General features: G+C 46.0%; 2 protein-coding genes, 1 long non-coding RNA gene and 2 pseudogenes across 4 annotated transcripts; 3 read left to right on the forward strand and 2 right to left on the reverse strand.

Moving 5' to 3' along the window:
* The first annotated feature begins 16,352 nt into the window (after positions 1–16,352).
* Positions 16,353–45,207, forward strand: LOC135511947 (fascin-2-like; annotated as a pseudogene).
* A 2,171-nt stretch (positions 45,208–47,378) lies between these two features.
* Positions 47,379–51,878, reverse strand: LOC135511956 (uncharacterized). Its single transcript, XR_010451336.1, has 3 exons — positions 51,535–51,878; positions 51,052–51,161; positions 47,379–50,959 (listed from the first exon to the last, which is right to left on the reverse strand). It is a non-coding gene; the product is annotated as an uncharacterized LOC135511956 (long non-coding RNA).
* Positions 51,879–52,008: 130 nt separating this feature from the next.
* Positions 52,009–54,949, forward strand: birc5a (baculoviral IAP repeat containing 5a). The gene is made up of 4 exons (XM_064933491.1): positions 52,009–52,213; positions 52,439–52,548; positions 53,732–53,849; positions 54,724–54,949. Exons 1-4 carry the CDS (start codon positions 52,106–52,108, stop codon positions 54,814–54,816), a joined length of 429 nt encoding a protein of 142 aa, XP_064789563.1. The 5' UTR covers positions 52,009–52,105; the 3' UTR covers positions 54,817–54,949.
* Positions 54,950–56,089: 1,140 nt separating this feature from the next.
* LOC135511359 (transmembrane protein 235-like) lies at positions 56,090–72,578 on the forward strand (annotated as a pseudogene).
* Positions 72,579–81,302: 8,724 nt separating this feature from the next.
* On the reverse strand, positions 81,303–91,513 carry LOC135511953 (uncharacterized protein C16orf52 homolog B-like). 2 transcript variants are annotated; one of them, XM_064933490.1, is made up of 3 exons: positions 90,698–91,513; positions 83,892–84,104; positions 81,303–82,930 (listed from the first exon to the last, which is right to left on the reverse strand). In XM_064933490.1, exons 1-3 carry the CDS (start codon positions 90,801–90,803, stop codon positions 82,746–82,748), a joined length of 504 nt encoding a protein of 167 aa, XP_064789562.1. In that variant the 5' UTR covers positions 90,804–91,513; the 3' UTR covers positions 81,303–82,745. The 2 variants fall into 2 exon arrangements, with proteins under 2 accessions (XP_064789562.1, XP_064789560.1); XM_064933488.1 differs by having other exon boundaries at positions 90,689–91,513.
* Positions 91,514–107,450: the final 15,937 nt, after the last annotated feature.

Here is a 107,450-nt window from a genome sequence, read left to right on the forward strand (position 1 = left end):
TTTAGGCTATTTCACTTTATCACTCACAGTAATCTTTTCACTGTGAAGAGAAGGGACACATATTGATAGGATGTCATTCAGCTTTCTCTATCTCTCTCTCTATGCATTGCCATTTAATTGCAGTGATGATTTAAGGCAGATAACGACCACCTGTTGACATCTTTGAGTTCACTTATGTTTCTGACAGGCCCCCATTAAGGAAGCAGAGGGCAATAAAACAGCAATTAAAAATAGTTGAGAGATTCCTGCCTTCCCTTCCTGAGCCGCTCAGTCACACAGGCACCAAGTCTGACAAACCAAGCATCAATCTTTTTATTTTCTCTAAAAACATATTCTGGTTCCTCAGTCTGGCTTTTTGGTAGAATAGCTTAATACTGCCTCTTAGTGGATACATGTGGAACTACAGCTGTTGGACGCAGTTGAGAGAGAGAGAGAGAGAGAGAGAGAGAGAGAGAGAGAGAGAGAGACTATTGATATGGTAAGACTGACAGAGGAGAACACATATCTGCTTTCTTCTATCGTGTCCGTCCCAAAAGTGTATCCCCATGGACAGGAGAGAGGGTTGGAGAGAAAGAGGAGGCAGAGGGATCAGGGCAAAGACAGAAAGAGATGGGCTGCTCTCCATTGGAAAACAGAGAAAGAGATGGGCTGCTCTCCATTGGAAAACAGAGAAAGAGATGGGCTGCTCTCCATTGGAAAACAGAGAAAGAGATGGGCTGCTCTCCATTGGAAAACAGAGAAAGAGATGGGCTGCTCTCCATTGGAAAACAGAGAAAGAGATGGGCTGCTCTCCATTGGATAACAGAGAAAGAGATGGTCTGCTCTCCATTGGAAAACAGAGAAAGAGATGGGCTGAACTCTATTGGAAAACAGAGAAAGAGATGGGCTGAACTCTATTGGAAAACAGAGAAAGAGATGGGCTGCTCTCCATTGGAAAACAGAGAAAGAGATGGGCTGCTCTCCATTGGAAAACAGAGAAAGAGATGGGCTGCTCTCCATTGGATAACAGAGAAAGAGATGGGCTGCTCTCCATTGGATAACAGAGAAAGAGATGGGCTGCTCTCCATTGGATAACAGAGAAAGAGATGGGCTGCTCTCTATTGGAAAACAGAGAAAGAGATGGGCTGCTCTCCATTGGAAAACAGAGAAAGAGATGGGCTGCTCTCCATTGGATAACAGAGAAAGAGATGGGCTGCTCTCTATTGGAAAACAGAGAAAGAGATGGGCTGCTCTCCATTGGAAAACAGAGAAAGAGATGGGCTGCTCTCCATTGGAAAACAGAGAAAGAGATGGGCTGCTCTCCATTGGAAAACAGAGAAAGAGATGGGCTGCTCTCCATTGGATAACAGAGAAAGAGATGGGCTGCTCTCCATTGGAAAACAGAGAAAGAGATGGGCTGCTCTCCATTGGATAACAGAGAAAGAGATGGGCTGCTCTCTATTGGAAAACAGAGAAAGAGATGGGCTGCTCTCCATTGGAAAACAGAGAAAGAGATGGGCTGCTCTCCATTGGAAAACAGAGAAAGAGATGGGCTGCTCTCTATTGGAAAACAGAGAAAGAGATGGGCTGCTCTCCATTGGATAACAGAGAAAGATATTGAATGGGGAAGAGAAAGAAGGGGATGGAGTCTAGAAGGGAGGAAGGAGGGAGAAATCAGAGTGTGAAAAGAAAGGAGAAGATTGGCGTAACGATGGAGAGATGGTAATAGGCAGAGAGAAGGAGAGTAAAAGATAGAACAACAGAGGGGTTGTGAGAGAATTAGTGTGACTGATAGAGGGATGGGGTAAGGTAGAGAGGGTGAGGCTGTTGGAGAGAAATCAGGGAGGAGAGGGTGAGGCTGAGAGATAGAGTTAAGGGAGGGTGTAGCTGAGAAAGGGGAAAGGGATTGACATAGTATGATAATGATAGGGGTAGGGGACGGGATCATTCTGCAGAACATGGAAATGGTAGAAGGCTTTATAGGCTAGAAAAGACTGGCGGCGGTTAACTCTAAAATTGTACTTTTAAACTCACCCCGTCCCCATCTCTCTCCCTGTCTCTCTCCATGTCCCAGTCTCTATCTCCGTCTCTCTCACAGTCCCCATCTCTCTCCACATCCCAGTCTCTATCCCCGTCTCTCTCCCCGTCCCCATCTCTCTCCCTATCTCTCACCCCATCCCTGTCTCTCTCCCCATCCCTGTCTCTCTCCCCATCTCTCTCCCTGTCTCTCTGCACGTCCCTGTCTCTATCCACGTCTCTCCACGTCTCTCCCCGTCCCCATTTCTCTCCCTGTCTCTCTCCAAGTCCCAGTCTCTCTCCCCGTCTCTCCCCCGTCCCCATCTCTCTCCCTGTTTCTCTCCACGTCCCAATCTCTCTCCCCGTCTCTCTCCCCGTCCCAGTCTCTCTCCCCATTCACTCCCCATCTCTCTGCCCGTCTCTCTCCCCGTCTCTATCCCCGTCTCTCTCCCCATCTCAATCCCCGTCTCTCTCCCCATCTCTCTCCCCGTCTCTCTCCCCGTCTCTCTCCCCATCTCAATCCCCGTCTCTCTCCCCATCTCTCTCCCCGTCTCTCTCCCCATCTCTCTCCCCGTACCCGTCTCTCTCCCCATCTCTCTCCCGTCCCCGTCTCTCTCCCCGTCCACGTCTCTCTCCCCATCTCTCTCCCCGTCCCCGTCTCTCTCCCCATCTCTCTCCCCGTCCCCATCTCTCTCCCCGTCCCCATCTCTCTGCACGTCTTTCTCCCCATCTCTCTCCCCGTCTCTCTCCCCGTCCCCGTCTCTCCCCCGTCCCCATCTCTCTCCCCGTCTCTCTCCCCGTCTCTCACCCCATCTCTCTCCCCGTCTCTCTCCCCGTCTCTCTCCCCGTCCCCCTCCCCATCTCTCTCCCCGTCCCCATCTTTCTCCCCGTCCCCGTCTCTCTCCCCATCCCCATCTCTCTCCATGTCCCCGTCTCTCTCCCCATCTCTCTCCCCATCCCCATCTCTCTCCATGTCCCAGTCTCTCTCCCCGTCCCCGTCTCTTTCCTCATCCCCATCTCTCTCCCAGTCCCCATCACTCTCCCCGTCTCTCTCCCCATCTCTCTCCCTGTCTCTCTCCCCATCTCTCTCCCCGTCTCTCTCCTCATCCCCGTCTCTCTCCCCGTCTCTCTCCTCATCCCCATCACTCTCCCCGTCTCTCTCCTCATCCCCGTCTCTCTCCCCGTCTCTCTCCTCATCCCCATCACTCTCCCCGTCTCTCTCCCCATCTCTCTCCCTGTCTCTCTCCCCATCTCTCTCCCCGTCTCTCTCCTCATCCCCGTCTCTCTCCCCGTCTCTCTCCCCGTCCCCATCTCTCTCCCCGTCCCCGTCTCTCTCCCCGTCCCCGTCTCTCTCCAAATCTCTCTCCCGTCACCGTCTCTCTCCCCGTCCCCGTCTCTCTCCCCATCTCTCTCCCCTTACCCGTCTCTCTCCCCATCTCTCTCCGTCCCCGTCTCTATCCCCGTCTCTCTCCCCATCTCTCTCCCCGTCACCGTCTCTCTCCCCGTCCCCATCTCTCTGCACGTCTTTCTCCCCATCTCTCTCCCCGTCCCCGTCTCTCCCCCGTCCCCATCTCTCTCCCCGTCTCTCTCCCCATCTCTCTCCCCATCTCTCTCCCCGTCTCTCTCCCCGTCTCTCTCCCCGTCCCCGTCTCTCTCCCCATCTCTCTCCCCGTCCCCATCTCTCTCCCCGTCCCATTCTCTCTCCCCATCTCTCTCCCCATCCCCATCTCTCTTCATGTCCCAGTCTCTCTCCCCGTCCCCGTCTCTCTCCCCCTCTCTCTCCCCATGCCCATCTCTCTCCCCATCCCCATCTCTCTCCATGTCCCAGTCTCTCTCCCCATCCCCATCTCTCGCCCCGTCCCCATCACTCTCCCCGTCTCTCTCCCCCATCTCTCTCCCTGTCTCTCTCCCCATCTCTCTCCCCGTCTCTCTCCCCATCTCTCTCCCCGTCTCTCTCCTCATCCCCGTCTCTCTCCCCGTCTCTCTCCCCGTCCCCATCTCTCTCCCCGTCCCCGTCTCTCTCCCCGTCCCCGTCTATCTCCCCGTCTATCTCCCCGTCCCCGTCTCTCTCCCCGTCCCCGTCTATCTCCCCGTCTATCTCCCCGTCCCCGTCTCTCTCCCCATCTCTCTCCCCGTCACCGTCTCTCTCCCCGTCCCCATCTCTCTGCACGTCTTTCTCCCCATCTCTCTCCCCGTCTCTCTCCCCGTCCCCGTCTCTCCCCCGACCCCATCTCTCTCCCCGTCTCTCTCCCCATCTCTCTCCCCATCTCTCTCCCCGTCTCTCTCCCCGTCTCTCTCCCCGTCCCCGTCTCTCTCCCCATCTCTCTCCCCGTCCCCATCTCTCTCCCCGTCCCATTCTCTCTCCCCATCTCTCTCCCCATCCCCATCTCTCTTCATGTCCCAGTCTCTCTCCCCGTCCCCGTCTCTCTCCCCATCTCTCTCCCCATGCCCATCTCTCTCCCCATCCCCATCTCTCTCCATGTCCCAGTCTCTCTCCCCATCCCCATCTCTCGCCCCGTCCCCATCACTCTCCCCGTCTCTCTCCCCATCTCTCTCCCTGTCTCTCTCCCCATCTCTCTCCCCGTCTCTCTCCCCATCTCTCTCCCCGTCTCTCTCCTCATCCCCGTCTCTCTCCCCGTCTCTCTCCCCGTCCCCATCTCTCTCCCCGTCCCCGTCTCTCTCCCCGTCCCCGTCTATCTCCCCGTCCCCGTCTATCTCCCTGTCCCCATCTCTCTCCCCGTCCCCATCTCTCTCCCCATCTCTCTCCCGTCCCCGTCGCTCTCCCCGTCCCTGTCTCTCCCCCGTCCCCATCTCTCTCCACGTCTCTCTCCCCGTCTCTCTCTTCCCATCTCTCTCCCCGTCTCTCTCCCCGTCTCTCTCCCCGTCCCCGTCTCTCTCCCCGTCTCTCTCCCCTTCTCTCTCCCCGTCCCCATCTCTCTCCCAGGCCCCGTCTCTCTCCCCATCTCTCTCCCCGTCCCCATCTCTCTCCCAGGCCCCGTCTCTCTCCCCATCTCTCTCCCTATCTCTCTCCCCGTCCCCGTCTCTCTCCCCGTCTCTCTCCCCATCTCTCTCCCTGTCTCTCTCCCCGTCCCCGTCTCTCTCCCCATCTCTCTCCCCGTCCCCATCTCTCTCCCCGTCCCCGTCTCTCTCCCCGTCTCTCTCCCCATCCCCATCTCTCTCCATGTCCCAGTCTCTCTCCACGTCCCCGTCTCTCTCCCTGTCCCCATCTCTCTCCCCATCTCTATCTGAGCTGTTCTTTCCTTTCTCATGTTCTCTCATTTTTCTCTCCTTTTTCCCTGTAATTTCTCATATCCTCTCTCACCCTCCCTCTTCCTTCTCCCCCCTTTCTCTCCTCCTCTTCCTCCCTCCATCATCCTCCCTCCCTCTCTCCCTCTAGCCCTCCCTCCTCTCTCTTTGGAGGAGGTGTAATGATAGCTATTTGAGTGTCATCAGAGGAGCACAGTTATGGCTTCTAATGGCTTCTAAAGCACCATTCCAGTTGCCACAGTGAACCTGGCACAGCCGCCATCCCACAATAACATCTGGTTAGCCATCGACAGCCGTTGCCGTGCCAACGGCAGCGAGAGCTACGGAACATCAGAAAACGATGACACCCCCCCGGCCACAGAGAATAGCTGATGACGCGTGGGATGTGGTCCACATGAGGAGGAAATATAATGGGGAGAATTATAATAATATAGTAAATGGAAGCATTATTTTTATTAAATAATATTTATTATTATTCAAGTGTGTGTGTGTGTGTGTGTGTGTGTGTGTGTGTGTGTGTGTGTGTGTGTGTGTGTGTGTGTGTGTGTGTGTGTGTGTGTGTGTGTGTGTGTGTGTGTGTGTGTGTGTGTGTGTGTGTGTGTGTGTGTTTGCTTCTTCTCCTTGATGAGGGCTCAGGTATGCTAATGTAAGGTTCTGATTTCCAATTAATCTCTGTTATTTCCTAGATAAGGAGTATTCAGTTCACCCTGTGTAGACTAGTCACACACACACACAGACACACATACAAACGCTCCAGATCTCCTTACCAAGAGGACCAATTGACTTATCCAGGAAGGAGTACCCAACGGCTCTAGAAATAGAACAAAGAAATTGGACATTCCAGTCTGCAACAGCAGATGACTGCTAGTTAGAATCTAGTCTGGTGTATTTCTCTCTGGGCTATCAGATGGATGTCGTTTTTTATTAACGTTTTCCTATTCTATATTATCTGCCATAAGTTGGGCCATTTGTGAATAATGCCATAAATTGGTCCATTTGTGAATAATGCCATAAGTTGGGCCATTTGTGAATAATGCCATAAGTAGGGCTATTTGTGAATAATGCCATAAGTGGGGCTATTTGTGAATAATGCCATAAGTTGGGCCATTTGTGAATAATGCCATAAGTAGGGCCATTTGTGAATAATGCCATAAGTTGGGCCATTTGTGAATAATGCCATAGGTTGGGCCATTTGTGAATAATGCCATAAGTAGGGCCATTTGTGAATAATGCCATAAGTTGGGCCATTTGTGAATAATGCCATAAGTAGGGCCATTTGTGAATAATGCCATAAGTTGGGCCATTTGTGAATAATGCCATAAGTAGGGCCATTTGTGAATAATGCCATAAGTTGGGCCATTTGTGAATAATGCCATAAGTAGGGCCATTTGTGAATAATACCATAAGTTGGGCCATTTGTGAATAATGCCATAAGTAGGGCCATTTGTGGATAATGCCATAAGTTGGGCCATTTGTGAATAATGCCATAAGTAGGGCCATTTGTGAATAATGCCATAAGTTGGGCCATTTGTGAATAATGCCATAAGTAGGGCCATTTGTGAATAATGCCATAAGTAGGGCCATTTGTGAATAATGCCATAAGTAGGGCTATTTGTGAATAATGCCATAAGTTGGGCCATTTGTGAATAATGCCATAAGTAGGGCCATTTGTGAATAATGCCATAAGTGTCATGTCTTGTTATGTCTGTTCCTGTCCTTTCTCTTCACTCTGTCTCTCTCTGCTGGTCTTTTTAGGTTACCTTCTCTGTCTCTCATTCTTCAGCTGTTCTACATCTCCCCTAACTAGCTCATTCACTCTTTCCCACCTGTTCTCTATTCCCCCTCTGATTAGGTCTCTATTTCTCTCTCTGTTCCTGCTACTTTCAGTGTCTGATTCTTGTTTGTGTTTTTGATGCCAGAAGCAAGCTGTCGTCTCGTTTGCTTCCACCTTGTCCTATCCTGTCGGAGTCTGCCTGGCAGGTGCATCCTGCATTATACTAACGTTCTTTTTGTTCCATTGACTACGTTGGAAGAGGATTTATGCCATTCCTGTTTTTCATTAAAGAACTCTGTTTTCTGTTAAAACCGCTTTTGGGTCTTCACTCAAGTACATAACAGAAGAATCAGACCAAGAATGGACCCAGCGGCTCCGGACCCTTTTCACTCCGTCGTCGAGATCCAGGGAGCGATGCTAGGCAGACACGAGGAGGAATTGTCTGCTGCTCGACATGCCATTGAGACCCTGGCCGTCCAAGTCTCCGACCTCACAAGACAGGTTCACCAACTCCACCTCGATCCACCGCCCACTTCCAGGGTTTCCGAGTCTCCGGAGCCCAGGATCAACAACCCGCCGTGTTACTCTGGGGAGCCCACTGAGTGCCGCTCATTCCTCACTCAGTGTGATGTGGTGTTCTCTCTCCAGCCCAACACTTACTCCAGGAGCGCAGCCCGCATCGCCTACGTCATTTCTCTCCTTACCGGACGGGCGCGTGAGTGGGGCACGGCAGTCTGGGAGGCGAGGGCTGAGTGTATTAACCAGTATCAGGACTTTAAGGAGGAGATGATACGGGTTTTTGACCGTTCTGTTTTTGGGGAGGAGGCTTCCAGGGCCCTGTCTTCCCTATGTCAGGGGAATCGATCCATAACGGATTATTCTATTGAGTTTCGCACTCTCGCTGCCTCTAGTGACTGGAACGAGCCGGCTTTGCTCGCTCGTTTTCTGGAGGGTCTCCTCGTCGAGGTTAAGGATGAGATCCTCTCCCGGGAGGTTCCTTCCAGTCTGGACTCCTTAATAGCTCTCGCTATTCGCATAGAGCGACGGTTTGATCTTCGTCGCCGAGCTCGTGGAAAGGAGCTCGCGTTCTCCGTTGCTCCCCTCTCCACATCACTGCCACCTGCCGCATCACTGCCACCCTCCTCCGCCGGCTCGGATGCTGAGCCTATGCAGCTGGGGGTATCCGCATCTCGGCCAAGGAGAAGGAACGGAGAATCACCAATCGCCTCTGTCTCTACTGCGGCTCCGCTGGTCATTTTGTCACCTCATGTCCAGTAAAAGCCAGAGCTCATCAGTAAGAGGAGGGCTACTGGTGAGCGCAACTACTCAGGCCTCTCCTTCTGGATCACGCACTACCTTTCCGGTGCATCTCCGCTGGCCCGGTTCATCTGCTTCCTGCAGTGCCTTGATAGACTCTGGGGCGGAGGGCTGTTTTATGGACGAGACCTGGGCTCGGGAACATGACATTCCTCTCAGACAGTTAGGGAGCCCACGGCCTTGTTCGCTTTAGATGGTAGTTCTCTCCCCAAGATTCAGCGTGAGACGCTGCCTTTAACCCTCACTGTCTCTGGTAATCATAGCGAAACCATTTCTTTTTTAATTTTTCGTTCACCTTTTACACCTGTTGTTTTGGGTCATCCCTGGCTAGTGCGCCATAACCCTTCTATTAATTGGTCTAGTAATACTATCCTATCCTGGAATGTTTCTTGTCATGTGACCTGTTTAATGTCTGCTATCCCTCCTGTTTCCTCTGTCTCTTCTTCACAGGAGGAGCCTGGCGATTTGACAGGGGTGCCGGAGGAGTATCACGATCTGCGCACGGTGTTCAGTCGTTCCAAGGCCACTTCTCTCCCTCCACACCGGTCGTATGACTGTAGTATTGATCTCCTTCCGGGAACTACTCCCCCCCGGGGTAGATTATACTCTCTGTCGGCTCCCGAACGTAAGGCTCTCGAGGATTATTTGTCGGTTTCGCTCGACGCCGGTACCATAGTCTCCTCCTCCTCTCCCGCCGGAGCGGGGTTTTTTTTTGTTCAGAAGAAGGACGGGTCCCTGCGCCCATGCGTGGATTATCGAGGGCTGAATGACATAACAGTTAAGAATCGTTACCCGCTTCCTCTTATGTCTTCAGCCTTCGAGATCCTGCAGGGAGCCAGGTTTTTCACCAAACTGGACCTTCGTAACGCCTACCATCTCGTGCGCATCAGGGAGGGGGACGAGTGGAAGACGGCGTTTAACACTCCGTTAGGGCACTTTGAATACCGGGTTCTTCCTTTCGGCCTCGTTAACGCTCCAGCTGTCTTTCAGGCACTAGTTAACGACGTCCTGAGAGACATGCTGAACATTTTTGTTTTCGTTTACATGGACGATATCCTGATTTTTTCACCGTCTCTCTCGATTCATGTTCAGCACGTGCGACGCGTCCTCCAGCGCCTTTTGGAGAACTGTCTTTATGTGAAGGCTGAGAAGTGCACTTTTCATGCCGCCTCTGTCCCTTTTCTCGGTTCCGTTATTTCCGCTGAGGGCATTAAGATGGATCCCGCTAAGGTCCAGGCTGTCATTGATTGGCCCGTTCCTAAGTCACGCGTCGAGCTGCAGCGCTTTCTGGGCTTCGCTAATTTCTATCGTCGTTTCATCCGTAATTTCGGTCAGGTGGCAGCTCCCCTCACAGCCCTTACTTCTGTTAAGACGTGCTTTAAGTGGTCCGTTTCCGCCCAGGGAGCTTTTGATCTTCTTAAGAATCGTTTTACATCCGCACCTATTCTTGTTACACCTGACATCTCTAGTCAGTTTGTTGTTGAGGTTGACGCGTCAGAGGTGGGCGTGGGAGCCATTCTTTCTCAGCGCTCTCTCTGACGGCAAGGTCCATCCTTGCGCGTTTTTCTCTCATCGCTTATCGCCGTCAGAACGTAACTATGATGTTGGTAATCGCGAACTGCTCGCCATCCGCTTAGCCCTAGGCGAATGGCGACAGTGGTTGGAGGGGGCGACCGTTCCTTTTGTCGTTTGGACTGACCATAGGAACCTTGAGTACATCCGTTCAGCCAAACGACTTAATGCGCGTCAGGCTCGTTGGGCTCTGTTTTTCGCTCGTTTCGAGTTTGTTATTTCTTATCGTCCGGGCTCAAAAACACCAAGCCTGATGCTTTATCTCGTCTCTTCAGTTCTTCTGAGGTCTCCACCGACCCCGAGGGGATTCTCCCTGACGGGCGTGTTGTCGGGTTGACTGTCTGGGGAATTGAGAGGCAGGTAAAGCAAGCACTCGCTCACACTCCGTCGCCGCGAGCTTGTCCTAGGAACCTTCTGTTCGTTCCCGTTCCTACTCGTCCGGCCGTTCTTCAGTGGGCCCACTCTGCCAAGTTAGCCGGCCACCCCGGCGTTCGGGTACGCTCGCTTCCATTCGCCAGCGTTTCCGGTGGCCCACTCGGGAACGTGACGCGCGTCGATTTGTCGCCGCTTGTTCGGTCTGCGCGCAGACTAAATCTGGGAACTCTCCTCCTGCCGGCCGTCTCAGACCGCTTCCCATTCCCTCTCGACCGTGGTCTCACATCGCTTTAGATTTTATCACCGGACTGCCTTCATCAGCGGGGAAGACAGTTATTCTTACGGTTGTCGATAGATTCTCTAAGGCGGCTCATTTCATTCCTCTCGATAAGCTCCCTTCTGCTAAGGAGACGGCTCAGATCATTATCGAGAATGTTTTCCGAATTCATGGCCTTCCGTCTGACGTCGTTTCCGACAGAGGCCCGCAGTTCACGTCTCAATTTTGGAGGGAGTTTTGCCGTTTGATTGGGGCTTCCGTCAGTCTCTCGTCCGGCTTTCATCCCCAGTCTAACGGTCAAGCCGAACGGGCCAATCAGACTGTTGGTCGCATTTTACGCAGTCTTTCTTTTCGTAACCCTGCGTCTTGGTCAGAACAGCTCCCCTGGGCAGAGTACGCCCACAACTCGCTTCCCTCGTCTGCTACCGGTCTATCCCCTTTTCAGAGTAGCCTCGGGTACCAGCCTCCGCTGTTCTCATCTCAGCTCGCCGAGTCCTGCGTCCCCTCCGCTCAGGCTTTTGTCCAGCGTTGCGAGCGCACCTGGAAGGGGGTCAGGTCGGCACTTTGCCGTAATAGGGCGCAGACTGTGAGGGCCGCTAATAAGCGTAGGACCAAGAGTCCTAGATATTGTTGCGGTCAGAGAGTATGGCTCTCCACTCAGAACCTTCCCCTTAAGACAGCTTCTCGCAAGTTGGCCCCGCGGTTCATTGGTCCGTTCCGTATTTCTCAGGTCATTAATCCTGTCGCAGTGCGACTTCTTCTCCGCGCTATCTTCGTCGCGTTCACCCGGTCTTCCATGTCTCCTGTGTTAAGCCCGTTCTTCGCGCCCCCGCTCGTCCCTCCCCCCATCCTTGTCGAGGGCGCACCCATCTACAGGGTTCGTAAGATTTTGGACATGCGCCCTCGGGGCCGTGGTCATCAGTACCTAGTGGATTGGGAGGGGTACGGTCCTGAGGAGAGGAGTTGGGTTCCCTCTCGGGACGTGCTGGACCGTTCGCTGATCGATGATTTCCTCCGTTGCCGCCAGGTTTCCTCCTCGAGTGCGCCAGGAGGCGCTCGGTGAGTGGGGGGGTACTGTCATGTCTTGTTATGTCTGTTCCTGTCCTTTCTCTTCACTCTGTCTCTCTCTGCTGGTCTTTTTAGGTTACCTTCTCTGTCTCTCATTCTTCAGCTGTTCTACATCTCCCCTAACTAGCTCATTCACTCTTTCCCACCTGTTCTCTATTCCCCCTCTGATTAGGTCTCTATTTCTCTCTCTGTTCCTGCTACTTTCAGTGTCTGATTCTTGTTTGTGTTTTTGATGCCAGAAGCAAGCTGTCGTCTCGTTTGCTTCCACCTTGTCCTATCCTGTCGGAGTCTGCCTGGCAGGTGCATCCTGCATTATACTAACGTTCTTTTTGTTCCATTGACTACGTTGGAAGAGGATTTATGCCATTCCTGTTTTTCATTAAAGAACTCTGTTTTCTGTTAAAACCGCTTTTGGGTCTTCACTCAAGTACATAACAATAAGTTGGGCCATTTGTGAATAATGCCATAAGTAGGGCCATTTGTGAATAATGCCATAAGTTGGGCCATTTGTGAATAATGCCATAAGTTGGGCCATTTGTGAATAATGCCATAAGTTGGGCCATTTGTGAACAATGCCATAAGTAGGGCTATTTGTGAATAATGCCATAAGTTGGGCTATTTGTGAATAATGCCATAAGTTGGGCCATTTGTGAATAATGCCATAAGTTGGGCCATTTGTGAATAATGCCATAAGTTGGGCCATTTGTGAATAATGCCATAAGTTGGGCCATTTGTGAATAATGCCATAAGTTGGGCCATTTGTGAATAATGCCATAAGTTGGGCCATTTGTGAATAATGCCATAAGTAGGGCCATTTGTGAATAATGCCATAAGTAGGGCTATTTGTGAATAATGCCATAAGTTGGGCTATTTGTGAATAATGCCATAAGTTTGGCCATTTGTGAATAATGCCATAAGTTGGGCCATTTGTGAATAATGCCATAAGTTGGGCCATTTGTGAATAATGCCATAAGTTGGGCCATTTGTGAATAATGCCATAAGTTGGGCCATTTGTGAATAATGCCATAAGTAGGGCCATTTGTGAATAATGCCATAAGTAGGGCTATTTGTGAATAATGCCATAAGTAGGGCCATTTGTGAATAATGCCATAAGTTGGGCCATTTGTGAATAATGCCATAAGTAGGGCCATTTGTGAATAATGCCATAAGTAGGGTCATTTGTGAATAATGCCATAAGTTGGGCCATTTGTGAATAATGCCATAAGTTGGGCCATTTGTGAATAATGCCATAAGTAGGGCCATTTGTGAATAATGCCATAAGTAGGGCTATTTGTGAATAATGCCATAAGTAGGGCCATTTGTGAATAATGCCATAAGTTGGGCCATTTGTGAATAATGCCATAAGTAGGGCCATTTGTGAATAATGCCATAAGTAGGGTCATTTGTGAATAATGCCATAAGTTGGGCCATTTGTGAATAATGCCATAAGTTGGGCCATTTGTGAATAATGCCATAAGTAGGGCTATTTGTGAATAATGCCATAAGTAGGGCCATTTGTGAATAATGCCATAAGTTGGGCCAAGTGAATAATGCACTAGTAGAGGAAATAGATGCTGTCACAAGATATTGATAACAACAGTTTGATCTAAATAGACAGATGTTACTAAAAAAGATATTGTGAAAACTTCCAGAAACTTCATCTGTTTGTCCATACCTGTAATGGATTGAGGCAATTTGTGTCAAGCCGTCAAGTGTGTGTAGCAAGAGCTCCCTCTGCTGGCCTTGTTTGGCGCTAACCAGTGTTTTATCTGCTGTCTCAGTGACTGATCACTAGTCCACAGACAGAAGTGGGTAACGCAGACATGTCACAGGGGCTATAAAGCTGAAGCATCCTCAGAACGTTTTCTCATCAACAAATATGATAGTGGGTGCGTAGCCGCTGGAAGTAGGGGTGCTTAGGGTGCTGCAGCCCTCCCTGAAATATCATTCAAAAATTAATCTCCCAAAAATAGTGCACTGGTAGGTAGATCATGCACCTTATCTGCCCATGACATGTTTCATATGCTTTGTGCTTCTAGCTCCCTCATAGTGTTATGTGTGGGGGGATGTATTTGTCCTATTTCACACATAGACAAGTGTGCACAGGGATTTGAACCAGCAACCTTTTTGTTACTGCCTAGCGCTTTCACCGCTAGGCTACGTAAGTACGTGTGTGTGTGTGCGACTGGTCAGGGGGAGGGGTACCTGGTAGTAGATTAGCCAGGTTGGGATCACTGGGAGAAGAAGGGTTAAGGAATAGACACGCCTCTTTACTTTCCAAATCCACTTTATACACACAAGGGCCCTACTCTAAAACAGGGGAGAAAAGATGAAGTGATGATTAGTACTCTCACTAATAGTGTCAGCTGTCAAAGAAGCATACCGATCGCTGCAGTACACAGCCCATCTGTAAATAGCCCATCCAACCAACTACCTACCTCATCCTCATATTTGTCTTTGTTTTCCTGCTCTTTTGCACACCAGTATTTCTACTTGCACATCCTCATATGCATATATATCACTCCAGTGTAAATTGCTAAAATGTAATTACTTCGCCACTATTGGCCTATTTATTGCCTTACCTCCTTACTTCATTTGCACACACTGTACACAGATGTTTCTATTGTGTTATTGACTGTAAGTTTGTTGTAACTCTCTTGTTGTTTTTGTCGCACTGCTTTGCTTTATCTTGTCCAGGTCGCAGTTGTAAATGAGAACTTGTTCTCAACTAGCCTACCTGGTTAAATAAAGGTGAATTTAAAAAAATGTTGAAAAAAAATAGTAGCACCAAGACACACTGTTGCCCTCTCTTTCCTCGTCTTTCTTTCTCTCTGTCAACTTTTTCACCTCCCTCCCTCCCTCCTTGTTCCATGGCTTGGCTGTAGCATAAAGATGAAAGGTTCATGTTTGTTCCATGGCTTTGCTGTAATGTTTGGGTATTTAGGAATTGGAGAAGAAAAATGATGTCGCACAGCCCTAGGACCTCACTGTGACCTCAGGGTTGAACCTTTTTAAACCAAAGATGTGCCTGTTTAAGGGACGTGCTGATCAAACATGCTCCTGGCCAAGAAGGTATCTGGAATGTGAATAAAGGGAGGTGAGAAAGGAGAGGAAGAAAAGGAGAAAAAGAACGGAAGAGAGTGAGACCATAGGAGGCAGAAAGTGACAGACCGTGGGAGGCAGAAAGTGACAGACCGTGGGAGGCAGAAAGTGACAGAGCGGTAAGAAGAGAGGGAGAGAGATGAAGAGGTGAATGAGAAGGTAAGGACCGTAAAGCTGGGTGTATCTGGCTGACTGACTGACTTGCTGACTGGTTGGGTGACTAACTGGCGGACTGACTGTCTGGCTGACGGCATGACTGGCTGACTGACTGAATGACTGGCTAACTGGCTGACTGGTTGGGTGACTGATCACTAAGGCCAGGGTTGGAGACTGGTCATGAGACCAGTGGCTCAGTAATCTCATAGAGAGGAACTGGGAGAGAAGGAAAGAACAGGGATTTAGAGAAACAGAGAGACTGGCTGAGAGAAAGAGAGAGAGAGAGAGAGAGAGAGAGACTGGTGACAGGCAGACAGGCAGACAGAGTGAGTGAAGAATAGAGGAAGAGAGTCATTGAGTGAGACAAGGACTAAGGGAATGATTGAGTGGGAGGCAGACATTGAGGGAGAGGGTCATTGAGTGAGACAGAGACTAAGGGAATGATTGAGTAGGAGGCAGACATTGAGGGAGAGAGTCATTGAGTGAGACAGAGATTAAGGGAATGATTGAGTGGGAGGCAGACATTGAGGGAGAGGGTCATTGAGTGAGACAGAGACTAAGGGAATGATTGAGTGGGAGGCAGACATTGAGGGAGAGAGTCATTGAGTGAGACAGAGATTAAGGGAATGATTGAGTGGGAGGCAGACATTGAGGGAGAGGGTCATTGAGTGAGACAGAGACTAAGGGAATGATTGAGTGGGAGGCAGACATTGAGGGAGAGAGTCATTGAGTGAGACAGAGACTAAGGGAATGATTGAGTGGGAGGCAGACATTGAGGGAGAGGGTCATTGAGTGAGACAGAGACTAAGGGAATGATTGAGTAGGAGGCAGACATTGAGGGAGAGAGAAAGAAGAGGGGAAGGATACATTAAGGGAGAAGGGGAGAGGTAGTCTGAGAGGGAAGTTGTGAAACGAGAGGGGGAGAGGTAGTCTGAAAGAGGGAAGTTGAGAGAAGAGAGGGACAGAGGGTGACGTCACTAGTTGGATTGCAGTGTTGAGTCCTACTAACTACTATAATACTGATTAGGGAAAGCCTAAGGGAAAACCCCAGGAGCCCTGAACGACAGAACGAGAAAGAAGGAGTAGAGAGAGAACGACAAGAGGCTCTTAACCACCCAGAGAGAGACAAGAGGAGAGGAGACAGAGACAGAATAAGGATTCTTTTTAATCTGGGAATTAGGAGCGTAGGAATCACAGAAACTACAGAAAAGGAACCACATAACCACAGTAAGTAGATTATTAATCTGTGTAAAATATGTTTCTTTTCAACGGCAGAGAAGCAGGAATTTGTAGTCCCTGCATTACATACCTACCTTCTTCATTGATTTCTTCTCATATTTCATTGCCTCATTCTGCCGACCCCTCGTACCTCACCTCTCGCCATACTTGTCATTCCCCTATAACCTCCGCCCTCTTCCCTTCCTCCCCTCTCCCGCTCTCCAGGTCATAATGCCCACTAACAGGACAAACTGTCCACTGACGCTGCAGTTTGGTCTGAGCAATCATGAGAGTTGCTACCTCACTGCAGAGGCCTTTGGCTTCAAGGTGAGATACGTCATCTGACACAGTTTGGTCTGATCAATCATGAGAGTTGCAACCTCACTGCAGAGGCCTTTGGCTTCAAGGTGAGATACGTCATCTGACACAGTTTAGTCTTACTGTGTCCTGTCTAGACTGGTGCCAGTCTGGTCAGCTTTAGCCAACTCCTTTGTCCTTTTTATGCCAGAGTAGAGTAGATGCCAACCAAGTTTGTCTAAATCAGGAAAGAGTTTGAAAGGAGGAAGACAGGAGAAGAGGATAGGACCGAGGGAGACAAGTGGAGCTATTCCCAGTGCTCTGTTTGACAGTGATCTCTCCTCCATCAGGTGAATGCATCGGCCCCCAGTCTGAAGAGGAAGCAGGTGTGGATGTTAGAGCAGGACTCCCAGGACCCCCAGGTGGTCTACTTCCACATCCATCTGGGCCGATACCTGGCCTCCGACAAGGATGGCAAGGTCACCTGCGAGGCCGAGGTCCAGAAGAGGGGTGGGGGTGTATGCCTTATGGCTAACGAGGCATGGTGCGATGAAAGAAACATACAGGAACTCAAATCCTTCTGTTCACCTGATTTAGAATTCCTCACAATCAAATGTAGACCGCATTATCTACCAAGAGAATTCTCTTCGATTATAATCACAGCCGTATATATCCCCCCCCAAGCAGACACATCGATGGCTCTGAACGAACTTTATTTAACTCTTTGCAATCTGGAAACCATTTATCCGGAGGCTGCATTCATTGTTACTGGGGATTTTAACAGAGCTAATCTGAAAACAAGACTCCCTAAATTTTATCAGCATATCGATTGCGCAACCAGGGGTGGAAAAACTTGGATCACTGTTACTCTAACTTCCGCGACGCATATAAGGCCCTGCCCCGCCCCCCTTTCGGAAAAGCTGACCACGACTCCATTTTGCTGATACCTGCCTACAGACAAAAATTTAAAAAAGAAGCTCCCACGCTGAGGTCTGTCCAACGCTGGTCCGACCAAGCTGAGACCACACTCCAAGACTGCTTCCATCACGTGGACTGGGACATGTTTCGTATTGCTTCAGATAACAACATTGACGAATACGTTGATTCGGTGTGCGAGTTCATTAGAACGTGCGTTGAAGATGTCGTTCCCATAGCAACGATTAAAACATTCCCTAACCAGAAACCGTGGATTGATGGCAGCATTCTCGTGAAACTGAAAGCGCGAACCACTGCTTTCAATCAGGGCAAGGTGTCTGGTAACATGACTGAATACAAACAGTGCAGCTATTCCCTCCGTAAGGCTATCAAACAAGCTAAGCGTCAGTACAGAGACAAAGTAGAATCTCAATTCAACGGCTCAGACACAAGAGGCATGTGGCAGGGTCTACAGTCAATCACGGACTACAGGAAGAAATCCAGCCCAGTCACGGACCAGGATGTCTTGCTCCCAGGCAGACTAAATAATTTTTTTGCCCGCTTTGAGGACAATACAGTGCCACTGACACGGCCTGCAACGGAAACATGCGGTCTCTCCTTCACTGCAGCCGAGGTGAGTAAAACATTTAAATGTGTTAACCCTCACAAGGCTGCAGGCCCAGACGGCATCCCCAGCCGCGCCCTCAGAGCATGCGCAGACCAGCTGGCAGGTGTGTTTACGTACATATTCAATCAATCCCTACACCAGTCTGCTGTTCCCACATGCTTCAAGAGGGCCACCATTGTTCCTGTTCCCAAGAAAGCTAAGGTAACTGAGTTAAACGACTAACCCCCCGTAGCACTCACTTCCATCATCATGAAGTGCTTTGAGAGACTAGTCAAGGACCATATCACCTCCACCCTACCTGACACCCTAGACCCACTCCAATTTGCTTACCGCCCAAATAGGTCCACAGACGATGCAATCTCAACCACAGTGCACACTGCCCTAACCCATCTGGACAAGAGGAATACCTATGTGAGAATGCTGTTCATCGACTACAGCTCGGCATTCAACACCATAGTACCCTCCAAGCTCGTCATCAAGCTCGAGACCCTGGGTCTCGACCCCGCCCTGTGCAACTGGGTACTGGACTTCCTGATGGGCCGCCCCCAGGTGGTGAGGGTAGGTAACAACATCTCCTCCCCGCTGATCCTCAACACTGGGGCCCCACAAGGGTGCGTTCTGAGCCCTCTCCTGTACTTCCTGTTCACCCACGACTGCGTGGCCACGCACGCCTCCAACTCAATCATCAAGTTTGCGGACGACACAACAGTGGTAGGCTTGATTACCAACAACGACGAGACGGCCTACAGGGAGGAGGTGAGGGCCCTCGGAGTGTGGTGTCAGGAAAATAACCTCACACTCAACGTCAACAAAACTAAGGAGATGATTGTGGACTTCAGGAAACAGCAGAGGGAACACCCTCCTATCCACATCGATGGAACAGTAGTGGAGAGAGTAGCAAGTTTTAAGTTCCTCAGCATACACATCACAGACAAACTGAATTGGTCCACTCACACAGACAGCATCGTGAAGAAGGCGCAGCAGCGCCTCTTCAACCTCAGGAGGCTGAAGAAATTCGGCTTGTCACCAAAAGCACTCACAAACTTCTACAGATGCACAATCGAGAGCATCCTGGCGGGCTGTATCACCGCCTGGTACGGCAACTGCTCCGCCCTCAACCGTAAGGCTCTCCAGAGGGTAGTGAGGTCTGCACAACGCATCACCGGGGGCAAACTACCTGTCCTCCAGGACACCTACACCACCCGATGTTACAGGAAGGCCATAAAGATCATCAAGGACATCAACCACCCGAGCCACTGCCTGTTCACCCCGCTATCATCCAGAAGGCGAGGTCAGTACAGGTGCATCAAAGCTGGGACCGAGAGACTGAAAAACAGCTTCTATCTCAAGGCCATCAGACTGTTAAACAGCCACCACTAACATTAAGTGGCCGCTGCCAACACACTGACACTGACTCAACTCCAGCCACTTTAATAATGGGTATTGATGGGAAATTATGTAAATATATCACTAGCCACTTTAAACAATGCTACCTTATATAATGCTACTTACCCTACATTATTCTTCTCATATGCATACGTATATACTGTACTCTATATCATCGACTGCATCCTTATGTAATACATGTATCACTAGCCACTTTAACTATGCCACTTTGTTTACATACTCATCTCATATGTATATACTGTACTCGATACCATCTACTGTATCTTGCCTATGCTGCTCTGTACCATCACTCATTCATATATCCTTATGTAGATATTCTTTATCCCCTTACACTGTGTATAAGACAGTAGTTTAGGAATTGTTAGTTAGATTACTTGTTGGTTATTACTGCATTGTCGGAACTAGAAGCACAAGCATTTCGCTACACTCGCATTAACATCTGCTAACCATGTGTATGTGACAAATAAATTTGATTTGATTTGATTTGAACAGAGACTGCCGCTTCCTGATTGCTGCCCAATCAGACGGCCGCTGGGCACTGCAGTCTGAACCCTATCTGAGGGTCTTTGGAGGTTCCTGTGACTACCTGTTCTGCTTCACCCAGGTGATGACAGAGGCAGAGCTGTGGACAGTACACCTGGCACTCCACCCGCAGGCCAACCTGCTCAGTATAGCCCGCAAGCGCTAAGCCCACCTGTCTCCCTGCAATGGTGAGATCGCCATGGACCGGAACATTCCGTGGGGGGTAGCAGCGCTCCTGACGCTCGTCTACCTGGATGGGAAGTACCGGCTCAAGACCTGTGACAGCCGTTACCTAGTCAACGATGAGAAGCTGTCAGCGGAGAGTGGGAGGAGCACGGTGTACACACTGGAGCTGAAGTGTGGGAAGCTGGCGTTTAAGGACTGTGATGGGAAGTACCTGAGTCCCATGGGCCCCACGGGGACACTGAGGTCTGGCAGGTGCAGCAAGCCGGGAAAGGAAGAGCTGTTTGACCTGGAGGAGAGCCACCCTCAGGTGGTGCTGATGGCAGCCAACAGTAAATATGTGTCTATACGGCAAGGTAAGACATACACCACATACACAGTAGAGGAAACATAGTATGAACATGTGCATCACACACACATAAATAAACAGTACACAACTCTTACATTGTCTTTCTGTTTTTAGTTTCTCTCTCTCTCCTCTCTAAAACTACTCTTACAACTGCTACTACTACAACTACTGCTACTACTACTCCCACATAATTCTCGTACCACTTGAGACCTACTGTGGTAACTGAGCTTTCAGATGTACAGGAAAAACTTTAGTGGCCGTAATGAATATGCATGGTCTCATACCACTGCCACTCGATAGGGATGTTTGACAGCCGATAGGGACTGTTCCATAAGTATGGGTAATGTAGTTTTCAGGTTCCTTACCTTGTCATATTGCCTGAGGTTGGGTGTTTCCTCTAAGACCAGATGAACACGGTTGATATGGTGTCGTGTGTGTGTGTGTGCGTGCGAGTGTGCAGGCGTTGATTGATTGTTCTGTTTCTAACATTCTATTATTGTGCTGTTATAGGGCTTTTAGTAGTAAAATTCCACTGATTCCTTACAGTAGCTTAAAGGAATATTTTAGGATGTTGGCAATGAAGCCCTTTATATACTTGCCCAGAGTCAGATGAACTCATAGATAGCATTTTTATTTCTCTGCATCCAGTATGAAGGAAGTTAGAGGTAGTTTCGTGAGCCAATGCTAACTAGCAGTTACATAAACTTCCAGTCATTGAGCTAACACTAGTTAGCAACTTCCTTCAAACTGCACGCAGAGACTTTAAAAATGGTATCCACAAGTTCATCTGACACTGGGGAAGTAGAAATGCTGAAGTATCCCTTTAACTTTAACTTTATTTTACCAGGTAAGTCAGTTAAGAACAAAGTCTTATTTTCAATGACAGCCTAGGAAAGCTCGCTGCCATTGGACTCTGGAGCAGTGGGAAAGCATTCTCTGGAGTGATTAATAACTTTTCCCCATCTGGCAGTCCAACAGACAAATCTGGGTTTGGCGGAAGCCAGGAGAACGCTACCTGCCTCAATGCATAGTGCCAACTATGTTTCGGGCTAGTTAGTTCCAGTGAAGGGAAATCTTAATGCTACATCATACAATGACAGTCTAGACGATTCTGTGCTGCCAACTTTGTGGTAGCAGTTTGAGGAAGGCCCTTTCCTATATTAGCATGACAATGACCCCATGCACAAAACGAGGTCCATACAAAAATGGTTTGTCGAGATTGGTGTGGAAGAACTTGACTGGCCTGCACAGAGCCCTGACCTCAAACCCATCGAACACCTTTGGGATGAATTGGAACACCGACTGCGAGCCAGGCTCTTTTTCTTTTGCAAAGGTAGCAACAGCCAAAATAGTCAGTATGCTGGCAGAGCTTAAATGCTCCAATGCCACAGGCCTGGATAATATCCCTGCAGGTTTCTTATAGATTCTGCTGAGCAAATTGGCCCTTGTATTACGCATACTGTTAATCTCTTGAACAAGGCACCTTTCCCAGGGACATGAAACAAGCTAAAGTTATACCTCTGTATAAGAAGGGGATAAAGTCTGACCCTGGAAATTATAGGCCTGTATGAATATGTTAACAAACAGAGTCTAATACATGATTTTCAGTCGGGTTTTAGAAAAACATACTCCACTGATTCATGTCTACTTTACTTGACTGACTTCATCAGGAAAGAGATTGATGAGGGAAATCTGTGTGGAATGGTACTGCTTGACCTACAGAAGGCCTTTGATACAGTTAACCACTGTCTCCTAATCTCCAAACTGGAGGCCTGAGGTTAAACAGTATCCATCCAGGCTGTATAAAGTCCTATTTATCAGGAAGAGAGCTGTAACGGCTTTCATCGGAAGAAGAGGAATCATCGGACCAAAATGCAGCAGGGTACGTGCTCATCTTTAATAATTGCACTGAACATTGAATAAACAAAACAACAAAAAGGAAAACCGCAACAGTCCTGCAAGGTGAATAACACTAAACAGAAAACGACCCACAACCTAAGTATGATTCCCAATCAGACACAAAGAAAGACAGCTGTCCCTGATTGAGAACCATACCTGGCCGAAACATAGAAATACAAAAACCTAGACATACAAACATAGAATACCCACCCAAATCACACCCTGACCAAACAAAAATAGAAACATACAAAGCAATCTACGGTCAGGTCATGACAAGAGCAAGTAGTAGAGGCTAATGGTTCACTGTCCTTAGATCAGAGAAAGCCTGCAGGTCCTGATCTTTTTGATCCCTGCTTTTTAAATCTGGCAGCTGATTTCATAGCTGAACCACTTACATATCTGTTCAATCTAACCCTGGAATGTAATGAAATTCTGATAATCTGGAAATCAGCATTTGTCTTAAGACTTTTAAAAGGGGGAGATCCAACTATTTTAAATAATTATAGGCCAATCTCAAAGCTGTCAGCCCTGGTGAAAATACTTGAAACCCTTGTGAGTGAACAGCTAAAAGAGTTTTTATTTACAAACTCTATTTTATCAATGTACCAATCGGGACTCAGGAAGAAGCTGGCCTTCTCTAGTCACTCGTAGGCTCAGGCAGTGGCATACTTTTATTTACAAAGCCATTTTGGGTTTACTACCTTTTTATTTGGCCATTTTTATTGTCCAGAAATGTGGTGGGTACTCTCTTCGTTCGCTGGACTTTATCCTGCTAACTGTTCCAAATGTCCGAACTGAATTTGGTAAAAGGACTTTTATGTACTCTGTGCAATCGTCTTGGAACGCTTTACAAAATATTTTTAAACTGGAAGAACTTGTCCCGATTGATATTTTTAAATCACTGATGAATGATCTTGAGACTGATTCCCTGACCTGTCAATGTTTTTAATTTGCTGTTTTTGATTTTGTTACACTCTTATGAATTCTATGGTTTTTACTAGAATTACTTGTAGTTTTTCATGTTGTTTGTCTGTAATTTTTGTAATGACTTGGTGCTGCCTATCTTGGCCAGGACACTCTTGAAAAAGAGATTTTAAATCTCAATGCGCCCTTCCTGGTTAAATAAAGGTTACATTTAAAAATTAAAAATAAACTGTCTCAGGCAAAACCAATAAGTTGTGGCATTCCACAGGGGAGCGTGCTTGGGTCTCTGCTGTTTTTATTGTATATTAATGATATGAAAGATGCTTGTTCTTGCCATCTTTTTCTTTATATGGATGACTCTACACTTCTGGTGTCTCACAAAAGTAAAACTATGTTGGAGAGCATAGTTAGCACAGAGCTTACTAACATTAGCAAATGGCTTGGAGATAATAAGCCATCTCTGCACTTAGGGAAAACTGAAGCAATTATTTTTGGATTCAGACCTAAATTGTGTAGGTCGTCTGAAATCAGGGTGGAGTTAGGGGGTGAGGTGCTGACTACTAAAACCTCTGTTAGCTACTTGGGATATATCCTGGAAGCTTGGGAGGTGTGAGTATGGCCAATAAGGTGCTAGGGAAGGTTAATGCCAGGACTAAGTTTTTGGCTAGGAAGTCCAAGCTGCTTGATAAGGACGCCATGAAAGTGCTAGCTACTGCCCTCATTCAATGCCATTTTGACTACGCTAGTACTTCCTGGTTTGGGGCTCCGGGCAGCCGAGCGGAAATGGAGGAAAACTCGCCTCCCTGCGGACCTGGCATCCTTTCACTCCCTCCTCGCTACATTTTCCTCCTCTGTCTCTGCTGCTAAAGCCACTTTCTACCACTCTAAATTCCAAGCATCTGCCTCTAACCCTAGGAAGCTCTTTGCCACCTTCTCCTCCCTCCTGAATCCTCCTCCCCCTCCCCCCCCTCCTCCCTCTCTGCAGATGACTTCGTCAACCATTTTGAAAAGAAGGTCGACGACATCCGATCCTCGTTTGCTAAGTCAAACGACACCGCTGGTTCTGCTCACACTGCCCTACCCTGTGCTCTGACCTCTTTCTCCCCTCTCTCTCCAGATGAAATCTCGCTTCTTGTGACGGCCGGCCGCCCAACAACCTGCCCGCTTGACCCTATCCCCTCCTCTCTTCTCCAGACCATTTCCGGAGACCTTCTCCCTTACCTCACCTCGCTCATCAACTCATCCCTGACCGCTGGCTACGTCCCTTCCGTCTTCAAGAGAGCGAGAGTTGCACCCCTTCTGAAAAAACCTACACTCGATCCCTCCGATGTCAACAACTACAGACCAGTATCCCTTCTTTCTTTTCTCTCCAAAACTCTTGAACGTGCCGTCCTTGGCCAGCTCTCCCGCTATCTCTCTCAGAATGACCTTCTTGATCCAAATCAGTCAGGTTTCAAGACTAGTCATTCAACTGAGACTGCTCTTCTCTGTATCACGGAGGCGCTCCGCACTGCTAAAGCTAACTCTCTCTCCTATGCTCTCATCCTTCTAGACCTATCGGCTGCCTTCGATACTGTGAACCATCAGATCCTCCTCTCCACCCTCTCCGAGTTGGGCATCTCCGGCGCGGCCCACGCTTGGATTGCGTCCTACCTGACAGGTCGCTCCTACCAGGTGGCGTGGCGAGAATCTGTCTCCTCACCACGCGCTCTCACCACTGGTGTCCCCCAGGGCTCTGTTCTAGGCCCTCTCCTATTCTCGCTATACACCAAGTCACTTGGCTCTGTCATAACCTCACATGGTCTCTCCTATCATTGCTATGCAGACGACACACAATTAATCTTCTCCTTTCCCCTTCTGATGACCAGGTGGCGAATCGCATCTCTGCATGTCTGGCAGACATATCAGTGTGGATGACGGATCACCACCTCAAGCTGAACCTCGGCAAGACGGAGCTGCTCTTCCTCCCGGGGAAGGACTGCCCGTTCCATGATCTCGCCATCACGGTTGACAACTCCATTGTGTCCTCCTCCCAGAGCGCTAAGAACCTTGGCGTGATCCTGGACAACACCCTGTCGTTCTCAACTAACATCAAGGCGGTGGCCCGTTCCTGTAGGTTCATGCTCTACAACATCCGCAGAGTACGACCCTGCCTCACACAGGAAGCGGCGCAGGTCCTAATCCAGGCACTTGTCATCTCCCGTCTGGATTACTGCAACTCGCTGTTGGCTGGGCTCCCTGCCTGTGCCATTAAACCCCTACAACTCATCCAGAACGCCGCAGCCCGTCTGGTGTTCAACCTTCCCAAGTTCTCTCACGTCACCCCGCTCCTCCGCTCTCTCCACTGGCTTCCAGTTGAAGCTCGCATCCGCTACAAGATCATGGTGCTTGCCTACGGAGCTGTGAGGGGAACGGCACCGCAGTACCTCCAGGCTCTGATCAGGCCCTACACCCAAACAAGGACACTGCGTTCATCCACCTCTGGCCTGCTCGCCTCCCTACCACTGAGGAAGTACAGTTCCCGCTCAGCCCAGTCAAAACTGTTCGCTGCTCTGGCCCCCCAATGGTGGAACAAACTCCCTCACGACGCCAGGACAGCGGAGTCAATCACCACCTTCCGGAGACACCTGAAACCCCACCTCTTTAAGGAATACCTAGGATAGGATAAAGTAATCCTTCTCACCCCCCCCTTAAATGATTTAGATGCACTATTGTAAAGTGGCTGTTCCACTGGATGTCATAAGGTGAATTCACCAATTTGTAAGTCGCTCTGGATAAGAGCGTCTGCCAAATGACTTAAATGTAATGTAATGTAATGTTTGGGGGCTTATCTAAATTTATGAAGGGGAAGCTCCAGATAGCCCAGTATAAGTTGCGCAGGGTAGTATTGAAGGTGAGTCCACGTACTCCCATAGGCAGGAGCTGCTTTCAGGAACAAAACTGGCTGCCTGTTGAGGCTAGGGTGTTGGAGGAGATGAGCTGGAGCTTGCCGTTGAGTCTTGTTCTGTGCACAAACTGTGCAAGAGGCGACAAATGCGGACACGTCCGGGACCATGGTAGGCCACCAAAAGTGCTGTCGCACAAAGGCCAGAGACTGATGGGCGCCCGTGTGGCAGGCCAGCCTGGAGGACTGGTCCAACTCCAGGACCCCGGAGTGGACGGTGTTGGGAAAGAACACCCGGTAATCAGCGCCCCCCCCCACTCAGTCAAACTACTCTATCAAATCATAGACTTAATTATAATATAATAACACACAGAAATACGAGCCTTAGGTCATTAATATGGTTAAATCCGGAAACCATAATTTCGAAAACAAAATGTTTATTCTTTCAGTCAAGTACGGAACCGTTCCGTATTTTATCTAACGGGTGGCATCCAGAAGTCTAAATATTGCTGTTACATTGCATAACCTTCAATGTTATGTTATAATTACGTACAATTCTGGCAACTTAGTTCGCAAACGGCCAGGCGGCCCAAACTGTTGCATATACCCTGACTCTGCGTGCAAAGAACGCAAGAGAAGTGACACAATTTCCCTAGTTTCATATTGCCTGCTAACATTGATTTCCTTTAACTAAATATGCAAGTTTTAAAAAATGTACTTCTGTGTATTGATTTTAAGAAAGGCATTGATGTTTATGGTTAGGTACATTCATGCAGCAATTGTGCTTTTTTCACAAATGCGCTTTGTTAAATCATCCCCCATTTGCGAAGTTGGCTGTCTTTGTTAGGAAGAAATGGTCTTCACACAGTTCGCAACGAGCCAGGCGGCCCAAACTGCTGCATATACCCTGACTCTGTTTCACAGAACGCAAGAGAAGTGACACAATTTCCCTAGTTAAAAGAAATTCATGTTAGCAGGCAATATTAACTAAATATGCAGGTTTAAAAATATATACTTGTGTATTGATTTTAAGAAAGGCATTGATGTTTATGGTTAGGTACACATTATGGTTAGGTACATTGCTTTCTTTGCGAATGCGCTTGTTAAATCACCCGTTTGGCGAAGTAGGCTGTGATTCAATGATAAATTAACAGGCACCACATCGATTATATGCAACGCAGGACAAGCTAGAGAAACTAGTAATATCATCAACCATGTGTAGTTAACTTATGATTATGTTAAGATTGATTGTTTTTTTATAAGATACGTTTAATGCTAGCGAGCAACTTATCTTGGCTCCTTGCTGTACTCGCATAACAGGTAGTCAGCTTGCCACGCAGTCTCCTCATGGAGTACAATGTAATCGGCCATAAACTGTGTCCAAAAATCCCGATTACCGATTGTTATGAAAACTTAAAATCGGCCCAAATTAATCAGTCATTCCGATTAATCGGTCGACCTCGAGTTGAGTCCCCGGTAGTCAATTCATGGGCGCAGGGTCTTGTCATTTTTCTCCACAAAGAAGAAGCCTGCACAGGCGGGAGAAAACGAGGGACGAATAAATCCAGCTGCTAGGGAGTCCACAATGTAGGTTTAGTCTCCAGTCCCGACAGAGGGTACAGACGTCCCCGGACGACGTGGTGCTAGGGAGAATGTCAATCCCACAGTCATAGGGTCAGTGCAGCAGAAGCGACGTGGCCCGGGCCTTGCTGACCTCCTCCCGAGGTCCTGGAACTCCGTAGGAATGGCGGAGAGGTCCGGGGGACCTTCTGAGCCCCGAGGAAGATGTCACTGGGAAGTTGGTGCTGACTTCAGGCAATGGGCGTGGCAGAACGGGCTCCAGCCCATGATGGCACCAGTAGACCAGTTAATGAGGGTATTGTGTCATTGGAGCCAGGAGAATCCCAATACCACGGGAACCAGAGGGTACTTGATGAGCTGGAACTGGATAGCATCGCTCTGGTTCCCTGGTTCCCTGACACCCATAGGTGAATGGGAGTGGTGTTCTGGGTTACTCGGGCCTCTAGAGCGTCCAGTGCTCTAACGTCCAATGGAATGGAGAGGGGCTGAGTGGGGATGTTCAGCTTGGACGCCAGTGTAGCGTCCAAAAAATCTATTGTCGGCCCCAGAATCAATGGGAACCCAGAGAGATTTGGACTGGTCTCCCCACAGCAGAATGGCCTTAAAATGAGTGGAAGCAGTGGAAGCAGGAACGTTCTCCATATGGCCCACCAGAGTCCTTGCTCCTGCCGGTGAGCCTGGCATCTTTAGAGGACAAGAGGGCACAAAATGACCAAGAGTCCCACAAAACAGACAACTGTTCATGTCGATCCTGTATTTCCGTTCCGCTGGCGACAGCCCAGCTCTACCTAGTGGCATAGGCTCAGGAAGCGGTGATTCGGACGTTTTCGGCAGCCCTCGGGGCAGGTCAGGAACCCTCAGATCCTCTCGGCATCGAGACCATCAGGAGCTTCCAGGTTGACTCGGAGGCAAGGTGGGATCCCTGGGCATGAGAGCAAAATCGAATTCCATCTCCCTCCGTCGTTCCTGTAGTCGCCCATCGATTTGGATGGTCAAAGTGCAGCAAGCTCGTCCTTGACCACCTCCGAGACGCCTTGCAGGAACATATCGAACGGTGCTTCCTGGTTCCAAGCACTCTCCACTGCCAACGTGCGGAAATCCATTGCATAGTCAGCCATACTGCAGACACCCTGCTGAAGTTAGATTAGCCTTTGGGCAGCGTCTCTCCCTGGAGAATGGGGTGTAAAAAAACGTCTTCACCTCTGCCATGAATCCCTCCAGACTTAGGCATATGGCCGGCTGCTGTTCCCATACAGCAGTAGCCCAGGTGAGAACCCTCCCGGACATCAGCGTGATGAGATAGGCTATCTTGGAGCCATCCGAGGGGAAGGAGGATAGCTGAAGCTCGAAAATGAGGGCACACTGATCTAGAAACGCCTGATAGGTGCTCGACTCTCCATTTAAGTGTTCCGAGGGGGGGGGGGGTAAACGGGGCTCCCGAGTTGGTGGAGTGGCCGATTGAGGCGGCAATGCCAGCAGCTGGATTACTGAGGTTTTACTGAGGGGCTGTGGGGTTACCACTGTGGTAACCCCACAGACAACCCGCTGAATTGCTCCAGAAAACCGTCCAATGCCCGGTGATGCTGTTCAGCCAACGTTTGGACCCCCTCCATAAGGCCACGATGCAGTTCCTCGTGCCTCCCTATGGTGGCTTCTTGGGAGGAGATGGCGTTGCGCAGCTGGCCCGGGTCTGCTGGGTCAGTCATGGCCAGTTAGTACAATCAGGTATCAAGGTAAGACCCAGACGCAGACTGTGTGAAGTAACAATGTTTATTACAGCAACAGGGGCAAAGGTACAGGACGGCTGGCAGGCAGGCTCAGGGTCAGGTCAGGCAGAGTGGTCAGGCGGGTGGGTACAGGGTCAGGACAGGCAAGGGTCAAAAACCAGGAGGATGAGAAAAGACTGGGAAAAAGCAGGAGCTGACACAAAAACGCTGGTTGGCTTGACAAAAAGACGAACTGGCAACAGACAAACAGAGAATACCGGTATAAATACACTGGGGATAATGGGGAAGATGGGAGACACCTGGAGGGGGTGGAGACAAGCACAAAGACAGGTGAAACAGATCAGGGTGTGACAGTGTCATTAGATTTGGGGTGGGGTTGCGGGGGTCCCCCGCTGAAGTTTGAATACCACTGATCTGATGTTCAGTGTATAGTCTGTGTGTTTGATGCTGGGGTCTTTGGCCCATTCCTCTTGCTCTGAGGTAAAGATGTGTTACTCCAACCTGAGGGTTGGAACAGTAGCTGTGGTTCATTGTTCCTGGTTAGTGCTACTATCTGCAACAACCAAATGGCTGAGTGAGACGAGCAGAAAGTAATGACCTCGAGGCCTGAGGAGTACAGGAAACATCAGGGAAGATATGCCGATGACCAGTGGTGTAGTGGAGGGTAAACGCAAATGAACACAGTTTACCCACCTGTTGCAGAATAATGCATAAAAAATATAAGGAGTGTTACTTTTTTTTCAACAATCAGAGTTTACCCACCTGTTTACCCACCTGTTCACCCACATATTTACCCACCTGTTTCCACTACATGTCTCTACATCTCTCTACCGCCAAGCCACAAGACTCCCGAACAGCTAATCAAAGGGCTACCCAGACCCCTCTTTTACACCCCTGCTATTCTCTGTTTATTATCTATGCATAGTCACTTTAACTCTACATGCATGTACATATTACCTCAATACCCCGCACATTGACTCTGTACCGGTACCCCCTGTATATAGCCTCGCTGATTATTTTACTGCTGCTGTTTAATTATTTGTTACTTTTATTTTATATTTTCTACTTACTGTTTTTTTTACTTAACACTTGTTTTTTGAAGTGTTAAAGTCTTAAAGTCTTTAAAGTCTTAAAGCATTGTTGTTAAGGGCTTGTAAGTAAGCATTTCACGGTAAGGTCTACAACTATTGTATTCGGCTCATGTGACAAATAAAATTTGATTTGATTTACTAGTGCTGACAGACACTTATACGGGGTACACACACGATTTCTGGCTCGCAGACACACACATAAAAACTCCATCTTGTACCTACAAACATGTACTACACATACACTCTTTCACAAACACAAGCTTTCTCTCTCTCTTTCTCTCCAACACACCATGTATTGGTGAGTGGTGAGGTGTAGAGTGTGTTAAATCATTTATAGCGCCAGGGCGGTTGATCATTGAAGGCGGGGAGTCTGTTTTCAGAAATCCAAGCCCTGCTCTAATTCAAGCTCTGGGTCTCTGGCCCACACCACACAGCCGGTAGCAACTCAGCCCACAAATCAGAAAGTCAGCTGGGTCAGTCTGTCAGCCACAGACACCAGCCCAGGGATGGAGATAAAGGAGGTTGAGAGGGGAACCCGGGGAGAGAACTGGGAAGAGAATAAAGGAGGTGAGGGAAGGGTAAGGGAGGAATAAAGGGGGCATGGTGAGGTGGGAGAGAAAGGGGAAAGGTGAGGGTTAGAAAAGGAGAGACTGTAGGGGAAAGCAAGGGAGAGGGTGGTGAGAGAGGGATAGACTGTATGCATAGGAGAGAGAACAGAGAGGAAGAGAGAGAGAGAGAGAGAGAACCGAGAGGAGAGATAGCAGAGATGGCAGAGAGGATGAGAGAGAGAAGAGAAGAGGAGAGAGAGTAGAGAGGAGGAGGAGAGCTGAGAGGAGGAGAGTTAGCAGAGAGGTGGAGAGAGAGATAGGGGAGAGAGAGAACAGAGAGGAGGAGGAGAGAGAAAGAGAGCAGAGAGGAGAAGAGAGAGAACAGACGGGAGATAAGAGAAAGCAAATAGGAGGAGAGAGAAAGCAGAGAGGAAGAGAGAGAGAACAGAGAGGAGAGAGAGAACAGAGATGATGAGCGAGAGAACAGAGAGGAGGAGAGAGAAGAGAGGAGGAGAGAGAGCACAGAGGAGGAGGAGATAACAGGGGAAGAAAGAGAGGGGAGAGGAGAAGGAGGAGAGAGAGCAGAGAAGAGGAGAGAGAGAGCAGAGAGGAGGAGAGTGAGAACAGAGGAAGAGAGGGAGGAGAGAGAGCAGAGAGGAGGAGATATCAGAGAGGAGGAGAGAGAGAGCAGAGACGAACGCTCAAATACACACACACACACACACACACAATCCTGACACTGTCTGATAGACAGATGAAGGATGCAGTGAAATAAATCAAGTGAAAAAAATGAGAATAGCAGACATGGAGGAGAGCAAGTGAGAAAGATACAAAGGGGAGAGAGGGATGGAGAGAGGGATTGAGAGAGGGATTGAGAGAGGAAGAGGGGACCCCCAGCTGTTCCATTCCATGGCTAGCACACCTGATTCAACTTGTTAACTAATCATCAAGCCCTCGAGGAGGTGAATCGGGTCGGCTAGTTCAAGATTACAACAAAATTACTAAACGTCTGGGCATCCCCTAGTAAAGGTGTGAAACCACTGCCCTGGGCTGTGTGGCAGTCAGTGTGCCACACAGGGCAGTGGTTTGCCAAGATAATCCATCCACTTTGCCAAGATAATCCATCCACCTGACAGTTATGGAATATCAAGAAGTTGATTAAACAAGATGATAATTGCACAGGTGAACCTTATGCGGGGACAACAAAAGGCCACTCTAAAATCAGCTATTTTGTCACCCACACAATGCCACAGATGTCTCAAGTTTTGAGGGAGCGTGCAATAGAAATTATGAGAAAAAGGATCTGTACACAATTCCTGGAAGCTGAACATGTCCCAGTTCTTTCATGGCCTGCATACTCACCAGACATGTCACCCATTGAGCATGTTTGGGATGCTCTGAATTAACATGTTTAACAGCATGTTCCAGCAACTTTGCACAGCCATTGAAGAGGAGTGGGACAACATTCCACAATCAGCAACTCTATGCAAAGGAGATGTGTCACGCTGTATGAGGGAAATAGTGGTCACACCAGATACTGACTGGTTTTCTGAACCACACCACTATATATATATTTTTAAGGTATCTTTGACCAATACACATCTATATTCCCAGTCATGTGAAATCCATAGATTAGGGCCTAATTAATGTATTTTAATTGACGGATTTCCCTATATGAACTGTAACTCAGTAAAATCTTTTAAATTGTTGCATGTTGCATTTCTATTTTGTTTCAGTATGTAATTAATGTTAATGCAATTAGCATTCGGCATAATGGACAGAGGTTTTTAACAGTGTAGTGGGTCATCCACAGGTGTGTGTTTAAGGGTGTGTGCCCATAGATTTCAGACAGCCTGTAATGATGGCCTTTTAGGCCTAGGCTTCCCGCTAGCTGGACAGCTTCCGGTGAATCTGGAGGGCGCACAATTCAAATAAATAATCATACAAATTATGGATATAAAACATTTAGGTACAAATAAGTGTCTTATATCGGTTGAAAGCTTCAATTCTTGTTAATCTAACTTCACTGTCCGATTTACAGTAGCTATTACAGAGAAAAGATGCCATGCGATTGTTTGAGGATGGCGCCCCACATCAAAAGAAAATTCAACTGGACACGTTTCATAAATTTACAAATAGCAATTAAATATTCACTTACTTTTTGAAAATATTCCTTTGATTTGTCATCCAAAGGGTCCCGGCTATAACATGTAGTGTTGTTTTGTTAGATAAAATCCTTCTTTATATCCCAAAAGGTCTGTTTAGTTGGCGCCATCGATTTGCGTAATCCACTCGTTCAACATGCAGAGAAAGGAATTCGAAAATCTACCCCTAATTTTTTTTAACAAGTCAAAATAAGTTTCTATTTACTCCTCAGATATCCTAAAATGTAATCAAACTATAATATTTCTTACGGAAAGAGGAATGTTCAATAGGATTTTAGCAGGTGCGTCCTGTCTTAATGGTGCAAGCAAACAAGAATTTTCAAGACTGTGTCTCTGTACTAAAACTGATATTTCTTACTTGTTTTTGAAATTACAAGCCTGGAAACTTGAACATAGACTGCTGACACCCTGTGGAAGCCATAGGAATTGCATCCAGGGAGCTCATTTTCAAAATGATCTCATATTTGCCATTCTAAGAGGATGGTCTTTCAACAAAAAATATCAGGTTGTTTTTCTTTGGATTTTCTCCTGTCATATCTATTGTGTTATATTCTCCTACATCATTGTAACATTTCCACAAACTTCAGTGTTTTCTTTCCAATGGTACCAATTATATGCATATCCTGGCTTCAGGGCATGAACAACAGGCTTTGGGCACGTAATTCAGGTGGAAATTGAGAAAATAGGGGCCTAACCCTGAGAATTAGGGGATCAATGAAACATTCAGATGGATTGATTTCGGACTGAACATATAATAAAAATAACTTAACTGATGTCACACCTCTGGCCCCTCCCAGGAGTGAGCATCTCAGCCAATCAGGAGGACGAGACGGACCTGGAGACGTTCCAGATGGAGATAGACAAGGAGAGCAGGAAGTATCTGTTCCGGACAAATGAGGGGAAATACTGGGCCCTGGTGGCCAATGGAGGTATCCAGACTACAGCCACGGAGAGGTAACCCTAACCCTAACCCTAGCTCCAGCTGCAACCCTAACCCTAGCATCAGCTGCAATCAGCTGATTTGATTTGATTTGAACCCCAACTATATCTCCAGCCTCAACCCTAACCCTAGCTCCAGACTCAAACCTAACCCTAGCTTCAGCTGCAACCCTAACACTAGCTTCAGCCTCAGCTGCAACCAGAATCCTAGCTTCAGCTGCAACCCTAACCCTAGTTCCAGCTGCAACCCTAACCCTAGCTTCAGCTGCAACGCTAACCCTAGCTCCAGACTCAACCTTAACCCTAGCTCCAGCTGCAACCCTAACCCTAACCCTAGCTTCAGCTGCAACACTAACCCGAGCTCCAGACTCAACCCTAACCCTAACCCTAGCTTCAGCTGCAACGCTAACCCTAACCCGAGCTCCAGACTCAACCCTAACCCTAACCCTAGCTTCAGCTGCAACGCTAATCCTAGCTCCAGCTGCAACCCTAACCCTAACCCTAGCTTCAGACTCAACCCTAACCCTAGCTTCAGCTGTAACCCTCACCCTAGCTTCAGCTGCAACCCTAACCCTAGCTCCAGCTGCAACCCTAACCCTAGCTTCAGCTGTAACCCTAACCCTAGCTTCAGCAGTAACCCTAACCCTAGCTTCAGCTGCAACCCTAACTCTAGTTCCAGCTGCAACCCTAACCCTAGCTTCAGCTGCAACGCTAACCCTAGCTCCAGACTCAACCTTAACCCTAGCTCCAGCTGCAACCCTAACCCTAACCCTAGCTTCAGCTGCAACGCTAACCCGAGCTCCAGACTCAACCCTAGCTTTACCCTAGCTTCAGCTGCAACGCTAACCCTAATCCGAGCTCCAGACTCAACCCTAACCCTAACCCTAGCTTCAGCTGTAACGCAAACCCTAACCCGAGCTCCAGACTCAACCCTAAACCTAACCCTAGCTTCAGCTGCAACGCTAACCCTAACCCGAGCTCCAGACTCAACCCTAACCCTAGCTTCAGCTGCAACGCTAATCCTAGCTCCAGCTGCAACCCTAACCCTAACCCTAGCTCCAGCTGCAACCCTAACCCTAGCTTCAGCTGCAACCCTAACCCTAGCTCCAACTGCAACCTTAACCCTAGCTTCAGCTGCAACCCTAACCCTAGCTCCAGCTGCAACCCTAACCCTAGCTTCAGCTGTAACCCTAACCCTAGCTTCAGCTGTAACCCTAACCCTATCTTCAGCTGCAACCCTAACCCTAGCTTCAGCTGCAACCCTAACCCTAGCTCCAGCTGTAACCCTAGCCCTAGCTCCAACTGCAATCCTAACCCTATCTCCAGCTGCAACCCTAACCCGAGCTCCAGCTGAAATCCTAACCCTAGCTCCAGTTGCAACCCAAACCCGAGCTCCAGCTGCAATCCTAACCCTAGCTCCATACTCAACTCTATCCCTAGCTCCATACTCAACTCTAACCCTAGCTCCATACTCAACTCTAACCCTAGCTCCATACTCAACTCTAACCCTAGCTCCATACTCAACTCTAACCCTAGCTCCATACTCAACCCTAACCCTAGCTCCAGTCTCAACCCTAACCCTAGCTTCAGCTTCCGCTGCAACCCTAACCCTAGCTCCAGTCTCAACCCTAACCCTCGCTCCAACTGCAACCCTAACCCTAGCTCCAGTCTCAACCCTAACCCTAGCTTCAGCTTCCGCTGCAACCCTAACCCTAGCTCCAGACTCAACCCTAACCCTAGCTCCAGTCTCAACCCTAACCCGAGCTCCAGCTGCAACCCTAACGCTAGCTCCAGTCTCAACCCTAACCCTCGCTCCAACTGCAACGCTAACTCTAGCTCCAGTCTCAACCCTAACCCTAGCTTCAGCTTCCGCTGCAACCCTAACCCTAGCTCCAAACTCAACCCTAACCCTAGCTCCAACTGCAACCCTAACCCTAGCTCCAGACTCAACCCTAACCCTCGCTCCAGCTGCAACCCTAACCCTAGCTCCAACTGCAACCCTAACCCTAGCTCCAGACTCAACCCTAACCCTAGTTCCAGCTGCAACCCTAACCCTAGCTTCAGACTCAACTCTAACCCTAGCTCCAACTGCAACCCTAACCCTAGCTCCAGACTCAACCCTAACCCTAGCTCCAGCTGCAACCCTAACCCTAGCTCCAGACTCAACCCTAACCCTCGCTCCAGCTGCAACCCTAACCCTAGCTCCAACTGCAACCCTAACCCTAGCTCCAGACTCAACCCTAACCCTAGCTCCAGACTCAACCCTAACCCTAGCTCCAACTGCAACCCTAACCCTAGCTCCAGACTCAACCCTAACCCTCGCTCCAAATGCAACCCTAAACCTAGCTTCAACTGCAACCCTAACCCTAGCTCCAGACTCAACCCTAACCCTAGCTCCAGTCTCAACCCTAACCCTCGCTCCAACTGCAACCCTAACCCTAGCTCCAGTCTCAACCCTAACCCTAGCTTCAGCTTCCGCTGCAACCCTAACCCTAGCTCCAGTCTCAACCCTAACCCTCGCTCCAACTGCAACCCTAACCCTAGCTCCAGTCTCAACCCTAACCCTCGCTCCAACTGCAACCGTAACCTTAGCTCCAGTCTCAACCCTAACCCTAGCCTTAGCTTCCGCTGCAACCCTAACCCTCGCTCCAACTGCAACCCTAACCCTAGCTCCAGTCTCAACCCTAACCCTAGCTCCAGTCTCAACTCTAACCCTAGCTCCACACTCAACTCTAACCCTAGCTCCAGTCTCAACTCTAACCCTAGCTCCAGTCTCAACCCTAACCCAAGCTTCAGCTTCCGCTGCAACCCTAACCCTCGCTCCAACTGCAACCCTAACCCTAGCTCCAGTCTCAACCCTAACCCTAGCTCCAGTCTCAACTCTAACCCTAGCTCCAGTCTCAACTCTAACCCTAGCTCCACACTCAACTCTAACCCTAGCTCCAGTCTCAACCCTAACCCTCGCTCCAACTGCAACCCTAACCCTAGCTCCAGTCTCAACCCTAACCCTCGCTCCAACTGCAACCGTAACCCTAGCTCCAGTCTCAACCCTAACCCTAGCCTTAGCTTCCGCTGCAACCCTAACCCTCGCTCCAACTGCAACCCTAACCCTAGCTCCAGTCTCAACCCTAACCCTAGCTCCAGTCTCAACTCTAACCCTAGCTCCACACTCAACTCTAACCCTAGCTCCAGTCTCAACTCTAACCCTAGCTCCATACTCAACTCTAACCCTAGCTCCATACTCAACTCTAACCCTAGCTCCATACTCAACTCTAACCCTAGCTCCATACTCAACTCTAACCCTAGCTCCATACTCAACCCTAACCCTAGCTCCAGTCTCAACCCTAACCCTAGCTTCAGCTTCCGCTGCAACCCTAACCCTAGCTCCAGTCTCAACCCTAACCCTCGCTCCAACTGCAACCCTAACCCTAGCTCCAGTCTCAACACTAACCCTAGCTTCAGCTTCCGCTGCAACCCTAACCCTAGCTCCAGCTGCAACCCTAACCCTAGCTCCAGTCTCAACCCTAACCCTCGCTCCAACTGCAACCCTAACTCTAGCTCCAGTCTCAACCCTAACCCTAGCTTCAGCTTCCGCTGCAACCCTAACCCTAGCTCCAACTGCAACCCTAACCCTAGCTCCAGACTCAACCCTAACCCTCGCTCCAGCTGCAACCCTAACCCTAGCTCCAACTGCAACCCTAACCCTAGCTCCAGACTCAACCCTAACCCTAGTTCCAGCTGCAACCCTAACCCTAGCTTCAGACTCAACTCTAACCCTAGCTCCAACTGCAACCCTAACCCTAGCTCCAGACTCAACCCTAACCCTAGCTCCAGCTGCAACCCTAACCCTAGCTCCAGACTCAACCCTAACCCTCGCTCCAGCTGCAACCCTAACCCTAGCTCCAACTGCAACCCTAACCCTAGCTCCAGACTCAACCCTAACCCTAGCTCCAGACTCAACCCTAACCCTAGCTCCAACTGCAACCCTAACCCTCGCTCCAGCTGCAACCCTAAACCTAGCTTCAACTGCAACCCTAACCCTAGCTCCAGACTCAACCCTAACCCTAGCTCCAGTCTCAACTCTAACCCTAGCTCCATACTCAACTCTAACCCTAGCTCCAGTCTCAACCCTAACCCTCGCTCCAACTGCAACCCTAACCCTAGCTCCAGTCTCAACCCTAACCCTAGCTTCAGCTTCCGCTGCAACCCTAACCCTAGCTCCAGTCTCAACCCTAACCCTCGCTCCAACTGCAACCCTAACCCTAGCTCCAGTCTCAACCCTAACCCTCGCTCCAACTGCAACCGTAACCCTAGCTCCAGTCTCAACCCTAACCCTAGCCTTAGCTTCCGCTGCAACCCTAACCCTCGCTCCAACTGCAACCCTAACCCTAGCTCCAGTCTCAACCCTAACCCTAGCTCCAGTCTCAACTCTAACCCTAGCTCCACACTCAACTCTAACCCTAGCTCCAGTCTCAACTCTAACCCTAGCTCCACACTCAACTCTAACCCTAGCTCCAGTCTCAACCCTAACCCTAGCTTCAGCTTCCGCTGCAACCCTAACCCTAGCTTCAGCTGCAACCCTAACCCTCGCTCCAACTGCAACCCTAACCCTAGCTCCAGTCTCAACCCTAACCCTAGCTCCAGTCTCAACTCTAACCCTAGCTCCATACTCAACTCTAACCCTAGCTCCATACTCAACCCTAACCCTAGCTCCAGTCTCAACCCTAACCCTAGCTTCAGCTTCCGCTGCAACCCTAACCCTAGCTCCAGTCTCAACCCTAACCCTCGCTCCAACTGCAACCCTAACCCTAGCTCCAGTCTCAACCCTAACCCTAGCTTCAGCTTCCGCTGCAACCCTAACCCTAGCTCCAGACTCAACCCTAACCCTAGCTCCAGTCTCAACCCTAACCCGAGCTCCAGCTGCAACCCTAACGCTAGCTCCAGTCTCAACCCTAACCCTCGCTCCAACTGCAACGCTAACTCTAGCTCCAGTCTCAACCCTAACCCTAGCTTCAGCTTCCGCTGCAACCCTAACCCTAGCTCCAAACTCAACCCTAACCCTAGCTCCAACTGCAACCCTAACCCTAGCTCCAGACTCAACCCTAACCCTCGCTCCAGCTGCAACCCTAACCCTAGCTCCAACTGCAACCCTAACCCTAGCTCCAGACTCAACCCTAACCCTAGTTCCAGCTGCAACCCTAACCCTAGCTTCAGACTCAACTCTAACCCTAGCTCCAACTGCAACCCTAACCCTAGCTCCAGACTCAACCCTAACCCTAGCTCCAGCTGCAACCCTAACCCTAGCTCCAGACTCAACCCTAACCCTCGCTCCAGCTGCAACCCTAACCCTAGCTCCAACTGCAACCCTAACCCTAGCTCCAGACTCAACCCTAACCCTAGCTCCAGACTCAACCCTAACCCTAGCTCCAACTGCAACCCTAACCCTAGCTCCAGACTCAACCCTAACCCTCGCTCCAAATGCAACCCTAAACCTAGCTTCAACTGCAACCCTAACCCTAGCTCCAGACTCAACCCTAACCCTAGCTCCAGTCTCAACTCTAACCCTAGCTCCATACTCAACTCTAACCCTAGCTCCAGTCTCAACCCTAACCCTAGCTTCAGCTTCCGCTGCAACCCTAACCCTAGCTCCAGTCTCAACCCTAACCCTCGCTCCAACTGCAACCCTAACCCTAGCTCCAGTCTCAACCCTAACCCTAGCTTCAGCTTCCGCTGCAACCCTAACCCTAGCGCCAGTCTCAACCCTAACCCTCGCTCCAACTGCAACCCTAACCCTAGCTCCAGTCTCAACCCTAACCCTCGCTCCAACTGCAACCGTAACCTTAGCTCCAGTCTCAACCCTAACCCTAGCCTTAGCTTCCGCTGCAACCCTAACCCTCGCTCCAACTGCAACCCTAACCCTAGCTCCAGTCTCAACCCTAACCCTAGCTCCAGTCTCAACTCTAACCCTAGCTCCACACTCAACTCTAACCCTAGCTCCAGTCTCAACTCTAACCCTAGCTCCAGTCTCAACCCTAACCCAAGCTTCAGCTTCCGCTGCAACCCTAACCCTCGCTCCAACTGCAACCCTAACCCTAGCTCCAGTCTCAACCCTAACCCTAGCTCCAGTCTCAACTCTAACCCTAGCTCCAGTCTCAACTCTAACCCTAGCTCCACACTCAACTCTAACCCTAGCTCCAGTCTCAACCCTAACCCTCGCTCCAACTGCAACCCTAACCCTAGCTCCAGTCTCAACCCTAACCCTCGCTCCAACTGCAACCGTAACCCTAGCTCCAGTCTCAACCCTAACCCTAGCCTTAGCTTCCGCTGCAACCCTAACCCTCGCTCCAACTGCAACCCTAACCCTAGCTCCAGTCTCAACCCTAACCCTAGCTCCAGTCTCAACTCTAACCCTAGCTCCACACTCAACTCTAACCCTAGCTCCAATCTCAACTCTAACCCTAGCTCCATACTCAACTCTAACCCTAGCTCCATACTCAACTCTAACCCTAGCTCCATACTCAACTCTAACCCTAGCTCCATACTCAACTCTAACCCTAGCTCCATACTCAACCCTAACCCTAGCTCCAGTCTCAACCCTAACCCTAGCTTCAGCTTCCGCTGCAACCCTAACCCTAGCTCCAGTCTCAACCCTAACCCTCGCTCCAACTGCAACCCTAACCCTAGCTCCAGTCTCAACCCTAACCCTAGCTTCAGCTTCCGCTGCAACCCTAACCCTAGCTCCAGCTGCAACCCTAACCCTAGCTCCAGTCTCAACCCTAACCCTCGCTCCAACTGCAACCCTAACTCTAGCTCCAGTCTCAACCCTAACCCTAGCTTCAGCTTCCGCTGCAACCCTAACCCTAGCTCCAACTGCAACCCTAACCCTAGCTCCAGACTCAACCCTAACCCTCGCTCCAGCTGCAACCCTAACCCTAGCTCCAACTGCAACCCTAACCCTAGCTCCAGACTCAACCCTAACCCTAGTTCCAGCTGCAACCCTAACCCTAGCTTCAGACTCAACTCTAACCCTAGCTCCAACTGCAACCCTAACCCTAGCTCCAGACTCAACCCTAACCCTAGCTCCAGCTGCAACCCTAACCCTAGCTCCAGACTCAACCCTAACCCTCGCTCCAGCTGCAACCCTAACCCTAGCTCCAACTGCAACCCTAACCCTAGCTCCAGACTCAACCCTAACCCTAGCTCCAGACTCAACCCTAACCCTAGCTCCAACTGCAACCCTAACCCTCGCTCCAGCTGCAACCCTAAACCTAGCTTCAACTGCAACCCTAACCCTAGCTCCAGACTCAACCCTAACCCTAGCTCCAGTCTCAACTCTAACCCTAGCTCCATACTCAACTCTAACCCTAGCTCCAGTCTCAACCCTAACCCTCGCTCCAACTGCAACCCTAACCCTAGCTCCAGTCTCAACCCTAACCCTAGCTTCAGCTTCCGCTGCAACCCTAACCCTAGCTCCAGTCTCAACCCTAACCCTCGCTCCAACTGCAACCCTAACCCTAGCTCCAGTCTCAACCCTAACCCTCGCTCCAACTGCAACCGTAACCCTAGCTCCAGTCTCAACCCTAACCCTAGCCTTAGCTTCCGCTGCAACCCTAACCCTCGCTCCAACTGCAACCCTAACCCTAGCTCCAGTCTCAACCCTAACCCTAGCTCCAGTCTCAACTCTAACCCTAGCTCCACACTCAACTCTAACCCTAGCTCCAGTCTCAACTCTAACCCTAGCTCCACACTCAACTCTAACCCTAGCTCCAGTCTCAACCCTAACCCTAGCTTCAGCTTCCGCTGCAACCCTAACCCTAGCTTCAGCTGCAACCCTAACCCTTGCTCCAACTGCAACCCTAACCCTAGCTTCAGCTTCCGCTGCAACCCTAACCCTAGCTTCAGCTGCAACCCTAACCCTAGCTTCAGCTGCAACCCTAACCCTAGCTTCAGCTGCAACCCTAACCCTAGCTTCAGCTGCAACCCTAACCCTAGCTTCAGCTGCAACCCTAACCCTAGCTTCAGCTGCATCCCTAACCCTAGCTTCAGCTGCAACCCTAACCCTAGCTTCAGCTGCAACCCTAACCCTAGCCTGAACCTCTGAAACCCAGAACTAAAATAATTGCGTCAGATGCTGGATAAGGATCTGGGGAAGATGCATGAGATAAGATACTAACCAGACTAGTGAAGTCTCCACCCCTCTAAAGAGGAACTCTCAGCCAAAGCACGGGCCACATGTCCCATCCCCTTCCGACATGAGAAAGATGCAAACACCAGTGAAATAGTGATTTGTCCAAATGATCAGTGACAGAAAAATCAGCAGACCGAAAACAAAGTTCCTTGTCAGTGGTCACGTCTGTTGACAGACGCTACGATACCATCCTTTGCTACGTGAGTCTGTCAACAGTCTGTCCTCGAGATTACCCAAGCTTTAACCCTAACCCCCTCTCCAGTCACAACCCTAAACCCCTCTCCAGTCACAACCCTACCCCCCTCTCCAGTCTCAACCCTAACCCTCGCTCCAACTGCAACCCTAACCCTAGCTCCAGTCTCAACCCTAACCCTCGCTCCAACTGCAACCGTAACCCTAGCTCCAGTCTCAACCCTAACCCTAGCCTTAGCTTCCGCTGCAACCCTAACCCTCGCTCCAACTGCAACCCTAACCCTAGCTCCAGTCTCAACCCTAACCCTAGCTCCAGTCTCAACTCTAACCCTAGCTCCACACTCAACTCTAACCCTAGCTCCAGTCTCAACCCTAACCCTAGCTTCAGCTTCCGCTGCAACCCTAACCCTAGCTTCAGCTGCAACCCTAACCCTCGCTCCAACTGCAACCCTAACCCTAGCTTCAGCTTCCGCCATAACCCTAACCCTAGCTTCAGCTGCAACCCTAACCCTAGCTTCAGCTGCAACCCTAACCCTAGCTTCAGCTGCAACCCTAACCCTAGCTTCAGCTGCATCCCTAACCCTAGCTTCAGCTGCAACCCTAACCCTAGCTTCAGCTGCAACCCTAACCCTAGCTTCAGCTGCAACCCTAACCCTAGCCTGAACCTCTGAAACCCAGAACTAAAATAATTGCGTCAGATGCTGGATAAGGATCTGGGGAAGATGCATGAGATAAGATACTAACCAGACTAGTGAAGTCTCCACCCCTCTAAAGAGGAACTCTCAGCCAAAGCACGGGCCACATGTCCCATCCCCTTCCGACATGAGAAAGATGCAAACACCAGTGAAATAGTGATTTGTCCAAATGATCAGTGACAGAAAAATCAGCAGACCGAAAACAGAGTTCCTTGTCAGTGGTCACGTCTGTTGACAGACGCTACGATACCATCCTTTGCTACGTGAGTCTGTCAACAGTCTGTCCTCGAGATTACCCAAGCTTTAACCCTAACCCCCTCTCCAGTCACAACCCTAAACCCCTCTCCAGTCACAACCCTACCCCCCTCTCCAGTCTCAACCCTAACCCCCTCTCCAGTCACAACCAGAACCCCCTCTCCAGTCACAACCCTAACCCCCTTTCCAGTCACAACCCTAAACCCCTCTCCAGTCACAACCCTACCCCCTCTCCAGTCACAACCCTAACCCCCTCTCCAGTCACAACCCTACCCCCCTCTCCAGTCACAACCCTAACCCCCTTTCCAGTCACAACCAGAACCCCCTCTCCAGTCACAACCCTAAACCCCTCTCCAGTCACAACCCTACCCCCCTCTCCAGTCACAACCCTAACCCCCTTTCCAGTCACAACCCTAACCCCCTCTCCAGTCACAACCCTACCCCCCTCTCCAGTCACAACCCTAGCCCCCTTTCCAGTCACAACCAGAACCCCCTCTCCAGTCACAACACTAACCCCCTCTCCAATCACAACCCTAACCCCCTCTCCAGTCACAACCCTACCCCCTCTCCAGTCACAACCCTACCCCCTCTCCAGTCACAACCCTAACCCCCTTTCCAGTCACAACCAGAACCCCCTCTCCAGTCACAACCCTAACCCCCTCTCCAGTCACAACCCTACCCCCCTCTCCAGTCACAATCCTAACCCCCTTTCCAGTCACAACCAGAACCCCCTCTCCAGTCACAACACTAACCCCCTCTCCAATCACACACCTAACCCACTCTCCAACCACAACCCTAACCCTCTCGCCAGTCACAACCCTAACCACCTCTCCAGCCACAACCTTAACCCTTTATTCTCCAGGTCTGCCAACACAATGTTTGCAGTGGAGTGGATGGGCCGCAGGGTGGCACTACAAGCCAGTAACGGGAAATACATCTGCACCAAGATGAACGGCCAACTAGCAGCCGTCAGCGACTCCGTAGGTCAGTGTGTGTGTTTGTGTGTGAAAGTGTGAAAGTGGTTGAGTGGGTTCCATGCTTCTTATACTCTTTCAACCTAAGATCCCTATCCATTATTTCTACATATTTTCCCTCCTCCTTCCCTCTCGTTCCCCTCTTTCTCCTCCCTGATCAGGTGAGGATGAGAAGTTCGTTCTGAAGCTGATAAACCGTCCCATGCTGATCCTGCGAGGGGAGAATGGCTTCATCTGCCACCATAAGTACTCCAACACACTGGATGCCAACAGATCAGTCTATGACATCTTCACACTGCACTTCAGTGACGGGGCCTACCACATCAAAGGTGAGGTTATGATATACACATTATAGCTTACTGCATAGAATTCAATGTGTTTTCTTTCTATAAATAATGAAGATTTTTCATGCAACTTCTAATTTTTTATTTATTGTTTTCTGCTTTAATTTGTCTTAATGTGAAAAGGCCTTTCATATAGTGCTACCAGTCCAATGTTGTCTCTCTCTCTCGCCCCCTGTAGGTGAGGGAGGGAGGTTCTGGTATGTGAACAGCAGTGGTCTGGTGTGTTCAGACGGAGACACCAGATGACTTCTCTTTTGAGTTCCTGGAGCATGGACGCATCTCCATCCGAGGCAAGAACGGCAGATACCTGCGAGGCCAGGGGGGAACGCTGAAGGGAGATGGGGCTACCCCAGACAGCTCTGCCCTCTGGGAGTACTGATCCAGGACTATATGGGGACCACTCTCCTACCCTGCTGGATGTAGAGGTTACCCCCAAGTACAGATCAAGGATCAGATTGGGGCACATTACCCTAACCCCAACGACCTAAGTGGCAGTGTAGCCTAGTGGTCAGAGTGTTGTACTAGTAACTGAAAGGTTGCAAGTTCAAATCCCTGAGCTGACAAGGTACAAAATCTGGCATTCTGCCCCTGAACAAGGCAGTTAACCCACTGTTTCTAGGCCATCATTGAAAATAAGTATTTGTTCTTAACTGACTTGCGTAGGTAAAGAAATAAAATAAACAAGCTTAATGAATAGATTGGTACTAGTAGTTAGTGGCAACCTCTGCCCTCTCCCATAGGGCCCTTTCTGGCCCTGTCTCACACCAGTCAACCTACTCCTGGCATGCCAGCCACAGGAGAAGGCACAAAGAGATAAGGTGGGGAAGACAGAAGAGGGAGTAAGGGGACCCATGTTTTCAGTTAAGAAAGAAGTGATGTTTGGTGGAGTCAACACTGTTCAGTGAGTCAACGCCACAGGCCAAACAACGTTATAGGCCTATGAGCATTTTTTACTGTGTTTTTTAATCAACATGTTACTAGTAAAAGTCAAGGTTCAGGGTAACTATCATACTCACACACAGAGGTGTAGTCATGGCTTGAGTTTTCATTTTGCAACATTGTTTTAGCTACCACACTATTCATGATACGGCAGAAATTAAACTACTAATATTTCCACTGTTCACACAGAGGAGTAGAAATGGCTTAGGTTTCCCATTTTGAAGTTTCTTCTGGTTTCTACTGGTCCTCTGAAGCTCAGTTGGTAGAGCATGACTTTCTACGTCAGGATAGTGAATTCGATTGCAGGGACCACCCATGTGTAAAATGTATGCACACATGACTAAATCGCTTTGGACAAAAGCATCTGCTAAATGGCATTTATATTATTGTTATTTTACTACAGCAGCTACAAATACTACATAACTACTATCTGCCCACTGCTACAAATAGCTATAGAGCCGCTCTGGTGTAAAACCAAGGGGCCTTAAACCTATTATCTATTGCACCCTCTCCCAATCCTTCCTCTCTTCCACCCCTCACTCTCTACTCTGTTGTTTTCCCAATCCTTTCTCTCTTCCACCCTTCACTCTCTACTCTGTTGTTTTCCCAATCCTTTCTCTCTTCCACCCTTCTCTCTCTACTCTGTGGTTTTCCCAATCCTTCCTCTCTTCCACCCCTCACTCTCTACTCTGTTGTTTTCCCAATCCTTTCTCTCTTCCACCCTTCTCTCTCTACTCTGTGGTTTTCCCAATCCTTTCTCTCTTCCACCCTTCTCTCTCTACTCTGTGGTTTTCCCAATCCTTTCTCTCTTCCACCCTTCTCTCTCTACTCTGTGGTTTTCCCAATCCTTTCTCTCTTCCACCCTTCTCTCTCTACTCTGTGGTTTTCCCAATCCTTTCTCTCTTCCACCCTTCTCTCTCTACTCTGGTTTTCCCAATCCTTTCTCTCTTCCACCCTTCTCTCTCTACTCTGGTTTTCCCAATCCTTTCTCTCTTCCACCCTTCTCTCTCTACTCTGTGGTTTTCCCAATCCTTTCTCTCTTCCACCCTTCTCTCTCTACTCTGTGATTTTCCCAATTCTTCCTTTCCTCTCTTCCATCCACTTTCTTCCCTGTTGTTTTGCCAATTCTAACTTTTGTGACTGACAGTTTAGAGATGTGTAATAATGAACTCAGAAAGTCGTCAACTCATCGTAGCCAGATCATTGTTAGCGGATAGCTTCCTTATCATCATAGTGCTGTCAAAGGATACGCACATTAGCAAGCATGATTGGCGGCTGCATCTCAAATGTCACCTATTCCCAACGTAGGGCAGCAGGACTACTTCAGACCACAGACACATAGGTTAATGGCTGGGTCATAAGTTATAGGCCTCTATATGTGAAATAGGAGTGTGACGGGTTTCATTTGAGATTAATACAAGGTTTCCCCTGCAAACCAACCTTGCAGTAACTCGTCAGCTGTAACAGGACTGCGCAGTCTTGTTACAAGACTACACGGTCTTGTTACAAGACTACACGGTCTTGTTACAGGACTACATCTAGAAAGAGTATAGTGCTAGTAATCTACAACATTTGCTTCATTCTTTTGTAATATTTATTTATTTACTCTTTCTGAAACGTTTTGAAAAAATGATAAAAATTCTCTCTCTGTGTCAAATATATGTTTCGTGTGTGGATAATGTGTTGTCAGTGAAGTGACGGTATTCAAATTAATTGTTTCAATTTTACAGGTAGGCTACATTATAAAGGCACACAAAACACATGTAAAATATACAGCAGCACTTGGTATGTACACATTTGCAAACATGACTTGACCATTCAACTTTAACAGAAATAAATGCTTTTGGGGTACAAAAACAGCAGAGGAAACAAATAGTCATTAATTTCTCCTTTACAGGAGATGTGTTGGAGAGTGTATTGGGGATGAAGATGAGGAGAGTCTGTGAGATGATACCAGTGTCAGAGAATGAGGATGTTATGGATGAGAAGCATATGTGGGATGGTACCAGTGTCAGAGAATGAGGATGTTATGGATGAGAAGCGTATGTGAGATGATACCAGTGTCAGAGAATGAGGATGTTATGGATGAGAAGCGTATGTGAGATGATACCAGTGTCAGAGAATGAGGATGTTATGGATGAGAAGCGTATGTGAGATGATACCAGTGTCAGAGAATGAGGATGTTATGGATGAGAAGCGTATGTGAGATGATACCAGTGTCAGAGAATGAGGATGTTATGGATGAGAAGCGTATGTGAGATGATACCAGTGTCAGAGAATGAGGATGTTATGGATGAGAAGCGTATGTGGGATGGAACCAGTGTCAGAGAATGAGGATGATATGGATGAGGAGCGTATGTGAGATGGTACCAGTGTCAGAGAATGAGGATGTTATGGATGAGGAGCGTATGTGAGATGGTACCAGTGTCAGAGAATGAGGATGATATGGATGAGAAGCGTATGTGGGATGGAACCAGTGTCAGAGAATGAGGATGATATGGATGAGGAGCGTATGTGAGATGGTACCAGTGTCAGAGAATGAGGATGATATGGATGAGGAGCGTATGTGGGATGGTACCAGTGTCAGAGAATGAGGATGATATGGATGAGAAGCGTATGTGAGATGATACCAGTGTCAGAGAATGAGGATGTTATGGATGAGAAGCGTATGTGAGATGGTACCAGTGTCAGAGAATGAGGATGTTATGGATGAGAAGCGTATGTGGGATGGTACCAGTGTCAGAGAATGAGGATGTTATGGATGAGGAGCGTATGTGGGATGGAACCAGTGTCAGAGAATGAGGATGTTATGGATGAGAAGCGTATGTGGGATGGAACCAGTGTCAGAGAATGAGGATGTTATGGATGAGAAGCGTATGTGAGATGATACCAGTGTCAGAGAATGAGGATGTTATGGATGAGAAGCGTATGTGAGATGGTACCAGTGTCAGAGAATGAGGATGATATGGATGAGGAGCGTATGTGAGATGGTACCAGTGTCAGAGAATGAGGATGATATGGATGAGGAGCGTATGTGAGATGGTACCAGTGTCAGAGAATGAGGATGATATGGATGAGGAGCGTATGTGGGATGGTACCAGTGTCAGAGAATGAGGATGATATGGATGAGAAGCGTATGTGAGATGGTACCAGTGTCAGAGAATGAGGATGATATGGATGAGAAGCGTATGTGAGATGGTACCAGTGTCAGAGAATGAGGATGATATGGATGAGGAGCGTATGTGGGATGGTACCAGTGTCAGAGAATGAGGATGATATGGATGAGGAGCGTATGTGGGATGGTACCGGTGTCAGAGAATGAGGATGATATGGATGAGGAGCGTATGTGGGATGGTACCAGTGTCAGAGAATGAAGAAGTTATGGATGAGGAGTGTATGTGGGATGGTCTAAGGCACTGCATCTCGGTACAAGAGGCTTTACTACAGTCCCTGGTTCGAATTCAGGCTGTATCACATCCGACCGGGATTGGGAGTGCCATAGGGCTGTGCACAGTTGGCCCAGCGCCATCCGGGTTTTGCCGGGGTAGGCCTTCATTGTAAATAAGAATTAGTTCTTACCTGACTTGCCAAGTCAAATAAAGGTTCACTTTAAAAGACAACTGGCGGCAACCACAGCTAAATAGCCCAGTACTGTACTACCAACCGTCACGTTGTACATCACCTTATTTTCCATTCCCTCCTAATGGAAACCCAGAGGGTTTTTCTTGGAATAGAACAAACATAATATTGATTAAATGAATTAAGCAAGTACCAGTCAAATTTTGGACACACCTACTTATTCCAGGATTTTTCTTTATTTTTACTATTTTCTACATTGTAGAATAATAGTGAAGACCGCAAAACTATGAAATAACACATGGAATCATGTAGTAACCAAAAAAGCATTAATCAAATCAAAATAAATTTGAGATTATTCAAAGTAGCCACCCTTTGCCTTGATGACAGCTTTGCACTCTTGGCATTCTCTCAACCAGCTTCACCTGGAATGCTTTTCCAACAGTCTTGAAGGAGTTCTCACATATGCTGAGCACTTGTTGGCTGCGTTTCCTTCACTCTGCAGTCCAACTCATCCCAAATGGGTTGAGGTCTTGAGATTGTGGAGGGCAGGTCCGCTGATGTGTAGTCCACACACTGCACCTCCACGGCCTCCTTAACCTCCTTCAAACTGGTGTCCCCTACAGTTACCTCAACAGCTGAAGCCTCCCTCTGAGAGACAATGCCACCAGCTGAACTGTGCCTGTAACACACACAACCTGAGGCGTTGTGTGAGAGGCCCAGCCAGGGTGATGACCATGCAGACATTCAGGCTGACAGGACAGCATACTCTCTGGGTCTATCCATGGCCTGACCCTGGTCTTGCCACTCACAGTGGCCTACCATCAGTCTCTCTCATGGGCTTGGAGGTGTCTCTCTCCCCTGGGAGATCCAGGGCTAGAGTATCTGAGCCGGTGCTATAGTACAGGCCTTTCCTGCCTGCGCACAAACACACACACCACAGGCCGCGATACACACCCCTGCGTGAAGCTTGCTACCTTACTCCTCCCATACGGCATCTCCTCATAAGTCCTGACCAGCACCACCCTGCCCTGTCGCCCAATGATACCAAACACTGTGGACCACCATTTGTCCTGGCTAAGGTTACAATAAAAGTGATTGGCTGCTCCGGGCTGTGTAGTACTCTGACATGGAGGCCTGGTCATCCCGGAGGGAGCAAAGACGCCCATTAAGCAGGCTGCAAAGGATCATAGGGGAGTTGATGAGGGCAGCTTCGAAGCCGAAGAGGAGCTTGAAGAGGAGAGGCTCCAGGAGAAAATGGCCAACGCTAGGTGAGGATGATGATAATGATGAAAATGGTGGTTGTTGTTGCTGAAGATGTTGGTGTATCACTGCTGTAAACACAAGCCAACACAGGTTGCATGACCACTCCTGCGCTGTCATTTTCCTCTGAGTCATCATGGTGACCAACAGTAATGACAGGCAGACTAAACTCCAGTCAGTTTCCATTGGTCAGCAGCGTTATAGAAAATGAACCCCCAGACTGCATTTCGCAGGGAGACGGACCCTCCACCTTGATCAGAGAAGACACACCCTTGTCTCTGACTGCCAGTGAATTAGACAATATTTTGAATAGAGCAGGGCCAGGGGACTGGTCAGCTGGGGGAGTGGGAGACCTAAGGAGAGATAACAAGGGGGAGAGGTTTATCAAATATACATTTCATTTTTGCATGGTCAGTCTGAGTAGTTCAAATGAAGAGGTTCATACCTGGGGTGCAGAGTTGGTAGATTGACACAGTACACCCCATCACTCTCACAGACAGCACAGACACACTGCTTGTCCTCACTCCGCACCAAATGATCCACTGGACTAAGGAACTGAAGGACAGCACAGAATAACACAGACAAGAACCAACCAAAGAGGAGTGTTTCTTGTCCATTAAGAATATCACATACAGCTGACAGCCAGGTTCAAACCCTTACTACAACTTCAGTTTTCATTAATACTCAGTTCACCTGCTGTTCACCTCAGTGTTCATCAATACACAGTTCACCTGCTGTTCACCTCAGTGTGTTCATCAATACTCAGTTCCTTGTCATGTTTACCTGCTGCTACTCGTGTCAGTGTTAATAAATAATCCGTCAATTGTATTACCTCCTATTCATCTGTGTTTATCATAATCAGTTCACCTGCTATTCACCCGTGTGTAAACAGCTTTCATTAATAATCAGTTCCTTGTCGTTTAATCACCTTTAGTAAATTGAAGTGGGCGAAGTGTAAGGTTTGAGATTCAGTCTACCGTCAGTTCCAGCTCGTGTGTTGAAGACATACAGCTCGTCGCGCACAGTACAAATCAACACATCTGCTCCAGCCCAGATCACTTCAGCAGCTGTATCCGTCGAAAGACATCGAACTCAGCCAAAGTCTCAACAGCGTATCACTGTTGTCTGTAATAATAACTGGCCAGAACCAAGGAATAATCGGTAAACAGTACGACGCTTTCAAGTAATTTATTTGCTACAAAGTTATGTCCATAATAACTATCTGAAGGTAGTTTCGGCGCTGTAGCTTGCTTGAAATGCATCAGCCAGTTATTGACGGATGCAAAAAAAGCGAAAGTTGTTTCTGACAAATCAGCGTCCAAAACTACATTACCCAAGCACCAAGACCGACACATAATGTCATGACGCTACTAGCCACCCACCAATCAAAACAACGCAGGCAAACGTCCGCCGAAATTTCAAAAACATTTTCGTTTGCTTCGGGTGTTGCAATTGTGAGTTTTTTTGCTAGCTATTTTAAACTATTAGTTGAACGCGTTATGGATCCCTTTAGTGAAGACCGTACGAAAATGTACTTTTATGAAACCAGATTGAATACCTACGTGGGGTGGCCGTTCGAAGAGGGCTGCGCGTGCACTCCAGAGAACGTAAGTTAGTTAACGAAACAAACTGGCTAACGTTTGCTAGCTCGGCCATGACTTTCAGAAATGCACGTAGTAGCTAGCTAACTACACAAAGTTGTCCATTATTTGGTGATTCACTTTTCCCAGTTAGGTTACACTAAATTATGCGTATGCAATTGTTTCACTCTGGTCTAATCTACTAGCGAAAACGTTACCACGATTAAGTTAGTTTGTTGCTGTGCATTCCAGATGGCCAAAGCTGGATTCATCCACACACCAACAGAGAACAGCCCGGACATAGCCAAGTGCTTCTTCTGTCTCAAAGAACTGGAGGGCTGGGAGCCAGATGATGACCCAGAGTGAGTTGTAAGACAATGATCATGGCTAAAGAAGCCTATATTGGTTAATTGTAGGCTCGCATGGTAAGTGTTTAAGCTAGTTACTACAACATGCATAGACGCTACTTACTTTTCGGTCTGAAAAAACATAAGGAACGTAGTTATCGTTCACATCAGCGAGAGGTTATTTTCCGAAAATAAACTGTTAAATTACTATGCACCTTTTAGGGTTAGCGTTTCCACAGGACCATATGTCCATCGCAACGCTTTCAGACCCCAGGCGGAAGAAAGAGATGACCGCTTTTACTAATTAGCCATCTAGCGTGCACCGAATACTTGTGTGGAACCGAAGGACTACATTAAAATGGTGCAAGACCCCAATGACGCTGCCCATGTTAAAACGACCTTTTGGTTACTAGAGGCCTCTATCATTATCTATGGCTACAACTGTGATAAGGACAGTTAAAACAAAGTGTATATTTTACATTTTAAATTGTTTAAATTATAAGGGTTGTATGTTTCTAGAACCGTATTGCAGTTTAGTTTATTGGTCTTTCAGCAATACCGGTTCTTAAAAACAGTTGTCATTAAACACTGCATTATTTTTCTGTTACCATAATAAGCATCAATGTTAAATAAATTCAACACATTGCATTGCACATGAACTGCTAAAAATGTCTGCCAGAGCCAGTTTACCTCTGAAAATAACACAAGGTCCTTGAACCCTGACTTGAAGGAGTAATGGCAGGCCAGACTATGCTCATGAAGCATACATTCTTGGGATAGTTAGCTACATACTCTGAAGAGGTCTGTGTGTAACTACAATGTTACTTGTTAAAAGCCTGATTCACCAGCCGGTGATCACTCGGTAACACTAACATACCATCTGATATATAGCAATACAATCATTTGAAAATGGTCCTTTTTAGGACCTCTGCGAGACAATGCATGTATTTACATGTTTCAGGTGCTAGAAAGCTAGGCGGTAGTGTGTCCAGATATCACCAGATAATGAATCCGGCTATGGGTAGTGAATGTCTAGCCTCTGCCCAGTGAGTGAAGACTGGGAGCCGAGGCTAGTTCAAGCTCAGATCTGGCTGTTCCTCCTCAATTTCTACACTAGAAATGGGATACAATTTAGTATTGTTGTTTCTATTGATCCCTTGCTAGTGTTCTCCTCATCATTGCATGACTCTTGTTCCAGGAAGGAGCATAAGTCTCATTCACCCAGCTGCAACTTCATCTCCTTGAAGAAGAGTGTGAATGACCTGACTGTGGAAGAGTTCCTCAAACTCCAGAAAGAGAAGCAGAAATTCCACATTGTAAGTTGAAATTCCACATTCTAGGTTGAGCTAAGTCTTTGGAAATCCCTGTAACAATTATACCTATTGCCAATATTGATAACTAAGTAGGTTTAATGCTCCTCCTATTGTGTGATTTACTGTATATGGGTAGAACAAGAATATCAACAATTACATATTTTATAAACTTTTATTTAATCAGGGGTTCCCAATTGAGACCAGGGTCTCCTTTTTAATGGTGCCCAGATGACCTAAAATAAAAGATAAAACTACAAGATACAATAAGAAATGCATTACATTAGAACATCAGACATCATAAATATTTATTAAAGTCAATCAAAACAATTGCACACCTGTGAACTAATTTCTCATCTTGGTTTTAAACTGCCCTAGTGGTACCAGGGAATCCAAATGTAGTGATTTTGTAATTGATTCCAAAAAGGTGGAGCATTAAACTAAAAGTGGATTTACCTAGTTTGGTGGAGACCTGAGGAATTTCAAGAGTTAACCAAACCTGTGAAGGGGTGTTTGGTATCACTTTTTTTTTTAAATACTTTAACAACAAAGTTAGGTAAGTCAGAAGCTTGTATAGTAGAGCTTTGTAAACAAAGGGGGAGTAATGAAGTGATCTCCAGGACTTTAATGAAGACTGACCAACCTTTTGATGCAGTGTTGTGTATTAAAACTAATAGGATTAAGCCTGGTTTTGCTGCAGATCAAACACTCCATCACTGGTCTCTACTAGTGCTGACAATCCATCAGGTGATCAAATGTGTCCTATAAATATAGGCCTCTCTCTAAGTGGAAAATATAGGCATACTGTAGCTCTAAGATATGTGCGTGTGGAAAATTATGAATATACCAGATTGAAATGTCTTCTATTTTCCTATCACAGAAAAAGCATTGCAATGAGGCCATCACTAAGTTTGAGGAGGCGGCAAAAAGCAGAAGAGGTGAGCTCATCAAGACTGCCATGGATGAAGAGTGATGTGGAGGGACCTGTTTGAGTACTTTAAATGTTCTGCTCTGGAGTAATCACTGGTAGTGCAGTAGCCTAATGTACATATTCTGTCTGTCCGCATTAGCTAGGTGTTTTTACCAATAAATATTTTATTTCCCAATTTGACTCTTGTGATCTATTTGTCATGTATTGTGTTAATTTGATTGAACATATAAACTGGGTATGTGAGAATCTACTGGTAAGCCTGCTAGCATATTATAGTGAATGGTGGGGTAGGGAAGCTAGCCCGGGTTTCTGGCATGAAAGGCAAACACCCTACACATGGCTGTAATATTTGTTTGACACCAGTTGTCCATAATGGCCATGCGTAAAGTGTTAGAGTTACGTAAATTCGAATCTGGTATCAGGATAAATATAACAATGAGTCACCGATTGTATACTATGTTTTTATTAGCTAAGTAATAAATGGTAAATGCAACTTTCGCTCACTGCAATACCACGCAGGGCAGAACAGAGAACTGACAGGATGTATGTAAACAGTGTTCTTATACTGTGATGGACATAGGCCAACAGACGGGTTGGAACAATCACAGCAGAGGCTGGGTGTGGTTTAAACTTGCTCAGCCTATTGCAGGCGCTCAGGTGGGTCCCCGCCAAGCGCTTCATGGAGTCCTCCGTCGATGTATAGATCCTTACTGTTCTGGTATCGCAGCCTAGTTATACCAGTTGCTCAGTTCCTGCTATTGTGTTGTTCAGTATTTATCCATCTCAGTTAAACCTCGTGATGACCACCCCTCCCTATCACAACTTTGTAAGATACAGCAAGTCACACCATGTGCTCAATATTGTTACATACAAGGACAAAGCATCTGCTGGGCTGTTATCTACAGTTTTGCAACATGCAGGTCACACCATGTTACTCAGTTCTTGTCACACACAAACAGGCAAGTAGCAAGCAGTTGTTTAATCTCATGATGTTCCAGTGCACAAATGCAGATACCTCACACAACCAACATCAAATAATATTTAATCATATATATGGTAATGGCTATAATGTAAAACACAGAATCCCACAAAAGGGAGAGACACTTGTGCGCCTGGAACCAATAAAATAAGAGGACCCACCTGCTATGGACTCTGCCGCTGCTTGGAAATGTTATTCCTCAGCGGAAGTGGTCAATTCTGCTTCACGCCTCATCCTCGTAACGTTGTCAAAGCTCTTGAGCGGTGAACAAGATACACCATGAAAGAGCGTCATTCTGGAGATATGGGAATAAAGATTCCCAGCGGAGATTTTGATTAGTTGTGATATTTTACTACTAACTTCACTATAATCTGAATTACTTTAGCCTTTTACGGGCATTCACCCCTCTAGTCAACAACATAAATAGTGTAGAAATAGGGCGTTACCTGTCCCTATATCCGTGGGGAGTTGAATAGCGGCGCACGTGTTTTTATCTCGGAGCAAATACCTTACATCAATCAGGCGAGATGAAGCTGTCCTTTGGTTCTCTGGTGATCACTGCGGGCATCTTCGGTATGCTCAGTTTTGCGTTCCAGGCGGCAGCGATTGGGAGCGACTACTGGTACATTTAGGTGAACAGAACCAACCAGACCAATACAGAGGTTAATTTACGAAGGTATGTGTATACCGATGCGTGTCATTTGAAACCAATGCCTTGCTTAGATGGATGACTTTATAGTATAAGGTAGGCTAGGCCTATTTGTTATCCGATTTGATGTTGGTTGTGTGAGGTATCTGCATTTGTGCACTGGAACATCATTATGAGATTAAACAACTGCTTGCTACTTGCCTGTTTGTGTGTGACAAGAACTGAGTAACATGGTGTGACCTTGTCCGGCTTTGTCCTTGTCCGGCTTTGTCCTCGACATCTTTCCTGTAGCAAGACAGTTTTATGGTCACAATGAAAACGGAATAATGAATTATCCATCTTTCCAGGTCAAAAGGTGTTTCACATTTAACTCCTCCAGCTACTCTGAACCTGCGATGCACATGTTAAGTGAGTTACCTGTCCATTATCACCTTAACCATTGTAAAATAAAACACTAACAGCTATTGTTATTTTGGGACATTTTGAATTGATTATGTTATTGATGAAACCTCTATTTGTGTGTCAAGTATGCTCCTATAGTTGGAATGTTGTGTGTCTGTTTCACCAGACATGCACAGTGTGAGTGTGGTCTTGCTCCCTCTTAGCCTGGTCCTTCTACTGTTTGGAGGAATCTGTGGCTTGATCAGTTCCATGTCCTGGGGCCCCGCCTTCCTCACCAGCACCGTCTCCTATCTCTTCTTCTGCAGTAAGTGTGGCCTCCATCATCATCATTATCTCTCGGTCTTAGGGCCCAAACACCAAGTCTTAGTTCTGCCATGCCAACTCCTTGTTACTCATTGTCATGTTTGGCATGACAAGAAGTTGACATTATGGCACACAAGTAGATCTGGGATAAGGGGAAGGCTACCGAACACCTACAGGCCCAAGTCCAAAATGCACTCCTATGCAGCATACTACCATCCATATAGCCTTTTAAAGCAGCGTTAACCAACTCCAGTCCCCCACTACCCCCGGTAGCCCCACTCCAGTCCCCCACTACCCCCGGTAGCCCCCCTCCAGTACCCCACTCCGGTCCCCCACTACCCCCGGTAGCCCCCCTCCAGTACCCCACTCCAGTGCCTCACTAACCTGTGGTAGCCCCCCTCCAGTACCCCACGCCAGTCCCTCACTACCCCCGGTAGCCCCACTCCAGTAGCCCAACTCCAGTACCTGCGGTAGCCCAACTCCTCCAGTACCCCAATAGCCCAACTCCTGTCCCCCACTTTCTCCAATAGCCCAACTCCAGTCTCCCCTTGTAGGCCAACTTCAGTAACCCTGGTGAGAGAGGGAGCAAGAGAGAGAATTGAGAGATGAGGGTATATAGACAGAGAGAGAGTTGGAGAGATTTTATTTTATTTTGCCTTTATTTAACCAGGTAGGCCAGTTGAGAACAAGTTCTCATTTACAACTGTGACCTGGCCAAGTGTGACAGTGAGACATAAACAACAACAACAGAGCTACACATGGGATAAACACATGTACAGTCAATAACACAATATAAAAGCCGTGTACAGTGTGTGCAAATGAGGTAAGGCAATAAATAGGCCTTAGTGGTGAAGTAATTACAGTTTAGCAATTAACACTGGAGTGATAGATGTGCAGATGAGGAAGTGCAAGTAGAAATACTGATGTGCAAAAGTGGTGTGCAGAGAAAAAAAATGCTGGCGTGCAGAAAAACAAACATAAATATGGGGATGAGGTAGTTGGTTGGTTGGATGGGCTATTTACAGATGGGCTGTGTACAGCTGCAGCGATCGGTAAGCTGCTCTGACAGTTGATGCTTAAAGTTAGTGAGAGAGAGATAAGTCTCCAACTTTAGTGATTTTTGCAGTTCGTTCCAGTCATTGGCAGCAAAGAACTGGAAGGAAAGGCGGCAAAAGGAGGTATTGGCTTTGGGACTGACCAGTGAAATATTCCTGCTGGAGTGCATGCTACGGGTGGGTGTTGCTATGGTGAGCTGAGATAAGGCAGAGTTTTAGATGACCTGGAGCCAGTGGGTTGGCGACGAATATGCAGAGAGGTCCAGTCAACGAGAGCATACAGGTCGCAGTGGTGTGAGGTATATGGGGCTTTGGTGACAAAATGGATGGCACTGTGTGTTAGGAATTTTATGAATAAATGACTAAACAATATCCCCATTTCAAATAGAACTGTAACTAAGTAAATTTATGCTCTGTTTTATTATATCTGATTAACAATATGAATTCATAAGTGAGGGATTGTGGAGCCTGAAACGGGGTAATTAAATAAATACCATTCCAGCCAGATTGGAGAAGATTGGAAGTGTTTTTTTTTTTAAGTACCCAGAAAGGGTAATTAACCTATGGTTGAACTGACTCAACTTAGCACTTAAATGTTTAGATAAGACATTGTGTGTTTTCTTAGGTTTTCCATTAGCTGGAACTGTCTGCTGAAGGGTGATGGATGAAAAACCTTCTGAAGTTATCTCGAATGAACTTTTGAACTGTTGGGAGAAAGAATATTTTATGACCTGTGACGTCATATTTTGTACATAAACTGTTGTTCGAGGTTACATGGCAGCGAGCTCTGAGAATAAATACTATTATCTATTTTTGATAAGACTGGTCTCTGTCTATTTTATGCAAATAAGAATCTTACAAATTCTCATAAAATAGACTAAGTGAATTAAATTAATGAAAACATATTGGAATAATTAAATTATACGAACACTGTGATAGACTGCATCCAAGTTGCTGAGTAAAGTGTTGGAGGCTATTTTGTAAATGACATCGCCGAAGTCAAGGATCGGTAGGATAGTCAGTTTTATGAGGGTATGTTTGGCAGCATGAGTGAAGGAGGCTTTGATGCGAAATAGGAAGCCAATTCTAGATTTAATTTAGGATTGGAGATGCTTAATGTGAGTCTGGAAGGAGAGTTTATAGTCTCGCCAGACACCTAGGTATTTATAGTCCACATATTCTAAGTCAGAACCATCCAGAGTAGTGATGCTAGTCGGGCAGGCGGTGCGGGCAGGGATCGGTTGAAGAGCATGCATTTAGTTTTACTAGCATTTAAGAGAAGTTAGAGGCCACAGAAGGGGTGTTGTATGGCATTGAAGCTTGTTTGGAGGTTTGTTAACACAGTGTCCAAAGAAGGGCCAGATGTATACAGAATGGTGTCGTCTGCGTAAAGGTGGATCAGAGAATCACCAGCAGCAAGAGCGACATCATTGATATATACAGAGAAAAGAGTTGGCCTGAGAATTGAACCCTGTGGCACCACCATAGAGACTGCCAGAGGTCCGGACAACAGCCCCCCCCCCCCCACTGAACTCTATCTGAGAAGTAGTTGGTGAACCAGGCAAGGCAGTCATTAGAGAAACCAAGGCTGTTGAGTCTACCAATAAGAATGCGGTGATTGACCGAGTGGAAAGCCTTGGCCAGGTCGATGAATTCGGCTGCACAGTACTGTCTTTTATCGATGGCGGTTATGATATTGTTTAGGACCTTTAATGTGGCTGAGGTGCACCCGTGGCCAGCTCGGAAACCGGATTGCATAGCGGAGAAGGTACGGTGCGATTCGAAATGGTCGGTGATCTGTTTGTTAACATGGCGTTTGAAAACCTTTAGAAAGGCAGGACAGGATGGATATAGGTCTGTAACAGTTTGGGTCTAGTTTGTCTCCCCCTTTGAAGAGGGTGATGATCGCGGCCACTTTTCCAATCTTTAGGAATCTCAGATGATACGAAATAGAAGTTGAACAGACTTGTAATAGGGGTTGCAACAGTGGCGGCAAATAATTTTAGAAAGAGAGGGTCCAGATTGTCTAGCCCAGCTGATTTGTAGGGGTCCAGATTTTGCAACTCTTTCAGAACATCAGCTGTCTCAACTTGGGTGAAGGAGAAGTGTGGGGGGCGGAGGGCTTGGGCGAGTTGCTGCGGGTGTGCAGAGCTGTTGGGGTAGCCAGATGGAAAGCATTGTCCAGCCGTAGAGAAATGCTTAATGAAATTCTCGATTATCATGGATTTATTTATCGGTGGTGACAGTGTTTCCTAGCCTCAGTGCAGTGAGCAGCTGGGAGGAGGTGTTCTTATTCTCCATGGACTTTACAATATCCCAAAACATGGAGAGTTGAGGGGATGGCGAGAGAGATGCAGAGATGAGTTGATGAAGAGAGAGATGGCGAGATCATGGTATGGAGGGAGTGAGAGAAATGGAGTTTGGAGAGAGAGAGATGGAGAGAGAGACAGATGGATGGAGAGATGAGGGTATTGAGATAGAGATGAGGGTATTGAGATAGAGATGAGGGTATGAAGAGGGAGAAATGGAGAGATGAAGGTATGGAGAGAGATGGAGAGGAGGATATGGAGAGATGAGGGTATGGACAGACATGGAGAGAGATGAGGGTATAGAGAGAGAGAGAGATGGTGAGGGTATGGAGAAAGAGATGGAGAGGTGAGGGTATATAAGAGAGAGATGGATTAGATGAGGGTGTGGAGAGAGAGAGAGAGAGAGAAGAAGTGCGGGTATGAGAGAGCGATAGATGGATGATGACACAGTACATTGTTTATTATCTTTATGGAGAGGTACTGGGAGCTGGAGTTGTAAAGACCTTCACTTTTACCACTAATTGTTTTTTTGGCCAATCAGATCTGATCTTTGACCAGTCATCGGGGCAACATATCAGATTGAGCTGCCTGTGTAAATACAACCTGAGTTGAACATAAATTAATTGGACATCACTCTGGAAAATGTCCTATTCGTTGTTGATGGACTGTATTACAAGGATTCTTTATCTTTAAAAGAATAGTGACTTGAGGTAGAGCGTTGTGTACTTTTTTGTTTTCAATTAAGAGTGACCAATGCAGCGGCTCCAGCCCGTCTAATGCTCAGCTCCTGACCAATGCAGCGGCTCCAGCCCGTCTAATGCTCGGCTCCTGACCAATGCAGCGGCTCCAGCCCATCTAATGCTCAGCTCCTGACCAATGTGCGTTGCCTTAGAATTAGTGGACCGGACATTCTAGATTCTACTAATTCTAACTCTATGACATGTCCCTCCCTACTGCTGCCCTTCTCTGCCCTTCTCTGCCCTGTGACCCTCCCAGTCAGGCCTGGAATAACCCTGATAAAGAAAGCCTTTAAAAGATGCAAGAGAACAGAGTTAACGAAATCTTCATGCCTTTAGCCCTAATCAACAGCACATGGCGAAATGGGATCAAGGCTGGAATTTGATTTGACTTTCTATCTCTGTGAATTTGGTTTGTCTTTGTGCCGTGTGTCTTTCTTTCTCAGCTGTGGTCACTCTCCGTGTTACACTATTGTGTGGTGCCTTCTCTCATCCTTCTCTTGCTTCATTTCACTCTTCTGTCTTCTCGCACGCTTTATATTGCTCTTCTGTCTTCTCGCACGCTTTATATCGCATTTCTGTCTTCTCTCTCTCACTTCATATCGCTTTTCTGTCCTCTCTCTCTCGCTTCATATCGCTCTTCTGTTTTCTCTCTCGCTTCATATCGCTCTTCTGTCTTCTCACTCGCTTCATATCACTCTTATGTCTTCTCGCACGCTTTATATCGCATTCCTGTCTTCTCTCTCTCACTTCATATCGCTTTTCTGTCCTCTCTCTCTCGCTTCATATCGCTCTTGTCTTCTCACTCGCTTCATATCGCTCTTATGTCTTCTCACTCGCTTTATATCGCTCTTATGTCTTCTCGCACGCTTTATATCGCATTTCTGTCTTCTCTCTCTCGCTTCATATCGCTCTTCTGTCTTCTCTCTCTCGCTTTATATCGCTTTTGTCTTCTCGCTCGCTCGCTTCATTTCGCTTTTCTGTCTTCTCTCTCGCTTGCTTCATATCGCTTTTCTGTCTTCTCTCTCGCTTGCTTCATATTGTTCTTCTGTCTTCTCGCACGCTGTTGAAGGAATTCTAAATTACTCTGTATTATTTCCCAGTCAGAGTTAAATACTCTGTCAATGCATTCAAAGGGTTTGTAAGACCCTATTATTTTATAAGAATGGACAGAGCCCCGGTCTTAAAAGTCAGGTAACAGCATTTAATTCAAGAGAATACTGGTACATACACATTTTTCCACAGGTTATAAACTGAAAATGACGTCAGCGTTTTCTAAATGTTCTATCTCTTCATGACACTGGTAGAGAGGCCCTATAGTTCTCGAGCCTTCCCTCCTCGCCTGAAGCCAAGGTCAGTCAGTGTAGATAGTTCATTCATTTATACCAAGGCACTGTTCTAAACTCCTGACTATATTATATACAATTGGGAATGGGAGCAAGAGAGAAAATTCATACATGTACAGTACATAAGCATTTGGACTAGTCAGTCCTGATTGAAATGTATACATAATTAGTCATCATTGATAAAACATTCCCTTAACACACGCTTCATATCGCTCTTCTGTCTTCTCTCGCTTTATATCGCTTTTCTGTCTTCTCTCTCGCTCGCTTCATATCGCTTTTCTGTCTTCTCTCTTGCTCGCTTCATATCGCTCTTATGTCTTCTTGCACGCTTCATATCGCTTTTCTGTCTTCTCTCTCGCTCGCTTTATATCGCTTTTCTGTCTTCTCTCTCTCGCTTCATATCGCTTTTCTGTCTTCTCTCTTGCTCTCTTCATGTCACTTTTCTGTCTTCTCTCTCGCTCGCTTCATATCACTCGTCTGTCTTCTCTCTCGTTCGTTTTATATCGCTCTTCTGTCTTCTCTCTCGCTTTATATTGCTCTTCTGTCTTCTCTCTCGCTCGCATCGTACCTCTCTTCTGTCTTCTCTCTCGCTCGCTTCGTACCACTGTTCTGTCTCCTCTCTCACTCGCTTCATTTCGCTCTTCTGTTTTATGGACAGAGTGGCGCATTGGTCTAAGGCACTGCATCGCAGTGCTAGAGACGTCACTACAGACCCGTTTTCGATCCCGGGCGGTATCACAACCGGCTGTTTTCGGCAGTCACATTGGGCTGTGCACAATTGGCCCAGCTTCATCCAGGTTAGGGAAGGGTTTGGCAGGGGTAGGCCGTCATTTTAAATAATAATTTGTTCTTAACTGACTTGCCTAGTTCAATAAAAATAACAAATTATTTGTTATATCGCTCTTCTGTCTTCTTGCTTTCTTTATATCGCTCTTCTGTCTTCTCTCTTTATATCGCTCTTTGTCTTCTCTTTATATCGCTCTTTGTCTTCTCTTTATATCGCTCTTTGTCTTCTCTCTTTATATCGCTCTTTGTCTTCTCTCTTTATATTGCTCTTTGTCTTCTCTCTTTATATCGCTCTTTGTCTTCTCTCTTTATATCGCTCTTTGTCTTCTCTCTTTATATCGCTCTTTGTCTTCTCTCTTTATATCGCTCTTTGTCTTCTCTCTTTATATCGCTCTTTGTCTTCTTGCTCTCTTTATATCGCTCTTTGTCTTCTCGCTCTCTTTATATCGCTCTTCTGTCTTCTCGCTCTCTTTATATCGCTCTTCTGTCTTCTCGCTCTCTTTATATCGCTCTTCTGTCTTCTTGCTCTCTTTATATCGCTCTTCTGTCTTCTTGCTCTCTTTATATTGCTCTTCTGTCTTCTTGCTCTCTTTATATCGCTCTTCTGTCTTCTCGCTGTCATTCTCATCTTTGATTTGATCTTCAATTCCTCAATCAAGCATGTTTTCTTGTAAATTTCAATTTACTGGAAAACGTGTCTCTTTGTGTATGTGTGAGGGTGTTGTATCTGCCAAATGCTCAATTTAACAAATTCCTTGGGCTTAATAAAAACCAGAAATAAACACAACCCTTAGTGTGAGCTTAGAGCTTAAGTCCCAAAAGCACACACATCCCTGGATCGCTCCTCTTTTCAGTTCACTGCAGCAGCTAGCGACTGGAACGAGCTTCAGCAAACACTCAAACTGGACAGTTTTATCTCAATCTCTTCATTCAAAGGCTCAATCGTGGACACTCTTACTGACAGTTGGGGCTGCTTTGTGTGATGTATTGTTGTCTCTACCTTCTTGCCCTTTGTGCTGTTGTCTGTGCCCAATAATGTTTGTACCATGTTTTGTGTTGCTACCATGCTGTGTTGTCATGTGTTGCTGCCTTGCTATGTTGTTGTCTTAGGTATCTCTGTATGTAGTGTTGTGTTGTCTCTCTTGTTGTGATGTGTGTTTTGTCCTATATTTATTTTAAATTTTTAATCCCAATCTCAGTCCACACAGCCTTCTGCCTTTTGGTAGGCCGTCATTGTAAATAAGAGTTTGTTATTAACTGACTTGCCTGGTTAAATAAATAAATCACATCAAATTAGGGCTAAGAGGGCGAGTGCCACATGACACAAAGTTATTTTCAATCCCCTCAGGAAGAGTCAGAGAGGGGCTCCGAGAGGGGCTCCGAGAGGGGCCCCGGGTCAGACTGAGCCAAAGTACTTTTAAAGGAGTGTGGTAATAATGGGTTTATTTTAAATTGCGCTACAGAGTCTCAATCGCTTTAAAAAACAAACAAAAATAAATTCAGGGAGTTGGCATTTGATGAGATGGACTTCCACAGCTAGATGATGATGTAGTTCAGGACAGTAGGAGCTTGAGTGGAGGTGGCGTTGATGGTCCAGCCAGGTAGGGAGAAGCATCAGTCAGACAGGCCTGCCCGGAGCTCTTTGTCAGGCTGTTTCTGAAGTGCACAGCTAGGTAGACTAGAATATCCACCACTAAAAGTTTAGCACCCACCTGGGTGATGCTTCGGTAGGCGACTACCTCATCAGTAATCAAGAACTCCTATGAGATGAGTCTCTGTCATTCGGTTTCATTGTCAACAGGGAATATCCAGTACTTGTTTATTTGAATGTCCTGTTAATTTCTGCTAACGAACATCGTTGTCTCTTACATCTCAGCCCAAAATCATCTCCACCAATCATTGGACAGGCTGATAAGCAGTTGATTGTATTCCCTGTGGTGCTGTCTGGGTATTTCTCCTCTTGGGTAGTAATTCTGATCACTTTAATATTTCAGTCCTGTGTGAATAAACCATCTGTGTAATTACAAGCACACACCCCTTCCACTCCTCCTGTCTCTCTGCTCATGACACCCTTGGGTGATATAGGGATAAAGAAAAACAACCCCCACCTAGCCCCCCTGCCAGTAATATGTGGTGATTTGGGCTGCTTGGTGCAGGGAGCCGGATACAAAAATGTTCTAGTTTATTGACTTTGCCTAGTCCTCTCAGCCGGAACCAAAGACCAGTTTGTCCATGGCAACATAATGGGACTCTGAGAGCTCTTAAACTTTGATGTCATCTGATGGTGCCTGCGTCAGTCTACGTCTTGTTTCTCTCATTCTGATATGTGGATTTTATAGTTTTGCTGTCGTATTCATGTCTAGTCCGCCTAGAGTCCATTAAAGATTAAACACAATGCAACATCAAAAGGCTCCTCTTTCCCTGGCTGTATTTTTTGAGCCTAAGCTTTTATGTGTAAGATGCTGTCTAAGTGGCTGTGGCATCTTTATCCTTCATTGAGGGGATCCTGTAAAGTGCTCTCCAAGCCAGGTGTACGGCATAAGAGCGTGTACATACTTTGTGCTTATGTGAACCAGAATGTTTCATCTCCCTCTCCAACTCCTTGTGTGCACATTTGGTATATTAGCAATGCCTTACTGTTAGTGTGTGTCAGATTCAATGTTTAATAGTCATATGTACAGGGTTGCAGTTGTGATTGCAGGGTACAGTGAAACCTTAGGCTTCGAGCTCCAACATGCAGGACTAGTGAAATAATAAACAAAACTATAGAAATGGCACTATACACACAACTGTAGCAGTAATTAATAAAGTACTGTCCTTTGGGGTGTAGGCAGAGTAAAGACTGTTGACCATGCCTCAGGACTACCTGGCCTGATGACCCCTCGCAGTCCCTAGTCCACCTGGTCGTGCTGCTGACCCAGTTTCTGCTGTTCTGCCTGCGGCCGTGGAATCTTGACCTGTTCACTGACCCTCCCACACGCATGCTGTCTCGAGCTCTGAATGCTCAGCTATGAAAAGCCAACTGACATTAACTCCCGAGGTGCTGATCTCAAATCAAAATCACCCTCTACCGTAGGACCATGCCTCAGGACGACCTGGTATGATGACTCCTTGTTGTCCCCAGACCAACTGGCCGTGCTGCTGCTGCAGTTTCAACTGTTCTGCCTGCGGCTATGGAATCCTGACCTGTTCACCGGATGTGCTACCTGTCCCAGACCTATTATTTGACCATGCTTGTCGTGTATGAACATTTGAACATCTTGGCCATGTTCTGTTATAATCTCCACCCGGCACAGCCAGAAGAGGACTGGCCACCCCTCATAGCCTGGTTCCTCTCTAGGTTTTTGGCCTTTCTAGGGAGTTTTTCCTAGCCAACATGCTTCAACACCTGCATTGCTTGCTGTTTGGGGTTTTAGGCTGGGTTTCTGTACAGCACTTTGAGATATCAGCTGATGTACGAAAGGCTATATAAATAAATTTGATTTGATATGACTCTACAACCACTGTGATTATTAGTTGACCCTGCTGGTCTTCTATGGATATCCTGAAGAACAATTTGGCCTTAAGATTTGTGTACTCTTATAATCTTCACCTGACATAGCCAGAAGAGGACTGGCCACCCCTTAGAGCCTGGTTCCTCTCCAGGTTTCTTCCGAGGTTCCAACCTTTCCAGGGAGTTGTTCCTGTCCACTATGCCTCTACATCTGCATTGCTTGTTGTTTGGCGTTTTAGGCTCAGTTTCTATATAAGCACTTTGTGACATCTGCTGTTGTAAGGGCTCTATAAATAACTTGTATTGATTGATTGAGGGGGTGGGGTAATGACCATAGGGGGAGCAGCATGACCATTGAGGGGGGTGTTGGGACCAAGTCCAATAAAACAAAATCTTAATGAAGTAATATACGTATTAAGAACTGCAACAGTGATGATTGTTGTTGGAGTGGGGGGCAGAGTAAAGGTCTGTTACGGAGGGCAGCTAGAGAGAGAATGTCCATAGGGGGAGCAGCAGGTAAGGTTTGACAGTTGATGGTGCGGGGGGGGAATGTCCATAGGGGGAGCAGCAGGTAAGGTTTGACCGTTGATGGTGCGGGGGGGAATGTCCATAGGGGGAGCAGCAGGTAAGGTTTGACCGTTGATGGTGCGGGGGGGAATGTCCATAGGGGGAGCAGCAGGTAAGGTTTGACCGTTGATGGTGCGAAGGGGGGAATGTCCATAGGGGGAGCAGCAGGTAAGGTTTGACCGTTGATGGTGCGGGGGGGGGAATGTCCATAGGGGGAGCAGCAGGTAAGGTTTGACCGTTGATGGTGCGAAGGGGGAATGTCCATAGGGGGAGCAGCAGGTAAGGTTTGACCGTTGATGGTGCGAAGGGGGGAATGTCCATAGGGGGAGCAGCAGGTAAGGTTTGACCGTTGATGGTGCGAAGGGGGGAATGTCCATAGGGGGAGCAGCAGGTAAGGTTTGACCGTTGATGGTGCGAAGGGGGGAATGTCCATAGGGGGAGCAGCAGGTAAGGTTTGACCGTTGATGGTGCGGGGGAAATGTCCATAGGGGGAGCAGCAGGTAAGGTTTGACCGTTGATGGTGCGGGGGGAATGTCCATAGGGGGAGCAGCAGGTAAGGTTTGACTGTTGATGGTGCGGGGGGGGGAATGTCCATAGGGGGAGCAGCAGGTAAGGTTTGACCATTGATGGTGCGGGGGGGATGTCCATAGGGGGAGCAGCAGGTAAGGTTTGACCGTTGATGGTGCGGGGGGGGGATGTCCATAGGGGGAGCAGCAGGTAAGGTTTGACCATTGATGGTGCGGGGGGGAATGTCCATAGGGGGAGAAGCAGGTAAGGTAGTGACCGTTGAGGGTGCGAGGCGGAATGTCCGTAGGGGGAGAAGTGGGGGAAGGGAGGAGCGCATAGCTGACTAGTGGTGGCTATTTAGCAGCCTGATGGCCTGTGGGTAGAAGATATTTGCCAGTGTCAGTTTTTGCTATGATGCTTCTGTACTGATTATAACATCTACAGAAAATACAGAAATGGCAATGGTGGAGCTGTTGCTGTTTATATTCAAGACCACATTCCTGTACAGATTAGAGAGGATCTCTTTAAATACTGTTGAAGTAATATGGCTACAGGTTCATCTGCCTCACCTAAAGTCCATTCTGGTGGGAAGCTGCTGTAGACCACCAAGTACTAACTGTCAGTATCTGGATAACGTGTGAAATGCTTGACAATGTATGTGATATCTACAGAGTGGGTGATTTCAATATTGACTGGCTGTCATCAAGCTGCCCACTCAAGAAAAGTTCTAAAGGCTGGGCCTAATATAGTGTATAGCAGGTCATACAAGAAGTGTTGTTGATTTAAATATTTGTTGTTTTGTGGTGTGTAATGAGGAGCAGCCAGATGCTGCACTTGACACATTTATGAAATTGCTTAATCCAGTTACTAATAAGCATGCACCCATTAATGCAATGACTGTAAAAACTGTTAAATTCCCATGGATTGATGAGGAATTGAAAAAATGTTATGGTTGAGAGGGATGAGAAAAAAGGAATGGCAAATAAGTCTGGCCTCACAACCGATTGGCCAATTTATTGCAAATTGAGAAATCACAAGAATTAAAATAAGAAACTATACTATGAAACAAAGATAATTGACATAAAGAATGATAGTAATTAGAGGGCTGATATAAATACTATGCATGCCAGTCTCTCTAGGCTAAGAGTTGAGGAGAGTCTGACTGCATCACTTCTTCTCTTTATAAGAAACATTAATGTGTTGTTAATCCCAAATTGTTTGGGATTGTCAATTCACACACCAATCCCAGCAGACATGACACCAGGGGTGTCAGTCCCCAAATCCAGAACAAATTCAAGAAAACGCACAATATTATATAGAGCTATAATTGCATGGAACTTCCTTCCATCTCATATTGCTAAAATAAACAGCAAACCTGGTTTCAAAAAACGGATAAAGCAACAACTCGCGGCACAACGCCTCTCCCCTATTTAACCTAGATAGTTGTGTGTATACATTGATATGTAGGCTACGTGTGCCTTTGCATTTTTTTATGTAGTTTTGTCTTTGAGCTGTTCTTGTCTATTGATGTTCTGTATTATGTCATTCTGTATTATGTTTCATGTTTTGTGTGGACCCCAGGAAGAATAGCTGCTGCTTTTGCAACAGCTAATGGGGATCCTAATAAAATACAAATACCAAAATACCAATAGCAAAAAGCTTTAAATGTAAAATGGTAAAAAGACAAACTCAGCTCCATCATTCATTGAATAAATAGCTCATTCATCACAAAACCCACTGATATTGACAATTACTTGAATTATGTTTTCATTGGCAAGATTAGCAAACATAGGCATGACATGCCAGCAACAAATGCTGACACTACACATCTAAGTATAACTGATCGAATTATGAATGACAAGCATTGTGGAAGAGGTGAAAAAAGTATTGTTGTCTATCAACAATGACAGGCCACCGGGGTCTGACAACTTGGATGGAAAATTACTGAAGATAATAGTGGACAATATTGCCACTCCTATTTGCCATGTCTTCAATCTAAGCCTAATAGAACGTGTGTGTGTGCCCTCAGGCCTGGAGGGGAAAAAAGTAATGCTGATACCCAAGAATATTAAAGCCCCCCTTTAATGGCTCAAATATCAGACAAATCAGTCTGTTACAACTCTTAGTAAACCTTTGGGAAAAAATTGTGTTTGTCCAGATAAAATCCTAACAGACTTTCAGTAGGCTTATAGGAAAGGACTATCAACAAGCACTTCACTTACACAAATGACTGATGATTGGCTTAGAGAAATGTATGATATAAATATTGTGGGAGCTGTTTTGTTAGACTTCAGTGCTGCTTTTGACAATATTGATCATAGTCTGCTGATGGAAAAAAAATGTGTTATGGTTTTACACCCCCCTGCTATATTATGGATAAAGAGTTACCTGTCTAACAGAACACAGAGGGTAGAATCAGGAATTCCACAGGGCAGCTGTCTCGGCCCCTTACTTTTTTCAATCTTTACTAATGACATGCCTCTGGCTTTAACCTCACTAGGGTATGTGGGACTCTAGGGTCCCACCTGGCCAACATCCAGTGAGATTGCAGTGCGCCAAATTCAAATACAGAAATACTCATTATAAAAATTGAGAAAACATACAAGCATTTGACATAGGCCAATGACCCATTAACTGTGAATCCAATCACGGTGTCAGATTTTTAAAATGCTTTACGGCGAAAGCATACTTTAAGATTATTTGAGAACATCGCCCAGCAGACATTACAAACAGTTACAAACAATAACCAGCCAATTAGAAGAGTTGCACAAGTCAGAAATAGAGATAAAATTAATCACTTACCTTTGATGATCTTCATATGGTTGCACTCAGAAGATATTAATTTACTCAATAAATGTTCCTTTTGTTCGATAAAGTCTCTTTTATATCCAAAAACCTCTGTTTTGTTTGCGCGTTTTCTTCAGTAATCCACAGGCTCAAACACAGTTACAACAGGCAGACAAAAAAATCCAAATTGTATCCGTAAAGTTCACAAACATGTCAAACGATGTTTATATTCAATCCTCAGGTTGTTTTTAGCCTAAATAATCGATAATATTTAAACCGGACAATAACGTCATCAAAGAAAAGGTAAACAAGAAAGGCACTCTCTCGGTCGCGCGCATGAAGAAGCTCTGTGACACAGCAGGGTCCACTCATTCACTGTCCTTACTCCCTCATTTTTCAGAATACAAGCCTGAAACAATTTCTAAAGACTGTTGACATCTAGTGGAAGGCATAGGAACTGCAATTTGATTCCTAAGTCAATGGATACTGTAATGGCATTGAATAGAACACTAGAAAAACAAAACAAAATCCTACTCCCTGAATGGGTTATGTTATACTCACAGACACTTTTAACAGTCTTGGAAACTTTAGAGTGTTTTCTATCCAAATCTACCAATTATATGCATATCATATCTTCTGGGCCCGAGTAGCAGGCAGTTTAATTTGGGCACGCTTTTCATCCAAAATTCCGAATGCTGCCCCCTACCCTAGAGAAGTTAAGTAATGACTCAACACTATACACATGTTACTACAGCAAGTGAAATCACTGCAACACTTAACAAAGAGCTTGCTGACATGTTGTCAGCAGCATACCACCCTACATCCCACTGCTGGCTTGCTTCTGAAGCGAAGCAGGGTTGGTCCTGGTCAGTCTCTGGATGGGAGGTCAGATGCTGCTGGAAGTGGTGTTGGAGGACCAGTAGGAGGCACCCTTTCCTCTGGTCTAAAAAAAAATCCCAATTCCCCAGGGTAGTGATTGGGGACATTACCCTGTGTAGGGCGCTGTCTTTCGGCTGGGATGTTCAATGGGTTAAATGACTCCGTGGTTACTAAAGATCCCATGGAACTTATTGTAACAGTAGGGGTGTTAACCCTGGTGTCCTGGCTAAATTTCCAATCTGGCCTTCATACCATCATGGCCACCTAATCATCCCCAGTTTACAATTGGCTCATTCATCTTCGCTCCCCTGTAACTATTCCCCAGGTTGTTACTGTAAATGAGAATGTGTTCTCAGTCAACTTACTCCCAACTGGTGTTGCTGAAAAGCTTCAAAGTGAGCATCAACTACTCCCAGCTGGTGTTGCTGACACGCTTCAAAGTGAGCATCAACTACTCCCAGCTGGTGTTGCTGAAAAGCTTCAAAGTGAGCATCAACTACTCCCAGCTGGTGTTGCTGAAAAGCTTCAAAGTGAGCATCAACTACTCCCAGCTGGTGTTGCTGACACGCTTCAAAGTGAGCCCCAGCTACATCAATTACTCCCAGCTGGTGTGTGTGTTTATTTATGGTGTGTGTGTTTCCTCAGGTGTCCTGACCCTCTCCGGTGTCAGCCTGTACATCAGCAACTCCGAGCAGGCACTGGCAGAGACCGAGAGTCTGGTGGGGGCTAAGCGTCTGGCCCAGGTGGTCAGCACCTCATTCGAGCTGGTCCCTGGGCCTGGCTGTCCTTCTGCCTGGAGGTCCTCACTGGCCTGCTGCTGGCTGCCCACCCCGCGCTCCAGAGCGGCTCACCGGGCCACGGCATGCCCTCTGTCCTAACCCAAGAGCCAGGCCCTACAGAAATGTCACAAGAACTGTACCTTCAATTTTCAAATTATTTTTATGTGCTCGTCTCTGGCACCACAATTGAATTTCCTTCTGGAGAAATAAAGTTCTTTATTACATATTTATTCATCCTAAATGCAGTATGTGGTTTATAGTCTGTGGGTAAAACAGCTGTCATTTAATGCCATCTTGTGGTCTGATAAGTTACTACATTTCAATTGGCAAAGGCCCTCAAATATGAAATTGCTTATTGTGGTCCTATAATGTAGGATGAGAAATGAAACACCAGAATTACTGGCCTCAACCACATCAGTCTGAATGGCTGTTAGCTGTCACGGGGTTGCATTTTAGAACATTGGCAAGTGAAGGGCTATATGAATAGATGTCCTCAAAGCAAAATCCATAGTAGAAATGCCCAGAGCAGACTGAAGGTGCATCTCAATAGTCTGAATAGGCTCCCTGTCCTTCATCTGCACTGATCTGCACATTGAAAGTAGCTGAGAGCAATGAAGTGGACATGTCAGTGGATGTTCGTGTTCACCTGATGATTGAAAAGGCAAGAACTAAAGACCCTTTATGTTACTTTGTCACGGTCAGTTATTACTGTGGAAACCACAACATCCACCCGCATAAGAGAAAATAAAAAGACAAGGGCCTGGATTCAATCCAATCAGCAGTACACTACCGTTCAAACGTTTGAGGTCACTTAGATATGTCCTTGTTTTTGAAAGAAAAGGAAAAACAATTGTCCAGTAAAATAACATCAAATTGATCAGAAATACAATGTAGACATCGTTAATGTTTTAAATGACTATTGTAGCTGGAAATGGCACATTTTTTAATGGAATATCTACATAGGCGAACAGAGGCCCATTATCAGCAACCATCACTCCTGTGTTCCAATGGCATGTTGTGTTAGCTAATTCAGGTTTATCATTTTAAAAGGCTAATTGATCATTAGAAAACTATTTTGTAATTATGTTAGCACAGATGAAAACTGTTGTGCTAATTAAAGAAGCAATAATACTGGCCTTTTGAGTAGTTGAGTGTCTGGAGCATCAGCATTTGTGGGTTCGATTACAGGCTCAAAATGTCCAGGAACAAATAACTTTCTTCTGAAACTTATCAGTCTATTCTTGTTGTCCACATTTCCATGTGAATTATTTATTTACTTATCTATTGTTTACCTACTACCTATTTTTTTCTTAAAAATTACACTGTTTGTATTTGCCACGAAACTGAAGATCTCGTACAACGCTGTGTATTACTCCCTTCACAGAACTGCGCCAACTGTCTAAACAGAATAGAACGAGGAGTGAGAGGCCCCGGTGCACAACTGAGCAAGAGGACAAGTACTTTAGAGTGTCTAGTTTGAGAAACAGACGCCTCACAAGTCCTCAACTGGCAGCTTCATTAAATAGTACCCGCAAATTACCAGTCTCAACATCAACAGTAAAGAAGCGACTCCGGGATGTTGGCCTTCTAGGCAGAGTTGCAAAGAAAAAGCCATATCCCAGACTGGCCAATAAAAATAAAATATTAAGATGGGCAAAAGAACACAGACACTGGACAGAGGAAGATTGGAAAAAAGTATTATGGACAGATGAATCTAAGTTTGAGGAGTTCGGATCACAAAGAAGAACATTTGTGAGACGCAGAAAAAATGACATTACGCTAGAGCCATCTGTCAAGCATGGTGGAGGAAATCTGATGGTCTGGGGGTGCTTTGGTGGTGGTAAAGTGGGAGATTTGTACAGGGTAAAGGGGATATTGAAGAAGGAATGCTATCACTCCATTTTGCAACGCCTTGTGGACTGCACTTAATTGGAGCCAATTTCCTCCTACAACAGGCCAATGACCCAAAGCACAGCTCCAAACTATGCAATAACTATTTAGGAAGAAGCAGTCAGCTGGTATTCTCTCTATAATGGGTGGCCAACACAGTCACCGGATCTCAACCATATTGAGCTGTTGAGGGAGCAGCTTCACTCTAGTAAGTAAAGAAGTGCACATCAAGCCAATCCAACTTGTGGGAGGTGCTTCAGGAAGCATGGGGTGAAATCTCTTCAGATTATCTCAACAAATTGACAACTAGAATGCCAAAGGTCTGCAAGGCTGTAATTGCTGCAAATTGAGAATTCTTTGACGAAGGCAAAGGACACAATTATTATTTCAATTAAAAATCATTATTTATAACCTTGTCAACGTCTTGAACATATTTCCTATTCATTTTGCAACTAATTCCATGTATGTTTTCATGGAAAACAAGGACATTTCTAAGTGACCCCAAACTTTTGAAAGGTAGTGTATATCTGTGTTATAGCACATTTGACATTTAAAAGGTAATTTCTCATTGAGCAGACATGCCACGTTTACCATGAATGTGGTCTCCGCGGAATCTGAAATAAAATTGCTTTTAAAAAGGTGCATAGCTGACAAACAGCAATCAGATTGAAACTTGGGCAAGGACACAGCAGCCTACATACACAAGCTTTAAGTGTTCCACAGGGATGACAATAGCAGTGGTTGTTCCACAGGGATGACAATAGCAGTGGTTGTTCCACAGGACTGACAATAGCAGTGGTTGTTCCACAGGGATGACAATAGCAGTGGTTGTTCCACAGGACTGACAATAGCAGTGGTTGTTCCACAGGGATGACAATGGCAGTGGTTTTTCCACAGGGATGACAATAGCAGTGGTTGTTCCACAGGACTGACAATAGCAGTGGTTGTTCCACAGGGATGACAATGGCAGTGGTTGTTCCACAGGGCTGACAATAGCAGTGGTTTTTGCACAGGGATGACAATGGCAGTGGTTGTTCCACAGGGATGACAATAGCAGTGGTTGTTTCTCAGGACTGGCAATAGCAGTGGTTGTTCCACAGGACTGGCAATAGCAGTGGTTGTTCCACAGGGATGACAATAGCAGTGGTTGTTCCACAGGGATGACAATAGCAGTGGTTGTTCCACAGGACTGGCAATAGCAGTGGTTGTTCCACAGGGATGACAATAGCAGTGGTTGTTCCACAGGGATGACAATAGCAGTGGTTGTTCCACAGGACTGACAATAGCAGTGGTTGTTCCACAGGGCTGACAATAGCAGTGGTTGTTCCACAGGACTGACAATAGCAGTGGTTGTTTCACACGGCTGACAATAGCAGTGGTTGTTCCACAGGACTGGCAATAGCAGTGGTTGTTCCACAGGGCTGACAATAGCAGTGGTTGTTCCACAGGACTGACAATCGCAGTGGTTGTTGTGTGTGAGTGTGTGGGGGGGGGGGTGACAACCACTGCTGACTGCTGCTTGACCTTTATCAAGAATGGGCCAGTGGGAGAGAGAGGTGACCTTGTCAGCAGCCCAACTGTGTCCCTGCCTGCCAGTTGCTGGCTGTGAGAAGTGATTTGCTGCTCAACATGCTGTGTGGTACCAAAATTTAAAAAACACACAACAAATCCATTTTCTTTCTGGTATCCATGGTAACATTTATTGTGCTTGTTCTGTGAAGTTGTTCAGGGTTTTTTGCTACCTTTTTTGGTAAATAATATCCAAAACAACAGAGCATAGCCTACCTTTTACTTTGTAATAAAACACAACATGTTGGCACTAATTTGTGCATTTCTCCTTTGCCAAGATAATCCATCTACCTGACAAGTGTGGCATATCAATAAACTGAAAACTTCTTATGGCTGCAGGGGCAGTATTGAGTAGCTTGGATGAAAGGTGCCCAGAGGTGCACAGAGTAAACGGCCTGCTCCTCAGTCTCAGTTGCTAACATTTGCACATTATTATTAGTATTGGATAGAAAACACTCTGAAGTTTCTAAAACTGTTTGAATGATGTCTGTGAGTATAACAGAACTCATATGGCAGGCAAAAAAATGAGAAGAAATCCAAACAGGAAGTGAGAAATCTGAGGTTGGTCGATTTTCAACCCAGGCCCTATTGAATTCACAGTTGGATATGAATGAAGTTGCACTCCCTAGGCTTCCACCAGATGTCAACCGTCTTTAGAAACTTGAATGAGGCTTCTACTGTAACGGCTGTCTTCCTCCTCCTCCGATGAGGAGGAGAAGAAAGGATCGGAGGACCAATGCGCAGCATGGTACGTGTTCATGCTCTTTATTAAAACAAGCGAACACTGAAACAAAACAATAAACAACACGTGAAATAACCAACCAAAACATTTCCGTGTGGAACACACAGAAAATAAACACCCATGAAACACAAGTGGGAAAAGGCTACCTAAGTATGATTCTCAATCAGAGACAACTAACGACAACTGCCTCTGATTGAGAACCATACCAGGCCAAACGCGAACACAACATAGAAAACGGAACATAGACAACCCACCCAACTCACGCCCTGACCATACTAAAACAAAGACAAATCAAAGGAACTAAGGTCAGAACGTGACATCTACTGTGTTGTGGGACTGAATAAGAGCTGAATGAGTCAGGTTACTGGCAGAGAGCAATTTCCTGATCACGCGCATTCCACATCGACCTGCACGCGCATCCCACTCGACCTGCACAAGCATTTGGATATGTGTACCTAACGCCCTAACAAAAGTAGCTACTTGGACATAAATAACGGACATTATCGAACAAATCAACTGTCACGTCCTGACCTTAGTTCCTTTTGTATGTTTCTATTTTAGGTTGGTCAGTGCGTGAGTTGGGGTGGGCATTCTGTTTTGTTCTTGTGTTTATATTTCTATGTGTTTGGCCTGGTATGGTTCCCAACCAGAGGCAGCTGTCAATCGTTGTCTCTGATTGAGAACCATACTTAAGTAGCCTGTTTTCCCATTCTTGTTTGTGGGTGGTTATTTTCCGTTTCAGTGTTTTTCACCATTCGGGACTGTTTCGGTTTTTCTTTATTTGCTTGTTCGTTTGTTTCCTGTGTTCAGTGTAATAAATATGACGAACACTTACCACACTGCATATTGGTCCGATATTTCCTACTCCTCCTCAGAAGAGGAAGACAACAATCGTTACATGAACGTAACGTGCCAATGTAAACTCAGATTTTTTTTATATAAATATGAACTTTATCAAACAAAACATACATGTATTGTGTAACATGAAGTCCTATGAGTGTCATCAAAGGTTAGTGATTAATTTTATCTCTATTTGTGCTTTTTGAGACTCCTCTCTTCGGCTGGAAAAATGGCTGTGTTTTTCTGTGGCTTGGTGGTGACCTAACATAACCGTTTGTGGTGCTTTCGCTGTAAAGCCTATTTGAAATCGGACACTGTGGTGGGATTAACAACAAGATTACCTTTAAAACGGTATAAAATACATGTATGTTTGAGGAATTTTAATTATGAGATTTCTGTTGTTTTGAATTTGGTGCCCTGCACTTTCACTGGCTGTTGTCATATCATCCCGTTAATGGGATTGCAGCCCTAAGAAGTTTTAAACAGCATGATCATTACAGAGGTGCACCTTGTGCTGGGGACAATAAAAGACCACTCTGTAAGTGTGCAGTTTTGTAACACAACACAATGCCATAGATGTCTCATGTTTTGAGGGAGCATGACACCTGATGAAACTGTGGGTTTGCACAAACAAAGAATTTCTGCACAAACTGTCAGAAACCATCTCAGGGAAGCTGCAGTTTGGGATCATGACCAATGTTCCTTCTAAACTGCAGGTATGCGCGACCACGCACCTCCTCCAGGACTGCAGTGCAGAAGAAATGCCATGCAAGAGACTGAACTTCACTGAGTTCACCCCTTTAGTTTGCACTATATAGATCAACGTTTCTTCTGTGATTATTCAACATTATATCAATCCCTTTTCAATGCAACAAACCAAAACAGATCTAACTTTGCAAGATTGAGTCTGGGATTTTGTTGTAGGCAGAGCCAGAGCGCAACGGAGTATAATTCTACTGGCAGGGGTAGTTTACTAGTTGTCTTTCAATCACCCGCGAGTGAATGCCTCTTTCAGATCAGTGACGAGCCTGTGCACATTTGTTGATATTCTTTGCTAGTTAGCGAGTTATTAGCCCAGTTTTAGATAAGTATAGGTCAGTAAAGGGGAGTTACTGCTTCCTACAAGAGCACAAAGAAGTGTAGGCTACATTTCAAACGGGCTTTGAAAAGACAGTCTGGTAAAAAGCTTATGTCTTAATTAAAAGTGGCAGTGTTGTATTTTGAGACAAGCTTGAATGTGCAAATAAGCCACTGGCAGAGGGGTAGCCTATATTGTCATTTTTTTTATATGGTAATAATAATGACTTTTATTTTGTGAAGTGGTTTCTTGCATCATACAACACAATACAATGCAAATTACAGTAACACCCCTGGCGTTACAGACCAAGTAGATAAATCATTCATTATTTTCATCATGTAAAAACTTTATTACAAGTGTCATGTAATGTATGCCTGGCTACTGTAGGCTATAGCATAGAAATCAAAAGCTATTTCCATGTGAAAATGTTATGGGATTTGCTACATTGGTTTTGTTGGTAGGCCTACACTATGCTAAAATAGCCACAATAGCCTATTGGCTACTGTCTAAATCTGTATGAGTACAGCCTCAGCCGGAAGTTTCATAAAATTCTCACAAGGTTCAAGTTTCCACTCGGAAGACCTAAAATGTGCTCAGTGCCCCAAATAATTTGACGGAACATTGGTTGTAACTGACTTAAGTGGGTAAACACCCACCTTCGATGGCCACTGGCATGGTGGAGAGGTGTGCTCATCACAGATGAATCCCGGTTTCAACTGTACCGTGCAGATGGCAGCGGTTTGTTGATGTCAACGTTGTGAACAGAGTCCCCTTTGGTGGCGGTGGGGTTATGATATGGGTAGGCATAAGCTAACGACAACGAACACAATTGCATTTTTTTATTTAAACTTTATTTAACTAGGCAAGTCAGTTAAGAACAAATTCTTATTTACAATGACGGCCTAGGAACAGTGGGTTAACTGCCTTATTCAGGGGCAGAACGACTGATTTTTACCTGGTCAGCTCAGGGATTTGATCTAGCAACCTTTTGGTTACTGGCGATGGCAATTTCAATGCAGAGATAGTGGTTCCTTCTTTAAAAATGGCGTCATACTGCGGCACACCTTGCGTGCTGCCGCAGCATACTGTGGCAGGTAATTTCATTGTCAGCCATTTTTTCTGTTACTGCAAGTAATTGCTAGTTTGACCACCAGAGGGCATCTTTGAGAAGCATTTGATTGTATTCCGTTTTGGCATTACCAGAGAATTTAAAATGGGATTGATTTTAAGAAATTTGGCTTAATTAATTTGATTAATATTATTGTGTTTCTATTCAGAGATAAACAAAAAACTAAACCCCCAGAGTTTCCATTAGGATGGAATGGAAAATATGACGCTGTACAACATGATGGTCAGGAGTAGGCTACAGGATTGGAGGATTCTAAATGGTTTGCCCTCATTAGACAACTTTGTTCCAATATTTCTATAAATCAGTGATATTTATTCCCACAGTAATTCGTTATGAGTCCATAACTAAATCTACATCTGCATTTTGAAAGAGTATTTTTTAATCATTATTTTATTAATGAAATGTGTTTATTTGTTTATTAGGCTACTGTGCAGGCTACAATCTATACTGTAGTAGACATGGGAAAGTGCCTAATTCCTTACATAAGGGAGAGCAGGCCATGTCTGTACTACAGAATGCAGGGCACGCGGGAGGCCTGTGTTATTTCATAGTTGTGATGTCTTCACTATTATTCTACAATGTAGAAATAGTAAAAATAAAGAAAAATCCTGGAATGAGTAGGTGCGTCCAAAATTTGACTGGTACTTGCTTAATTCATATGATCAATATTATGTTTGTTCTATTCCAAGAAAAATCCTCTGGGTTTCCATTAGGAGGGAATGGAAAATACGGTGATGTACAACGTGACGGTCGGTAGTACAGTACTGGGCTATTTAGCTGTGGTTGCCACCAGTTGTCTTTTAAATTGAACCTTTATTTGACTTGGCAAGTCAGGAAAGAACATATTCTTATTTACAATGAAGGCCTACCCCGGCAAAACCCGGATGGCGCTGGGCCAACTGTGCACAGCCCTATGGCACTCCCAATCACGGTCGGATGTGATACAGCCTGAATTCGAACCAGGGACTGTAGTAAAGCCTCTTGCACCGAGATGCAGTGCCTTAGACCGCTACGCCACTCGGGAGCCATGACCAATATATAAATATAGATGTATTTTTCATAACATTAACCGTGTGTAGGTAGATGTGGAAAGATAGATACAAATGATTTGTTGCAAGTTGGGGAGGTTCACACCTAGCTCGGCTATTAGACAATTCTTTAGTAAAGGTTGAATAGTTGATTGTTCAGCTAATAGCCCATCCTGCTACGCTTGTGAAAAACTAATAATAATACTTTTCCCCCTTTCCACATGTTAAAGATTCCAATTGATAAAGTGTTTTGTCACAATCGGCCCCAACCCCAATTAATACATTTTGGCAAGGTCGATAGCATGCTGAACTTCGGCTAGAATGTTGAGGGTTCAAAACCTGCTCCCTGCTTGTTACCTCATGTTTCAGCATGGTAACACACGGCTCCATGTCGCAACTCACCAGACATGTCACCCATTGAGCATGTGTGAGATGCTCTGGATCGACATGTACGACAGCGCGTTCCAGTTCCTGCCAATATCCAGCAACTTCGTGCAGCCATTGAAGAGTGGGACAACATTCCACAGCCCACAATCAACAGCCTGATCAACTCTATGCAAAGGAGATGAGTGGTGCTGCATGATATTGTTGCATGTTGCGTTTAGATTTTTGTTCTCTGTAGTTGCTTATATGATACAGAATGTTCTCCCCAGTCTAGAGTAATAGATTAGATCTTTGACATTTGTCATGTTGTGTAACTTTTAATGAGATGGTTTTCCAGAGTAGTTCATGTATATCACAGTGCTTCCTCAAACAACAGCCATGCTGTCTATGTAGCCTACATGAGCAAGTCAGCCAGTCATGAGAACAAATTGACAGTCGTAAAAGCGAAGAAAACAGACATGTAGGAATTCCATGATACAGTGCATTGACCATAAAAAATTACTAGAAATGCTCCATCTTGGGAAAATAATGCATTCATGAAAACAAATAAATACTTTCTCTTTCGTGAAATACTTTACAATTGTATTGAATTCGTTCTAATTGTTTTCCATCATCATGTGATCCAACAGACTTCCTGCTTTTCATAGTTTCATCATGAATCTAGAGGCCAGCTCCACTCATAGGACCCAAGACAATAGCTCTGAGGTCTAACTCAACTTCCAACCATATATGCATAATCTACAAAATGATGGCTTCATCATTCTTATTGCCGGCTTCAGCCTTTCTACCACTGTGCTTCTTATGGGGCGGAGTGACTTGACTTCTTGTTGTCATGGCCATGGGTGACAGTCTTCCCTGTCCTGATGATTCATGTCAGTTTAAGGCTCTAGCCACTCCCCCTTCTGGGTCGATACATGAAGAAAGTGCCTTTTATGTCCTGGTGACTTTGTGTGCACATTTTGATAAAACACTCAATTTAACAATTGGATCACAAATCTACACTCTAACTAAACATTTAAAAAAGTCCAAAAGTAGTGTGTTTTACATTAAAATACATTTGTCGTTTTCTCTGAAAATGCCAATTTTGGCTTGTCCCAGGTCATGTTTGTCCGACTTGAAGATTTTAACCGACTTAACCGTCAAATTTTCCCAAGTTTTCACCATCATTGTAATATAATTTGTTGCCTTGACAACATAATTTCTGGAAATTATTATTGATCTCATGTGATTAGTGATTAATTTACATTTGTCTCTCATGTCAACCAGTTATGTGAACTGAACTCTCGTTTAATATGGTTAAACTATTCCTGAAATAAAAATAAAATATCAAAAGGAGGAGATGGGAAATCATGTTTGTTATGAAGTTAAACATGTGCTCTTTGACAGAATGTTCAAATTTGGTGAAATAAGAAAGTTACACTACCCAGAAAGGCACTCTATTTGTGGAAGGACACTTCTGTGTTCACTGATCTGTGAGGGGGCTGGATAGGTGTCCATTCCTCCAAGATCTATGAACACAGACAGACTAGTGCCTACTACCTGTCCTATTGACCCAGGGCGAGGTGCCGTAGATTCCTGTCATCCAAAGGTACGTCAGAGAGAAAGAGTGGTTCTCACAGTTCGTCTTCTTCCCTTCCAGCTGGGCAATTTCAAATGTCAGGCCTAGCAAATGCTTCTACAAAGGCATTTCTCTAAGCGCAAGAATGTTTACAAAAACCAAAGTGCCCGATATGTCACCCAGGCAAGCAGACCTTCCCTGCAAACAGTAGTCCCACTATAGTGAAAAATATAGATAGGACAAAGAGTACATATGAGGACCCCACCACTGTGTTGTTGGGTAGTTTATAAGGTTGTCCCCCGACCTCATCGATGTAAAATCCTATAGGAAATATAAGAGCTGCCATACAGAGCAGGATCACTATGGAGGAGAGAGGAAACAAAGTTTAGAAACAGTCTTCTTAAAAACACTATTCACAGTACAACATATTTAGGGAGCAATATCTCTTACAACATTTAAAGAGTAGGCAGCAACATGATCTCAGGCTAAATTCTATATTTGCGTTTTCATCGTTGTGGAAACCTGACAGAGCTGAAAAAAAAAATCAATTTACATTGTCATTACTTGGTTATTATTATACCTCAATAGGTAATTCTAGCCCGATAATGATTAGGATAAAATGACCTCTGGAATTATAATAATAACAAAGGAATGTTATTCCGTCATATCCCTTGGACCAATAAAAATCCCCCCTCCTGGTTTTAGCTCCGCTCATAGCAACCCCATTTACTCTAGGTGTTCAAGGAGCCACTCAGCACAGTTCCATTTGAACATTTAGGCCATTTAGCAGACGCTCTTATCCAGAGTGACTTACAGGAGCAATTAGGGTTAAGTGCCTTGCTCAATGGCACATCAACAGATTTTTCACCTATTCGGCTTGGAGATGTGAAACGAGCGACGTTTCCGTTACTGGCCAACACTCTTAACCGCTAGGCTACCTGCCGCCCACACAGTTACCACACAAAAGCTTTTACTAAAATGAAACCAAAGTGACATTCATCTCGGCTTACTCAAATCAATTTGCTGACATCCATTAGTGACATAACAAGAATCTCAAGGTGCTTCAAAGCTGTAACTAATGGCTTTCCCTCAAATCACAGCCTATTCCCTCGTCTACTGTACTACTTTAACCAGAATAGGTGATTCACAGGAGTCTGTCTGGCCCCACTCATGACTTAAATGGTGACAGTGTTGGCCATGTTTCTGTATTTATCGTATTGCAGTCTTGGTCTCTTGGCCAGGCCGTCACTGTAAACGAGAACTGGTTCCCCATTGGCCTGTCTGGTTAAATAACCGTTACATAAGTCAAAATGAAACGTACTCCCAGTGAAGGCGATCCAGCGGGCGTAACGGGTGGCCTCGCGGTGCCAGTGTGATGCCACCAACAGGCCGCAGGTCACAGTGAGGGAGATGATGCCCAGGATAATGAAGAAGAGGGTGGTGACCCACTCAGGGGGCAGCCGCGGGGGGATACAGGTCCATTCACGACCGTGGATGGTCTGGCACTGCCGCACCAGGCCTACCGTCAGGGAACCTAGAGAGACAGGAGAAGGAGAGAGAAGAGAGATCAGTCAGGGTTAGATCCCACACAGCAGCAGTCCCAATGTCAGAGCATCTACAGAACACAGGAGGTTGGTGGCACCTTAATTGGGGATGGTTGGAGTGGAATAGGTAGAATATTATCAAATACATTAAACACATGGTTTCCATGTGTTTGATGCCATTCCTTTCGCTCCGTTCCTGCCATCTTTATGAGCCGTTCTCCCATCAGCAGCCTGCACTGCTACAGACAGAGTGCTTGATCACATACACCCACGGAGGAAGAATATCTTTCATCACACAGAGCATACTCTCGCTGTTCAGGTCAACTGTGCTCTCACACACCACAACAACATGTGTCACTTTTCAGCAGAATCTTTTCATTTTCTGTACATCTGGTTTTATTAGAAGAATCTTAACCCAGAGCAGTAGATTCCATCAGTTCTAAAATATCCCTCAACTTGTGACGGTATCACCATTAGAAAAGCTAAGATCTGTTTGAGGCATCACTGCATTACATCACATCTGGACTAATGACCTCCCTGGTGACACTGGATTCCACTTCCAGTGCCCTGTGACCACACAAAGTAGAGCTCAAGGAAGGTTGGTATGGTAACAAGGCTGAAGAGTGGGACTCTTAGGCCCTGGACCAATGGCAGGGGTCCTTGAGGAATCAATCAATGACGTAAGACTTGGATGGCTCAGGAACAGAGCCCCTGACACCAGAGAGAGGAAGAGAGCTGGATGGAAGAGGGGGAGAGAGAGAGAGGGATGGAAGGATAACGAAAGCAGAGGGGGGACCCAGAGCCTCTGAAACCACAGAGAGAGATGAGATAAAGGAGAGAGGAAAAAGGAGAGAGGGAGAAGATAAAAATTCACATCAGAAAGTCACTCACTGTCAAAGAGCCTCTCCTCTTCTGCCCCAAAGCCTGGTGGGTCCAATTAAGTCAGCAAGCTAGGCCTGCTGAACACAACTCTTCCAACAACAATAAGAGCATATATGAACCCCACCCTCCCTAACCCAACACAGAACGTGCCAACTCAGCAACACTCAACCCCCTCGTCCATCCAGCTACAAAGGACAATTCATCGGTATAGATTTGAATGAGAGAAATGTGAAATTAAATCCTCCGACCCCTTTCTTCCCCTTCTCTCTCAGGAGATGAGGAGTTATCCCTGAGCCAGCACGTTGTGTCTTCCAGAGGCTGGAGACAGAGAGGAGAGACGAACAGTGGGCAAGGCTTGTGAGATATACTGTATATTGGGTATTTCAAAATACCGATGTTATGATTTTTACCGTTTTAATTTTTTAGGGTTGGGGGCACCACCGACTTGCAGGGGCTGCGTGCTATCACACTGCTCATAACTATAAGTTAAGTATAACTATAAGAAAAGTAAGATCAGTCAAATAAATTATATCCAGCTATGAATGTGGTTTGCTAACTTGCTAGTTAAGTGGCTACATGTCAAGATTAAGCTTCCTGGTTGCAGCAAGACATTCAACCCCTTCCCGGATCCAGATCCCTGTTGCCTCAAGTATTTTGTACGTCCATGGCCCTTGTGTGCACATTCGGTAATACCGTATACCCCGGTATGGTACACAAACGGTATGAACATCCGGATACCACCCAACCCTAGGCAAGACCACAACCATATTTAGTCTATTGGATTAGAGAGATGGATGGAGATTTACAAATACCCTATTATGGTTCTGAGACAAGAACATACATCACTGAGGTGGGAGGGGGAAGGAGTATGGACCAATATGATGAGCCCTGATCCCTCAAAAGTTGAAGGACATATAGTACACTGACTGTGGTCATGTAACAATCTTCCCAGTGTGAAATAGTTCCCAATCGTTCTGATTGTTGTAAAATTTCTCCCAGCGTGAAAATGTTCCCAGTTCAATAAATGCACAAGACTCTCTTTATGCGGATGGCTGAGCTCATCTCTTTATGCGGATGGCTGAGCTCATCTCTTTATGCGGATGGCTGAGCTCATCTCTTTATGCGGATGGCTGAGCTCATCTCTTTATGCGGATGGCTGATCTCATCTCTTTATGTGGATGGCTGATCTCATCTCTTTATGTGGATGGCTGATCTCATCTCTTTATGTGGATGGCTGATCTCATCTCTTTATGTGGATGGCTGAGTGGATGGCTGAGCTCGTCTCTTTATAAAGAGATCCACATAAAGAGACGAGCTCAGCCATCCACATAAAAAGATGAGCTCAGCCATCCACAAAGAATAAATTAATGGTATTCAATAGCATTCCATTTATTCCGTTCCAACCATTACTATGAGCCTGTCCTCCCCAACTAAGGTGCCACCAGCCCCCTTTATTTATCCTTTATTTAACTAGGCAAGTCAGCTAAGAACAAATTCTTATTTACAATGACGGCCTACCCCGGCCAAACCCTCCCCTAACCCGGATAACGCTGGGGCAGTTGTGCGCTGCCCTATGGAACCCCTGATCATGGCCGGTTGTGATCTTGCTCGGGATCACACCCGGGTCTGTAGGTACGCCTCTAGCACTGACTTAGACCGCTGCGCCACTCAGGATTCCTTTGATTTGAAGACACATGTAGACCTACTGTATGTGGATCTAATGCTGATCAAAGCTGTTATGTCGTGGCTATTGACATGGCACCCTAATATAATACTCATAACAAAACCAAACTGCTGTGTCCTGTTTCCTCATCCATTACAGTGATCAAATTTGTTTCCCAATTACCAGAATCACAAATTAATGGTAGAAAGTTATGCTACCAACTCTGATACATATCATATTATAGTACCAGACAGATCTGAGTGGAAAACATCCCTTCAGGGTTTACTTACTTCAGCTGATTATTTTGAGGTTATACCCCTTCAACAGTTTAGATAGATATACAGTAGGATAGATGTGTCAACTATGAGGTAGCATACCTATGAATGGTTGTATGAGTCTGCAGCGAGAGAGCACACTGAAGTGTAACATACTGCATGCATACTATGTTGATTCCATGATCTCTGAGCCCCTCCATTTTCTACACAGGATATCCTGTTCATTCGCTATACATTATTTTATCTAAGAGAAGAGCACAACAGAAATAGGCGTAAGCTACCAGGACTTCACATCCCAACCACTTCATATCCTTAGTGAAAAGGTCCTGCCTCAGAAGCATAGTGTCACATATTCACTGTCAAAGAATCAAAAATACTGATAAAACGTTAAGAGTGACATAGTATATCCTATCATAACACTATTTCCCTCTCTTATTAAGCAAGCTTACACACCCAGTCCATAGCTTGTCATTGGTGTAAATTGTACTTTTTGTTCTATGGGACATTTCTAATTCGTGGGACTGTTCAGCAGCTGTTTTAAGTGTGTAACACATCAGACATCAAGCTTGTCTAATAGCCAGGGCGTTGAGACAGAGAGAGAGAGACAGAGACAGAGAGAGAGAGATATTGTGGGCCAATGTCTGTAGTTAGTAAACACTTCCCCATGTAGCCCCAGTCAGTCCCCTGCTGCTTCCGACTACAGAATACCTGCGTAACAAGCAGGAAATTAGCTAGTCTAAGACACACACACCTCTATAAACTTTTATAAAGCTTCACATCCTGGATAACTACAGAGAGGTTTGCTGTAAACAAATAAACCATAATGATTCCTTTTCAGGCTAAACTTCAGTTGGTGAAAGAGACATTTGTGTTTATAACAACATCTGCCAATCTGATGGAGTCATTGTCAACATCTGTTTATCTGTAAGCAATAAGCATCATCTGGTGCTGCCAAAATACTGATACCATAAGAAAGAGCATAAGTTAGACCTGCAAGTTAACTTCATTTGCAGGAATAACTACACTTGTAGGAAAAAAAAGTGCCATTCTAGAACCTAAAATGGTTCTTCAGTTGTCCCCATAGGACAACCGTTTGAAGAACCCATTTTTGGTTCCAGGTAGAAACCTTTTGAGTTCTATGTGGAACCCTTTACATAGAGGGTTATACACAGAACCCAAAAGGTTTCTACCTGGAACCAAAAGGGGTTCTCCTATCGGGACGGCCGAATAATATTTTTGGAAACCTATTTCCTAAAAGTGTAGGTTAAGCATTTATCTATTTCACCTGGACAAAACAATATGTTGGACTTCAGATACACAAACAGGGCCTTCCAGTCAAGGCAATTTCCTTGATAATTAAGCTGTGAGTGCTTCATCTGAAAGAATTCTCCCTCCCAGCAGACCTCATCAGGAAAGACTCCACACATTACTATTTACAAACAATGCTTCTCTCCACCTGGTAATTACTATTAGGCTGGAACAAAAGGCTTTTAACCCTGCTTGATTTCATACCTTCTTTGTATGGGATGAGGGGAAGTCTCACAAGGGAAGTCTGGCTAATAATGACTGAAAACACAATATGGGTGGACCTCAATCCTGTTTCTGTTCCTTCTTTGTATGATATGTTCTACCTGAACGCTCCTGGACTGTGCTGTAACAGTGTAATGGAGGCTATAAATTGTCATTAATATGTACATTTTCAGGTTCCCGTTAATTCTCAAAGTGCTGAGCATATAATAAGAGTTATAACATGATTAGAACCATGTCACCTTAGATTTATTAAGTGATGTTGGTGGCCAGGGGTTAGTGTGTGATGTTGGTGGCCAGGGGTTAGTGTGTGATGTTGGTGGCCAGGGGTTAGTGTGTGATGTTGGTGGACAGGGGTTAGTGTGTGATGTTGGTGGCCAGGGGTTAGTGTGTGATGTTGGTGGACAGGGGTTAGTGTGTGATGTTGGTGGCCAGGGGTTAGTGTGTGATGTTGGTGGACAGGGGTTAGTGTGTGATGTTGGTGGACAGGGGTTAGTGTGTGATGTTGGTGGCCAGGGGTTAGTGTGTGATATGGTTGGCCAGGGGTTAGTGTGTGATATGGTTGGCCAGGGGTTAGTGTGTGATATGGTTGGCCAGGGGTTAGTGTGTGATGTTGGTGGCCAGGGGTTAGTCTGTGATGTTGGTGGCCAGGGGTTAGTCTGTGATGTTGGTGGCCAGGGGTTAGTCTGTGATGTTGGTGGCCAGGGGCTAGGGAGGACTTGTGGGATGTCATGTCTGGTTTGGTCTCTCCTATGTTTTCATTCTTTGTATTAAAAAAAGAAAAGAATGATCACAAATGAGACCATTAAAATCTAAACATAGGACTCAAAAGTTTGCTTTTCCATCCTGGCTCCTACCTCACAATGACACGGGGAAAATGTCACCTATCCCGGTTGTTTATGCAGTAGGCCACAGCATGGAACTACAATCTGCTGGCTACAGATGTATCTAAATGGCATTAGCTCATTCTAAGTGATCTATCGTTTAGTCGTAGCCTTTACTGTTGCACTTAATTTGACCATGTCCTCAGGCTGGATACTGTAGATTAAATACAAATGCCCCAGTCTGTCGGTGTCAGATGCATAAAACATACAGAGAGTGAGTGCAAAGCTGAACAGACCTCCAAGCACATAGCCGGATATGTGGCCCTCACTTCACCACTGAGTCTGACACACTATTTGTCAACAGTCACCCTGCTCTTAGACCACTGCGCCACTCGGGAGGTGAGTTGATAGCTAGTACAGGGTAGCTTATATGCCTTGAAGGGACATGGGGTATCATGGAGGTGAGTTGGTAGCTGGTACAGGGTAGCTTATATGCCTTGAAGGGACATAGGGATCAGGGAGGTGAGTTTGTAGCTGGTACAGGGTAGTTTATATGCCTTGAAGGGACATGGGGTATCAGGGGATGTTGGGGTGAAACAGCAGAGGGTAGTTCAATTACCACCAGCTGTGGAGGATGATGATTGGTGGTTTGAGGACAAGCCCCAAGAGGCCAAGCCCCGAGAGGACAAGAGCGAGAGAGAATGCCAAAGTAGCTCACTGTATTTTGGAGGGATGGGGTGGATGTGGGGAGAGGGTGGATGTGGGGAGAAAGAGGGCAGGACTGCTTGTATAAAGTGTAACAGATAATGTAGAAGGTCTTTGATGATGCCACATTATAAGATTCTGAAGCTCAAGAGAAAGGTCACCAGAATGCCAAAGTGTTATATTTGGAAGAGGGTGGTGGTGTTGTGTGGCTGATGCAGTAGAGTGGAAAGAGAATGGTTCAAAAACATTGGGTTACGTGAACTGAAATCCTAGAAGAAGAATAGTGTGTCAAAGGGGTTAATTAAGCAATAAGGCCTGAGGGGGTGTGGTATATGGCCAATATACTATGGCTACGCATTGCAGAGTGCCTGAATACAGGCCTTAGCCATGCTATATTGGCCATTTAACACAAACCCCCAAGGTAGCTTATTCCTATTATAAACTGGTTGCAAATGTAATTAGAGCAGTAAAATTAAATGTTTTGTCATACCCGTTGTATGCGTTCTGATATACCACAGCTGTCAGTCAATCAGCATTCTGTGATGAACCACCCGGTTTATAATGCACATTATTGATCATTGTCAACAAAGCCCCTTAGGGGCCACACAGGGTGACAGCCAGCTGTAGCAGCCTATAGCCAGATGATAGACACTAGACAGAACGTGTGGAAATATATGAATTAAGTTAAATGCCCTCACCTAACTTACCAGTTGCATCTCCGGTGTTGATCCAGTCTGGATTAGCAATACTGGCGATGGCAAAGATATCTGCTGCTAGAAAGAGGCATCCTGATATGACGGTGAGTTTATCCATTTCTCAGACGTGGATGCTCTCTTCTCTTCTCCTTTACATTGAGTCAATGAGGAAAGTCTCCTTTATCTCGCCCTACAAAGGAAAATAGGTCTGAAGAGACTCAGGCATGGATTTCAACGTCCAATATCAATGTTTTGGTCTTGCCCAGTGGAAGCATTGTCGTAGTCCTCTTGGGGGAGAAGGGCAAAGCCTCTCATCTTTACGGCGCGTACGCAGCAGTCCTGGTGTAGGAGTTATGCAAAGCCGTTTCCGTTATGTGAAAAGTTGCCTTTGCAAACTGCCTTCCCATTGACTTATAAATATCGACCATGGCCCTGGCTATGAACGCCCGCTGTTCCACCCATATTCGCCCAGTATTGTAACCTGGTAGCTTATGGTGTAGGAGGGAAAATATATTTGAAAGAGTAATGGAAGGAAAATTCAAAAGTTTTGCGACTATTTCGCCGTTATTAGGACATTAAATATATTATTGCAAGCGTGCACACTGTACCGCTTATTTCCTGTGTTCCTTTCTCTTCTCCATCTGAGATTTCTTCGCTGCAAACAAATTTCATAAAATACATATCTTGAGCGCAATTGTCTAATTTCATATAATATGCCAATATTCCCTTCAATAGAAATACCGTTATTTATCCTTCGTGAAATGCCCGTCAGATGAATGCATTCGAGGTAGGAATCAGTGGTTAAAAAAATCGTTGTTCCCTCAAGTATTTTTAGCAGACGTCAACTCTCGCGAGATTCTGTACAACTCTGTCAAACAAGTTTTTGGGCGCGTTTGAGTAGTAAGGCTAAAGCAACCGAATGTCGGCGAAAGTCGAAGAGGGACGTAGGGGGACACTAATGTGGTTTTCCAACAACAAGGCTCAGATCAGCATGGCAGTGTTGCCAAGGTTTTATTTATAATTTCGAGAAAAAAACGTGTCTCCAACACCTACTCACAAACTGAAATTATATCTGTGTACAATATACAATGAATTAGTGAGACAGAGCCTCAATCACATTGATTCATTCACTGTAGGCTGGACATGATTTGTGATAAATTTGGTTCCTGTTTCAGTCACGTCTTTGGGCCAAACAAAAACACTCAAAATGATTGGTTGACAATAGAGCCTCCCACAATGCAGGTGATGGGTGCCGGATTAAGTTTGTAAAGAGCAATTGCCGAAATTTACAGTCGAAATGTTTTATATAATGCAAATTGACAAAAGTGATCTGCTCGAACGCGCCCTAAATCTCTGCCTTTTCTGCTATACTAACCAGGTTTCCAACCATTTCATGCGCGTGAAGTAGCCTACATGTCGGATAAAACATGTCATGACAGGCCTGATGGAAACAGAACATTTTTTGGTAAACTGTTGAAATTACGACAAAACAAAATACGATAGACAATGTGGGATCTTTTTGTGTAGGTAAAATTAATTATGCGAGAAATGTCTTGCACAGAAATATTGATATAATAACCATCATATAGAAGTAAATTTGTTCACACGATGACATTTTATGCAGTCACCCCACAACAACTCATCGGGAAAGCATGCTGTTTATTAGGATACAGATTAAATGCATTATGATGGCTTCAGAGGGTGGTGAAAGTGCAAAGTGATGAGCTTGATGCTCCTTTCCTATAAATATCGAGGGTCTTATTCTGGTGTCTGCTCTTTGACAAATAAAAATGATCTCACTCTTTTGTCTATAATAATCTCCTAATGTAGGCTGGCCTGCCTGCACTGTATTTGCGAGCTGTTTGCTAGAGCACACGTGCCAATACCAGAGTGGGCACATTCGCTATATAAAGCAATATTTTTTGGGGTGGGAAAACCATCAGTCGAGTTGAAAATATGATGGAAACCAATTTAACTTGTATATTTTATTCGGTGCATTGGGTATTTAACCACAAAATGTATTTTATGTACACTATGTCATCGCACACATTATTTTATCTGCAACAAGTACATTTGATAGAAACATCTCTGGTGGGAAAATGCGCATATTGTTTTTATGCGGATTTTTGAATATTCGCATGAAAACCTGTTGCCAATTGGATTGAAACCTAGCTACCGACAACAAAGCACACGTCGACAATGTATGTTTGTAAAACATGTGTCTCGGGGTTCGATTTTTAAGATAAAATTTTAATTTAGATTTGTTTATTTCACATCCATTAATTATTTACTAAAATAACGTTAAACTCTCATTTTCAGCTTTCAAAATGTTTTTTTGTTTTTTTTTCTAAAGCGTTTCATGTCTGGATGTCACCGTTTTGCACTGTTTTTGTCCTGTCTCACACGCTGACTTTTGACCTTTAAAAAAAAAATGTATTACACTTACAAAAGTCTTTAGTCTTAATTACAAAATATTTAATGCACCTGTTTAAAAAAAGAGTCAAATAAATGGAAACTATATACATATTAGATGTGCATAAACCATTTGATACTTTTTTTTAACCCAAAATACAGTAATCTCTAAGTATTTTGTCATTACCACCATGACAAGCAAATTACATGATAATAACCTTTTTTCAAAAGTTTGTGTACATGGTTTCCATAGATATGAAAAGTGGCAGTGGAGCACATGGATGTCATGGAGTGGAATTCCAATTTTGATGCTAAGAAATGTGTCACGACTTCCCCCGAAGTTGGTCCCTTTCCTTGTTCGGGCGGTGTTCGGTGGTCGAAGTCAACGACCTTCTAGCCATCATTGATAAACTTTTCATTTTTGTTTTGTCTTGTCTTCCTACACACCTGGTTCCAATCCCATCAATTACATCTTGTGTATTTAACCCTCTGTTTCCCCTCATGTCCTTATCGGAGATTGTTGTGTAGGTGTTTATTGTTAATTCTGGTGTGCGATAGGTTTTGCACCCTCTATCTGTTATTTTGTATTCTTTGGTTTTTGGAGGTTTTGATGTTTATTAAACAGCTCCGTTTTTACCAAGTTCATTCTCCTGCGGTTGACTTCCCTGCCACCAGCACGCACCACATTACAGAATCTCTGACCATACTATGGAGTCAGCAGAAGAGGGTACCCCGGCCATTGAGGTGGAAGAGCACATCCAGGAGCATGCAGTTATGCTTCACCATCTTGGCGTTGCCATGGATCGCGTTGTCCAGACGATGGACCGCTGGGAGAGAGGGAGTTCTTCCAGCGCCTCCACCAGCACAACCGGGGTCTCTCTTGAGCGCCTCTTTCCCACCTGAACCCAGTGGGATCCATCTCTCCTTGGCCCAGGAGTATGATGGGAGGGCTTCGAATTGCCAGGGGTTTTTACTGCAATTAAACCTTTATCTGGACACCGTCCACCCGACTCCATCGGATCGTGAGAGGGTGTCTGACCTCGTCTCAAACATCACGGGAGAGCCCTGGAGTGGAGACAAAGAGCACCCAGGAGTTCGCCCTGAAGATTAGGACCCTGGCTGCCGGCGCGGGATGGAGCGACAGGGCCCTGATCAACCATTATTGTTGCAGTCTGCACGAGGACGTCCATCGGGAGCTGGCCTGCAGAGACACCAACCTCACGTTCGACCAGCTGGTGGACCAGATCATCCAGATCAGGGTCTGGTGGTTCCATCCTCCCGCACCCCCTCTCCGATACCTATGGAGCTGGGACGGGAGGTGCGCAGGGAGACCGGAGGGGGTTCCCGCTCGTGCACCATCTGTGGCCGCAGAGGTCACACTGCCGGTCGGTGCCGGGTTGGTTCCTCTGGCAATCGAGGTAGCAGGCAGAGCGCTCTGGCGTCACCCCAGGTGAGCCGGCACCATTCTCTCCCAGAGCCCTCAGTTGCACATATGTTTGTGTCTGTCACTTTTCCTGATTTTTCTCTGTATTCCCAGCATAAGGCGCTTGTAGATTCAGGCTCGGCTGGGAATTTCATTGATAGAGTGTTAGCTCATAGTTTAGGGAACCCCATTTTTCCCGTGGATGTCCCTTTCCCCATTAACGCCTTAGATAGTCGACCATTAGCGCCAGGGATAATTAGGGAGTTCACCGCTCCGTTGGGTATGGTGACGCAGGGGGGTCATACGGAGAGAATTAGTCTCTTCCTCATTGACTCTCCTGCGTTTCCCGTGGTGCTGTGCCTACCCTGGTTAGCTTTTCATAACCCCACTGTTTTTTGGCCACAGAGGGCTCTCACTGGGTGGTCGCGAGAGTGCTCAGGTAGGTGTTTAGGGGTTTCCGTTGGTACTACAATGGTGGAGAGTCCAGACCAGGTCTCGACCATGCGCATTCCCCCTGAATATGCCAATTTGGCTCTCACCTTCTCTAAAAAGAAGGCGACTCAATTACCACTTCATCGACGGGGCGATTGTGCGATAGACCTCATGGTAGATGCTGCACTTCCCAGGAGTCACGTGTATCCCCTCTCACAAGCGGAGACGTAGGCTATGGAAACATATGTCTCCGAATCCCTGCGTCAGGGGTACATTTGGTCCTCCACTTCACCCGCCTCCTCAAATTTATTTTTTGTGAAGAAGAAGGATGCGGGTCTGCGCCCGTGTATTGACTATCGGGGTCTGAACCAGATCACTGTGAGGTATAGTTACCCGCTACCGCTCATAGTTACAGCGATAGAGTCAATGCACAGGGCACGCTTCTTCACCAAACTAGATCTCAGGAGCTCTTACAACCTGGTGCGTATCCGAGAGGGAAAGGAGTGGAATACGTCTTTCAGTGCCACCTCTGGGCACTATGAGTACCTTGTCATGACGTACGGTTGATGAATGTGCCCTCAGTCTTCCAAGCCTTTGTAGACAAGATTTTCAGGGACCTGCACGGCAGGGTGTAGTGGTGTATATTGATGACATTTTGATATACTCCGCTACACGCGCTGAGCATGTGTCCCTGGTGTGCAGAGTGCTTGGTCGCCTGTTAGAGCATGACCTGTACGTCAAGGCTGAGAAATGCCTGTTCTTCCAACAGTCCGTCTCCTTCCTAGGGTTACGCATTTCCATGTCATGGGTGGAGATGGAGAGTGACCGCATTGCAGCCGTGCGTAATTGGCCGATTCCCACCACGGTAAAGGAGGTGCAGCGGTTCTTAGGGTTTGCCAGCTACTACTCAAGGTTTATCCTGGGTTTTGGTCGGGGCCCCCCTCACTGCTGAAGGGGGGCCCGGTGCGCTTGCAGTGGTGAGATGAAGCGGACAGGGCTTTTAGTCATCTGAGCTCCCATGCTGTCCCATCCGGATCCCTCTTTGGCGTTCATAGTGGAGGTGGATGCATCCGAGGCTGGGATAGGAGCAGTGCTCTCTCAGCGCTCGGGTATGCCACCGAAGCTCCACCCCTGTGCCTTCTCGAAGAAGCTCAGCCCGGCAGAGCGAAACTATGATGTGGGGGGCCGGGAGCTGTTGGCTGTTGTCAACGCCTTGAAGACGTGGAGACATTGGCTTGAGTGGGCTAAACACCATTTTCTCATCTGGACTGACCACCATAATCTGGAGTACATCCGGGTGGCGAGGAGACTGAACCCTCGCCAGGCAAGGTGGGCTATGTTTTTCACCCGTTTTGTATTTACCCTTTCATACAGACCAGGCTCTCCGAACATTAAGGCAGATGCATTGTCCCGGCTGTATGACACGGAGGAGCGGCCCATGTATCCCACTCCCATACTCCCGGCCTCTTGCCTGGTGGCACCGGTAGTGTGGGAGCTGGATGCGGACATTGAGCAGGCGTTGCGTACAGAGCCCGCTCCCCTTCAATGTCCGGCTGGGCGTCTGTACGTTCCATCTGCTGCCCTCGACCAGCTAATCTATTGGGCCCATACTTCCCCCTGCTCTGGTCATCCTGGTATCGGTCGGACGGTGCTCTGTCTTAGTGAGAGGTACTGGTGGCCCACTTTAGCTAAGGATATGAGGGTTTATGTTACCTCCTGCTCGGTGTGTAACTTACCTGCCCAGAGGTAAGTTACAAGCCTTACCCGTTCCACAACGGCCATGGTCGCACCTGTCAGTGGAATTCCTGACTGATCTTCCTCCTTCACAGGGAAACACCACTATCCTGGTCGTTGTGGATCGTTTCTCTAAATCCTGCCGTCTCCTCCCTCTGCCTGGTCTCCCTACGGCCCTACAGACTGTGGAGGCCTTGTTTACACAGTCTTCCGGCACTACAGGGTGCCTGAGGATATAGTGTCTGATCGAGGTCTCCCCAGTACACTTCAAGGGTCTGGAAGGCGTTCATGGAACGTCTGGGGATCTCAGTTAGCCTTACCTCAGATTTTCACGCCTAGAGTAATGGGCAGGTGGAGAGAGTTAACCAGGATGTGGGTAGGTTTCTGAGGTCTTATTGCTAGGACCGGCCGGGGGAGTGGGCAGCGTTCATGCCCTGGGCAGAGATGGCCCAGAACTTGCTCCGCCACTCCTCCACAAACCTCACCCCCTTCCAGTGTGTATTGGGGTATCAGTCGGTGCTGGTTCCTTGGCATCAGAGTCAGACCGAGGCTCCTGTGGTGAATGACTGGTTCCGGAGTGAGGAGGAGGTATGGGACGCTGCTCATGTCCATCTTCAGCACGCTGTGCTGCGCCAGAAAGTTGGTGCAGACCGTCACTGCAGTACGGCCCCGGTGTTTGCACCAGGTTGATCGGGTCTGGCTCTCAACCCGACACCTGCCCCTTCGCCTGCCCTGCCGGAAGCTCGGTCCGTGGTTTGTGGGGCCATTTAAAGTCCTGAGGAGTTTTTCGCAGTCTGCACGTTCTGTGCTCAGAACAAGACTCCTTGGCAAGCTTCGGCTGGTCTTTTTCAACCACTGCCTATCCCTAACCGTCCCTGGTCCCACATATCCCTGGATTTCGTCACGGGTCTCCCCCGTCTGAGGGAAACACTGCCATCCTGACTGCGATTGACCAGTTTTTCAAAGCCACCCACTTCATTCCTCTCCCCAAACTACCCTCGGCCAAGGAGACGGCACAGCTCATGTTGCAGCATGTCTTCCGGATCCATGGACTACCCGTGGACATGGTCTCCGACCGGGATCCTCAGTTCTCGTCCCGGTTCTGGAAGGCGTTCTGCACCCTCATTGGGTCATCGGCCAGCATGACTCTGGGTTCCACCCCCTGTCCAACAGCCAGTCGGAGCAAGCCAACCAGGACCTCGAGACTACTCTAGGCTGCCTGGTCTCCGCCAACCCCACCACCTGGAGCCAGCAGCTTGTGTGTGTGGAATACGCCCGCAACACCCTTCCCTGCTCTGCCACGGGCCTATCGCCATCTGAGTGTTCCCTGGGGTATCAGGTCCCGCTCTTTCCCGAGCAAGAAGAGGAGGTCGGCATACCTTCTGCCCAGATGTTTGTCCGCCGCTGTCGTTGTACCTGGAGGAGAGCCCGGTCGGCACACAAGCCCTCAACTGGAAGCATCATTAAATAGTACCCACAAAATCACCAATCTCAACTTCAACAAGCAACAGGCAACTCCGGGATGCTGGCCTTCTAGGCAGAGTTCCTCTGTTCAGTGTTTGTGTTCTTTTGCCCATCTTAATCTTTTATTTTTATTGGCCAGTCTGAGATACGGCTTTTTCTTTGCAACTCTGCCTAGAAGGCCAGCATCCCGGAGTCGCCTCTTCACTGTTGACATTGAGACGGGTGTTTTGCAGGTACTATTTAATGAAGCTGCCAGTTGAGGAGTGTGAGGCGTCTGTTTCTCAAACTAGACACTCTAATGTACTTGTCCTCTTGCTCAGTTGTGCACCAGGGCCTTCCACTCCTCTTTTTACACAGTATTGTACGAGATCTTCAGTTTCTTGGCAATTTCTTGCGTGGAAAATCCTTCATTTCTCAGAACAAGAATTGTCTGATGAGTTTCAGAAGAAAGGTCTTTGTTTCTGGCCATTTTGAGCCTGTAATTGAATCCACAATTGCTGATACTCCCGATAGTCAACTTGTCTAAAGAAGGTCAGTTTTATTGCTTCTTTAATCAGGACAACAGTTTTAAGCTGTGCTAGCATAATTGCAAAAGGGTTTTCTAATGATCAATTAGCCTTTGAAAATGATAAACTTGGATCAGCTAACACAACGTGCCGTTGGTACACAGGCGTGATGGTTGCCAATAATGGCCTCTGTACGCCTATGTCGATATTCCATTAAAAATCAGCCGTTTCCAGCTACAATAGTTATTTACAACATTAACAATGTCTACACTGTATTTCTGATCAATTTGATGTTATTTTAATGGAAAAAAATATTTGCTTTTCTTTCAAAAACAAGGACATTTCTAAGTGACCCTAAACCTTTGAACGGTAGTGTATATCATTGAGTTGTCATGACGTTGGCCTGTTGGGGGAGGTTTATGACCCCCATAAATACCTTTTTCCTCTCTCTACTGATGTGACTTTTGAAAATCCCTTTGTTAACATAGAGAGTGTGGTAACATCAAAAGGTGGAAAACAGAACCATATTTCGGTAATCCAACCAGTTGAATATATGCGTGGGTACTTAATGAATATGATGTTGGCGTCTGAGACATTATTACTGATGATAGGACGACAAACTGTATCTTGGAAAGTCTACACATTCTAGTTATCAGATTCACATGGAATTGTTGTGCAATGTAAATGTTTAAATATGAAACTATTTGTGAAAAGATTAAACGTAATTTTAGCATCTAAAGGAGAGAATTGGTTGTCATAGAGTAAACTCTGCTCACTCAGAGGCCCCGCCCAAGTGAACAGACATTGGTTGTATACTATGAAACATGCACTCCTCTTCACCACTATATAAACCCGTTGACGAAAATCATACTTCCTGTTCCAAGGACATGAGGACTTGTGGTCCCTGTGTTAAAAGGGCAAGATCACCTAAAGAACTAAGCCAACCTCAGCTTGAGCAAGAACCTAACGGAATTAGCATCGAATCTCAACGTGAAGGTGACGATCTACACGCCGGAAGGATGAATTTCGACTATACCAGCCAGAATATAGCATGAGCATATAGCATGGCAACGTGGTATGAACTTTGAACTCTTATTCACAAAAGAAGTGATACTTCCTAGCCCATTGAGTTAGCCGCAGCAACTGTAAACGTGGGTTAGGAGAGGACGGACAGAGTATCCATTCTACCATGCTCCAGTTCACCAGTAGACATTCTTCAGAGGACAAGAGATCCATGCTGGACAACCCGGCCTTCTATCTACGACCAATCTACCGAAGCGCAGCTCAGGGTAAATATTTATTGCATTTTCCTTTTCCAAATGTGCGGTTATTTAGAATGCATAAGATACTGTATTTGCGATAGCATAGCTGCCTACGGCCCGATAGAGATACAAAATCTCTTTGTTTCTCAGTCTTCTGGCTCTTTCATTAGTAAATAAATAATTAAACCAAATTTTGTATTGCTGATTCAACTTGTTAGCCAGGGTTCGTGAAGATAATCAAGAATTTACAACTTTCAGATGAGACTGAATAAGATGACGATTAAATATTGACTGCTTATTGAGGTAAAAGATTACCATGTCTTTAAGAGTTTATTCAGAAGATAACAGCTCTATAAACATTATTTCGTGGTGCCCTGACTTTCTAGGTAATTACATTTACATGATTAGCTTAATCAGGTTAATTATTTGATAGAATAGCATGTCGTATAACTTAATCCGGCATATCCAAAGACACGACAGAGTTAATAAAGCTGCATAAAAACATGGTCTCTTTTTTGTTTTCTTGAATAAGGCAGCGCCAAAATGCAGGTGTTTCAGCCTAGCTCAGTGCTTTCTGTGGTGGTGGGGCCAGCTAACAGAAAATACGAGTGTTGCACAGTGATTGGTTCAGTGTTCCGCAACTCATGGGGACACTACGTCACTGCCAAGGCTAAGGGGAGAGCATAGAGTTACATTAGAGGTGCCCATCCACGAAGGCTCAAGGTCATTGGCCACAGATAAAATTACGTTGAATCACGTTATATGTACAGTAGCTTTGATTGAACTGATCATGTCAACATCATACTTTCAAAATCGTAGCTAGCAGTCATCATCCACTGGCAAATCCTTTTTAATCCGTGTCATATGAAGAGATATAATGAAAAACATATTGGTGCTCATCGGCCATTGGACATAAACATTACACAAGTTGCAAATTCAACAATGAGTGTGTCGTGACGTGACTCGATTGAATTAATCATTTAACAATTAACTCATTATGAATTTGTGGCACCACGGAAGAAGTTTTTTAATGAGTTAACATCCCCCGAACTAAACTCAAGTTGATATGTAAAAGAATATTGATAACAGTCATTTCTTAATCATTACCTCATACTGAACGTCACAGACTTCTTGAATCTGCAAGAACCCCAGCCTTTTCTGATTATTCAGTTCTACACAAATTGATTAAATTATTTATTTACTAACTAACTAAATAATAACACAGATTACACATACACATTTACTTGAAAGAAAAGTCCCTAGTGGATTGACAAGATATGACGGCTTATTACACAGAGATGGAGAAAGGGGTGGGGAAAATAGAGAGATAGGGAGAAAGGAACATTTATCGTTCATTTGGTAACTACACTCACAGTAACCATATACCTTGCACACATGCCGCCGCCCATTTTGGTAAGAAATGCAATGTATTTATGTGTAGATGTTTTTGTCTGTTCTCTCTCTGTTGAAACCAATCAAACTTTCTATGGGGAATGGCTCGATGGGTGTAAGGTTCTGGTTGTCCCCCAGAGTTCACAATGTCCTTCTTCGTAGTTTTGGTCAAATTGAAAAGATACTTGTCTGAGATGGGATTTCCTTCCTCCCCACCTTGTGTCTTTAATCAATGTTCGAGATCCGTTTACATGCACAACTACAGACTGTCAATGTTTTGCTCTAGTGAGTTTTTCTTCACATTGTGTTGAGTTTCAGAGTTTCAGAGAGTCAGGCAGAGTCAGGATTTGGCGTTTAAAAAATATATATATATTTCACCTTTATTTAACCAGGTAGGCCAGTTGAGAACAAGTTCTCATTTACAACTGCGACCTTGCCAAGATAAAGCAAAGCAGTGCGACAATAAACAACAAAACAGAATTACACATGGGATAAACAAAAGTACAGTCTATAACACAATAGCACAAAAACTCAATATGCAATGTGTGCTAATGGAGTAAGGAGGTTAGGCCATAGTATCGAAGTAATTACAATTTTGCAAATTAACCCTGGAGGAATAGATGTGCAGATGATGATGTGCAGGTAGAAATACTGGTGTGCAAAAAAAGTAAATAAAAACAATATGGGGAGGAGGTAGGTAGTTGGATGGGCTATTTACAGATGGGCTGTGTACAGCTGCAGTTATCGGTAAGCTGCTCAGATAGCTGATGCTTAAAGTTAGTGAGGGAGAAATAAGTCTCAAACTTCAGCGATTTTTGCAATTCGTTCCAGTGATTGGCAGCAGAGAACTGGAAGGAAAGGCGGCCAAAGTAGGTGTTGGCTTTGGGGATGACCATTGAGATGCACCTGCTGGACTGCGTGCTACGGGTGGGTGTTGTTATGGTGACCAGTGAGTTGAGAAAAGGTGGCGCTTTACCTAGCAAAGACTTATAGATGACCTGGAGCCAGTGGGTCTGGCGACGAATATGTAGCGAGGGTGGTATATTGGAGTTTGGTGACAAAACAGATGACACTGTGATAGACTACATCCAGTTTAATTGACATCATTTGAGTCAATTGGATGTGTACCTGTGGATGTATTTCAAGGCCTACCTTCAAACTCAGTGCCTCTTTGCTTGACATTATGGGAAAATCAAAAGAAATCAGACAAGACCTCAGAAAATAATTTGTAGACCTCCACAAGTCTGGTTCATCCTTGGGAGCAATTTCCAGACGCCTGAAGTTACCACGTTCATCTGTACAAACAATAGTACGCAAGTATAAACACCATGGGACCACGCAGCCGTCATACCGCTCAGGAAGGAGATGCGTTCTGTCTTCTAGAGATGAACGTACTTTGGTGCGAAAAGTGCAAATCAATCCCAGAACAACAGCAAAGGACCTTGTGAAGATGCTGGAGGAAACGGGTACGAAAGTATCTATTTCAAACAGTAAAACCAGTCCTATATCGACATAAGACAGGCCGCTCAGCAAGGAAGAAGCCACTACTCCAAAACCGCCATAAAAAAGCCATACCACAGTTTGCAACTGCACATGGGGACAAAGATTGTACTTTTTGGAGAAATGTCCTCTGGTCTGAGGATACAAAAATAGAACTGTTTGACCATAATGACCATTGTTATGTTTGGAGGAAAAGGGGGGATGCTTGCAAGCTGAAGAACACCATCCCTACCATGAAGCACAGGGATGATTGCAGCATCATGTTGTAGGGGTGCTTTGCTGCAGGAGGGACTGGTGCACTTCACAAAATAGATGGCTTCATGAGGAACGAAAATGATGTGGATTTATTGAAGCAACATCTCAAGACATCAGTCAGGAAGTTAAAGCTTGGTCACAAATGGGTCTTCCAAATGGACAATGACCCCAACCATACTTCCAAATTTGTGGCAAAACGGCTTAAGGACAACAAAGTCAAGGTATTGGAGTGGCCATCACAAAGCTCTAACCTCAATAACATTTGAAAATTTGTGGGCAGAACTGAACATGCGTGTGTGAGCAAGGAGGCCTACACACCTGACTCAGTTACACCAGCTCTGTCAGGAGGAATGGGCCAAAATTCACCCAATTTATTGTGGGAAGCTTGTGGAAGGCTATTCGAAACTTTTGACCCAAGTTAAACAATTTAAAAGCAATGCTACCAAATACGAATTGAGTGTATGTAAACTTCTGACCCACTGGGAATGTGATGAAAGAAATTAAAGGTGAAATAAATCATTCTCTCTACTATTACTCTGACATTTTGCATTCTTAAAATGAACTGGTGATCCTAACTGACTAAGGGGTATGTAATGTAAACTTCTGACTTCAACTGTATATACAAAAGTATGTGGACACTCTCTCAAATGAGTGGATTTGGCTATTTCAGCCACACCCGTTGCTGACAGGTGTATAAAATTGAGCACACAGCCATGCAATCTTCATAGACAAACATTGGCAATAGAATGGCCTTACTGAAAAGCTCAGTGACTTTCAACGTGGCACCATCATAGGATTCCACCTTTCAAACAAGTCAGTTCGTCAAATTTCTGCCCTGCTTGTGCTGCCTTGGTCAACTGTAAGCACTGGTATTGTGACACTGTTCCAATTTTCTGGCAACAGTTTAGGGAAGGCCCTTTACTGTTTCAGCATGACAATGCCCTTGTCCACAAAGCGAGGTCCATACAGAAATGGTTTGTAGAGATCGGTGTGGAAGAACATGACTGGCCTGCACACAGCCCTGACCTCAACCCCATTGAACACGTTTGGGATGAATTGGAACACAGACTGCGAGCCAGGCCTTATCGCCCAACATCAGTGTCCAACCTCACTAATGCTCTTGTGGCTGAATGGGAGTAAGTCCCCTCATTAATGTTCCAACATCTAGTGGAAAGCCTTCCCAGGAGAGTGGAGGCTGTTATAGCAGCAAAGGGGTACCAACTCCATATTAATGTTAATGATTTTGGAATGAGCAGGTGTCCACATCATGTAGTGTACACTACCGGTCATAAGTTTTAGAACACTACTCATTCAAGGGTTTTTCTTTATTTGTACTATTTTCTACATTGAAATAAGAACTATGAAATAACAAATATGGGATCATGTAGTAACCAAAAAAAGTGTTAAACAAATCAAAATATATTTTATATTTGAGATTCTTCAAATAGCCACCCTTTGCCTTGATGACAGCTTTGCACACTCTTGGCATTCTCTCAACCAGCTTCATGAGGTAGTCACCTGGAATGCATTTCAATTTACAGGTGTGCCTACTTAAAAGTTAATTAATGGATTTTATTTCCTTCTTAATGTGTTTGAGCCAATCAGTTGTGTCTGGTAGGGGCGTATACAGAAGATTTGGTAAAAGACCAAGTCTATATTATGGCAAGAACAGCTCAAATAAGCAAAGAGAAATGACAGTCCATCATGACTTTAAGACATGAAGGTCAGTCAATACAGAAAATGTGAAGAACTTTGACAGTTTCTTCAAGTGCAGTCGCAAAAACCATAAAGCGCTATGTTGAAACTGGCTCTCATGAGGACCGCCACAGGAATCGAAGACCCAGAGTTACCTCTGCTGCAAAGGATAAGTTCATTAGAGTTACCAGCCACAGAAATTGCAGCCCAAATAAATGCTTCACAGAGTTCAAGTAACAGACACATCTCAACATCAACTGTTCAGAGGAGACTGCGTGAATCAGGCCGTCATGGTCGAATTGCTGCAAAGAAACCACTACTAAAGGACACCAATAAGACGAAGAGACTTGCTTGGGCCAAGAAACACGAGCAATGGAAATTAGACCTTTGGTCTTGAGTCCAAATTGGAGATTTTTGGTTCCAACCGCCATGTCTTTGTGAGAAGTGGTGTGATGAACAGATGATCCAGCATGGCTACCCCAGCATTCTGCAGCAATACACCATCCCATCTGGTTTGCGCTTAGTGGGACTATCATTTAGGACAATGACCTAACACACATCCAGGCAGTGCAAGGGCTATTTTACAAAGAAGGAGAGTGATGGAGTGCTGCGTCAGATGACCTGGCTTCCACAATCCCCCGACCTCAACCAAATTGAGATGGTTTGGGATGAGTCGGACCGCAGAGTGAAGGAAAAGCAGTCAACAAGTGCTCATCAAATGTGGGAACTCCTTCGAGACTGTTGGAAAAGCATTTCAGGTGAAGCTGATTGAAAGAATGCCAAGAGTGTGCAAAGCTGTCATCAAGGCAAAGGGTGGCTATTTGAAGAATCTCAAATATAAAATATATTTTGATTTGATTAACACTTTTTTTGGTTACTACAATGATTCCATATGTGTTATTTCAAAGTTTTGATGTCTTTACTATTATTCTACAATGTAGAAAATAGTAAAAATAAAGAACAACCTTTGAATGAGTAGGTGCTCTAAAACTTTTGACAGGTAGTGTATGTACCTCAGCCCACTTACCAACACACCTAAACCCAATTACCCACACACCCCAGTCCAATGCCCTAACCCCCAACACCCACATTCCAATACCCTAATATTGATACAATCAAGTCCTGATACACCCATATCCAATCCCTAATGTCCCAATACACCCACATCCTAGCCCTAATGTCCCACTACACCCATACCCTAGCCCTATAAAGCCCTATTTGTTACCCATAGACTCCAGTTCTATCTCAGCCATTACCCAGTTTTTCAAAGCCTGTATTCTGCCAAGCCACCAACATTTACCTATATCCAACTATCCCTTGCACACCCAACCTTGTTAGTTGCATGTCTTAGTCCTGTGACATCTGACCTGTGTACCTTAACCAATTCACAGATACAATCATGGAACAGTGGTATCACTCATTTGCCTCAGGCTCATTCACTTTTTTTTCTACCACAAACTTGTTACCAGAAAGCGGTGTTGTAGTACTCGAGTCCCGGACTTCACTGTGATGACCCTCCCACTCTGTCTGCCAAATTATTTATCTTTGCTCTTGTTTTCCTTAATAGGATGTCGGTAGGCGTGCCGGGAGGGTCAGTGAAATGTGACAAACCTGGGCTTGGGTGTGTCCCGGGGATAAACACACCTTTCCCCCATACATTGAGGAGACTCTCTTCACGCAGACACACTCCTGTTTTTGGTTGTGGCATTTTGGGGCTTCTTTGTGTTTGTTTTGGCACCTCTCAGCACCCCTCATTATCACCATCTATACACGCATCCACTCACTTACACTGCTGACGACACACAACATTTCTACTTGGATATAGTTTACTTGAATAAATATGTTTGATTTCTTTTTCTTTGCGTTGTCTCCCTCTTTGTTATGGGCTATGAGCCGGTTCGTAACAACTCTGATTCAAGTTACGTTTTTTGTGACTCGACTCTGACTCAACAGACTGAGTCTTTCTCTCTTGCATGATTCAATATGCTAGCTACAAGTGCAAATGTTACATAGCTACTGTATTAGCAGTCTAGCCTTACTTAGCTTTCTACCTTACTAAATATAGCTTCAAAGATTATTGGGCCACAGATTTTAGCACTGCCAAGTGACTTGGGACTCAACCTGGACCTGAGGTTTAGTGCATTGACTACATCATTACCAGAAAGTATTTGAAGGGACAATTGACATCCATTCAGACCCATTACCTGTATTAGCCTGGTACATCTTATTACTCAAATAAACCAGGTAAATTCATGGGTATAAAGCTTAACTCAAAAGAGGTTTACCCTCGTGTCCAAGTCGCAACATTCATACAAACCAGGCCTACAAACCTGCACTTCTGCTGTAATATACCCATGCGAACCTGGTTTACACCTGTGGCTATGTACAATACGTTAATAAAACAGCTCTGCCCTTGTAACTATTTAGTAAAACTCACTTAAACCAGGGCTACACTTGTGCAAGAGACACTGAACAAAACTGACATTAAGTATATACGTTATTACACTAATTGAGTTTAAAGGTCTATACATTGCCAATTCCCCCTGAAATAACCAAATGAAATGTTTTAGTCAAAATCACTGATTTAAGCATATGTAAAGGCTAATGGTCATGGTAAAATCATCTGTAAGATCATCTTGATAAAGTATACCCATAACCCAAATGAACTTCAATCTACTGAAAAAATAATC

This window comes from Oncorhynchus masou, chromosome 24, assembly GCF_036934945.1.
Source record: "Oncorhynchus masou masou isolate Uvic2021 chromosome 24, UVic_Omas_1.1, whole genome shotgun sequence".
Lineage (NCBI taxonomy): Eukaryota > Metazoa > Chordata > Actinopteri > Salmoniformes > Salmonidae > Oncorhynchus > Oncorhynchus masou.

Bases quoted from the DNA above. Each gene is read 5' to 3' on its own strand.
- birc5a (XM_064933491.1), top strand. From the start codon at position 52,106: ATGGATCCCTTTAGTGAAGACCGTACGAAAATGTACTTTTATGAAACC. The intron at 52,214-52,438 runs GTAAGTTAGTTA...TGTGCATTCCAG, and splicing joins GCGCGTGCACTCCAGAGAAC to ATGGCCAAAGCTGGATTCAT. The intron at 52,549-53,731 runs GTGAGTTGTAAG...CTCTTGTTCCAG, and splicing joins GAGCCAGATGATGACCCAGA to GAAGGAGCATAAGTCTCATT.
- LOC135511953 (XM_064933488.1), bottom strand. From the start codon at position 90,803: ATGGATAAACTCACCGTCATATCAGGATGCCTCTTTCTAGCAGCAGAT. The intron at 84,105-90,688 runs GTGAGGGCATTT...CTGTCTCTCTAG, and splicing joins AGATGCAACTGGTAAGTTAG to GTTCCCTGACGGTAGGCCTG. The intron at 82,931-83,891 runs GTACGTTTCATT...TCTCCTCCATAG, and splicing joins CTGGATCGCCTTCACTGGGA to TGATCCTGCTCTGTATGGCA.